The sequence below is a fragment of the Emydura macquarii genome, unplaced genomic scaffold (genome assembly GCF_026122565.2).
Source record: "Emydura macquarii macquarii isolate MOO-44397 ecotype Brisbane River unplaced genomic scaffold, CSIRO-AGI_Emac_v2 contig_1451, whole genome shotgun sequence".
NCBI classification, from domain to species: Eukaryota; Metazoa; Chordata; order Testudines; family Chelidae; genus Emydura; species Emydura macquarii.
The window spans coordinates 13,917,386-14,060,450 of NW_027131588.1; the positions used below are offsets into that span (position 1 = coordinate 13,917,386).

The 143,065-nt window shown below is 44.0% G+C and overlaps 5 protein-coding genes across 9 annotated transcripts; 2 read left to right on the forward strand and 3 right to left on the reverse strand.

The window, feature by feature from the left end:
• Nucleotides 1-4,796: 4,796 nt before the first annotated feature.
• Nucleotides 4,797-51,898, forward strand: ACO1 (aconitase 1). Of its 4 annotated transcripts, none has more exons than XM_067553197.1 (21): nt 4,797-5,014; nt 23,374-23,491; nt 24,070-24,238; nt 26,114-26,251; nt 28,644-28,713; nt 28,822-29,005; nt 30,889-31,028; nt 31,645-31,816; nt 32,345-32,445; nt 33,478-33,594; nt 34,836-34,995; nt 38,394-38,529; nt 39,195-39,279; nt 41,662-41,818; nt 42,385-42,509; nt 43,515-43,619; nt 45,320-45,462; nt 46,984-47,131; nt 48,074-48,196; nt 49,816-50,001; nt 51,079-51,898. In XM_067553197.1, the coding sequence occupies exons 2-21, from the start codon at nt 23,395-23,397 to the stop codon at nt 51,190-51,192; spliced, it is 2,670 nt and encodes an 889-aa protein (XP_067409298.1). In that variant the 5' UTR covers nt 4,797-5,014; nt 23,374-23,394; the 3' UTR covers nt 51,193-51,898. The 4 variants fall into 4 exon arrangements, with proteins under 4 accessions (XP_067409298.1, XP_067409300.1, XP_067409297.1 ...); XM_067553196.1 differs by lacking the exon at nt 4,797-5,014 and adding an exon at nt 12,218-12,363; XM_067553199.1 differs by lacking the exons at nt 4,797-5,014; nt 49,816-50,001; nt 51,079-51,898 and adding exons at nt 12,217-12,363; nt 49,288-49,398.
• Nucleotides 51,899-53,171: 1,273 nt separating this feature from the next.
• RIGI (RNA sensor RIG-I) lies at nt 53,172-84,302 on the reverse strand. The gene is made up of 18 exons (XM_067553195.1): nt 83,432-84,302; nt 81,435-81,566; nt 77,212-77,390; nt 73,283-73,433; nt 72,273-72,404; nt 71,242-71,349; nt 69,340-69,493; nt 68,306-68,564; nt 67,449-67,611; nt 65,328-65,429; nt 63,120-63,277; nt 61,852-61,987; nt 60,666-60,814; nt 60,401-60,491; nt 59,497-59,667; nt 57,607-57,758; nt 55,939-56,085; nt 53,172-54,081 (listed from the first exon to the last, which is right to left on the reverse strand). The coding sequence occupies exons 1-18, from the start codon at nt 83,535-83,537 to the stop codon at nt 53,773-53,775; spliced, it is 2,799 nt and encodes a 932-aa protein (XP_067409296.1). The 5' UTR covers nt 83,538-84,302; the 3' UTR covers nt 53,172-53,772.
• A 6,752-nt stretch (nt 84,303-91,054) lies between these two features.
• On the reverse strand, nt 91,055-98,237 carry TOPORS (TOP1 binding arginine/serine rich protein, E3 ubiquitin ligase). Its single transcript, XM_067553200.1, has 2 exons — nt 97,922-98,237; nt 91,055-94,380 (listed from the first exon to the last, which is right to left on the reverse strand). The coding sequence occupies exons 1-2, from the start codon at nt 98,105-98,107 to the stop codon at nt 91,336-91,338; spliced, it is 3,231 nt and encodes a 1,076-aa protein (XP_067409301.1). The 5' UTR covers nt 98,108-98,237; the 3' UTR covers nt 91,055-91,335.
• A 217-nt stretch (nt 98,238-98,454) lies between these two features.
• SMIM27 (small integral membrane protein 27) lies at nt 98,455-100,057 on the forward strand. 2 transcript variants are annotated; one of them, XM_067553202.1, is made up of 2 exons: nt 98,455-98,600; nt 99,211-100,057. In XM_067553202.1, the coding sequence occupies exons 1-2, from the start codon at nt 98,556-98,558 to the stop codon at nt 99,319-99,321; spliced, it is 156 nt and encodes a 51-aa protein (XP_067409303.1). In that variant the 5' UTR covers nt 98,455-98,555; the 3' UTR covers nt 99,322-100,057. The 2 variants fall into 2 exon arrangements, 1 of the variants encoding a protein (XP_067409303.1); XR_010920761.1 differs by lacking the exon at nt 98,455-98,600 and adding an exon at nt 98,752-98,869 and having other exon boundaries at nt 99,211-99,325.
• A 721-nt stretch (nt 100,058-100,778) lies between these two features.
• NDUFB6 (NADH:ubiquinone oxidoreductase subunit B6) lies at nt 100,779-105,133 on the reverse strand. Its single transcript, XM_067553201.1, has 4 exons — nt 104,766-105,133; nt 103,129-103,221; nt 101,333-101,377; nt 100,779-100,935 (listed from the first exon to the last, which is right to left on the reverse strand). Exons 1-4 carry the CDS (start codon nt 104,943-104,945, stop codon nt 100,867-100,869), a joined length of 387 nt encoding a protein of 128 aa, XP_067409302.1. The 5' UTR covers nt 104,946-105,133; the 3' UTR covers nt 100,779-100,866.
• Nucleotides 105,134-143,065: the final 37,932 nt, after the last annotated feature.

The window sequence follows — 143,065 nt, forward strand, 5'->3', positions numbered from 1 at the left end:
GTCAGCTAGACTGGTAGAAGGCTCCACCATCACTCCTCTTTGGGCAGGCTGGGCCTCGCTACTTCCCTGATCTTCACTCCATCTTCAGCTGGCCTGACCTGTTGCAAAGGAGGATTCCACCAGCACCCAGATGAGCAGAGGACTCTGTGGGCAGAGGGGACCCTTCCAGTACCAGGCAGCAGAGCCATGATGGGTGGCAGCAGTGAGGGGCTCCTGACCATGATCAGTAGGTTTCAGAGTTAACACCTTATTGGAATGAATGGGGCAGTTCACACCTCTCAGAGAGACTGTTTTGGGCTGGCTACAGACTCAGGCAGACATTGCAGGAACAAGGCCTGCAGCTGAGCCTGGGACTAGCAAATTCAGTCTAATTGGGTTCTGGGAAGTGGGCAGAGAAGGCCCCTCCCCCAGCCTCAGGAGAGGAGTTACTGAGCCCGGGATTCAACTAAGTATGGGAGACAACAAATGATAAAACAGGAATAGGTTTGGGCATCAAAGGGTCAAATGTAGAGATCCAGAAGGGGACACAGAGCAGAGAATCCCGGACAGATTCCACTGGTCCTCAGAAGTGTCTAGGGAGTCAGTGGATGTGGCCCAGAGGAACTCTGCCTGGATGCATGAAGAGAGGGAGGAAGGGAAATAGGCCCCACAGTCACAAAGCACCCTCTCAGCCAGCATCCTCTCCCTGGTATTATAGGTGGCCACTTTGACCAGCGCTAGGAGGAGGTTGACGAGGAGTTTCCATGACTTTGTGGGGCCAGGGGTAGGGTGTGTATAGATCAGACGGTGTGGGGAGAAGTGCAGCCAGAACCTTAGGAGAAGGGCCTGGTCCTGACTACTAGGCCAAAAGCGGGTTCTTACCAGTAGGTCAGACTCGTTTCACAGTTGCTGACAGTCACCACTGAAATGGTTACCTTTGTGTTACTCTTCAAAAGTTATCTCTGAAAGCAGATCAAGAGCCGTGCCTGACCCTGGAAGTAGAATGGATGTGGCTGTCTTGCAGCGTGCAAAACTTTAGCTTGCCATTTTCTATAGACTGAAAGCACATGCATTATTTTAACATATGCTCTGCATTTTAATATTTGGATACTTACTGCTGGTATAGTTTGCAGCTTACCTCAGTAGAAGGCTCGTGCACTGTTTCAAAAAGCAATGTATTAATCTGCGCTGAGGGTGAGTGATACAGTCACACTGGAATATGAACAGGTGTCTTCTACAGAGCTCCGCCAGCAATGGTCTTTTTATTTCCTCGCAGCCCTCTGTGTTTACATGTGTGGCACCACAAATTTCCTCCCACTGCACAGGCAAAATGTGCTGCAGTCCTGCTCTGGCCTCTTTGGCCTGAGACTCCTATTAATGCTAACCAGGAAAGAGACTTTTGTGTTGTAAATGCCTGTCTACCAGGGACAGACTGAGGTGACTAACTCAATTCACACAGGTCGCAGAGTCACCCAGGTCACACAAGGTGAATGCAGAGTGGATGTTACCTGATCAGAGCAGTCCCATTTCACACCAGCGCGGCTGAGGTGTAAATAAGCACTCAAGGAGCAAGGCATCAGACAATAAGCCTGGAAGTCTGATGCAGTATAAAGCCGTCAATATAGATAAATAGAAATAAAGGCTACTCCGTGTGTACAGGGTGACTTTGCCTTTTTATACCATGAGTTAGAGCTGAGCAAATACCGTGAAGTGACCAAGTCACAAGTGATTTGGGCTATCTCACCCCTGACAAATAGAATATTCAACATCTGCACGTGGAATATTCACTTTATACTAGACAATAAAATACTGTCATGGCTTGGCTCCAAAGCAGTTCTCTAAGCCCACCCAAGCACATCTGTAAAAATAAATGAATTATTGAAAGCAGCAATTTGCAGGTTATTTGCCAGTATCACAAGAATCAGAGAAGCTGGACAGGTCTTTGCCCTCACTTTGCAGATAGCACAGTGATCCTGCCCATCCGAATGTACCTTAGAAACGGGATTAGTTCCAATATCTTAGATCAGTGCTTCCCAACCTGTGGCTCATGGGGCAAAAGTTGCCCACGGGGGCTCTCAAAGTGGTCTGCCACACCCTCCCCACGGGCTGCAGAAGGGAGCTGCTGCTGAAGGACCCAGGCGGGGAGCGCGTTGCTGCGGGGCTAAAAGACCGGTGCAGGCTCCTTGCCGCAGCCAAGGGGATGGGAGATCAGCGTTGCCCTGCACCTGGCTATAGCAAGGTCCCTAGGCGCTGGGGTCCCTGCTGGAGCCAGAGGGAGGGGAGCTCTGCTCTTCTGTCCCTCTGGCTGCAGAAGGGAGCCACTGCCTAGGGACCCAGGTGGAGTGCACAGGGCTACAGGATATGTGCGGTTTCCCTGCTGCAGCCAGGGGGATGGACGGGATGGGATAGGACGGGATGGGAGGGAGGGAGGGAGGCAGCCTCCTTGCTGAACTCTTTCTGTCTGGCTGCAGTAGGGGAACAGGGGGAGGGCTGCTGGCAGAAACTGGCGGCCTTTCAGGGTTGTACTAATGATATCTGTGGCCCTCGAGCCAAAAAGGTTGGGAATCACAATCCTAGATAATCACGTTGGAGCAGATCCCCAGGCCAGATTGCGTCACTGTTTTAAGGGGGCTTGGAGTCTGCCTTAGAGAAGAAGCTAAGGAGTCTCCTATCATAAGGGACTCCCTTGGTGTGATATTGCAGGTGTAGCCAACTTCATGCTACCCATTCCTCCCCTGCTCTCCCACGTAGGGGTGTTCAGGCATTGGAGGGGGGTGGGAGGGAATGGCTGGAACACCTGTGCTGCAGTGACCTTGGACCTAAGGAGAGCACTCCAGCTGGAGGATAAATTCTAATTTATGCAAGGTGCCAGGATCACCAGAAGCAGGAAACTGATTTGGAGCCAGTCACTTTTGCCTGATGTTTGAAACATTGTTTCATAAGAAAGAGCACCAGGAAGTTAGAAGCTGGTATGTTTATTTGTTCCCTTGTACCCATGTGATCTCATTTACTTATGCTTAGATTGGAGAAATATTCTGAGTTTTTAGACCCAAATCCTCAACTGTATTTAGGCCCCTAATTTCCAGTGAAATCAATACGAGTTAAGGGCCTAAATACCTGTGAGGATCTGAACCTTATGATTCTGATTTACATCAGTAGAGGATTTGGGGGGTAGGGGTGATCCCAAATCCAGTAAACTGTAAGCAAGCTGTGTAAATACTATACATTAAATTGAGGATAGTATTCTTTCTCCAGCCTATATTTGTAAAAAGCCTTTCCCTATCACTCCCTTTTATTTACTTCCTTAAGTGGAACACTTCATGGGTTAAGCCAGAATAAAACAGGAAATGTTTAACTGGAAGTGACAGAATTCAATAGAACAGGTTTGAGACTTACCAGACCCGGATCTATCTAGTCTGACTTAATAGTATTGACTGATGTGTATAGGCTTTTGTACTTGTAAAACTGATTGCAAGTGGGAGGATTCCAGAAACCCTGAAGCCTACCTATTTGTCTGTAAAGTCAGCTGCTTTCCATCCACTCAAGCTAGTAACTCACTTGGACAGAATATAAATTCCTTTTCATTTGTTTTAAAACGCTATTGTGGAAAGTATATTGCAACAGGTTTTCAAAGGCACAGGTGTAAAGGGCTTTAAGAGTCTCATTTCAAAGTCTTACAAACTCCACTCTCCCAAACATGGAGTATATAATTTATCCAGTTATTTTGATGGAAAAGGATACAATTAATGTTGCATAAATTAGTCTCACTCAAGGCACAAAACTTCATGGTCAAAAGTTTACGGAGGTAGGCCCTGACCCTACAAAGACTTGTTCATGTGCTTAACTTTAGTTAAGGACCACAGTGTGTAAAGCTAAGCATGTGAGTAAAGCGCCAATCCTATAAATACTTAGGCACATGCTTTAATTTACTACTGTGAATAAAGTTAAGCACATGCATACATCTTTGTGGGACTGGAGCGTTATCCTTTGCAGGATGTGATGCTGCATCGAGCTCTGTGCAGGCAGGCCTGTTTGTAGATCAGGCTGGGATCAGGATTTTTAATTATTATTATAAAAATGCAGAGTTAGAAAAAGTAAAAATCAACCATATACAAATATATTTGTTAAAACAGTCTCTTTAGGAAAGGGGTTAACTGATTTAATGGCAGCTTGTTCAACTTTGCCATTAAAAACTAGTGTGGCCTTTTTAGTTCTCATTTCAGAGCTTCCATAAGTAAGTTTTTGAAGTATCTGAGGATGAAGTAGCTTAGTGTTAACTGTGTTTGGAATGATCCTGTGGCTACATGCATGCAGTGACCCTCCTTGAGTTACAAGCATAGCATCTGAGGGATAAAACTCATGACTTTCTGCTTCTTAAATACATGGCTTTACAGCTGAAGGAGAAACTCTTATTAGAATTTGTTTTTAGTAACAGGGTATGTAAACCAAATTCTGGAGAGTAAGGCAACTGCAAACACTTAACAGATTTAATTCTACTCAGCAAATTGAGAGACAGGATGGTCTTGTGGTTAAAGCACAGAACTGAACCTCACAAGATTTGGGTTCAAATTCTGGTTCTTATGGAGACATCCCATGTGACCTTATGCAAATCACTGACCCTGCTAGAAGCAGAGGGGCGGGACTAAGACAGGAACAGGGAGTATAAAGGGCACGCCCTCCAGCTCACTCAGGGAAAGTGGCTAAAGGAGAAGGATGTTTCTTCCTTGGTAGTGGGACCTGAGCCTGATTCTTGTCCTGCAGAGAAGCTGCTAGGGCTGCCTCCTGGCTGGAGCGCTGAGGATCTCCCAAAACTACCTAGGCCCTGTGAGCTAGAGGAGCTACCTGACTCTGCCCTGTGGAGGAGCTGCCAGGGGGGGTCTGAGGACCTGCCAGAGCTACATGGGCCTTGCAAGCCAGAGGAGCTACCTGGCCCCTGTGATCTGTAGAAGCTGCCTGATGCCAGCTACACCGAGAGCCTGCTGGGACTTGACCTTCTGCTCTACCCTGAGGAGGTGGACTTCGACCTGGACCACAGGTACAGGGGTGGAGGAAGTAGCCTAGGGACAGCCAACCTCAGTCTGGCTGCGCTTGAGCCTGAGCACCACTCAGTGAGTTTTGGCTGGATCTCTGCTGACCCAGTGGCAGGATACCTGCCACTCCTAGGGCCCTGGGTTGGGATGCAGTGGAGTTGGGTGGGCCTGTGTCCCCCTCCCTGCCACCACCCACACCACTGGGCCTGCTAAACCTCCATAGCCTGTAGCCAGCTCACTGTGCTTGCCCTGCCCTAGCTGAGGGTTATTGACTTTTGCGGAGTTGCCCACCCTGCCCCGCCCTGACTGGGGCTCCAGATGGGCTCCAGATGGAGGAGAGCTAATCCCCAGTTTCCAGCGTATCCACACAGATGTGGCAGCGAGGGGGTGTGTCCTCTGTTGGAGTCAGACAGATGGAGGGATAGGCTGCCTCCTCTACAGGCAGGAACTGTCTCAGGCTATGCATTTGTACAGCACCTCACAAATGGGACCCTTGGCTCAGCTGGGGAGCCTCCAGGCACTGCGTAATACAAAAATAAATAACCGTACCGATCCAGCAGAAGGCAGTCGTGCACATAACCACTACTAGTCCAGTGGTTCTTAAATGCATTGGTATGCGTGCCCCTGGGGGTATGCGGAGGTCTTGTGAGACTACATCAATTCAGCTAGATGTTTGCTACTCTTACAACAGGCTACTCAATAAGCACTAGTGAAGTCAGTACAAACTAAAATGTCATAAAATGAGTTGTTTGTCCTGCTCTATATATTGTACCCTGAAATGCAAGTACAATATTTCTATTCCAATTGGATTTTTTTTTTTTTTTTTTTTTTGGTGTGGTAAAAATAAGAAAGTAAGCAATTTTTTCAGTAACATTGTTCTGTGACACTTCTGTATTGTCTGATTTTTTTTTTTTATAAGCAAGTCTTTAAGTGAGGTGAAACATAGGGGTACAAAGACTAATCCGACTCCTGAAGGGGGTATAGTGGTCTGGAAAGATTGAGAGCTGTTGCACTAGCCTGTATGTTACACATTTATAAACCAACAGTTTAAACAGTTACCACCTTTCTAATGTATCTCTTTTTATAAATACCATACACCATATTCTAGTCCAGATTAAATCCCTTTTGCACCACTCCAGCAATGTAAAGGGGACTGAGACTGACTGACTGACTGAAAGGGGGCAGATGGGAATTTTCCTGTCATTACATGAGTTGTCCCATTGATCTCAGTAGCAACAGGCTGCCTTCCCTTTGCAGTTTTTAGATCTGTACTGCTTCCTGAAACATGAAGGTTATGATCTGCTCAGAAATGTGATATTAGGAGTGTCTTCCTTATTTAGAAATTCTGTGAGAGCAGCAAGTGCAAGACAGGAGGCAGTTAAAGCACAGGCCTGACACCCAGGACACTTGGTATCTCTTCCTGGCTCTGCCACAGACTTATTTGATCGTGGGCACCTTGCTTAGCCTACCTGTGTCTCCGTTCCTAATTTGTTAAACAAGAACAGTCATTTCTATTTCAGGGGGGCTTGTAAGCCTAAACCATTCATGTTTATAAAGGGCGTAGAGATCTATGGGTGCGAGGTGCTATAGAAATACCAAATGTTTATATTATAAAGCACCGTGGGACCTCGGTCCATGATTGGGGCTTCTCAGTACAACATACAGTACATAGTAAAACACCCTCTCTCATGCATTGAGCCTTCACCGTTTGTTGCACTGTACCACTTTACCCACCAGAGGGCAGAACCCAATTGTTTAATTCAGTATCACTGCTAATTGTGTATAATTTCTTATAGGGTACATGCATACATGATTCCTTACTTGGTGTGTTTTTTGCTTTTTAAAAAAAAAAAAGTCATTTAAACAGATTAAGTGAGATGTATCTTTGCACAAAAGAAGGGGGGGGGGGGAACCAATGCTAAATTACAGTATCTTTTCAAAACTCTGCCACTCCCTCTATTTACTTTAAGGCAGCAGTTCTCAAACTAAGGGGTGGGGGGCCCCCCAAGGGGGGCACAAGAGGGATTGGGGGGGGCCATGGGCGGAGTTTGTGGTGATGGAGCCGTCTCTCCCTCCTGGGTGAGGGGCACCAGGCTGAGAGCTGGGCCGGGCGGCGGTGGGGACAGACCCCGGCGCCTCACACAGGCAGCCTTGGGCAGGTGTTGGGGGTGGGGGACCCTGAGGAGGGAAGCGGAGGTGGGGGGACGCTGCTGCGGGCCGTGGGTCCAGCACTGCTGGCGGAGCAGGGGACAGAGCTGGTCCAGCTCCGCACAGCAGTGGCAGCCCCCCCACCACGGCCAGGCACGCTCCCACGCCACTGCCACTCTGCAGGTTCCCAGCAGCGGCTGCATCCGCGCTGCTGCCCGAGGATAATCCCGATGACGAGGTGCAATTCCCTGCTGCTGCCATTTTCTCTGGCAGGTCACATTGGGCTCTGGCGCTGCAGGGGAGCTGCTGCTCCCCCTTGCCCCCCAATTAAGCAGTCAAACTCCGCCTATGATATGTAGGCCCAGTTTGTTTGGCTTTTTTCTGAAAGTGGGGGAGGGTTGGGGTGCGATTGTTACACATGTCCGGGGGGGGGTGGGGGGCTCCATTTAAAAAGTTTGAGAACTGCTCCTTAAGGGATGTACGATCAGATCAATTAAAGATCTTTTGGCCATAAAACAGCAACCATCAAATATTAGAATAACTTCCGCCTGCTTTCCTATAGCTACTAGCTATAGCTGTAAAATGCTGTAAGAGTTTGTGCAGCAGTTGCATGGCAACATTTCCAAACCGCCTGCCCCAAATGGCAGGAGTCACAGCTGAGCGACACTGAGGCTTTAAAGATGAGTTAATGTGTGACCTGCCAGTTAAACTTTTGCTCTGATTGCTCTCTCCTATTGAGGGCAGTGATTTGGGGCCTGGCTGTGCACACAACAGACCTGCTGGATTGGGTAAGGACAAGTCACGTGATTAAGGGTTTACAGGATTGAGCCGTTAGTCACAGAAATTATTGTGCAAAATCACAAGTCGGAGTGGATGTGGGGCGGGTAGGGGGTAGGTAGACACAGGTGCCACAATCCAGTAGGCTTTCAGGGCATCAGGTGGTGAGTGGCTTAACACTGCTGGACTTGAGTGCAGAGCAGGGGTTTTGTCTGTAGCACTCACTAGTGAGTTTCCAAACAGGGAGGAGAGAAGGAACGCTGGACATGAGGCTCCTCATTAGATTTCATCTTCTGTGAAGTGATGTCTTCTCCAAAAAAAAAAAAAAAAAAACCCACAACCACCAGAAAACAGGAAATCACAGGTTGTGGGACTCCCACGATTGCAAGGAGCAAGGCCCACTATCCTCTTTGTACCTGCTCTGGCTGCCAGACCCGTGAGCCCTGACTCAGCACCACATCTGACTTGCTTCAGCAGCTCCCAACTGAATGGGCAGAGGTCCCCGTAACCTCACCCACACACCATTTCAGTGCAACCCTTCCTTCCAAATGCTGGGTGACAGTCCCTCCCCTTTCATCAGCAGGAGGATCAGCCTTGCAAAATTACAGCTTGTACTTACCTGCACAACAAGCAGTGAGCTGCATTAGTACAAACTTGACCCAGCCAATATGCTGCTGTTGTGAATGAGGGGAAAGGGGCTGCATTATTCCCCCTGTCTGTTAATACTTGACCTCTGTGCTGCAAACACTTGACCTGGGGCTATAATCGCATTAATGTAGAGTGTCTATGCACTTGAAGGAGCAATGTGCAGCCCTTGGTTCCAACACTGTCCCCTTCCCATGCATGCAGCATCACAGAGGCAAACCCCACCATCCCCTTTGCTCAGGGGAGGGAAAGTATCCATGTGGAAAATGCCCCTCCCACAAGTGGATCCTGGTGGGATGAGGCCGCCATCACTAAAAATGGGAGAATCCAAATCCCATAAAGTAGACCCACTAAAAGAACAGTGTCAAGTCAAATAGACCAAACTTGCCAAATTACACACCTGAAAAGCTCTGGGTAAGCTCGAAAGCTTGTCTCTCACCAACAGAAGGTGGGCCAATAAAGGATATTTCCTCACCATCCTTCCAAAATCCTTTTTGTCCTATTGCTGAACATACTACAACCAAGACAAGTGGTTTTGCCTTAGACTAACAATATATTCTCTCTCTCTAATTAATATATACACACACACATCCATTAACAAAGGAGTGCCCAAGCAAGTGGGTGTATCATGGTAGAAAATTAGGAATTTCTTTTTCTCTTTTAAAAAAAACAAAACAAAAAAAAGATTTGGAAAATAAGGCTTTGCAGATGGAATTGCTGGCAAGCGTTGGTCATGCTTGTAGCCTAACAACTGTGACAAAGTGCTTCTGAGATGTCTAATGGCAAAAGGAGGCTGGTACTGATGTCTAACAGAACACTGGACCAGGCGTCAGCACTCATGGATTCCATTCCCACCTCTGCTGCTGACCTGCTGTTTGACCTTAGAAAGATCAATTCACCTTTTTTGCTTCTGTCTCCCCTTTAGTACTAACTGTGCTTACCATCTTTTGTAAAGCACTTTGAGACCTGCAGATGAAGCATTATGTAAGGGTTAAGGATTATTTATTTAAATAGGTCTAGAATTCTCTAGGCTTATTGGGTTGGGTGGGATTTGTGTTATCTCAAGATTGAAGGAGAGGGGCGCACAATCCTTTCTAGAAAAAAGAGTGTTCCACAGTTATCTCATGGCCTTGGTGATTTTAATATTAACTAAGTAATCACTCTGTAATGCATAATCATTCCAATATATCTTTCTACAAGGTTATGGATTTTTTTATTACTGGTAAAATCAACAAAATACATGAACAACTCAAATGCTTTTGATATGCAAAGCACATGAGATTTTGGGGGAAGTTCTATCACCAGCACCAGAGCCATTGTTTAAGGCAGTGTTTGTTAAGGCATCACCCCTTACTCCATATCTAATTAACAGAAGCAGCGCTAGATCATGAGAAGCTTAATCATGTAGATGGTCCTTCTCCATACGAATGGTCTCATGGAAATCAACAGAAATGTTCCTTTGCATGAGAGTTTGCAAAATCAGACCCCCAAATTGTAACTCTGGGCTAACTGTAAACAAACTGCAGTCATCTGCTTAAAGCACGTGTGTACATTGGATACCTTTGTAAAAAATAGAACCAAAAAAAGTCTCAGAAATATTCCAAACAACCTGTTTAGCTATTAAAACACAATATACACTTGCTGTGTATAAAATTCCCCATCAACCAACCACACACCGAATATAAGGATATTATCCTGCCAGTGTGATTCTGCAAACACTTCCCTATGTGAGCCACTCTATTCCTGTAGTTCCATCAAGTTCAGTGGGACTCCACTCACGTGTAATGTCACTCAGAAGTGGGAGAGTCTGGAAAATCATACATTAAACAATCTGAATGGGATAAAACACCAGTGTTATCATAGTAGTGTTCAAATAAAGAAACGATTTTAGTAAATGGGGGCTGGCTGGCTGCCTTTTTAGGCAAAGCTCCCATGGAAGTCAGTGGGAGATTTGTGTGAGTTAGAACTGCAGAATTTGGTCCATAAGCTTAAGACAGAAAGGAAAGCTAATTCAGGAGGGTTTTTTTTTTTTTTTTAAATGGAAAATAAGGCCCTGATCCTTTAGCTGTTTCTGTGCTAGAGGCCCCTGTACTCACAGAGTGCTCAACAGGACATGGGCACAGGCTAGGAGCCAAATGGCAAACAACTACATAAAAAGTCAGAAAATTCACCGACAAGGTTCCCAGAGCATCCTTAATTTGGCCTCCTTGCACATTCTCTGTGAACAGACAGCTGCATTCCAGAAGGTGACTCTACAGCAATGGCAGCATGACATTGCATTTGACCCGCTTGTAAGCAATAAGATGTTTTTCACGAGCCAGCCTTGTACACTCACCCTAGGCTCTGAGATAAGCTGGGAGCTGTCTTATTTTGTGCATGATCACTCAAAAGAGAGGTTCTGCAGGCCAGATGATGCCTTCAGTGACCCCTGTGCAAGCCCCTGGTCTTCAAATCAGTGATGCCTGCTGCCCCAGGACTAGTGCCTTCAAAGCCTGGGGGAGTTTGTGGGGCTGCTTGTTAGAAGCCGAGCCATTTTCCTTTGTAAACACTGGCTGTGTGAGACCATGCACCTGGAATCCCCCATTTGTTTAGGGCGGAAGTGCACTGTGAATTATTTCTGTTTAATTATGTGCATGTCTGGGCTTGTCCTCAGTGAGATATCCCCGATGAAGCTGCATGGCCTGGTACACACAGGTCACCCAGCAGATCAATGTAGTGTTTCTTAACTGCTGGTTGTGACAGAGGGATGCCACAAAATACAATGGGGTTGTGTGTGTGAGGCAGTGAAACTCTTTTTTTATTACACTCTAAAGCAGTGGCTCTCAACCTTTCCAGACTACTGTACCCCTTTCTGGCTTCTGTTTTGTCTTGTTTCACCTCACTTGATTACAAAATCAGACACAAAAATACAAAAGTGTCACAGTATACTATGAATGAAAAATTGCTTACACCTTTTTACTATAATTACAAAATAAATGAATTGGAATATAAAGATTGTACTTCCAGTTCAGTGTCTCGTACACAGCGCAGTGTAAACAAGTCATTGTATGAAATTTTAGTGTGTACTGACTGCACGAGCGCTTATGAAGTAGCCTGCTGTAAAACTAGGCAAATATCCAGCTGAGTTGATGTCGGGCATGGAAGACCTGGGGGACCCCTAGGGGTCTGTGTACGCTTGGGTGAGAACCACGGGTCTAAATCAAGCTGTCAGTCCTCTGCACCCCACATACGCACCCCTCTTCTCTGGCAGCCTCTCAGCCCCCCCCCCCCCCACACATAGAGGGTGCTTGTCCTCACTGATACCTGTCGTGCTTTGCACAGTAAATGTCAAGGGCGAGGGGACAATTCTGGACTTTGAAGGGGGGGGGCGGGCACCCCGAAAAGCTGGAGCCGGCCTGGACAGATGATCTGCCTTGAAATCCCGGCGTCTGCCCCCTGCGCGGAGGGGGGAGTTGGGGTCTGGCTCTTACCAGCTCCGGCCCCTTTCCCCCGGCCCAGCGCCCCCTCCTGCTAGCGCTGTCCCAGCTCGGGGGTAAGGCAGGCAGGAGGCGGGAGCCGCGGCGCAGGGGCAGCGGCTGACTCGGGGTGTGGTCCGCCCCGCTCCGCCCGCGCAGCAGGGGAGGAGCCCGGCCGGCCAGGCCGAGCGGCGCAGCCTATCACGCAGGCACGGGGCCGGCCGCCGCTGCCCGACTCCCTCCAGAGGCTGCGGGTCGGGTCGGGTCGGGTCGGGTCCGCTGCCGTCCCCGCTGGGTCCCCGCCGGCCGGCCGGCAGCGCGCTGCAGGGGTGAGTCCGGGGCCCCCGGCCCCGCCCGGGGGGCGCCCCGCCAGACCCGGGGAGCGCGTGGCTGCGGCGCTGGGCCCCGGCGGCTCCGGCAGGGAGAGGGCGCTGGACCCGCGGGCCGGGGCCGGGCACTGCGGGGGCACCCGGGCCTCGCCTCTCCCCTCCCCGGGCTGCGGCGCGGGGGGGTCCCTGGGCGGCCAGGCGCTGCCCACTGGTGCTCGCCCCCTCCCGGGTTGTCAGGCCGAGCCAGGCGCGTTTCCTTGGCTTGTATAACGGGGGCAGGGTCCGCCCGGCCCCGCGTCTGTGTTTCTCTCCCCCTCCCCGCCGGGCAGTTCCGCCCTGCTGCATTTCCCTGCCCCGGGTCCCCTTGAGCAGGGAGGACACAGCTCCCAGGCCCCTGTGTGGGAGGGCCGGTCACATGGGCGCTGTTCCCAGCCAGCCCCTGCACGGCTCGGCAGAGTCCGCTTCTCCAAGCAGCCGGGGTGGGGAGAGAGCCGGTGTTGAAGTCAGATTGCTGCCAGAAAAGCGGGCGGGGGGCAAAGGTCGTTTGGCTGTCTCCGGGCTTGCCGCCTCCTCCTCCTTCCCCCAAGAAAATCTAGCAGCTGTTTTAAATCCATAACGTGGGAATGGCTGCAGGATTTTCATTCGGCTGGCTCAGATCAGACAGGCCGCAGTTCTCCTCTCTCAGGCTGGGGTAGATCCAGAATAACTGTTGACTTCTGTGGTGTTCACTGCCTAGTTCTGTCTTTCTGTTCCACGCCAAACCGATCTCCAAATTAGCAGGGCTTCTAGTTGTTAATGGGCGATGCTGCTACCTGGTCAGTGTACAACACAAATATAAAGTGTCGTCGCTTTGCAAATGCTGTATTCTGTTGAGAATTGAACTCTGGATTGTAAACATCTATTTATTAAAAGCCACAAACACGCCCACTTCCCAATTTTCTGGAGGAAAGTTAAGGCAAATTCTATCTCATCCACACAATATATCTGCACACACAGGCCTACCCTTGCATGCTGATCCATGCAGGCAGACTCCTGCATGCATATGGAGTTCTGGTGACCACAGCCCAGCCCTACACAGATAGACCCTTATGGTCATAGGGAGCCTTGTTAAAGTCAGTGAGCTGTGCAGGGGCCTGCTTGCAGGATCGTGGCGAAAGACGGAGAGTTTGCAGTGGCAGAAAGAGCTGTGCTGATATCCCTGATGGTTTGTTTGCTTGCATGGCACCAGCAAGGGGGAGTTCAAGGTTCCATGCAAGGGGTGAGGAAAGAGACAAGTAATGCTTAATAAAGGGACAAAATCAGAGTGAACTGCCAAGGACTGCTTTAAATTTAGCTTTTAATGTGGTGGTGTTCATTGTTACTGATTCGGCCTGGTCTCCTATCACTCTGTATTTGTACTCAGGGAGCGCTAGAGGTTCCAGATGAGATCTGGGCTTTATTGTGCTGGGTGTTGTATGTTCACAGAGTAAGAGTGTGTCCCTCTGCTGAAAAGCTTGCAGTCTAAATAGCCAAGACAAAGGGTGTGAGGGGAAACTAAGGCAGAGAGATGTGACCCAGCTGGTCAGTAGCACACTTCTCTCTCTCAAATCTATCTGTGAAGTGGCAATTGTCTTCTGAGACCTTGACCTTGTGTTTACAGCTTAGATCTAGTGCCAAAGTTAGAGGAGGAAAGATGAGGGAGAGTCTGACATCCGTATGAGTTAGGTACCAGCAAGGAGCTCAGAGCTGTGCAAGACACACAATGAAGAGTCCTTGTCTCAAAGGGCATACAATTCTAATGCACCGAGATGATCTGAGCTAGAACGTCAGGATCTCTAGACCAGTCCCCCTCCCTGGTGATAACTGGGACCCATTCTCTTGTACACTGGTCAAATGAAGGACAGCTTTCACTGTTCAGCAGAACTGCACCACTTGAACATTTCTCTCTACCCTTTCTTGGACTGAAAACAGCTGAATTCTCTCCTGGGTTTGTTCCTGTGGAGTTGCTCAAGAGCGCTGAGCTTCTAGTGTTTGTTGAGAGAATTTTGCATGCATTGTGAGGGAGGATGGGAAACACACCCAGATTGCATGGGCTCAGAGCAGTGAACTAGCTGGCTCTCTGCTTCCCTTGTCCTTTGAGTCCCTTGATCACAACATGGGTTAGAGGAGATCTCCAGACCCCCTCTACCTCTTGTTTAGCTTCCTGCAGGGCTCCTTCAGGAGACAGTGTATCTCTGCGTGCTACTCTGTCACCCAGGGAGAGGTTTGCCGTGCAATGAGCCACACCTAACCCAATTCCCTCCCAAGCCAAAGACCACAAAAGTTTTGGTTACTAGTCGTAGTTAGTGCTTTGGCTTCTCTGTTGTCCTGTTGCTCCTCCCCTGTTGACCATCGCACCGAGCAATCTCTTCCTCCTCCGTTATATTTTAATAAGGTTGGTGGTAGGGCAAAAAGCTGATCCATTAAAAATAAGCACATAAATCCTCAGGGGAAAACAGTATTTCTAGAAAAGCAGCACAGAGGCCTTTGTCAACTAGCTCCCAGTGCAGAAATCTGCTGTGGGATTTCACTAAATGACTGCTGTGGGTTGGTGGTTGTGGTTTTTGGGGGCCAGAGGGCAGTAATCCATTTAGGGTCATTGAGGAGGGACAAGTGGAGTCAATCCCCTCCACTCCACCTGCCAGCACTGGGGCCAAGTATTTTTTTCAGGGTCCTGCCCTCTGGTTTGATCTCATGGCACTGTTCGGATCAGAAGCTTTCATCTAAGCCCTTGCCTTCTCTTACACACACAGAATGGGAGTTCCAGCCTCCTAGGTTGAGGACTCGCACCGCCCCCCTGTCTGTGCTTCCTTTTGGATCACTGCCAAGCAACTCATATGGCAGGTAATGACTGGGTAGTTGCAGGTGTGTGAGTAAAGGAGTCCAATTGTGGGCCTGTCCGCTGAAATGAGAGAGAAGCAAAAGGGCTGATGGACTTAAATTTTCTTCAGATCACTTTTTCTCCCTCCTGAGTTGCATTATTCTGTCCTGTGTTGCAATCCACCCCCAGGAACTTTTCTGAAATAGATCAAAACAGAATTAGCTGCTGCATTCATCTTTAACTCCTGCATGTGTACTCCTCTCAGTGCATATGCATAACTCCTCCCATTAGCATTGATCTGCAGAAAAACATACAGCTGGACTTCTACTTTATATAAAAAGGGGAGCTTTGTTAAAACTAGTCCACGCTGCATATTAAACAATCAACTGACTTGTGCCTGTTTGTTAGAAGGGGACCAGGAGCTAGTTGATACAAGGATTGGATTTAGGGTAAAGTTCACAGCTGCTGCTATCTGGGTAAAAGGTCTGGCTAATCAGCAGTGCCATTCTTGTAACCTCTAAGAGTATTACTCCTGGAAATGCAGAATGTTTGTTACTTGCTTCGGACTTCTTTCCCTGTAACAAAAACGGTAGTTACAGAAAGTATTTTTAACAAGGACACTTGCTGCATAAACAAAGTTACAGTTTTACTTTAACTTTTATGCCTTGATGTAGGCATTGAGCTTTTGGATTTCATTAATGCCTGTAAAACCAGCTTCTGTTCTCAGGGTTTTCTTTGGAAAGACCACAGATGGTATGCGTCTTGCATCTCTGAATCATCATCAATCAAAACAAAAGCTAAGCCACAGAAGCCTTTTGAACCATCACACAGATTGATACTGTACAAGGATGTGGTGCAAGGAGGGAAGATGTGAATTGGTTTGGGGGAAGTGTAAGCCTGGGAAGGGAGTGACTTGATGGAGTGGAAAGCAGATGTTCAAATTTCCAGAGATTGGCCCACTGTAGGACTTTGTGTCACTTTGCTAGCTCTGATTTTGTTGGCTAAAAAGTTGGGCAAACTTCATGTAACGCTTGACAACTGCTGTCAAGATGGAGGCACACACCTGCCCTTGTCAAAGACTGGATTTCCCCTGCAGAAATTTACACCGTTGTCTGGCAGCTCATCTAAGCTCCTGTGGTCACAGAATCCTCTGAACTCACAACTCCTGGAGCTGGAATTTTTTGAGAAAACCCTGAATTGGTTGCAAAACAACAAGAGTTCTGTGGCACCTTAAAGACTAACAAATTCAATAGTGGGTTTCTGCCCTCAAAAATTTATGCCCAAATAAATTTGTTAGTCTTTAAGGTGCCACAGAACTCTCGCTGTTTTGCTGAAAACAGACTAACACAAACTTATTGCTCATGCTTTCAACTGCAGAATTTGCCCAGGAAACCACAAATGTGAACTGCAATAGGGTGGGGGACAAACTAACTCCCCTGCATATTCTAAGTGATGAAATGAAATGGTGAGGTGTACAAACTAAAACAATAAGAAATAGCCACCAGTTGCTTGCCCGGTGCACTGGAAATGTAATCCAGAGTGGCTATGTATTATATACACACATTTATGTTAGTAGGACTATCCCAGGTTTTAGGTCAGACGTTATCAATTAAAAAAAGACAAATTATATCTAGATGTATGTTTGGTTGCCAAATTGTCAGTGGCCTCTTCTTTGTCTCATTCTCCATTATGTACATCCTTAAAGCTGCTCTGTTTTTCAAGGCTTCTGTAATGCATTGCAGTGAAACCACTGTACTAAACGGTCTCATTTACAGTTGTCCCACAATGCTGTATGTTTTTTATCTAGTGGTTTTATCTGACATAAATAGAGCAAATGGTAACTAGAAAAAGCTTTTCTTTCATTAAACAGAATCAGTGTCTTTACTACAATAGTGCCTTTGCTTATACATTCCTCCAAGTGCAGGGCAATGCAAATGTAGCAAACACATTGTAAAGCAAGACTTGTCCTCAAACGATATCACAGGCCTTGAACTTTACCCAAATACCTTATCTTTGGTTCCATGTAGAGTATATTGCAGGGGCTGTAACTGTCCTGTTTTGCCTTGGGTGATTAAAGTAGTTAAATGTAAATCTAAAATCTTTGTCCACCATGCATTGTCCTTTTTCAAAATAACAAAGCTGTTTTGATGTCAGTGGTTCCATATTACACATAGTAAGTACAATATTTATATATTGATATATTTCATGATTGGTTAGAGACAGCTTCTGTCTTCCTTTGGCTACTCCATAGTTAGGTTAAATACCGGGACAGCACATTAAGACAGGAGTTAGGTGCTCAAATCACACTGAAATTCCAGCTGGACTAGAAATCCCATGCTCCTGTATCTTTTGATATCTCTGGTAAACAGATCTAGAGATGGTGCTCGTACCAGACCACCTGAACTGAATCTCTTTGAACTTTGGTAAAGATTGGAACCAGATTTGCGTGTGTCCACTCAGGCCCATCTCTAATCAGAATGTGAGGGCATGAGAAATAGACTCTGCTTTTAGGGATTTTCTGTAGATTTTAGTCTCCCCTCCACCTTCTCTTTGGAAGGAGAGCTGTATGTATTAGACAAAGTAAGGGTTAGGTTATGCCCTTGAGTCATACACGCTGGTTATTTATGTCAGTGGGGTTTGTGCCCAATATTAATTTAGTAGTCTGGCATTCTGCTGCAATTCCTTTTAGATTAAATGCAGATGAGGAGCAGTCTGCAATGCAGATGAGTAAAACTTTTGAACGTGTGTGCGTTTGCTGTATCATTTTTTGACAATTTTAATAGTTAAAATGAAGGGTAATAGGCGGCTTGTGGAATTGGTAATGTGATACAAAGCATCTGCCTGGAAAGGACAGTTTGAACCCAGCATGGGCTGTTAGTGACATAGTGTTTTTACCATCTGAAGCCTGTTCTGGTGGCTCATGTGAAACAAGCTGGCAGTTACTTAGATGTGTAGAGAGAGGCTCAAAAAATGGCTCCTGTCCAAATGTTTGAGGTACCCTTAAAGTCATTTAAAACACAACAAATTTGAGAAACCTCAGAGAGAATCATCAAACTGTAGGGCCGGAAGATCCTCAAAAAATCAGCCAGTCCAGGCCCCTGCACTGTGGCAGGACCAAGTAAAACTGGACCATCCCTACCAGCAGCTGTTTGTCCAATTTGTTTTTAAAAGTTGCCAATGATGAGAACTCCACCACCTCTTGGAAGCCTATTCCAGTCCTTAACTACCCTGATAATTACAGAGTTTTTTTCCTAATATCTCACCTAAATCTCCCTTGCTGCAGATCAAGCCCATTATTATTTGTCCTTCCTTTAGTGGCCATGGAGAACAGTTGATCACCAACCTCTTTATAACAGCCCGTAACATATTGAAAGACTGTTATCAGATCCCCCCTCAGTCATCTTTTCTCAAGACTAAACATGTCTGGCTTTTTTAACCTTTCCTCAGAGGCCAGGTTTTTCTGAACCTTTTATCCTTTTTGCTGCTGTCCTCCAGACTCTTTCCAATTTATCCACAGCTTCCCTAAATTGTGGTGCCCAGAATTGGACACACGACTCCAGCTGGGCCTCACCAGTGCCAAGTTAAGCAGGACAATTACCTCTTGGGTCTTACATACAACACTCTTGTTAATACCCCCCAGAATGTTTGCAGCTGCATCACATTGACGCCTCATTTAATTTGTGGTCTACTATAACCCCCAGATCCTTTTCAACAGTACTACCACCTAGCCAGTAGTTCCCCATTTTGTAATTGTGCATTTGATTTTTCCTTCCTAAGTGAAGTAATTTGCACTTGTCTTTATTGAGTTTCATCTTGTTGCATTCAGACCAATTCTCCAATTTGTCAAGGTCATTTTGAATTTTAAATACAGCCTCCAAATTGCTTGCAATCTGTCCCAGATTGGTAGCATCTGAACATTTTATGAGCATACTCTCTACTCCATTATCCAAGTCATTAATGAGGCCAGAGACTGGATATACATGCAGACTTGAGTATCTTATTGGCCCTAAAATTGATCCTTCCACGTCAGTCAGCATTAAATGGCATTGATAGGGCAGTGCCAGGATGCTGCTTCTGCCTGTTCTGTGCCTACTCTGTGGATTGATGGAGGGTTTTGATTTCCACACCTTTGCCATTTAGATTAAGCTCTTCAGGGCAGGGACTGTCTAATGCTCTGTGCTTTGTACGTATACTACACAGTGAGGCCCCGTTTTTGGTTGTTCCTTTAGCACCATCCTAAAAAACATGATCCATAATAATCTGGAGTCTTTCACTAGCACAGCGCTCCCCTTCTCACTTCCACTAATTTCCCATGCACATGGATCTCAGAAGTCAAATATTGTGGGCAATAGGACTTTTTTTTCCCTAGACAGCGAAGCAGGTGAGTGGGCTTCTGAGTGGTCCTTTAAAAACCAAATATTTTTATTGTCATCAATTTGAAGTTGTTCCCAGAAGGGATTAGAGAAGGCAGCAGATAATCCTATGAGAGAACCTGTTTTAGTTCTGCTTTGCCTTGTTCATTTTCACTGTTGGGGTGTTTTGGCTTTAGCAATATGTGGTGTAGCATAATATAGTGAACTGAGGCCAAGGTCAGTGTTGGTGCCCAGGGGAATTAAACTGTTGCCTCTTTGGTTACTCCACCACACGAAGCAGGGAGTAAAATAGTATATGTTTTTCTCAACCCCTGACACCTCCCATCATTTGCTTAAGATACTTCCACCAAATCCAGCAAACTCTCGCAGTTCCAAGAACACACTGGGCGTAGTGGGCTTGATGCTGTCTGTCTCTCTGGTTCAACTCCATTGACTTCAGTGCAGTTACTCTTCCTAACTTACTGGTGGATGTGAGAGGAGACTCCAGGTGCGTGCCACAATTGCCAGAGAGCGCCAACTGGCTTATAAAACATATGCCTTGTCTGCCATTGAAATCAAACTGTATGGGAAAAGATCTGCATCGCTCCCCTTCCCCGCCTTTAGCACTGGCCTGCGGTCCAGGGAAATCACTGGGGTATGTCTATACTGCAGTCGGAGATGTGGCTGCAGCACATGTGGATATGCTTTGCTTTAGCTAGCTCAGATACCAATGGTGCTGAAGTTGTGGCAGCCTAGACTCCAATGGGTTTCTTAGCGGAGGGCTAGATTCTGAAGAAGACTTCCCAGGAAGGGCAGAGCAGGATGCTGGGCTGGTGAAATGCAGCGAAACAGGGAGAGCATCATGGTATGGGGACACCCTAGGAATCTGACCACAGATGAAATATATATATATATATTTTAACCACATGCTCTTTGTTGTCTCCTGTGCTTTCTCCGCCCTTCCCCCCTTGCATTCATCTCCCCTTCAGTTTGGGCCCTACTTTTCTCCATCCCTCTATAACTGATGTGGTGGTGTTTCTGACTTGCTCTCCCACTCATTTCATGTGCTGTGCTGGCTATCGTGAAATTTACAAAAAAAACTTTATCTGACTCCTTGTACATGTGAACTTCAGAGATCAGGAGTCTGGCAAACTGTCTGGTTGTCCAGGCACTTGAACTCAATGGAGTGGTTGTTTTTTTTTGTTTGTTTGTTTGTTTGTTTTTTTGGAGGGGTGGGGGGGATTGGGAGGGGAGGAGAGTGCTTGGTGAGGTGGAGCAAGAATAACTTCTTTTTTCCCCCCTCTGTTTTTGATCAGGTGGCCAAGGATCTGGTTTTTGCTGTTACCCCTATTAAATGTGAACCTCATGTCCACTTTCTTAATCATCAGATCTGCTCCCTGTTTGTATTGAGAGTCCTATCTGTTGAAATTATAGGCAAAATAAATTTTTACTGCTGTGTTAGCTCTGCAGAGAGAGTGAGCTGGATTCTAAGGCTTCCTGTGCATCACCCACAGAATCGTTTAGTAGGTTTTGGTCAATGACACCTGTGTGAATGGTTTTGTCCACAGGATACAACCTGGCCTTCAGCGCTAAAGTATTGGGCTTCTATGGTTTATCTAAACAAGTTTGGCGAGGGGTAACTCCAGGCAGAGTTTTTAACCCACAGAATCTTTGGTGGTGATGGTGCATAAGCCAGAAAAACTCCAAATTGACTCCGTTTGCAGGACTGGCAGCTAGAAAACATCTTTATATGTAAACTAAGCGACTTGATTGGCGTTCTTGGCAGTGATAAGCATAGAATCCCATGTTTTTATTTTAATTTTTTTTAAAAAGCCCCTATCTGGGATATAATGTCATTTTAATTTTGCAAACCACTTTGAGATTTGTTGGATGAAAGCACAAATGATTCATTTAGTGTGTGATCAGCTGTGAGTCTTGCTGTTCGTTGAAAGTGTCAGGAGCATTGCAGACTATGGACACGTCCAGCAATGAAATGCTTGTGACCTTCCATACTGCACAAATCCCATTTCAAGGCAGGCAAAATAATAATAAACTGTCTACTGTGATAGAAAGTTAATCTGTATCCAGAGCATTTGATTACATAACAATCTATGCCAACTCATGATATTTTGGCAAGTCTCATTCCCCCTGCAGCTTCTAGATGGATGGTTGGCTTGAACTCTGTGCCAGCATCAGTTGGTTTGTAGCTCACTGTTCATAGGTAATGGCTGGCATGATTGACACTGACATATGACTGGCTGTTACAGCTGAAACTGTAAAGCTAAATGAGAATGTGGCAGTGTACAATGTACTGTACAGTGAAAACAGTTTTTATAGCCACTGCAAAGCAATGCTCACTTACTTTATCTGTCAGGAAACGTCCCAATGATTTGTATCTTCTGCTGCACTAAATCATCTTGTGAAAATTAAGCATATGTGCAACAAAGGGCTGAGTTTGGAAGATGGTATATAAAATTCCTCCAGCAGCATGACTAGCTAGAATAGCTGGGAGGAAGCAGATGAGTTCTCTTGAGATCATGCACACTCCAGGAGGCTCTACGAAATGGAGAGGGTGTTGGCCCCAAGAGAGAGGAAAATCCTGATGGTTCAAGATGTTGAAAGAACAAAACCCCCGGGGAGTGCTGCTGTCAATTAATTCCTGTGTGAGATGTTAGTAGCTACAAGGCTGGGAAGAATAGTCACTTAGTAAAGTAATAAGTAGAAGATCCAAATGAAGCGGAGATGGTGTGATACATAAAATGAGCCCACTCACTTGAAGAATCCAAGTAAAGACCTACAATTGGAGTCTGAAGGGAATTTAGGGATTTCCATTCAGAACAGAATTGAAGTGGTCCCTGTACTGATGTTATGGGGATAACAACCCAGTTTATGCAGCAATTGCAAATAATCTGGATGTGATATTCTTATCATTCATATTTAGTATTTTTGTGTGTGCAAAGTAGAGTGTTAAGAATTTGTTCATTCTCCTAACTGTGACAGTTTCTCGTGTGCGTTCCCAGAGGTGAAAATGTGCCGTGTAGTGAGTTGTATGGCTTGTTTTTGTTTTCTCTTTTCGGCATAAAACAGTGAATGCAAAATGCATTGTTACCTTACGTAAACAATGCATGCTTTCATCTTGGCACCTTTGCCGGCTTGTGGGCCTGGCTTGTGCAGTTGTATCTTCTTTGCAGTCCCATATAAATATCAATCAAAGCTGGGAATACAATCCAGGTCTCCTGAGTCCCAGTCAAGTGCTCTGTCCACTAGGCCGCTATGAAGGACACAAAACCATACTTGCGGTGAGTGTTAAACTGAAAAACTCTTTACACCGAGGCCAGATTTTGGATTTCCTCCCTCCCCCCCAGAGGTGGGAAGCTCCTTTGGCTGCCATTAAAGCTATTAAGAGGTGTGGGTTCTTAGCATCTCTGCAAATCAAGCTTGGGGATTGGTCATTTTTAGTAGGTTCAGTCTGGCTCGGTATAGATGTTTTTGTTTGCATCTGTCAGGTCGGAGATGGGCAGTCTCCATAGAAGAAATGGCACTGCAATCTCTGTGTGGTTAGCAAAGCAGAAAGGCACAAAGTCTATTTGGAGATAGTCGCCATGTATAAATTAAACACCCACGGTGCTTTCAATGTAGCATTTGAGCCCTGTGGGAATCAGTGGGATTTATTTATAAGCATCACAACACTCCTATAATACTGACTGCAGAGAAGTCACAAGAGAATTGTGCGTTTAAAGTATATTGTGAAGTATACCCTTCATCTGGTATAGAATTTACCTCTGAGGCGTCTGATACGATTTTCTTTTGTGCTTTCAGTGACACAGAGGGGCTTTAATCATGAGCAACCCTTTTGCATGGATTGCGGAGCCGCTGGACCCTAACGAGCCTGCGAAGAAGTTCTTCAATCTGAATAAATTGGGAGATGTGAGATATGGTAGGTTGGCAGCATTCGGAAGGAACTGCCGGAGACGTGGCTCTGCTCCATTTTTACCAATTCAGGCTGCAGTGGGCATTGAAAATAACTATGGGACGGCATTGCAGCTCTGGATGATATGTGATTTGTGAGCACAGAGACATAGGTACACATTCAAAAGCCATTCCTTGAAGATCCTGTTCTAATAATGTTTTTTGCCTGCTAGCATCTAGGCTTATTTAATTTCCTATTATGGCAGCGTTATTGTTTCTAAACGTGGACTGCAGTTCGGTCATTTTATGTGGTAGTTCAGTGCCCCTCTGGCTGGGCAGATCAATCAGTGGAAGGACGAGTTTCCCCCATGCTGCCTTGCTAATGTGGTGGGTTTGATAGGAGTGTGTGATTGAAAGGTATATGCTACCAATAAAGATAATTTTGTGAAATCCTGGACCCATTATAGTCAATGTCAGGACTCCCATTGACTTCAGTGGACCCAGAACATCAGTACCCAGAAGGTGAAAGGACACAGCCACACCCAGATATGTGGAAACGTCACTAAAAAATGTGAAAACCAATCTGCAGTCTCTCTCTTCCCCCAGGACGTTTGCCATTTTCTATTAGAGTCCTCCTGGAGTCAGCCATCCGCAACTGTGACGAGTTTCTAGTGAAGAAGGAGGATGTTGAGAATATCCTCAACTGGAATGTCATGCAGCACAAGAGTGTTGAAGTGCCATTTAATCCTGCACGAGTGATTCTCCAGGATTTAACGTGAGTTGCGCACTTCCGAAAACCAGGAAAATGGGATTGTAAAAACCACAGCAATTCACAGTGGGCAAAGCAGGGGGGAATGGAGGGTGGATGCGGGGTGAGGGGCCACGTTGCAGTTTTTTTCTCACTCAGGGGGCCGGTTAGCAGATTTCGGATGGGGAGGGGTGCTGTTGTTGCACCCAGCCGGCCGGCCAGCATGAGACTGCAGGGGAAGGGGGTACACGCGCCAACTTTTATTTTTGCTGGTGGGTGCCGGTGGGTGGGGGAGGTTCGGGGGAGACCCGGGGGCGGGGACACAACTGGTCACATGACTCGCGTGTCTCGCAGCGTCCTCTCCTCCCCCCCTGGCCACCATGCTCTCCCCACTCCCTGTCCCACTTATGGGGTGGGATGGCTCAGTCCCTCTCCTGCTGTGCCCTCCTCAGCACGTTTGGCTGTTCTTCCTGACAGCTGTGTGGGGAGCCACTTCCAACCCTGGCTCCTCCCAGTGGAGGAGGTGGCTTCCCCTCCCTGTCCCGGGCTGGCTGCCGGACTGGTTCCCAACCGGAAGCTGGTGGAGAAAGGAGAGGAGCTCTGGTTCACTTGACCCCTGCCTCCGGCAGCCAGCCTGGATGGGGAGGGGAGGCTGTTTCCCCCAGCCGGACTCTTGCAGGCAGCTGCCGTGCTGCCCAGAGCAGCATCCCAGCCGGCAGGGGCGGGTGCGGGCTCCGGGGATGCTGGGCTGGCCTGCGTTCTGGCTGGGCTTGGCCAGCCGGCAAGAGCGGGAGGACTGGGCCTCGGGCGGAAGAGGAGGTTAGCCTCCCGAGGGGAGGGAAGTTGCACATCCCATGCCCACTTCTGCTCTTGTCCCGGGGGCACAGCGTAGCCCAGTGCACGGGGCTGGAGGGGTGGGGCTGCTCCTTGGCTCCATCTGGCTGGGAGAGGGGACGCTGCTGCTCCCCGCCCCCCCCTGCTCTGCCTGAGACAGTGTGGAGTTCGGGGCCGGGGCTTTGCCGGCCCTGTGGGCCGGATAGCAGCCTTTGGCGGGCTGGACTCTGGCCCACGGGCCATGGGTTGAACAACCCAGTTCTGAACTTACAGGATGTCGAGTTGACAGCTCTCCTGTAAGCAAACCAGCCCTTTGAAAAGTACTATCCTCTGAACCTTGGAACCACGTGATAAGAGGGAATGTAGCACAGCCTGGGTGTTCTCCACGTTACTGGACTACAGATTCATTCCACGTCTCGCCCTAGCAAATAATGTTACTTAGGATTTGTTCTTCTTCCCTTCAGTGCTCTCCCGATTTTCATTCAGTGCGGTTCCACTCCAGAAAGCCAGCCTGTTCGCTCCCAGAGCCACATCCACTCTCCGGGATTCTGGCTCCCGTTTGTTTGGCTTGCAAGTCAAAAGCTGATTCTGTTTTTCTGACCACCACTCCTAGCGATTCAGGCTGAGATCTGAATACTATCGTTATCTGTAATTGATTGGTGCCTGGAAGCCCCAACTATGATCAGAGCCCCGTTGTGCTAGGCATTGTATGTACACTTAGTAGGAGACAGAAGGTAGTAATATCCTATTTTCAAAGAGGAGTAACTTGCCCAAGGTCACACAGGAATTATATCCAGATCTTCTGTCTCCCAGTCCAGTGCACAACCTAAGATGCACAACCACCTCTTCCTTTGTCACCTTATGAGTTTCCACCCACGTGTGCTACACTGATTAATTGTCCTTTGTTCTTTCTGCCATCCTGGTTCTGTGTCCTGTGGAGTGCTGATCCCAACACTGGCTTTAGAGTCCGAATCTGCTGGCAGTGTGGCACTAGCTGCCTGTGCTGCATCTGAGGATCTGGGCTCTGGATTTTAAATCACTTCACTTTGCTTAATTCTCCCCTTTTAGTGGTGTACCCGCAGTGGTTGACTTTGCCGCAATGCGTGATGCTGTGAAGAAACTGGGCGGAGACCCTGAAAAAATTAATCCCATCTGTCCTGCTGATCTAGTAATTGATCATTCCATCCAGGTGGATTTTAACAGGAGGTAAGGAAATAAAACAGATCTTGTTTTCCATGCTTGCTAGGAAGCCAGGGCCAGCTGTTGTTAATTAGCATAGGTCCATTGAAGTCAGTGGCGCTGCACTGAATTATGAAAACTGAGGATCTGTCCTCTAGCATTATAGAGGCTGAAGTCTGATTAAGTTAGACGGTGTTAATAATAGTTGTAAGTCTGAGTGTGTTCTTCCCTACAGCACATCTCTCAATGACGGCAGACCAGACTAAAGGTTAATTTTAAAAGAGCATGGTCAAGTCCTGTAGCGTTTATAGTTCCGTTTTCCAAGTTAATATAGCGCCATATTAGTTTAGTTTCTTTCCACATACTTGTGCATTTGTGTATTTTCCCTTGTGTTTTGCATAGAGGTCTAACAAAACTTCATCAGTTCTTCCTTCTTTATGCAAGAGTACACTGGGTTGTGTTGGCACAGCTTGGAGAATGGGGTGGTTAGCTTTGGTGGAAAAGCACTGGTTTTATGTTGGGGGGGGGAAGGAAGGAATAGCGAAATGGAAACACTAGAATACTTAGAGCTGGTCTACACAGGCAGCTGCGGTTGATGGGAGATACACAAACTATTCGACATACTTAGGTTGATGTACCGTGGCGCCTTCACCGCAGTGCGTCAATGGGAGACGACTTCCCGTTGATGCTGCCTTCTGGGGAGGTGGACTAATTGAGTCGACAGGAGAGCACTCTCCCATCGATGGAGCAGGTCTACACAGACCCACTCAGTTGATGCCGCTGCATCAGTTCCTGCTGCCACAGTAATGTAGACGTACCCTTAGTCTCCAATCCTGTAGCGAGCTCCTTTGCACCTGTACAGAGCCTCACTGAAATCAGTGGGACTCTGAACAGGCATGGGGCGGTCCATCTGCAATAGAGCTCATTGCAGCATCGGGGCCTTAGAAAGCTGCCTACCATCCTGCACTTCCTTTCATTAGCGGAACCTAATGACATCTTCCTGCTTGCTCATGTCACCCCCTCATTCTCTTCTGGTTTCCAGACTCCTCCTTAAATTCATCGTATTCCAGTTGCCTTACCCAGTAACTTATTCCATATGTGTTACTCTCTGTAGGAAATAACAGTGAAACTATCCATTTAAAGGAAAACCATACAAAAATGGGGAAATTTTAAAAAGAGGGGGAAATCTTAGAATCTCAGAGCACTGCTCAGGCTCAGGTTGTTTTTTGTTTCATTTTTTAATACAAGATTTTGATCCTGTTTGTAGAAATAAGCATCTTAGCAGACTTTTTTTTTTAATTTTTAAAATATTCTTTCCATGTGACTCTTAGAAAGGCAGGTTTCTTTTAAACGAACCCATATGGATGCAAACCTCCATTGGCAGTGATCCAGATCACTGAAAAGCTCAGCAGTTTGTCCAGTCCCCCCTCCCCAGATCTTGACTTGGGTCATTGTCTCTTGGTTTACTTTTAAACTGAAATCTTAAAATATCACTGGGAAGAGTTCAAGAATGAACTTCAGCTTGGAATTAAATGTCCCAAGGGTGGTCTCTGGAGTATGTGTACGTGTTGATACTGATCTGTTTAAACTAAGAATATGCTGTTCTTCCATTTAATTTGAATCTGTGTTTTATTATGAGAGCTAATTGGGGGAAAAAATATTTTACTGTGAGAATTTTTTGTGAAAATGAAAAATTTTCAATTTTGTCAATTTCGTTGAACAACAGAAATGTTTGTGGTTCTTGTTTTTACAAAAGCACAAATATTTCCAGTGAAAAATATTTTTTCCCAAAAAATAATTTTTGTTGAAATCCCATTTTAGATGGACAAATTCTCCCCTCCCTTCTCCCCCCCCCCCCCCCAAAAATGTTGACCAGTTGTAATTGCTGTTTAGTTCTTTCACAGTGATCAGAAGGATACACATGGCTCAGAGAATATAGAAGGGTCCCTGCTCCAAAGAGAATCACTTCCTAGGGATTTTATGTTTATGTATAGCTGCTTCATCTACCTTTTTTTGAAGTACAGTATATATTCCAGATCAGTATTTGCATATGTTTAACCACAGTTATGAGCTGATGATGTTTCAGCTTCCTTTATTGCTATGCAGGTTGCTTATAATTTAGGTTTTGAAAACTTTCCATTGCTTTAACGTGTAGACTAGACTTTACCAAAGTGTAAAATGAATGCCTTATCTTCAGTATGGGATTAACATTTGAGCCAGACTGTAGGTATAACTGTTAAGTCTTGTTCTCCATTTGCCTCTAGCTCACTGCTGCAATTGCTTAAAAGATATAAAACTGATCAGCACTATGAGATGCAAATGCTCTTCAGTTTTCTCTTTTACCATGTGCACACCTCCAACCTCACACTAAATCCAACTGGAGACTTGAAGCCCTGTTGCTAATTTATTTCCCTTGCAGGTCAGATAGTTTACAAAAGAATCAGGAGCTGGAATTTGAAAGGAACAAAGAAAGATTTGAGTTCTTAAAGGTATGGGAAGAATTCCTCTTATTTACATGTACAGAGATGGGATGCATAAACTTTCTTCTACTGTTCCTGTATATTTAGTATTTAGGGCTTTTATTCATTGTGTTTCAGTGGGGATCCCAAGCTTTTCAGAACATGAGGATTATTCCTCCCGGCTCGGGGATTGTCCACCAAGTGAATTTAGAATACTTGGCAAGAGTGGTGTTCGATCAGAATGGGAACTATTATCCCGACAGCTTGGTAGGCACTGATTCGCACACGACGATGATTGACGGTCTGGGCGTGCTGGGCTGGGGTAAGTGAGTTAAAGCTCTGTGTACTGGCTCGTGTTCCTGTCACACCACATATAAAATAAAATGACCGATTAAGTACAACAAACTTCCTTTTTCTTTGCCAAGTTCAGGTGACCACATAAATCAGGATTTTGTAACCTGATCTCCTATTCCATACCCAATTACTGTCAGAGTAACAGTCAACAACAAATTACATTTCAATCATGCCAGGTCGTAGGGGATTCGTTTGTGGTTTTATTTGTAAATAGTCTTTACTGAGGGTTTAAAACTCCCATGGGTAGTGGTGGGGGACGAGGGATGCAGTGAGTAAAAGCTTTCAAGAGCGACTCAGTGACTTAGGAGCCTAAGTCCCATTGGAAGTCTCACTGGCTTTCAATGAGATCTAAGAGCCTAAAATCACTTACATGCTTTTGAAAATGTTTACCCAGTGACAGTAACTATAAATGCAGAGCTGCATCAAAGACTCTGAATCCAAGCCAACACTGACGAGAGGGGATGAAATATGTCCAGGGGATGAAGTACATCAAGACAAGGTTTGATCAGTCTTTGCCAGTATCCTAGTACCAGATGTTTTCTGCTTGGACAGTAATGGGACAATGCCTGCCAGAATAACAGAGAGAAATATGTTGATATCCTATCGTAAGAGAATAGAAGCTTTGACATTTTAATCTATATAAGTAGATAGTCTAACCAAAGTATTTTGCAGTCATCCCTATATCTAGTATGAAGAATATCCAGAGAATACTGCAGCGATCCTTTATATGTATTATGAAGCACCAACGAGTCCCTTCGTTAACTAGGGTTCCATCAACCATCATGCTAGGCTTTGGACAAACACCGAACAAAATGTCCTTGTCACAGAGAGCTTACAATAATGCTAATTGCAGAGACACTCTCAAAGTTTTCAGTCACACACAGTGTGCGCAAGTCATAATATATGTATCTACTTTACAGAGTGCTATAGATTAAAATCTGTGTGTAAGGAATTTCTGCATCTTTAGCCTTGGTAACACAGCACTGCATCAGTTCACATTACTGGGATTGTAAGCGCTATGCGGGAGGTTACTTGGATTGTAAACTTTGTTCTGTGTTTGCACAGCACTTCACACAATGAGGTCCTGGTCCGTGGCTGGGGTTTCTAGTGGTAGATCAATACAAATAATAAATAATTATTGTGTTGTGAAGATTCTTTATAACCGGGGCCTCATCTTCACAAGGAAACTGTTACAAATAGAGTTGAAAAGCAATCACGCTAGCTGACTGCTTGATGGTAGTTAGGCTTCTGGTGGGCTGTGAACAATGCCTATTGCCAATATTGTCTCACTGTCTCCTTGTACTCCCCTAGCCATCTGTTGACAATTGGCTTGTACTTAAATTGTAAGCTCTTTGGGGCATGGACCATCTTTTTGTTCTATGTTTGTACCGTGCCTAGCGCAATAGGTCCTGGTCCATGACTGGGGTTTTAGGTTCTGTGACACTACAAATAATAAAATGCTGACTGGTCGGTGTAGAAGAGGCTCAGTTGTGCTTGGCAAACATGGGCAAACTCTTCTGCAACCAGCATTTACTCAGGACTAGCTAACGCAGTGCTGAGCCCAATGTGTCCTTGTCTGCGCTGACTAGCCGGCTTCGACTGTGTGTAAATGCAATTCAGTTTCCAAATGAAAGTGAGTCCCTGAAGACTAGAAACTTCCTTTTTAAACAAAAGCTTAAAGCAGTCTAAGAACAGAGGCCATCTAAGAAACACCCCCTAGTACCAGCTCAATCCAAGCCCTGCTGTCTGGTGACTTCTTTTCCCTTATTTGCAGTAATATTATTTCACTGGCATTCATGGCCTCATTTAAATACAAATACGGTCTGCTTGTGTCACACCAATTGGGTGCAGGTGTTGGTGGCATTGAAGCAGAAGCGGTGATGCTGGGCCAGCCGATCAGCATGGTGCTCCCTGAAGTGATCGGTTACAAGTTGATGGGAAATCCTCAACCCCTCGTAACATCCACAGACCTCGTGCTCACCGTTACCAAGGTAACCGACCTCGGTGCCACTTTGTCCTGGCTGTGGGGGATTTCTGACCATGTCCCACAGTCGGGTATGTGTGGTGTGATCTTAGAGCAGCTGGATACAGCAGCCTTAGGATTCCCATCTCTGGGGATGTCATCTTGATTGCATCCTCTGAGACCCAGCCATGCTGGGCCTGAGCCGCGTTCACTCTCCATGCTCCTTCCCTGTTGCCTGCCCCAGCTGGTGGAATCCACACCCAGTCCTGCTCCCCATGGGCTGTTTCATTGGATGGGACAGGAAGAGCTGGAACTGCCAGGGCTCTTACAGGCGTCATTGTTTTTGAGGACCGTTCGGGACCCAAACTTACTCCCTTTGATGCTAATAGGAATTTTTTTGCCATTGCCTGCAGTGGTAGCAGAATCGAGTCTGTATGGCGTGTTGGGCATTGCGTTTTCAATCTCCATTATGCACCGGACAGAGCCCTGGTTCCAAATGGCCCAAAACTTTGAGGAATTTTGGCTTCCTGTCTGGGGCTGAGCCGCTTAAGCCGGAGCTGTCTCTAGTGCATGTGGCTTATGCAGTTCAGCGTTCTGAAGTTGAGAAATGGCACTGAGTAGCTTTGTTCGTTCCTTTATTACAGCATCTCCGCCAGGTTGGGGTGGTGGGTAAGTTTGTGGAATTCTTTGGGCCTGGCGTAGCCCAGCTGTCAATTGCCGATCGAGCCACCATTGCCAACATGTGCCCGGAATATGGAGCCACGGCAGCCTTTTTCCCAGTCGATGAAGTCAGCATCAAGTACCTGACTCAAACGGGTAAGTTCAGAAAGAGGCCAGAACTTGAAGATCGTGATGATAAACCTGGGCTCTGACAGTTAGCGGTCCAGGGTCTGATTCTGGTGTCACTCCATTGACCTGAATGGAGTGACTCCAGAATCTCACTGGTATGAGAGAGCTCAGAAACAGACCCACAGGGCCATGCATTTGGTCCTAGCACCTTCATAAATCTTAACCCTGGGCTCTGCAAAGGGTCCATTTTATATAATATATGTGAGCTACTGTGTCTCTCAGGATTGAGCCCTTATGAACTCCAGCATTTGAAACTTTCTGCTTAGAAAACATCACAGGTTCAACTCCAACCTTGGGGTGCAAATAACAGTTCCAGTTGACTGGGACTCGGATAATCGAAGATCAGGGACTTTTCTCTTCCTGCTATTCTAGTTAAACCTGACGCTGATTCTAATACAATCTATCCCCGTAAATGCTCTGTTCTGCATACTTAAAATGCCCCAATTTCTTTGTCGTGGCTGCTTCTTATCTAGCTATTTCCCAATTTCACTTTAGGTCGTGATGAAGAAAAAATTAAGCAAATAAAGAACTATCTTGTGGCTGTGGGGATGTTTAGAGACTTCAGTAACTCCTCTCAGGATCCAGATTTTACGCAGGTAGAGTCCTGATCATCACTTAATCTTGTACCTTCCTTCCTTTATTTCTCTCCTACACATATGCCCCGTTTGCTCTCCTCTCTTTAATTTCATTAATTTTTTTGTTCTGTATGTCCTCTTTTAAAAGGAATTTTCACACAGCAAGAAAACATTAACGTGACTCTGATTTTTGTAATCCCATTCCCAATACACCCTTGTGTAGTTTAGTTGGCAGTCCATTCCATGACTGGATAGACCAGCATTTGAGGCAGTCTACTTGAGGGGACTGCAGGGTCTCAGTCTGGGTCCAGCAATCTCAACCCAGTTGACATAATAGGGCTACATGGATTTAAATGTGGACGGAATTTGCCCCAAATCTCTCTCAATAATTAGCAAACAGCAAGATTAAAAAAACATGGAAAACAAATCTTAAAGGGTGGGGGGATTTGATCCTCTCTGAAATCTTGTAAATTTTCTCTAATTGCACAACTTCATCTTTAAACTAGCTATCAGAGTGGTGAACAAAAGACTGCTTGCGTGGTCTTGTTGCTACCCCTCTGTTAGGATTTCCCAGAATGCTTCCTGGTGCTAGCAATAGGCTTTGTCTTGATATTTGCGGGGGAAGAAGGAGGGCATAACATTTTCAGATCTCCTCAAATCTGTTTTCAAAAGTTACTTAGACATTTAGGAGCCTAAATCTCACTGACTTGATTTTGAAAGGCAATGAGATTTCGGCTCCTTACGTGTCTAAATCACTTTTGAAAACGGGAACTTGAGGTGTCTTTTTGAGATTTTTTACTTTTTTAACAGTACCTGAGCTTGTAACTCCCTTCAAATGGCGTTGAGAAATTTTGCCCCTCATACTGTTGGGAGCGTTTAAGGCCCTGATTCAGCAAGATGCTTAAGCACGTGTAGTCAGTGGGCCTACTTGTGTTTTTGAACACTGCTGAATTAGGACCCCAGTGTTCTGTAGAGCAGTGTATCTTGCGTTACTTGGCTCGTTCCTTGGTAGTGGCTTAGTGAGCTAGCCGTATTATGCCTCCTGTTGACCAGGTTATAGAGCTGGATCTGCACACCGTCGTGCCTTGCTGCAGTGGACCCAAAAGACCTCAGGACAAAGTAGCTGTGTCAGAAATGAAGGAGGACTTTGAGACCTGCCTGGGAGCCAAGGTAAGGGCCCTTGGCATTGCAAATGGAAATCTGTCTTCTAGAAACTTAGTCTCTAGAGACACAGGTGCCAGTAAATTCAGTACACTTTGTCTACAAAATGTCCTTGTATGAATGGTGTTCCCTGGTTATTTTCAACCGTAGCCTAGAAGATAACGCTAAGGAATAAGTAATCTAGAGTGGTAGTTCTCAAGTTATGGGTCATGGAACATGGATAATCTGTGGATCTGCTCCTGACTCATTAGTGAAGCACTTGCAGTATTGAAGCAGCGACTCGTCCTGATAATGGCATGCTGGTCTGAGACTCAGTGCAAATTTCCAAAGGTGCTTTTTGCCCAACTAAATGTAAAATGAAAAAACTAAATGCCTCTTGCACTCCATCTAACTAGAGACAGAATTTAATAAAACTGGGTCTAGGATTTTGATGAGGACCCAAGTTGAAACACCCCTAAACTTTAGGGATGCTCAGATCTGAATCCAGATCTAAACTTTGCAGGCTCATTCCCTGTGAAAGCTAATACATCTGAAGAAAGCTGTGCTTTTCAAATCCAGCTAAACTCTCCAGGTTTGCTGTGTCATTCAGATTGTCTAGCCCAGTTCCCACTATGGATAAGCTGGTTCTCTCCACTTTTTTGAAGACTCAATCTTTTGTCTCTTCAGCTAGACCTTGACACCAATTTCAGAGCATTCAATGCAAATTGTATGAAATCTTGGGCAGTCTGGCCAAAATTGCAGGCCTGACCTGAGTGACTCGGCTGGCACTAGACATCTCAGTGTGGGAGAATGGGGTGGCTTCCTAAATCCTAACGTGCACTAATGTGCACTCTGTTCTGGGATCCAAGACACACAGGAATACGGGAGCTCCTGAGCTGGCTCAAGGAGTTCTGCTGTTTTCCTGTGCAAGAAACCACACTCTGCCCTACTGCAAGAGACAGGTGCTGCCTCCTCGCCAAGGGATGAGAAAGTGGCATTGCCCCCAATTAAAAAAATGTGACAGCTGCTGGGGACTGAAATGGGGACCTCCAGAGCTAAAGGCAAGAGCTGAGGCTGTCACATACTCCTCTTCTGTGTCTTGGGCACAGAGGGGTGGGCCTATAACCCACAGTGACCAGTGTGTTCCCAAACACTTTTTTCCTTCACCTTTTTAAATACAGCCTTTTCTGGTACCGTTCCATCTTCCTTTCCCAGTTTACACACTTGTACTAACCATCTTCTCCCTTCGTTTTTACTGTTTCCCTGTCTAGCAAGGGTTCAAAGGATTCCAGATCGCCCCCAACCGTCACGATGAGCGCGTGAAGTTTGTTCATAATGGCTGTGACTTTGAGCTCACCCATGGTTCGGTCGTGATTGCTGCCATTACCAGCTGTACTAATACCAGCAACCCCTCGGTTATGTTAGGAGCCGGTAAGCATGTCTGATCATTTGCATGCAGCAAGTCCTCTGCCGGTTTAGTTCTGCATCATAAAAGCAAACCCCACTGCCATCAATGGAGTCACATCCCTTTATGCCAAAGCTGAATTTAGCCCACAGGGGTAGCAAGAGGAATCCAGGGAACAATATTTGGGCTGATACCTGGAAACTCTGGCTGCTAATCACGTGCTTTTTTCCTCACTCTTACATCAGCTCCATTATTACACAGTGGAGAGAGAGAGGGTCAGATGGTGTCTAGGGCCCTTAGAAAATTATCTGCCTCTGATCTCCAGGTGAAGCCTTTGATGCAGTGCTAAGTGAGGGTGGTGTCAAATTGCTTTGTCTGTACAGTAGCCTAGATAATGTGTGTTTCAGTTTTGCTGCCATTCAAGTCACTGGAATTACTCAATCCCTGAGGTTCCTTATTACAGATCTAGTGCTGTGATAGCAGTGATGAAACTCTTCAGTAGTCCTCCGATGCTTCTGTCTGACACTCATTCTCCCCATTCATGCCCTGGAGGAAAAGGGAAGAATTTCTCACTCATAACATGTTCCTGGTTTCAGTTTCTTGTTTCCTTCTCTTGTCTTTGTGCCAAATCTTGGCTGGAAGTTGTGTTTCTGCATGTGCCAGAAAAGCTGCAGGCCAGTGGAGAGTGGGGGAATGGCCTCGTTTTGCCCCAATTGTGGCTCCCCTCCAAAGACACACACAGGTCGCTCTGCAGTTCCTCTGTGACGGGAGCTGTGGAGAGACGTTTGAAGTCAGACTGTTGTGGGGAGGGGCAGGTGGGTGGGTGTAAGTAATTTGTGCAGCTGCTCCAGGACCTGGTGGTGGGTGCACTCCTCTGCCCCCTCCTGCCACGCTGCTCCTGCCAATTATCAGGATGTGCGAGGGCAGCCATGCACTTGTTCAGAACTGGCCAGAATAAAGAGGCACATTCACACGGCTATTGCAATTTGCACATTATACAGCAGTCAAGTGATGGTCCCGTTTGTTTTCCAAATCCAAACCAATTGAAAATATTGAGCCAGTGGCAATGTCTGTAATTAAGGTTGCCCATTTTAAGACCCTCTTTTCAGCTCCTTATAACTTTGCCAGACATTAAAAGTTTGAGCTGAAATTGTCCATGCCAGATGTCTGCCTCAGGCTGCAGTTTTGGGGGAGAGCTTTGGATAAAACATTTCAGCCCAAGCAACTTTCATTTGGCTTCTTTGTGCATATGAATTATGAGTCATTAATTACATTGTTGTATATTATTCTCCCCCAAGCCCCAGGTCCCCACCTCGTTCAATGTACAGGATGGACCAGCTCTGGGGATGAAACAGGGTTGTGTAATAAAGGAGTCTGTCTGTCTGTAAAACACGGGCCTTATTTGTTGCACAATTTGGAATGTGTGCAGTGAATGAGGCATGGGAACTGCAGGAAGAGACAGGATGGTCGCATGGTTTAAGCAATTGAATGCCATCCCAGAACCTGGATTCTATGCCTGCCTCTGCCACAGAGTTCCTGTGTGATGCTGGGCAAGTCACTTAAACCAAACTTTTCACAGGTGGTCACTCACTGTGTTCCTCATTTTGAGTGCCTGGCTTGAGACCCTGGGTCTGATTTATAAAAGTGCTGAGCACTCTCAGCTGCAATTGGATCAATGGGAGCCATGTTCTGAACATAGAAAGTGCTATGTAATAATGAGGATACTGGGAAATCAAGTCCTTGGCATCTCAAATTCAGCACCTGAAATTGGTGAATGATTTTGACCTCAATCTCTCTCTGCCTCAGCTCCCCTTCTTTACAATGGGGCTGATACCTCTCCCACACTCTACACGGGTGTTGAGATGATACATTCACTAATGTTCCAGTGATGAGCACCATAGAAAGCCCACTAGGAAGTGAATAATTCCATCGTCAGTGTGCAGTAAATAGGGTTTGGAACCGCACATTGCACAATAAGGAGAAAACAAATAGCTGCTCGTTCAGGGAGCACTGTCCATCCTGTGCACTGGATGAGGCAGGGGTTGTATGGAAAAATAGTTTGTGACTCTGCATCAGACTGTATCAGAATATGTGCACACACGGGAGCCGAATTAAGGTTGCACTGACTTCTGTCACTTCCTAACTTTTGAGTGTTTGACTTGCAACCTTAATAATGTTCTCTTAAGTGTGTGTGTGTGTGTGTGTGTGTGTGTGTGTGTGTGTGTGTGTGTGTGTGTGTGTGTGTGTGTGTGTGTGTGTGTGTGTGTGTGTGTGTGTGTGTGTGTGTGTGTGTGTGTGTGTGTGTGTGTGTGTGAGAGAGAGAGAGAAAATATATGCCAACATTTTCAAACTGCGTGTCTAATCTGGGCCTTAGTGTCTTATATGAGCACCTCATAGTAGCCCAGTTTTCAGTTACTGAGCACTGACCGCTCCCATTGATGTCTCTGGACACGCTGGGTGCTCAGCGCCTCTGAAAGTTGAGCTGTTTTTTATTTCAGTTTCAAACTTCAGGCACTCAAGTCTGAAATTTCGTCCATTAGCTTTATGTGAAATGATCACGGTGAGCTGTTTGCATCATCCAAACCAATCACAGCAGGTGGCAAACATCAGCCGCCTTTGGTTAGCAGCCTCATCAGAGAGGTCCCAGGTTGTAGAGACACTGAGCTCTGTTCTCTCACCCCAGAGACACAGAGGTGGGCAGTGGGAGACAGTTTGCATGACTCCTGCCTTTGTTGTCCCTGTTCTGTGAATAAATGGAGAAATTCAGTCAACCCTGTATCACGAGCACTGAACTCACCTGTCCACAGACAAACAGCTCAAAAGGAATAGAATGTTCAGCAGAAGAATTGAGGATCAGCGTAAGTATATTCTTGTTAACAACCTCTGAGAGAAGGACTGTGATATACAGTGGTGTTTTGAAAGGTTCATCACTCAGAAGGCACTTAGATAATGCTGCTTGAACAGGCTACACACTGTGAAACTATTTGCTTTACATCAAGGGGCCAGATGGACTTATGCCAATAGTTAGTTCATCCCTGCCTCACCAGATTGTCTTACGTGGAATGTTTTATGGCTCCTCTTCACTTGTTTAATGCATGGAAATAGCTCCTGTACCAATCAAGCACCTGCTCTTCTGTTGGTATTCTGCCCAAGCGTGAGTGCACCCAAGTATGTGTCTTTGAATGTAGCTGCACGCAGCTTTCCATTGGAAATGAAAGAAACCAGTACCACCGTTCATCAAACCACCTGAAGTCAATGGAACTTAAGCAAAAGCATTGCTGATTCAAAACAACCCAATGCTGGAAATGGAATCTCTTCTGTTTCAAGCTACTTAAGGGAGCTGTCAGATTTTTGGGTTTGGTTTTGTTTTGGGTGGACTGTGCCATTACCAAGAACAATCACTGCTGTCCTTTGTGTCTTGCAGGATTGCTTGCTAAGAAAGCGGTTGATGCGGGTCTGACAGTGAAGCCATACATTAAAACTAGCTTGTCTCCAGGCAGTGGGGTTGTCACTTACTATCTGAGAGAGAGTGGAGTTATGCCTTACCTTGCTCAACTAGGGTAAGCGGGGCTTTCATTTTACTGTCTGAAGGATCATTGGTGCCTATTTTCCTATAATCCGTGGAAAAATTAGTGATTGTACAAGCAAAGCATTTGCAGCAAGTGATGTAACATAAGGGGCATCCACAGTTTGAAAGGCATAGCTGATCCTCAACCGTCTAAGCCAGGTGAGCACCATTGACTCAGCTGACTCTATACCAGCTGAGAATCTAGCCTATTGGAGCCTTTTACTTCACTGAAGTCTTGCTGCTGCTAGGCAAGGGAACGGTTTATTTTTTAAATGTAAATGCTTTAAAATGGTACCTCACTTAAGACTTCTAGTTCAGGAATCGGTCCTACGCCTTGGCTGGTAACAAACATACATGCTCTCCATTATGCTGTGTTTCAATAGCATTCGCTAACGACTGTTTGCATGCCAAACATGGTACTTACCACAATTGTGCATGCAGATGGGTGCACCTATCTAGATACACTTTTTTTTGCCCTTGGAAGCAGCCAAAGAATGCAAATCATTATCACAGACCATTTCCTGAAGGGAGAATGATATTGAATAGTTCTGTGTTGTAACACATTTCCTCAGAGTGGGCAACGCTTAATCATATGCTTTCTGAAGAAGTAATTAATAGCTATCTTGTGATTGCTGATCTATTTAATACTCTCTCTAGGTTTGATGTTGTGGGTTACGGGTGTATGACCTGCATTGGGAACAGTGGACCTCTACCAGAACCTGTTGTAGAAGCCATCACCCAGGTATTCAGCTGCTATAAAATCTTCTGCAGCATGTAATACTGCATGGTCTTTCAGAGACAAAATCACTCGTTTATTTCAATTTGGTCAAGAGATTCCGGTACATCTCCAGGGTTTGTTGCCAAGGGATTCATGCAGGAGAGGGCCGTGATACTTAAATACGGATGAGAACACCCTTTCCAGCAGACAAAACGGCAAGCTGCAGCAAGAGCAGGAGAGCCTACTTAAACCATCCTGTTGCAGCTGGAGAAAGCCTCAGGACGTTGATCCCCTCCCCCTCCAAGGAGCTGTCTGTTTGGCAATGGGGAATGTGAAGTTCTACCTGCTTATGAGGCAGCCGGTCATTGAATGTGAATGAAGTTCTAGCGCCATCATTGAAGATGCTGAGGAGCCCCCACTCTTGTAAAAGGCACTTTTTTGGTATCTGGGCAAATGCCCGTTGGTTTGGGATGTCCGTGCTGAAATCCAGAGTAGCTTTCTGTCTGATTAAAGAGTGAGTGGGTGTCCAGAAATGGAATATGTATAGCCCCCCTGGAATGCATCCCCCACCCAATGACTCCGATTGTGTTTACACTGGGGTCTGTAGGGCTGGATTTGTGGAGATTGAGGCCTCTGTTTTCAAACATGACTCGTGGTTTTGGGTGCTTTGGTTTTTGGGTGGTTAACTTGAGATACCTTTTGAAAAGGGGCCTGGTTTTAGTTTTAGAGGTTCTGGGCACCTGTCCTTGGAAGAGCAGCCCTTTGAACTTGGGTACCCAATATCACTGCCCAGTTTTGAAAACTGTCTGCAGAGTTATCTTAAAGGAGCCTGGAAGCACTTCTGCCCTTTGATCTCTAGAGACTTTGGACCAAATGTACAATCCTATTGTAAGAGGGTGCAAGTCCATCAACTTCAGGGATGTTACATCTGCTCTACACCAGGACTGACTCTGGTTACAGTCCTGAGTAGATCAAAGGTGAAAAGAGGCTGGGTCTCTAAGGGAGTCTCCTCAAAGGAATGTGTCAGCACCAGAAGCAAGCATTTCCCCGTGACTGGCAATCTCTTCTGATTGACAGCTAAGAATTTGAACAGCAGGGTCAAAACTGTCATTTCCACATGCACTTCTAGTAACACAAGGGCATTAACAGGAAAAACAAAAAACCAACAAACAAAATTGGCCTTTGTTTTGGAGAGGCGGAGATGGTTTTCTGCTTGCCTGGTAGGAGAGGAGATCATTCAAAATAGCTGAGGGCTACATCTCAAGATTCTAGTTTAGTGTTTTTCTTGTTCAAAATGTAGCTTTGCTCTGGGATTCAGAGGTCAGCTCTTAGCCATGTTTTGCAATCTTTAAAATTACCCAGTTTCACAACAGTTTGCTGATGAGCATGTTTGTTCGTGGTTGCAATGTCTTTGACTTGCAAGTTTAAGAAGCTGATGGGAGGATTTCTGTGTAAAACATTTTTTTTTCCCTGTCAAAATAAGCCTTTGTTTATTCCCTGCTGAGAGTGGCAAACAATGTCAAGCCACCTTGATAAACATCTTTTGTAGGTCTTCAATAAAAGATAAGGAGCAGTGTAAGCTGGTATTGCTTAGGATGTGGCCCAGTCTTTGAGTCTCTGATTCAGCTGTACTGTAATGATATTCATTCATTCATTCAATGGCTGTTTGTGAGGATATCAAGATGGTTTGTTGCCAGACCTCTTGCAGACTAATTGATGTTTGGTTGATTCAGGGTTTGGATGAACACTTCAGTGCTTCAGGAACAATCATAGATATCAATGCCAGAAGGGACTATTTTGATGATGATTTGGATTGCAGTAGCACTCAGGATCTCTAGTCGTGGACCAGAACCCCATTGTGCTAAGTCCTGTACAAACACAGAACAAAAAGATGGTCCTTGCCGCTAGTCTGACCTTCAGGGTAGTACAGGACATAGAAAAAGTGGTGCTGGTGATTCAGCAGGTGGCGTTTGAGCCCTTCCATTGGGGTCCTAGGTGCCAGCACTGTCTTCTGGATGAAACATAAAATGTTAGCCCTGATGCCTTTTGGTCAGTGATGATCCCTCTGGAAGGAGGCCTCCCCAGGCCATATGCCACCATTCAGCCATGCTCCTGCAGTTTAATTTCGTAAACTGCTCTGTCACATGCTTTTTTAAGCTGTATAGCACTGTTTGCTAGCTGCCCTGTCCCGCAATCACCTTCTCGGTGGTGGGGAAAGTGAAGTCCTCTGCATGTCCATTTCTGTACGGAAAGTGCTTGGGGATTCTTTGAAAAATAAAGCATTCTGTGACTGTCAGTGATCATTGTTCTTTGACCCCACCGTACAACCATTCCAAATGCATCTGAGCCAGAAAGCCCTACAGTTTCCGCTGCTTTTGTTCACTTGTCTCTACCACTGGCTTGCAGGCGGACCTTGTAGCTGTGGGCGTGTTGTCTGGAAACAGGAATTTTGAGGGTCGCATCCATCCCAATACTCGTGCCAACTACCTTGCCTCCCCGCCACTGGTAATAGCCTATGCTATCGCTGGGACTGTAAGAATTGACTTTGAGAAAGAACCTTTAGGTAAGGAATTGATGGGATTTCTCCCCTACTCCCCATATTTTTAGTAAATTCAATTGATATTAAATGAAGAGGGTCAGAGTCCAGAGAGAGCATCACTTATGCATTGGGTAGTGAGAAGTCCCGTGAGGTGCATATGAAATGCAAAGCAAAAAGGTGTTGGCCAATAGTGGCACATGGGAGAAAGGAGTGTTAATAGCCCTAATTGTCTGAACTGAGTGAAGCTTGTTTGTGGGAATATTGGGTGGTGGGCCTCTGCAGGCTCTGGGTGATGTGGCAGGGCAGACCTGGAGGACACCTGCTTTGCACAGAATCTCCTGCCACCCCTGCCAGAAAATACCAATGGGAGTTCATCCTGATAATGTCGTCGTCAACTTCCACAAGATCCCAGTCCACAGGGTCAAACCCTGGTAGGTGGATCCTAGCCCAGGCTGGAAGGTAAAGGCCACACAGCCCCTGAGTGTTGGAGTGCAGTAGAGAATAATGGGCATGAACAGCACTGAAATAGGGTCACTTTTTTGAGTGGAATGTCTGTACGCACACTTCAAGTGTATTGTGGTTTCTTACAGGAGTTGATGCAAAAGGGAAGAAGATTTTTCTAAAAGACATCTGGCCAACAAGAGATGAGATCCAGGCCATTGAACGTCAGTATGTCATTCCAGGGATGTTTAAAGAAGTCTACCAGAAAATAGAGGTGAATCACTTATCTAGTGTAACATGTTAATTGACTTGTGTATTTCAGCAAGAATAGCCTCTGCAGCTGTTTCGTAAGGCCTTCCTGATAATGAAGTATACCAGGGTGGCCAAACTTACTGATTCCCCCTGAAATCACCCCCCTCTCCCTCCCCGCTGGGCAGAATCCTCTAGGCTCACCACCCTGCAGCAGGGCAGAAGCTCTGAGCTCCCTATCCCAGTCTGGAAGAGTTTGGAAGCCACACTTTAACTGTAAAAGAGCCTCATGCACTCATGAGCCATAGTTTGGCCACCCCGATGTATATTTTTCCCCCTGACCCTGTTGCTGCTGTTAAAAGTAGGAATTTTAACATTAGAGTGGCATGTAACTGGCTAATTCCAATAGATTAAATGGTTGTCACCTCTGGTCCATACCCTGGAAAACTGTTCCGGGGTGCTTTGCTTCCTGAAATACTGTAGATGGTGTCGCGCTCTCTCTTGCCCCAGGATTCTGTTAGAAAGTGAGATGCTCCAGCTCAGTAGGTATTTCCGGCTGAAGGACAAGTGGCTTGTCGTACTTCATTGACTGTTAATATCAAAACAAGAAAACATGCATTAGCAGTACTTTGCTACCTTCATGGGGGTATTGAGGCTTAATTCGCTAATTCTTTGAATGTGTTTTGAGATTCTCTGATGGAAAGCCCTGTAGAACAGCAACGTATTATCAGTGTGTGTATAATGTGTGTGTGTATAGTGTGTGTGTGTACTGTATTATAGGCAATGGCCAGCTGGAGGAGCAATTTCTCAGTTTGTAATTAAGTGAAGGTGTGAAGTTATTTGCATCAGTTCTCTAGATGATAGCACCGAAACATGCAATTGCACGTTGTTGTAATAAGCTTTTCCACCCACATTTAAGAGCACGAAGGGGAACGTTTTCAAAAGTGCCCAAGTTCCATTTTTAAAAGTGTTTCAGTCTCCGAAGTCACTTGAGTACTTTGAAAATGTAATGCAGGTTTCTGTTTTTCAGACAGTAAACGAATCCTGGAATGCCTTAGACGCTCCATCAGATAAACTGTATACTTGGAATCCCAAATCTACATACATTAAATCACCCCCTTTCTTTGAGAACCTGGTAGGTATTTCTCTTCCCCCGGTTCCAAAGGATTTTCTGTTCACTTCCAGGGCAGTTACACTGTGGTCAGGGCCAAATTCTGCTGTCAACGTGGTGTATAGTTGGAGTAATCCACTGATGTGAATAACTTATTCTTTTTCGAGTGCTTACTCATGTCGATTCCCAGTAGGTGTATGCCCGCCACATGAACCGTGGCTAGAAGGTTTTTCCCATAGGGGTATCCAAAGGGTTGGATCTGGTGCGTACCAGAGTCGTGCCCTCAAGGTGCCATATATAGAGCCCTGCCCATTCCCCCCCCCCCCCCCCCCCCCCCGTCAGTTCCTTCTTACTACCTGTGATGGTTGCTGGAACATCATTCCCTCTTGCTCTGCAAGCTCTTCCCCAGTGGATTTTTTCTTATGTACCTGTAAATAGTTAGGGTTTAGCGTTAGTAGTAATAATTCATGGATTAGTTAGGATCCTGCTCACTGGGTTTTTTTCTCCCTCTTTCCCTGTCTCCCGGCTTTAAGCCTTGTGTGGCCTGTAAGAAGCCTATGTCAAGAAACAATCTAGCATGGCAGTAGTCTCCACGTTCCTGCAGAAGGTGCAAGTCTATCCTTACCTTGACGACTGGCTAGTCAAGGGAGGCACCAGGGCGCAGATGGAGGTAGACGTGAACTTGATAAGGTCAACGTTGGACAGTCTGGGGCTGTCGGTCAACGAGCAGAAATTGACTCTCACGCCCACTCAGAGGATAGAATTCATTGAGGCGGTGTTAGACTTGGTTCAGGCCAGGCCATTCCTCCCAGAATCTCGTTTCCTGTCCCTACATGGCATCATATAGGACTTAAAGCGCTACCACATCACCACGGCTCAAAATTGCCCGAAGCTGTTGGGGCACATGGTGTCAAGCACATAGTTCTTAGGCATGGCTAGCCTCAGTGTACCATCTGGCTCGGGACCATATAGACAATTATCTCACTTTCCCCCTTGGTAAACGAGACCCTAGAGTTGGTCATGTCCCACGCAGGACATGTGCAGAAGTACTTTTCTCACCCTCACTGTGCCTAGTGACAGATGCCCCGGTGATGGGCTGGGAAGCTCATCTAAGGGAGCTCAGGACCCAAGGTTTTTGGTCTCATTCAGAACCCTTACCATTTTTTCTTCTTTAACTATTGTTCTTTGAGATGTGTTGCTCATGTCCATTTCAAGACCCCTCCATCTACCCCTCTTTTGGAATCAGCCAGTAAGAAGGAACTGAAGAGGCAGGGGGCCAGCAGGACCCTATATATGGCGCCATGAGGGTGCAACCCTACGGATACCACTAGGGGAAAAACTTGCCAGCGACTGTGCATGCGCCATGCACACACCTCCTTGTAATGGACATGAGCAACACATCTCAAAGAACAACAGTTACAGAAGATCAGTAACCGTTTTTTCCAGACTTCCACCAGTGTAACTGAGCCAAATTCTGCTCTCATAGTCCCTCAATGTGTTCTTCCCCCCTTCAAAAATAGCCCTGATCAAAATACATAAATAAATAAATACTGCAACACCATAATGAATATTCAGAGGATGAGGATTTGGTTGAAGTTTGGGTGGATTTTTTGATTGGTTTGTTTAGCTACCTTTTAGTACACCTCCCACCCTTTTCAAGGAACTCAGCAAATTCTGGGTCACTTTTGCTCTACTATTTCTTTTGCATTTTGTTTGCTTGCTAGACTTTGGAGCTTCAGCCCCCTAAATCCATAGTTGATGCCTATGTGCTGTTAAATTTGGGAGATTCTGTAACAACTGACCACATATCTCCAGCTGGGAATATAGCAAGGAACAGCCCTGCTGCTCGTTATTTAACCAACAGAGGGTGAGTCAAGTTAAATCCTTTATTTTCCTTCTCATACATTTCCTTTGTGTTCGTTCCCCCTCTTGCTCTGTAGTTCAATGATTGCACTGTGCAAATAATAGGGTTGAAATTAACATGCCTTCCCACCCTGCTGTTTGCACTACCTTGTACCTCTCGGGAACGCGTCAGAAAGAGCGTCATCTTCTACTCTCAGGACCTCCTGCCTTCCTAGGGTGGGAGTTGCTCACTTGGTATGTGATCCTCCCTTGACTTTTTGCTTCACCCTACCCAGTATGAGGTGGGTCAAGCCAGTACAGAGATAAGAAGCCATTTCCCCCTTCCAGATAATACAGCCAAATCTTGATTCCACTGAAGTCAACAGCAAAACTTCCATAGATTTCAGTGGGACCAAGATTTGACACTAAACACATTTTCTCTATAATATAGAACTCCTTCATTGGGCAGTGGAATGGCTTGAGAGCGTTGTGCTCTTGCCTGACTATTAGATGGGAGGTCTGGGGTTTTGTCTGCCATGCCTTGAGCTAATGTTGGAATCTTCTCTCAGCCCTGGCTCCCCCTTTTGTTTCATGCACAGTGCATTGTCTAATTCCTAGCCCCTCCCCCCTGAGCGGCACCAGTTTTGTTCCTGAAAACTACAAGTATGCTTACAAAAGCTATAGGTTTGTTTTTAACAAAAGCCCTTTCACCAGGTTTTGTAATGAAATGGGCTAATGTACCATAGGATACTGAATGCAGATTACTCTTGCATCGTGTTTGCAAGTCCCACTGAGATCAATTGGGTCCGAAGTCTAAAGTCCATGCACAAGTTGCAAAACAAATACAGTATGTTAAAGTAACAGTGGATGGAGTCCAGTGCAAACAGCCCTGCTCTGTGCTATGCGTCTCCATTCCTGGCTTGGTTGGAAGGAGACCTGCATGTGTTTAGTTGGGGGTCATCTGTGACTCTTATGTCTGTATAAATTAATATTCCCACATCCATCCATCCATCCTTACTGTTACCTTCTGCCCTATTTATCTGTTTGTTCTTGCGCTCTCTGGGCAGAGACTCTCTCTCTTCCACTCATTCAAATAGTGTCTTGCATAATGGGGCCCTGATTGGGACCTTCGGTTCTATTGCAACAGAAATAATTGGTGGTGGTGATTATGGGGTAGCTAATCTGAAGGGATTTCTATTGGTTCTTGTGGCTAAATGCAATCCTGGTTCCTCTTATCCTAGCACCACTGGTGTTCTTGCTTGGCGTGACCGTGCTTTGGCAGCTTCTCTGGCTAGGGTCCGGGTTACATGCACGTGCTACAGTGGGCTGTTAAGAATGGTGTTGAAATAGAAATAATGAATAGGTGGGAGCTGCTCCCATACTGTGCTGTTGGGGACCAGGTAAGCTCTTAGAGGGAGCTTTCAAAGTAACCAGTTTAAAAATATGGCTGGACCTTGCTCAAGAGGTGCCTCGTCACATCTGTTAAACTGAAGTGGTTGCATGAATTAAAAATAAAAACCGATGTCTTTTTCCCCCCCCCCAACAGCTTGACTCCTAGAGAGTTCAACTCTTATGGCTCCCGCAGAGGTAATGACGCTGTCATGGTCAGAGGAACGTTTGCAAACATTCGCTTGTCAAACAAATTCATCAGTAAGCAGGCACCACAGACCATCCACTTCCCTTCTGGAGAAACAGTGAGTGCACTGGAGGGTGTCTACCTCCAGGCACCTAGCTAGTTTGCCTGGAGGAGTTACTTTTGGTTTAAAGAAATTGAGGGCTGTTTCCTAGTTTTTCGGGTCAGATCCTCATCTAGTGTCAGCTGATGTAGCTCCAGTGACTTTAGGGGAGCTTGTTGGCTTACACCAGTTTGACCCTTCAAAATATGAGATCTCTCCCTAGAAATTACATAGCTATATCTCTGTCTGTATAGATGTGTGTATATATGGATCTGTCTGTCCAGATAATTCTGTATCTGTCTATATAGTTTTCTATAGCAGTACCTATATCTACACAGATGTCTATGTATGTATATAAAGATCTATATGTAATTTCACTATATATTTATATAGCTCTGTGTGTGTGTGTGTGTATATATATATATATGTATATTTCTAGAGATATCTCTCTATATAGAGAGGTGGAAAAATTAACTTCTTGTATGTGGAGACAGTCATTATCAGCTCTTATCCATCATAAAAACACATTTTCCAATATTATTGGCTATTTGCAGCTCTGCCACTCTCATTTATGCTCTTCTGGGCACCAGTAAAGAAACAAGACACTGTGTAGAGTGTGTGGGGAGCAAGGGTGTATACAAGTGATACTGCCACAGCTGTACATGGCCAATAACAGAGGAAGAGGTATCGCTGTTGGGATTGGACACAGCTCTTTCAGGTCAGCTGCTACAATTTCACCTGATGTTCTTGTATCCACTCACATTCTGCACAAAGCAGACTTTCATTGTGTTGTAAGCTAGCTTCGGTGCTCCAAGCTGAATTGTGCATATTTGTGATTATGGAGAAAGTGTTTGAAGTTCTTAGAACAGACTTCTGGTCAACTTGGGACTGGCAGAGCTCTTTACTTCATCCAGGGCTGTCTCCCCCCAAGGCATCTCATGTCTCTGGCATTCCTTCCAGCTTGATGTGTTCGATGCTGCTGAGCGGTACAAGCAGGCAGGTCATTCCCTGATTGTGCTGACTGGTAAGGAGTACGGCTCAGGAAGCTCCAGAGACTGGGCAGCGAAGGGCCCTTTTCTACTGGTGAGAGAATCTGTAATAAATGGAAACGTGCGGGGAGGGGAGAGGGGGGAGAAATCGGAAACACCAGTTGTTGTTCACTGTTCGTAGATCCTTGTGAGCGTCCTGTCCCCAAACTCCTCATTGAAGGTGAAGAGTAAGCTCAGAAGTAATATTCCAAGGAGTCTCTCTCACCCTCACTCCAAGTAGATCGTTACCATCACTCTTTGCCTATGCTGGTTGAGAAGGGGCTCCCTCTCGAAAACCTGTGATTTGCCTTTGAGAACAAAGCAAACCATTATATGCACATGGGAGCCTTTGCTAGTCGGAGCCATTTTGTGATACCAGCAGTTTTGTAGCCTGCAATCAGAGCTATGTACTAGAGAAGCCAGTTATCCCTACTGAGGAAACCCATCCTTACCCAGTACCCCGGATCCTGTCTCACAAGGTTGCTTTTTCACATGATGGCCACCAGCGGGCTCAAAGGGCCAGAGCTAGTGGCGTAGTGCTCAGTAAGACAAAAGTAGTTAAGGATGTTTTAGTGAATTAAAGTGCTGGCATCAATTTGAGGCTGTGACACCCCCATTACTTGTTCACAAGTATTCTGCTAACTGTATTTTTGAAAAGAGTGGTGAGCTGTGTAACACGCATGGCTTTGTCCAGAACGCCTAGCAGGAGTGCAGGGCTTGGCATTTTGATGTTTACCTGTCTTGGAAAAAAGCTGGTCATCCAGTCAGGGAATAGAAACAATAGCATATAAGTGAGGTGACCAAGTCCCACCAAAAGCAATAGACGGCATGTGACAGGTGGCTTGTAAATTGCTCCCCCACGTTATTCAGCAGAAGCTTGAGTACGATTGCTTAGGAAGAAAAATGAGGTTGGTTTGTGCATGAACCTCTACCCAATAGGGCTAAACTTGTAACTGTGACTTATTTACCATCGGTGGGGCAAGGACTAGCTTTCTGTTCTTTGTCTGGATGGCACCAAACATTGACAGGCTGTGGGCGGGGAGGAGGCCTCCCATGTGGCTATTGTAACAAATAATATGTTTTGTAAAGTAGAGCCCTGATCCCACTGGCATTGCTTGTGATGGAGTCTTGGCCGTCACTTTGCAGGAGGAAGATGGGCCTTTGGATCATTTTCCACACACGACCTTTTTCTGACAGGCTGGGTTTGAGTGAAAGTTTCTATTTCAACGGGGAGTTATTTAAAGGATCATTATGCTACGTTCGATTAACAGTGTGAATCCCCCTTTTAGTGCAGCACCTAGAAGTGGGGACATGAGCACACTCTAAACAAACAGATCTATCCACAGAACAGAGGTCATGTGTCCCACAGCACAGTCCTACTGACACTGGCTGTGTGCGTGCTGTATGTCCCTATTGCACTGCTTTTCAACAAGACAATATGACCAACACTTCCAGGGCCCCAATTTTTGGGTACCCAGCATGCAATGCCTTTAAAGGAGCCTCATTTTCAAAGTGCTGAGCACTGACCCTCTGAAGATCAGGCCCCTTTATGGTAACTCAGGGTTGGAACACAAAATCAAGACCCTTTTGCAAATCTCTGCTTGTAACTGTACAGTAATAGAGGCTATTCTAAAAGTGCAGTAAGCATAGCTGAATCTGTTTGCATTTCTCCAGGGAATCAAAGCCATCCTTGCTGAGAGCTATGAGCGTATCCACCGCAGTAACCTAGTAGGAATGGGAGTGATTCCCCTGCAGTATCTACCTGGAGAGGATGCTGAGACTCTAGGTCTCACGGGACGGGAACGTTACACAATTCTCATTCCTGAAGAACTTGCACCAAGGATGAAAGTCCAGATCAAGGTAATCAGGAGCCTGGGGCTTGGCTTTTCAAAAGCAGCTCTGAGTTAGCAGCCCAACTCCCCCTTAAACTCATTGTCTCGCCTTCCACTATTTTTGGTCCAGCCCCTGCTATCGTGTAAAGCTGAGTGTTGTGTGGGTGACAGCTTTGTACAGAGACGTGGTGTGGCAAAAAGTGAAATCCACAAATAGTACTTCATGCAACTACTCAACACTGATGTAATCCAGTGAATACTAAGTTTGACTTCCTCCTCCTATCAACTGCATACATTGCACAACGCAGCCGAAGTGTAAGGATTAAATACACTAGGTCGAAACAAAAGACCGTGAGAACATATCAGAACATTTTTAGATGAGATTTTCAAAGGACCCCACCACTTTCGCCATTGTGTAGTGTTCAAAATAGTCAACAAGTCTAGCTACATTTAAGATGCTGAAAGTAAGTAGGAGATGACTTAATTAAAAAAAAAATACTGCAAGGGCAGAACTACAAATCCCAGTGCATCACTTAATGCATTTAAAACTATGTATATATCTTGATCCACAAAACGTGTGCACCGACTGGAAATGCTGAGCTTGGACAGTTTTAAGTGTAGAAACACTGACTGGAAAATTAACTGATCTTTTTTCCTGGTTTCCTGTCCTGTCTCATTGCCAACAACACAAGCACAGAAAATCAGAGCCTGCAAAAGGTTATTTTTGCCATGTTACTGACGCACAGAATTTAGAAACATTAAATAGTTGTACACAGATGCACAGTTAAGAACCACTTTAAGGGATACAAACTTTCATGCTTCAAGTCAACCATTAGTGACTAGAGTAAGATAGAAATTTTATCTAGCATAAGTTATTCCATTTCTGACTTATTGGGGTTTTATATCTGGCTCTGACTGTGATGTTTCAGCAGCTGCACATTACTGATTGCTTAATGTTTGTTGTTGCTAAAGTATGGCCTCCAGTTCTCTGTGGGAAATAATCTTCATTTCACTAGCAGATCCTGTTGCACTTAGAACACCTACAGAAGGAGTCACTCAGAAAGCAAGGTGTACTCTGCTAATGTGCTGTCTCTAATCCCCACAGCTGGATACGGGGAAAACCTTCCAAGCCATCATGAGGTTTGACACGGATGTAGAGCTCACTTACTTCCACAATGGGGGCATCCTGAACTACATGATCCGTAAAATGACGTCCTAAGTAAGGCAACAGCAAGCAAATGTCCAGTTAGAAACCTGCCTTTGAATGCCCAATAATCACAGAACTTAGAAGTGTAAACCATGAAATCAGTCGTCTCTTTGTGGACTGTATTACCCAGGGGCTTGTTTACACAGGTAAAATGTTTGGTTTCCTGACAATCATTTATTTTTCCCCATTAAATACCTTTTATTGTATGGGGGCTGGATTGACTATTCTAGTGTGGGTGATGCAGAAAGTAGATCTGTAAACACTTACTGTTCTGTGACAACTGCTGATGGTTCATTTAAGTTTGACAGACACAGCACTATGCTCCTTTCAGCTTTCTAGAAACTGACAGGGCACATAGATTTTTTTTAACCTCTTCATTATGGGTTAAATGTCAGATGTTGACTCCTTCCTTTTCTTCCTCTTTAAACAGCAGTTAATCAGAATCCCTCTTTGAGAGGCTAATGCTGAAATTAGTAAATTGCTTCGCTCTTTCTGAACTACACAATGTGAACTCTTCCTTTAGGAACATCTTCTCTAAAAGCATTAGTCTGTGTTGCGAGTGTGGACCTCTTTTGGGGACAAATTTCTAACACGAGATTAAATCTATTTTCAAAAAAGTTTGACCATCGCATTGGACTTTCTTTGCATACTGATTTATCTTCAACACGAGGGGCTATAGGATGTTTGAGAAGTAGAGTTTGATGATGTGGTTCTTCAGTGTCCAACCTACAAAAGTATTACAGGGAAGGAGTAACTACTGCACTATTTTGTAATGCTAGTATTGCTTGAGGAATATAATTTGTGGCTCTCTGAAGACTCATTTTGGTTCTAAATAACCGTGTCCATTGCCTATACACAACCTCACGAGGCCTTGCTGCATACATACACACTGGTTTGTAAATGGCTTTCAAAATGTGGAACATAGTAAGTGCTACTACAGGACTCCTGCCATTTTACCACTATTACCATTTAACTACGCTTTGGGGAGTGAAGGCTTCCATAGATTTTTAGAGCCGTAACGAGGGACACTTGTGATCATCCAGTCTGACCTGCACAACACAGGCCCTATGGTTTCATGGAGTAACTCCAAATCAGAAGTTATAGGCTGCACACAGAATTAGAGCATCTTTATCCTACTATGAAGACAAACCCACTGTGCACTAATTGGTCTGTGCAGACAGTGCTGCTATGCACTAAAGGATCCATAGGGCCCTTTAATGTAGTACCAGTTCTAACTATGGTTTAACAAAGGTTATGTCAGAAGTAGGTACAGGAAACGTTGGCTTTTATGAATGGGAACTTTCTAATATCCTAAAGCAGGAAAGTAATGGCATAATAGTGGAAACAGTAGAACACTCAATACTTCAACTCTTGCTGCAGGAAGCAACCAGTGTGTGAAAAGACTGTTTAATTAGACTTCCCTTAAAGTTATTGTATCTAAAGGCAGCTGTGTTCATTAGGAATTGAGAGCAATACTAGTACTGTACTAGATAACTAGTACAGCAAGCTTGATTGTTGAACAGCGTGCCACACACTGCTATGGAGAAAGTTTCCCACCTAAAGTAAGTTGCTTAATTTGAAAACAAAGGAACTCTAACTGCAACATAACAAAGAGGGATAAGAACTGGATTTCATTTGTCTAATGCGAGCGAAGAAGCTAACCTCTTGAAGGTATAAGGGGAGATTGGCCACCCAGTATGAGATTAAGCAGCAGGATTTGCACAGGAGGTAAGTGGCTTTTGTTAAAGAGTTTCTGAACAGGATTTTTTTTAAAGTGGTTTGTTCAGATGAAAACAAAATTATCCAGCCCTTCTCATAAAACACTAAATTAGGAAGCAATTAGGTATAGTCTTTAAATCTGGAAAGTTTAATCTGGTTTAAACCTGACTTCATTTTATTACTGTGAATGAACCACTCTGCCTTGCATTGCACCTGTAAATAACTCTATATCCTAGTATAAATGAAGTTTGGAGGCAAATTGTACAAACAGATCTGGGAAAGAGAAAATTTAATGGGTTCTGGCTACATGGTTTACATAAAGTGCATCATAAAGCAGCTACTACAGATAAACCCAATCAACTTCAACTGTTCAGTTGTAGAATTCCACCTAAACATTTTTGTTTTACACACACTACACAAGTAACTATTTCACAGAGGTGAAGACTTAACTAAGCATGCAGTCAGAATACACAGAGTGGTGTTGAGTCTATTAGAGGTAAGAAATATTTGTTTCCTCTTGGTTATTTAACCAATGACAGATTATTTAGGTAACAGGAGGGCATGCAGCTTTTGGCCATGCTTGTCTGTCTTTTAAACCAATTTATGGGCAAAAAATCCACCTATGGCATGAAACACAATAGTTCCTAAAGCATGATTAGTCTTCATCAACCGAGAGCTTTGAGTACAAAATTTAACAGTCATAATATTAGAAATTAACACAGACTGCAGGGACCTCTTTAAGCAAATGCTGTAGTTTGCCCATTCTGCATATAATCAGATTGACACTTTAGGTAGAAAGATGCATTTGTGTACTTTGAAATAGCTCACCCAGTACTTGTGCTTACAGCAGGAAGGGGGTGAACCAGTTCTTAGTTACTCTGCTGCACAGGACATTTCATTAATGTCAAATTCCTTCATTGCAAAATCCACATCTCTCCATTTCCGGAAAACTGAGAGTTTCCCAGATGTGATGTCCTTCACCACAAAGCTTTCAATTTTGATTATTGGGAGGTCATCAAATGTTTTGTACCTCACTGTGATTCCCCAGTCATGCTGGCACTTGGACTCCTGGCAGTACATTTTACATTTCTTCTCAAAACCGTCATAGCAGTTTGGTTTTTTGTGAGGCTTTGTTAGAAAACGTTCCTTAAACAGGGGATCTAAGACAGTGTGGTGAGATTCCTAAAATGACAGTAAAAAAAAAAAATCAGATGCAGCTTAACACCAGAAATATAATTCCTAATTGTTTCTTTAAATTCCATTTGTTGGCCTTCATACTTGAGTACCTGTCAGAGAATCCCATAGTTTTACCATCATCACAGCCTACTTATCAGCAGTATTTGGGCAAGTATTCTATCTACCTGACACAGGAGCTACTAGGATAGGCATTTTCAAAAAGGGCCAGCTAAGTTGGGGTGCCTGCATGGAGACATTTTAAGGGCTAGAGTTACCTGTAGCTCCCACATCTTAAATGAGGAGTTGTACATACACTTAAGCAAGGGAGTTCTGCCTCTGTACTTGCCTTATTCTTCTATATAAAATAGCTTGAATTGCAGTAGCTTTTTTTGGAAAAGGAAATTCCCTTTCCAAAAAAAAAGTCCTGTAGAGGACATTAAGGTCACTCATTCCCCTTCTCACAAGAACATTAAAATTACATTTGGTTTTAGAAGGCTTTATTAAGTCTCAGCTAGGAAAATACTTGTCTTCTCTTATAAAACTCCTATTAGAACCTCAGCTCTAGTTGAATCTTTCCTTGTGTTCTACAATGCACGCCAGTTCACTGCTGGCCTTACACGTGTAAGAATGACTGAAAAAGCCCTGTGTTCCATAAGCCCCAATGTAGGTTATTGTCTCAGTGGGGAGCAGAAACGCCATCATGGAGTTCACAGCTCCACAGCTCCCTCTTTATGGTGCTGGTGGGGCAAGGTCTGAACCATAACCCCACAGAACCCTGTCATCTCCCTGCTGGTTCCTGCCTCCATGCCTCTCTGCTACTGGAACACACGTAATAAAGAAATAGCTCATGCTTCTCTTTGATTTCTGATGGCCTAAGCATGTAAAGGTGGGTGGCGGCAGTGATCACAGCATAAGTGAGACTGCAATTCTGTAGTGGGGAGTTTTTTAAACAAGGAGCGGTGGGTCATTTAGTAGTACTGGGCCCCCACCAGTTTGAAAATTCCTAATGCTGGGGAAACCCAACACCAATGCTTCAACTTCCCTGTCATCTCCTGTTGGAGTGCTGCCCCAGTGACTGCCAACAGCTAGGGGAGCAGAGCATGATTGAGACCCTCGGCCACATCACTCTGCACAGCAGCAGTTCTAACAAAGCAAAACCAATATGAAACTGCATAAGGAATGAGATGGAAAATAATCCTAAAAAGGTTAGTCTATAAAGCAATGCTACATCATCCCCTGGAATGCTGTGCTCTGTACCACTCAATCTCAAAAGATACAGAGCAGAAAGAAGGGGTTCAGATATGGGTGATGAAAGTTATGAGGCTGGGAGGGACTTCCATATGAGAAGTGATTGAAAAGATCACAACTGTTTATTTTAGAGAGGAGATGAATAAAAAAGCACCATGATATAGAGCTGTATAAAATATTGAATAGTATAGAGAAAGTAAACTCTGCAGTCCTATATAGCCTCTGTCACGATACAAGAACAAGGAGACAGCCAATGAAACTGAAAGGCAATACACTGATATTTTTTTTCCCCCTACAACGCATAACTAACCCATGGAAATCATCACCTCAATAGTAACCTGTAGCAAAACTTAGCAGGATTTTTAAAAAGAGGGAACCTGTGGATGGAAAGTGAACATCCCGTTATATTAAGGCCAGGTCTACGCTGGCGGCAGATTCCAGCAGCAGGCAATGGGAGAGACAAGTAATTTGTTTATCTCCCGTCGACTTCTAACGTCTACTTACCGTGGCATCTTCACTTCACTGCGCCAACAGGAAATGCCCTCCCATCGACAGCTGGTAATCTGAACTATTTGCATAGCATAACATTCACAGATTCCTACACAGTACACTTACCATTATAACTCTGATGTCATCTGTCTCGCAGACGAACGCTTTGCACTTCGCACAGAGCAATTTTTTATTGCCCCCCAATAGCTTTTGTTTTTTTTCTCTCTTTCTGGAATCTCGCATGGTCTTTTCCGTGTTTTGCAGGTCACAGATCTAAAAACCAAAGCGTTAGAAACAAAGGTAGGTTATGATCTTCAAAAAAAACACTGAGGGCCAAATGCCCAGCTGATATTGATCTATCTCGCTCCTGTTAAGTCAATGGAACTATGCTGATTGTGGCCCAGGTTCTGAAAATAGAAGTCCTGGTGAAATTCAAACTCCTCTCTACTATTCATTTGAAAACGTGACTGAGTCTCTCAAGTCTAATAACTCTCTCCAAAGCAGCACACCCCTATTCTTTTCAAAATGGCCAACTCCAGTTATCCCCCTGCAGAAGAACTGCTGTAGAAGTGGATGGGCAGCCTGACACCCAGTTCTTGAACAAAGTCTCTTTTCAGCAGAAAGATGAAGCCAGCACCTGTCTCAGGTCAGTGAAGAGCAGCTGGGAAAAAAAAAATCACTACTGAGCATGCTCAGGACTGGACATGAAGATTTTTGCAGAGCCTAACGAAGCTTCAGAGCTTTGACATCACAGTGCTCACGACAATGCAACGCTACAGCACGGGCCCAGATCCTCAGCGGCTGTACCGCGACACAGCCGCACAGACAGTGTTAGACACCTGCTGCTTTTCACCTCTGCAGGGGCTGCAGGTAAGCCAGGCTCAAAGTGAAGTTTGGCACTGAAATCAACGGAGCTTTGCTGAGCCTGGCCTGCAGGCTGCTCCTGGAACAATTTGCATGAAGGAGAGCATACCTCTCACCTCCAGCCTGGGGGCTTTTTTGGTTGTAAGAACTGGCTCACACCCCCAGCATACTTATAAAGCCCGTGGTTTATGTGCGTGTTAAATACTGTCTGGATGAGGCTGGCTTGCAGCGTGCTTAAACACCATTCCAGTGCCAGTGTGGATGGAGGTGACTGGCATAATCTCCCGCATTAAAGAGCCATCCTCCTACAGTCACAGCTGCTCAGCGCTGCTCCTTTGAAATCTCCCAGAATCCACTGCTTCAGGGCTACTGCAACTGAAACACTTAGGAAACTGCTAGTGTAGAGCCAGAGCAAATCTGGAATGGTTCAGAACATGAATCAGAACACCCCGTGTGGACACAATGAACTGCCTGGTCTGAAACTGGTTTCTGTCATAAACTCAATTAGAAATTTCATCAGTGCTAAGGAGCCCACCCACAGTCCCATGCAGAGGTGCTAATATACCGTACTGAACGCCTGCAACATAAGAACATCCACATATTTCTATGCAAACAGATGGCTCTAACACTCACTCTGACCACTGACCACCAATGCTTCACAGCTGCCACTGGGGGGTGAAAAAGCATCACACAGCAATGCTGCACAATGGATTAGCACATACATGGGGAAATTAACCCCTCCCACAACTCCCCAGTGCACAGGTTCAACACAAGGCCCTAAGTGGCGCACAGGCCTTGTGCCTTGTCTGTGCATGGGGGGAATTTCAGCCTAAGTGAATACGCGGTGTGGCTGAAAGAGCCCCGTGGTGATGGCCAATGAAGGTTCTGTCTCTGAATTGGGGCATGCAGAATGGTGGCAACCAGACCCACCTTCCTTGCGAACTGTTCTTCATCCCACTTCTGCAGCTGCGCGATGGCTTTGTTCATCATCTCCTCCCTATACATATTGTTTCTCTCATTCTCAATCACTTCGCTTTTGCTTGTCACAAGGATGCACTTGCTGTCTTTTGCCCTTCCACGACCTGGGGATGACAGTCAGCCCTTTTATAACTAACTTATCTAGAGAGAACAGAGCAAAACAGCGGACATGCAGTGCCACAAAGCCTGGGCCACAATGCCGGCATGGGGACATTGGAAGCATTATGCTTTTGCATGGCGCCTCGTGGCCCTTGCCCAGTCCCAAATTCAAGCAACTACACATGTTAGAAAAGCCTCCCAGTTCAGGTTCACCGGGCCCACGCCCCCTCAATCCAAAAAAGCATCCAAAGACTACATCCCATTTTATACGAGCTCTCTATCAGTCTGTAGTGTGTTGCACACTTATGCCTGAGGCCTTTTCTTTAGATGTGATTAGCTTAGACATTTTGTGGCCAGAAACCACTGTATATTATCTCACTGGTTTCTTTTAGAAAAATCCCTAAGGGTAGGTGAGGGATGTTCATCTCAGTCTTGTTCATTAGTTCTCTCTCCTGTTGTCGGATTACCATCAAAAAAATGCAATAAGAAATATAGCAATCAAAAACTGAATATTGACAGTAGGAGATACCATTAAGGGAAAGTCTCTTCACTATTTATTTTTTCCAATGCTTAGCACAATGCAGCCCTGATTGCAATTGGTCTCTGACTCTACTGTGATACAAACACACAGGATTCTCATGTCATATAGTTTTTAAAAGGTTTTTGTTAAAACTAACCATTACTCACGTTTAGTTCAAGTTCCAGAAATTATTTTAAGTGGAGTTAATCTGCCCAACTTCTTTTTTTCAGGTATTTACAATGGTACTTGTTGTGAGAGAGATGTTTTTCCTTCAAACACTTTAAGCCTCTAATTTTGAGGTAATTATTTAATACAGAAATAACTACCAATAAAACCATGCCATTGAGTGTTTGACACCAACCCCAAAAACCAGGAAAATGAGAACACGGGCTCACTCAACGAAAGGCCAATATAAAATGAGTAAAATAACCATTTCACATCAGTACTGAATTTCATAGCTTGACTACATGCTCAGATCACAGAATTAAATAGTGCAGATTAATTTTTAAAAGGCCTGGGTAATTTTATGATCATTTTCACTTTTGTAGCGGAGTGTAAAATCCGCATGTAGAGTATGACCAGCCCCCTCTTGTGGCTGGACTACATAGAGGTTTATGAGCACTAATTCTTTGCATGAATAGCGTCTTTTAGTTTAGGCAGTAGATACTCATTTTTAAATCCATGTTCAAGCCACACTTCCAATAATCCAGCTGATAGCACTACGTTACACAAAGTTTAGGAACAGATTGTGCCCATATGCAAGGAACTGTGTACAGGGGCCAAGCAACTTTGCAGGCCTCCCCCTTGAAAGAGTTTCTTCTGAATTCTCCATGGGGGCATGTTTTGCAGTATGTCCAATTGCACGTGGGGTTAAATTGTTCTTCTGTCTATATTTCTATTTACTTGCATGCACAAATGCACACGTAAGAGATATTCCTTGATATTCCTGTTGTGTGATGTGTGCGTGATGTGGTGTGTATAATTTACTTACACACACACCCATCCCTTTATCAATAATGGTGCTCTGTCCTGGGTCAAGTGACATCAAGACATGTCCTGACCCTTCATTCATCTGAAAGCACTCAGAGGCAGAAATAAGAGTAAGACACACACACAAAACCTAAAGTAAATGGGACAGACAGTCAGAGGGGCTGACTGCGGTATTTTCTAGATCTGTACCATGTTCAAATGATGATAGTTTCTTAAGCTCCAGTATCCCATACCTCTGACTTGGATCATTTTGGTGAGATTGCCAGAGTATTCATAGAGGAGGACAAGGTTGCACTGAGCAATATCAATCCCTTCATCAGCAACAGCTGTAGTTATTAGTATCTTACTGTCTCCATTGGTTTTGAACGAGTCCAGTACGCCCTTTTGATTTGAGAGTGTCATACCTACAGTACAAAATCAGAATACAATGCACTGTGAGATACTGAAAAGTTCCTAAATCACATAATACACATTATCCTGCAGTCAGTACCACAAGTCAGACTATTGCTATGGACACTGAAAGAAATGCCTCAAATCAGGATACACAGCGGACTGCAGGACTGGAAAGCTGTATCATACCTAACAGAGAGATTCTTGTGTCACATTTTGAATTGCTTTGGCAAACAACAGTTTACACTTTCTCTATCAGAAACTAGCCTTTTAAAAATTATTTGTTTTAATGAAACCTGTTCCTTGGCTCTATTAAAACACAACCTCTCAAAATAACACAGATTTACTCTACTTTTTGGTGCAGTCAAGTTTTTAAACATGTCTTTACATCCTAACACGCCCAGTCTTTGTGGCATAATGCTTCGTAACACGGAATGCTCATTGCATTGCTCTGAATAAAGAGAGGATAAGGGATTTTTTTCAATTATTTAGCAGAACTTCAGAGCAGAGCGTTGTTGCTAATATACCTAGCGCTGTAACCGGAGAGTCTGGCAGGAAAAGCAGGTGTGGTAAATTCTCCTATAAATTTCATATCCCTCCTTACTATATTGATGAAGGAATTGTAGTATTAGTTTGCTGGCTTGTCCTGGAACATGGAGATTGAATACCAAAATGCTGCAATAATTTAAATGGTCTGGCAACACACACAGCTTAACAATTTACTTCCCTCAGTGCAAGCTCCCATACCTGTCTGCTGATTTCTTCTGCTATGCCCCATCAGCGTATCTGGTTTTAGGTAGCTGAGTGTAGGATTTTCATCTATCCATTTCTTCAAAGCCTGTGAAGCAAATCACCCTTTTGTCACCATTTCCAAACCCTTGGTCACAGAAAGGGATGCAAGGACCCCCTGGCGTGTGCAGTAAACACAGCCCACACAGGCTACCACATGTGCTACCCCATAATTATTTTCTAGCTGCCCCTTTTTTGTAGTGTTGGAGAGAGAAGGTCTTACAGCCACTAGTGCTCTCGTCTTAACAAAGAGAAGGGTGCGGGTCTCTGGATTTAGGCGATATTCTTCATTCAGGATGAAGGTGAGCTCCTCTAGTTTGGGATTCTCATTCAATTCATCTTCTGACACCTCTTTCAGTTCCTGTTGTTTAGCTGGAAGAAAACACTGACCTCAGGTTGCAACTACCATCAGCCACTCCAGCAAGCAGAATTCTGACCCAAATCTAGCAGCCAAATGTCAAACTGACTTTTCCTTGCACTTCACTTCTTTAAAAGTCCTGTTTTCTTAAAAAACAAAGAACCAACAAGGTTTTATATTTATGACCAAGTCCCTATTGAGCTATTTCTGAATCACTTGCATTTTAAAGTTGAAATCACAGCAGCATATCACCTGAGCAGCTGTCTAAACCAGAAAATTGCTATTTTAACAACAAATATTGGTTCTCCTGGCTCTTGATTAACTGAGAGGTTATCGACACGGTACGCATGGCCAGCCAGGCTGTGAATCTACAGTGCCCTAGCTCACCATGCAGGCAAGCCCTAAGGTTCAATTGGCAGACCCTGCATCCAGGTGAATCCCCAGGGACCTAAATGGGAATTAGTCTGCACAATCAGTTGCAGGATCAGAGCCTAATTTAGTACCCTTGATTTCTTAATCAGCTGTTTTCCAAATTCAGGGCTACGCTGTGGCATTAAACTGCAGCTAATGAAAGGGGTTAGCATCCCAGTTCTTGGAGGCGTTGCTGTACTACTTCCAGGAGTGCTGGGGGTAGCATGAGCCTGAGTAGCACAGAGTGCAGCATATGCCCCTACCCCAGCTGTATCCTACCCTTGCTCCTCCTTCTGGAGTTGCTAGCACTGGTGACGGTTTTAGCACTGAAGGGCCCAAGTTCAGTCCCCACTGATGAGCCAGGACATTTGTACTCTAGGAGCACAGGGAAATTCCTAGCAGTCTCAATGACTTTCCATTAACTTTAACGATACACCATCATCGTCTTTTCCTGGGCTGGACAATGGATAGGTACTCAAAGCTGGTTTCATGCAAACAACTGGGTTGGGTGGTCTGGACCCCAAATGTCACAGCCTCTAAACAGGGCTACAGGTAGGAGGAGAAGTGAGTTGGGCCACCTTAAACAATTCCTCTCCCCGTGCCCGGTACCTGCACCTTTCAGAGGGGCTGCATGAAGTACCTTCAAAGTTCACTGTTAACAGCTGCTCTATCTCGTCAAACCCTTCATTTCTGATGTCATTGAAAAATGCAGTCAAGTAGGCTAATGCATCATTGGTGCGTGCATCTTCATTGATGATGAGGGCATCATTGTATTTCTGTTGAGAGAGATGCATATATTTTCAAAGCACTCATTTTTCAAACCAAAGGCTTATCACTATAGGGGGGAAAAAAGCAATGAATTTTATGAAGATAAGCTTCTGCATTTGAAATACTTGTTACTTCTACAGTAGCACAGGAAAACCATGATTGTGAGCAATGTCCTCTGAACAATACAGTTCTAAGTAAACATCCAAGACACAGCTCATAGGTGGGGTGCTAAAAATATGTTAGCTCACTTCAAACAATGAGCACCTTACACGTTTATGAACACCTTACACTCTCCACCAAACTAGACTTCTGAGAAAAATCTGTGAATTTCTGAAGCCTGATTCCACTCTCTCACTGACTACTCAAACTTCTATAGAGTTACTCCTAAATTACACTGGTGTAAGACAGATGAGAATCAGGCGCCTGATATAGCCGGAAATACTGGTCCTGATCCTGTAAGATTTACACACATTTCAGGGTTGAGTTCAATGCAATTAATATAGTGCTTAAAGTTCACCATTGACATAAGCCTTTGCGGGACTGATGCCATTGTTAGTGATCAACCTGTAATTTATATTCTCATGCCTTAAGGGAGGTTTATTTGCAAAATGTTTGAAGTTCTATTCCCCAATATTTGATTTCTGTAGTATTATAAAGTACTTAAGAAAACAAAATACTATTTGTACATTACATTTATTTGAATCGATTCCACCCATTTGACCCATAGATCTTAATATAACTTTGCAAAACATTTTGTAAGAAGGACACTACACAAAATAAAATTAACATTTTATCAGAAGGATGACAATCACCAGTTCCCACATGCCACAGGCTATTAGCAACATTCACAGGTTGCAGGTTTCCCCAGTGTGCTCCAAATTACCCTGGAGCACAAAGAATTCAATTAAGACCTTAAATCAGATCCATAGCTGGTGTAAATTGATATAGGTCCACTGGCTTTAGTTGAGCTATACCAATTGACACTGCTGAGAGTCTGGCCCAAGGTCTTTTGCAAAGGTAAGAGCACCCAGAAATCTGGAACGGTGTAGGGTCTTATTCTACTTCCAGTTGGAGGCATCCACACTGCTGTGAACATGACTGATCCCTCTCTATATACAACAGGGGAGGACATTCACTTACCCGTAAGTGTGCGGTGTAAATAAAAAGAGCTCTACAAATCCTGCTCTCTTCTTCCTTATCTGTCATTTGCAGCATTCTGCACTTCTTTTGAGTGTCAACAATCCACTGCTCATAGCACTGCGTTCCAAAACTTTTAGTCTTAATGTGGGACAAAGCATCTGGTGCAGAAACAGGCATCAAGCATCAATAAATCTTATTCGGTAATTAGCCAAAACAGCTAGAATAGGATACAATGCACTACATAAATATTAAAAGAGCCTTAAGGTTGCAAAGTCAAGCACTCAGAAGTTAGGAAATGCTAGAATTAAACCTTTGCAATATTAATGCATAATGCATGCACAAAAAGGGGCTGACAGGCTTTAATTACATCATCACACCCTGTTTTCTCCACAGGACCCGTGCCTCATTCAGCACACAGGAAGGACAGTGCTTTCTGAAAGAACAGCTATTCAATATTTAATTTTATCCTCATTGTTCAATGTGTGGCCCCCAACCTTACTTACTGTACGCTATTCAAACCCTGCCCTGAAGGCAGAATTAGAGTTTGTCTACACTGAAAAGGCTGCAGTGGCATTGCTGTAGCGCTTCAGTGAAGATGCTGCCCACAGGAGCAGGTTCTCCATCTCCCCCTTGACACAGCGCTGTCTATACTGGGAGGTAGGTCAGTATAACTGCCTCACTCGGGGGATGGGGAGGAGGTGGAAAATCCATCTCCCTGAGTGATGCAGTTAGACAGACATAAGTTGCTAGTGTAGGCCAAGCCTTAATTTCCTCCTGGGTTTTTCTGTGGAGCTCATCACTATAGTATCCAAGTGCTTCACAAACAATTAGTTTAACTTCACAACTCTCCTGTGAGGTGTGGGGATGGTATTATCCCCATTTTACACATGGGGAACTGAGTCACAGAGAGATTAAGGTCACAATGTTGGGTACCCAATTTAAGACTTCTACAACCTGATTTTTCAGAGTACTTAGCATTTTCTGGCATTGTATGTTCAGAACAGAGCTCTCATAAACTTCCTTTGTAGCTGAGGGTGCTCAACTCTTCTTTAAATCAAACCAGGTGATGCAAGCTGGGCACCCAGATAAGGAAGAACACACAATTCAAGGCCACATGTGAAAAGTCTGATTCAAGTTATTTGCCCAGCATCACACAGGAACTCTGGCAAAGGCAGGCACAGAATCCAATTCTCCAGGGTATATTCAACTGACTCAGCCATGAATCCATCCTCTAGTCCCGCAATCCCTGCCTTATTCACCACACACTTTCCAACTTTTGCAACAAAGGAGGCTGGGGTCCTACAGACAACAGCCACCTTCGCTACACAACTCTGGCTCATTCTCTGACAGTCTTTTTGTGCCATAGTTCCCCATCTGTAAAATTTATCTTCACAAGGGTCATCATGAGGATAGATACACTGAAGATTAAGAGGTGCTCATATTGTATGGTAATGGGGGTCAGAGACACCTAAGATAGATAATTGGGAAGAGGAATCCAAGGGAACCGTAAGGAGAAGCAGCACATGAGAGGTAAAATGAAGGCCAGACAGTGCCATATATAAACTCAAAGATCTTAATTCAGAAAGGCAGAAAGCCCATGACAGAACTCAAGGAGCATAATAGACTGTGTGCATGTCAGAGTAGCAGGAGACAAAGATAAATTTCAGCTGCAGTTTTAGATAGGCTGGGGAAGGGAGAAGCACAGAGACAGGAAAAGAGACTGAAATAGTTAAGGTAAGATATACCCAAGGCCTCATTATGTAATCCTTTATCAGAGGCTCGTCTTATAGGAAACATTTGGAGAAATATCACATACTAGAACGTTTATCTGTAGAAAATATCAAACAAAAACATCACCGCATTTTAAAGAAAGCTCTGATATTTTTACTTCAAATTATTTGACAATTTCACGATCTATACAATGTAGAATGCTTACACACAGACTAGACAATCTGGTTTCACGGCATGTCAAATGATGGTGACATTACAAATTAAAACAGCTTGAATGACAAGGAAAAGCTCATTTTCCATGTGTAACCTAAGACATATTAGAAAAGAGAAAACGGAAGGAAAAGAAAAGGTAGAATAAAAAGGGGAAAGGAAGCTGAAGGAATGAATGCTGCTACAATGAGTAAGAGGAGTTCATTATTGATGTAGTCTAAGAATTCCCAGTTCTCTGCTACTGGTCTGCATTCTATGTAATCTTACCTATTGGGTAAATCTTTCTTGCCAGTGCCTCAGTCTCAGACATCAAGGCTGAGATAATGTCCACAAAGCGGTTTTTGGGGCGCTTCCTGACTAGTCTGAAAACTAGAGTCAAGAGAATGAACAGCAAAGTGATTAGCAATAGATCACAAACCAAAGCAGATTAACTAAAACATTTCCAGGCCCTCTTATCAAACAACAATGCAAACTGTTACATGGACCTTGGACTGAAGAACGGTGGGCATGGCTGTTTTTGGCTAACATCCTTTGAGGTTGTATCTGTGATCCTGGGGAGGATCAATGTGACCTAGATATGCAACCACAAATGCCTTTATTGTCAGAGTTCTACATGCACAGAAAGAGAATCTCTAGGTTTACACAGGCAAAATTCTACTGGCAAGATCAGTGGAGAAAGATTTGATTTTTTTCCTTTCAGGTTTAAAATTGATAGTGTACTATTATGATCAATACACCACACTGAGACTGCATCTGCAAAAAGCAAAACAAGGAAACGATAGGGGAAATAGAGCCCTTCAGCTCTAGGAAAGTTCCCATCCACCATCCAGCTAATGTGTTTCAGCCCACTCCTCTTCCCTGAATGCAACTCTCAGTAAAGGCTTGGTTTACAACAGTCACACAGCAGCGTTTCATAGGGGCTCCACGATGCACTTGTTGAGTACAATGGAGTCACATGGCCCTAGAGGGAGCACGGGGAAAGGTTCTGTCTCAGGAAAGCACAACACTTCCTAAAAGGCTTGGACATGTAGAGACAGAGTATCCACGGTGTACAGGTCACTACTCTGCATGCGGCTGGCCCATTCCATGGGTCAGACTGTGGCAGACATTGATCCACAGTCCCACCTCCTTTGGGTGCACTCAGAGGAGCATGGGGACTGCCACTCTATCAGGCCCTGTACACTGGGGAAGGCTCCTTTTGTGCTCTCCCGCTACCCACTCTGAGCATCTGCCGAGGGGGCAAGCTGGATTTTATCTTGGAATGTAATAGTCATGCTTCTGTGCAAATGAGCCATCCCTTGTAATATTGGCTAAAACAATGAATTTACACACACACACACACACAATACCCAAAAGAATTGTGAACTTACAACTCCTGTTTCACAAATAAATGTTCCAAGCCCCCTATTTACAGGAACCAAATTTCAGAACTGACCCAATCCTTCACTGAGGTCACAGAAATCCCTTTTATAAAAATGTACATATAGAAGCAGCACTGTACATATTCCTCCTCCACACACCGCACAGGCAAGCAAACTAAATGGGACGTGGAGATAGTCCAACTTAATCCCATACTCCAAGCTCTACTCTTTTACACAGCATATTTGTATTTAATAGAAAGCCCTAAACCAAAACCTTGCATCCAAACAAAAGTACTCAAGATTTGGATCTAAATTCTGCAGCTACAGCTTATCTCTAAGTAATTCTGAGACGGGCACTAGAATTCCTGACAGGTTCATAGTTGTTTCCTTCCCTTCATGTATCAAATCTGACCAAACACCAACATTTATCACCAAAGTTACCTCAGATGAGAGTGGATCTCTGACTGAAAAATGTCTCAAGAAAATGGGAAATAGCAACCGGACTACAAATTAGTCAATGTTTTGGCACTATGTTTTCCAACCCTAAAGATATATAAGAAACAAAAGATAGATAGATCAAGTTTAGTTTCTCTTTCACGTCAGCCCTGATCCAGCAAAGCACAAGCATGTGAGCAATCCTTGTGCTTAAAATTAAGCATGTGGCCAAGTCCTTTGCTGGATATGGGCCTTACAGAGGTTTTGGACTTGTGCAACTCCACTGATCTAAAAGAGGATACTCCTAATTTACAGCAGTTTAAGTGAGAGGAAAATCAGGCCCTCCGGAACTGAATTTATGCCCCAATTGAGGAAAGCATCCCTATTTCAGGGCAACACTTCAGAATGTCCTTTATTTTAAGCAGGCGCTTAAAAGTCACACTCAAGTTAACAGGATTTAAGCACATGCTGCTTAATTTTATGCATTTAAGTGCTGTCCTGAATGGGGATGGAGTTAAGTATGTTCTTAGATACGGAGATACTGTACTGACCCAGGACCTTAACAATGATTCATTACTGCTGGAATATTTACATTTTTGGGGCTTGTATACAATCTTCTCTAGTTCTTCCGTGTTCTCTCTGATGGTAGATATGACTTGTATATCGAGGCAGGCGCAGAGCTTACAGATGTATTCTATCGTCTCCTCGTGGGTCTTGGCACTGCCCACGCCAACAGAGGCGGTTAAGCCAACAATCTGAGCACACATTCACAGACAAAATAAGTAGTTACTTTCACGTCATTAAAAAGCAGCAGCCAGTAACCTGACAGTCCCCTGACTGATCTTCCTTGTTAGTAAAGAGAGGGCAGAGGTGGGAGAAATCAAGAGCACTAGCACTGATATTCTAAATAAAAAGGTAGCAAGAGCCACTATATTCTCTCCCCTCCATCCCCAACATTCTGCTCAAGTTCCAGATGTTCTTGCCACTTGGGTATCGGTGCTAAGAGAGATTTCGATTCTGGCTCATTCATAATCGGTTTTGCTTCTTAAAGACAACACTGAGCCTAAAGTACTATAAAAATATTAAGTCACAACTGAGTCATTGTGGTTCAAATCCTGTGCGGTCGCCGTGGAAGGAGCAGATCAAGGATTATATTTTGTAACACAGGCTTTCCTCCCATGAGCCTTTCATAAGAATCCACTTTGGGGTTAAAATGATTAGGTCTCATCTTGCTGGATCAGCACTTCTTGGTGACTAAAAGGAGACAGTGTTTTGAGAACGCAGCATGGCCAGAAGCACAATGTTAATATTTGAAGTTGCAGTGTCAGCAAGGTGGGATGCATAGGAAAAATGGAAAAAGATGAAAGGCATTGCTAACAAAACCTCAGGCTGTCCTGGTTAAACTAACGCTTGTTTTTCAAACGCTCCCACCCATGGGTTGTGTCTTACCTGAGGCAGCTGTTTTGCAGCTGAGTCAAATTTAAGATTCAAGTAGCTGGTCATTAACACATTATAGGGGTGATTCCCGGTGGTGTTGTGGCACTCATCGAAGATAATCAAAGTGAAAATGGCAAGGGAGGGAATGGTTCCGTCTTTGAGACCATTCACAAGGATCTGAGGTGTCGAGACAATGATATCATTCCCTTCAATAACCATTGCTGAAGAGACATCCCCAGCCGTTTCCCCAGAAATCCCTGCAACTTTGTACCTGGGAGAGAAAAGACGTGAGCCATGATATTAATATAGAGTATGTTCACATCTGTACACCCTTACAGCAGGAAAAGCAAGAAGATAGGGCAAGATCTCCTAGGTGATCAAGCAAGGCAGTGACATTTGATAAGACACATGCACTCTTCAATTGTGAGTGCCTTAAGTGAGATACCTACGCTCTGATACAACGAGTGTCTATTGACTCCTATATGGGCTTTGGATCAGACCTATAAGTAGGTAACCAGATTTGCAGAGGAACTGAGCACCTGCAACTCCTCCAACTGAAACATATTTGGTTTATGACAATGGATTTTTAATCAGTATTGTCCATTCGACCATCATCCTTTGCTTATGAAGTGGATTGTATTCAGAAAACCTATCCCACCCTCTATGTATCTGAAAGCCAAAGATCTGGGCTACAAGAAAAGAGAAAACACTTTTCCTGTACCTAGCACTGAAAAGCCTACATGTGGATGCACATCAATTAGTTCTTTTAATCCTAAATGAAAGCTGTCAGTCCAAAGAAGGGCTCTATGTTGTTGCACCTAACTAGCTGCTTTTCAGAGGCAGCCTGCAATTACACCTGAAAGACAGGTCTGGTCACTTTTTGAGTGGGTGTATTTTCATCTTCTGAGTTTGGGTTATCACATATTGATAGACAGTCCTGAAAGGGTCTGACAAAAAACATAGGATCCCGAGGATGTAAAGGAGTCTATAGTTACTACAGTTTGGAACAAGGACGTGAAGGAAGATACAGGTGCACTTATACCTACCTAGTTCTTTCAAAGTACTGTGTGAATACTTGTTTCTGTTGTTCATATACTGGAACTTTAGTAGCTAGAAATACAATCTTCCCATTCTGTCCCTTGGGCAAGTTTTGGAGATGATTGTCACAAATCAGAAGTGCCACAAAGGTCTTTCCAGATCCTTTTAAACATCAAACATGAAAACAAAGTCAGAAACAAAAAGCAGGAATATTCCTTCCCCCCAGTGTGCTGCGTTGATTTTTACCATTCGCTGTGTCCCATAAAACCAGCAGACTGAAAGTGCTGCTGTAACAATTTAAGGGTCCATGCAGCAGACCCGGGCACTTACACTGAGCTCACTGTAGGAACGGAGATTAGGATGGAGCTGGTGATCCAGAATACTTAGCATCACTCACTATTTTGTGATCTTGGTACTGAAATAGACTCAGCAGTATGGAAGTAGACTATCCTATAAATCCAGAGGATGTTCCTCATCTGAGTATAGCTGTTTAAGGTCCATTAAATTTTGCTCTTTGTTTTCCAAGTATTCCTTTAAACCAGATTATCAACTTTTTTGTAACCGCTTTGTGTATTGCTGTGTACACAGTTTATTTTATCAACACAAAAAATGTCACTATATATGGGAATTAGTGCACAAAGAACAAACAAATATTTCCTGACACACGGGCCTCTGTGCAACTCTAGCCACACTGCATTATCTCTTATGTGCCCCACAAAGATCCTCAAAGTTCTCCGTCTCCCACCTTGAAGTCTCCTTTTCCTCCTTGAGCCCTATACTCCTGCACTGCTCCCATATGACCCTCACACAACCCTGCCTACGTCAATGCCCTGCACACTCTGGCTTGCTCCAGCGTCCTCCTATGGCCTCACATAGCTTTCTTCCTCAATTGCATTCATTTTTTAAACAGTTAAGTAAGCAGAGATGGGAGAGGGGCATCATGATTCTTCAGGACTGTGCAGGTGGGGGGTTTTCCAGTCCCTCAGCCAGTCTCCTGGCAGACTACAGGTGGTTAACTCCAGGGAGAAGCTGATCTGGGGCTTGTCAGTGAGCGGCTTTTCATTGACTTCAGTGAGCTCTGGATCAGGTCACTGGCGCAGATCTGACAGCTCTGCTGCCAAGGTATCTTCAGCTGCAAGCCTCCACCATTCAGCCTTCCCACATGCCTTAGCTTCTCTCCTCACCGCTCCTCTTCCAGCCCAACTCAACTGCCTGACCCACCCCAAGTTCCCCTGCTGCCCAGCCTGCTGCCCCCGCTCCCTGTGAGGAATTAAGTTGGTGAGTCCTTGCAGCATCTGAGGAGAGAAGTAGCCAATGCAGGTTGATCGTGTGGGTCCAGCTACTCTTTGCAGAAGTGAAATAGCTGTTTTGCTATTAATGACCAGTTTAACGTTGACCTGTCCTTGAGCTGACATGAAAGTGTCTGTGAGATTTGGCATTTGTAGGGACTGCAGATCTTTCCCTAACCAAGTTCGAAAGAAAATCCCCATCAGACAAATTTCAGAGGTCTGTTAAACCTTTCCTCTGTGAAGGTATGTAAATGTTGCACCATAAAAACATTATTGGAGAATTTAATTGGTCCATGAAGGGCTAGTGTGCAAATTGCAGAGGGAGCATTCAAACATCAAAGTGCAAGAGAGAGGGATTTCAGTCCTGCTGTAAATGCCATTTCTGCATGACCATAACTATGGAGTCCATAGGGCCCCTCTGTAACCACTGTGGATTAAACTTAATCGGTAGTGTGCATTTAAATAAAAGGCATCTGGGAGCATTTGACAAATCTTCGTCCTGAACAGGCAAATAAAGTTGTGGTGTCCATCCCTCCCCAGATTCTCCTCCTCACGCAACACATCTAAATAGAGAGCACATCTCAAAAAAAAAATCCACACGAAGAATGGACATTGTCTTACCTGTAGGAGCACATATGATTGTATTCTTCCCACTGACAGCTGGCTGCATTAGCTCAATCTGATAACTTCTAGCCTTCTTTGGTCCATAAGTAGGTTGTTCAGACACTTCTAAAACATAAATAAGCGAAGAACATGATCCGTTATATTAAATGGACACAGTAACACTTAGATTAGAATTCATTATCTCCCATAAAATTACATGAGTAGCACCCTTGAGGGAAAAAGATTTTATAACAGACCATATATCTGACTGAAACTTTAAGTGGTCTGTGTGTTCAAACAGGCCTTATAAAAAGCCAGCATGTTTCTCCCTGAGATGAACTCATTTCAAATTCTTTGCTGGCAGAGTGAAACTGATCTTACTGTGACCCAACCTTTTCAAGCCAGAAAGCATAGAACTTGATAAGCATATGTCTGACTGTATCTCCCGAAAACAGATGGTGTGAACATTATGTACAGCACTAATCTTTCTGTTCTATTAACTCCTACACTTGCCAGTACTTTCTTTAACCCAGGGGTTCCCAGCCTTTAAAAACCTGAAGGGCCACTTTGTCAGAGTTACTGATTATTGTTTTGTGACTAACAAATCGTGATAGCACAAATTAACATTCGTCAAAACCGTTAAGTTAACGTGCAAAACAAGCTGCATTTTAGGGCTCATTTAGCGTTGTTCCTATTAGACCACAAACCCATACACCAGTGTTTGTTTCTAAGTTTCCGGTTATTAGGTCACGTGGTGACTTACTCAGAGAAGAGGGTGGTGCAAATCTGTGAAGAGCCCTGGTTTGCGTAGCACTATTTTAATCCCTTCCTGAGAGTGCTCCTTTGAAATATCAACTTTCCAATGAGCGTATGGGAAACAAGGGGCCACACATGATGTATGTCATGTTCAAGGCACTGGCATTTTTAGCAGCAAACAGTGAAGTTATTTTCTAAAATTAGCTTCTTTTGAGCCATTTTAAGGACACCACACACAGACTTTAAAAGTCCAAAAGAATTACACAGTTCTAATGTTTACAACTGAATATTACCTGAAGAAGAACATGGACTTTCACTAAAATTGTGAACTTCTGCTTCTTCGGTATACTGCATAGTTATTTCTAAGGCACTACTGTTCCCGTTCTGGTCATCCATCATTTCAGCATTCATCTCTTTACCGGTACCTGAACAACACCAAGGCAAGCATCTTAGCCATCTTTTCCACTTTAAATGTCATATGTTTGACAGGCCAAAGTGATTCTCCCACAATGCAGAATCTTATTGGCTAAGAAGTGGTTTGCCAGCAGTGAAGGAGGTCAGACTAGATGAGCATGATAGTCCCTTCCAGCCTTAAAGTCTATGAGGTAAAAATAAGATGCCTTGCCCAGGCTGGCCTTAAGGTAGACAAACGAGGGTATTTTCATAACATCAAAGAAGTGGGAAAATGAAAAATACAATAAAATGGTAAATTCAGTGGCAGAGGGTGGATTTGATTTGGTGGAAAATTCTGCATTTGCAGAAAACGAAAGAGGTTGCTCAGTTTGAATGCCCATAGATATTACTCAACGATCTCAAACACACTGACTTTACCTTTTTATTGTGTGCACAGATGCGTAGGGACAAGGTGATTGGTCCACTATGTGTTGTGGAAACCCATACAGCTCACTTTACAACAGAGGGAGCAAGCCAAAGGAAAGTTTATCAACTTGAAAAATCACATTTTTGTCTGAAAATGTTGTGCCCTTCAATTACGCATAAGATCATGATAAATGAATACAATTAATGAGGAGGGAACCAAACATTTTTTTAGTTGTTTACTTTGTGCATAGTTAGTTTCTTCATTTCCCTTGTATAGTCAATTTCTCCTTTAGAACATTTTTATATTTCAGGGTTGTTTATTAAAAGATGCCCTACCAGAAAAGACATTTTTAAAAATGAGTCAATTTAATAAAACGATCTAAGATGATAGTGTCCTTTTAAGGTAATCTCATCTTTTCAAAGAAGATTCATGGGACAGCAGTAGAAACTTAAAGACAGAATATGATAAAAATAATTAGCGTACCTTCTTTCATATTCCACAGTTTACTTGCTTCATCATATCCTGCGCGTTCCAGAGCTAGCTGAAAAGTTTTGGGCCAGTTTTCCTTGTCTGATCTACAAAGGCATTCAATGAGCTTTACTGCACCAGCCATTCTGCCTTTCAGTTCTTTAGTCTGCATAATACATAAACAAAGTTTGTGACTTCTTCCAAAATACCAAAAAGTATGTCATCCAAAAGAAAAACATTGTTGAGTCTTTATATGAGAAAACACTTTAAAGTTCTGTTGTCTATTTACATAACTGTGAAGCACATGATGGTTCTGAATTTGTAAATACTTCAGCATGTGCACAGCTTTACACACACGAAAAGCCCCATTGAGCTCAACAACAGTATAGTTATGTATGTGCTTACCTGTTTGCAGGATGCAGGTCTATGACAACACTCTGTTCCGCGGTTTCATAATCTGTAGAGGGGATACTAATACGTATCCACCTTTATAACGTGTTTTGAGGTCATGTGATAAAAGGTCCTTTGTAGTGCAAAGTATTATTATGAACGTGTGAAAGTTTTTTTAAGTTAGCTGAAGTGGAGTATCTTTCATAATATACAAAATAAAAAAAGATAACATATTTTATTCATATTTAAAATACAGTGAAATAGCTTTAAAAGTTCCTCTTGGCCAACCTGTTGTCCGGAAGCCAGTAAAAACAGGGATGGAGACTATTTAATTGGCTGCCTTGTAATGTGTCAAGTATACTGATGCTTTAATAACGGATAAATAGTAACATTGCTTCTTTCTGATTGGTTGCAACATCCCAAGAGAGGTAAAATATCTTTGACTCTCTCAGTGAAAAGAGAATCTAGCAGATGAATTTAAAAACTTTAAATTACAAGCTTCATTTTGCTTTTTAAAAGCCTTTATGGGTATAAACAAAGCTTAAAAATAAAAAAGGCTTTTCAAGTTTCTTTAATTACTAAAGCAGGTCCAACTGCAGCTGTCATTTTGAATTCTCTAACAAGTGATAATCTAACAAGCTGCTTTAAGAGCTTCATTTTTCTCTCAAAATGTTTTACTACTGCACAAATCTGTATTCCACTAAAGGTCTGTATCAGCTTTGTGACTGTATCTCTGCTACAGACCATCAGTGGAGCGCACACACACGATACATTAAAACTATTGTTTAAGGAGACCTAATCCTTCCAATTTCTCTTTTATGGAGAAATTCAAAGTCCTTCACTGGGATCCTGCACCAGGACTGGGTGCAGTGCTTACTACCTGAGTGGTCTCATTGAGCTATTTATTTAGATTTAATACAGCAAAGACACCTATCCAGGGCTCTAAGTGCCATATCGTCATTCCCTATACAATAAATACAATTAAATTACATTTCAGCAGCGTGAAAATCATCAGTTCCATGGGAATTCAGCCAGCCAGCCACTCCCTTCATTTCGTCGAAAGTACATTCTTAGCCCTCTTGAAAACCCTTCTCTGCCTTTTGCAACATACCTGGAAAATCACCAAATTCAAGCTATTTTAAACCAAATATAGGGGGCAAAAAAGTTCCAGAGTCCCTGATCCCTCACAGAAAATGCCCTGCCAGCTGCCCCTTCTCCATCATGAGGAGAATCTAGCTTGAGCTCTCCTGCCAGCCACAGCTGTGGCAATACAGCACGGGGAGGGAGGCGAACACGCAGGTAGGCTAGTCCTATGTGTTACATGGTACCAGCTAGACGCCCCGCTCAGTAAGCGAACAACTGTCCTGCACCAGCTTCAGTCTCTGAATGGTTTTAAAGAGTAGCCCCCTGTAGGACAGTGGTCAAGCAACTCAAATTGTACTGGGCCTCCAACAGCCCCCACACAGCACACTGCAACAGACTAACCTTGAGGTAATAAAAGCATGGGTAACGGTGGCAAGGTCTGCATCTAAAAAGAAGGCTGCAACCTCCTAGCCGGACATAGGTGGTAGGCAGACTTACCTACTGCTGTAAGAGGATTGCCCAAGAGCATTCGGGGGTTGCACACTTTAGTAACGAGTGGTGGATGTACTCCTTCAGTCAGAGTGACTTATATTACCTCCGCTATCTCCTTCCCCCCACCCACCTTCGTTACCTCCATCTTAGCTGGGTTGGGGCTCAGCCAGCTAACTCTCATCCACGCCATAATCTCAGCGAGACACTGGCTGAGGCTCTGAACTGCCCGACTCAGATGAGACAGAGAGAGATAGCTGGGTGTCATTGCATACTGAAAACTCCAAACTCCAGTCCTCCTTACTAACCTTTTTAATATAGTAACATCATCATCATAAATAGCTCTTATACAGCACTTATCATCATCAGATCTCAAAGCGCTTTACAAAGGATCATCCATCCCTATTTTAGAGATGGGAAACTGAGGTACAGGGAGGTGAAGTGACTTGCCCAAGGTCACCGATCAAGTCAGCTGTAGACCAATAAATAGACCCAGATCTCCTGAGTCCCAGTCGAATGCTCTATCCTTTAGGCCACATCAACACACACTGAAGAAGAGGAGTGACACAACGGCTCCCCATACCAGAGAGCTCTTTGGGAAGAGAAGCAGATTGCCCACAACTACCCATAGAGATCTTTCAGAGAGAAAAAACAGCAAAGGCACCAATGAGCAACCCTGTCTACTCCTAGCTGAGTCAACAGTACCTCATGATCTGCAACTCCAGCAGGGCCACAAAGGCCCAGATTTTTAAAGGCAGTTAGACATTGCTGCGCTCAATGCTGTAAAGCCTAAATGATTTAGGAGCCTAATTCTCATTTTTTCAAAAGGCTTTAGACACAGGAGTAGAGCCCTGCATGGGACTTTTTTAATCCCGCTCCTGCTATTTTGGCAGCAGGTCCTGCAGGAAACCCACGGGATCCCAATCCCGCTGCAAGACTCTATACTAGTCCCATGTAGGGCTGTACCTAGGAACCTAAATCCCATTGACTGTTGATGTACCCAAGTGCCTAAATCCCTTTTAAAAATGAGATTTAAGCTCCTAAATCACTTAGTTATTACAATGCTGAGCACAGAAATGCCTAAATACCTTTAAAAATCTGAGCCTTAGTCTTCATCCATCACCAGGAAGAGATTGACCAACGCAGTCTCTATGCCCAAGCCAGGTCTATAGTAAGCTTGACAAAGAGTCAAATAGATCAAAGACATCTAACTACTATGTGAGTTGTCTCACCATAAACTTCTCCACAATCTTACCCAAGGGAAGATGTGACACTGGTCAACAATTAGCTAGACTATCAGCTTCAAGCAATGCCTTCTTGAGCAAAGGCTGAAGTATTGCTTCCTTCAAAGCAACAGGCAGCCTGCCCTCTAAGAGACGTTGACAATCTCCACAAGCAAGAGACCAGTACTTGCTTTTGAGAAATAAGGGGACACCCATATGAACAAAGTTACTCAAGTGCATAAGTGTTTGCGGGACTGGGCCCTCATCTAGAAACAGGCACGTTTAATATTAACCAAAATATACACACTAGAAATTGCATCTTGCATTTCAGACCATTTTATCCACTTACAGGAACATGAACAATCCTATAAGATTCATTTTCAGAACTCTTAAAAAGGACTAGATTGACAGAAAAAGACATAGCAAATTAGTTTCCCATTTTACATGCAGTCTATATTTTTCACTTAAAATGCTATTATTCAATCTCATGTTGATAAAAGTGGGCAAAAGATAGCTCTGGCTAAGCCAGTTATCCTGAAGATAATTATTTGTTTTGTGACCTGACGTAACAGTCAGGTTCCAATTGCACTTCCAATTCTATGGACACATCTGCCTTCCTATTTTTCTAAGCAGAGGGAACGAGAAACATCTGGTTTCTATATTACACTGACACACCTGATGCCACAGTCAGGGCTACACAATTATCATAGAACTGTAAACTCTGCAAATCGGGTTGCAATTTTGATTCTGAAATGATACCTGCTTAATCTCTTCACATTCTCTGTCTATGAGACAAGTGTTTAAGTTACGAATTATCTGGTCTGGATCAATTTCTCTCATTGTAGCCTCTATACGTTTCAGCAGCTGTCTATGATCCTCCAGGCGTTCAAGTTTTTGGAAATCCCAGTTTTCAATTGCTTCTTTCAGACCAATGTAACCTTAAAAACAAAACCGGTTGGAGGAATTACATCAGCAAACCCTACTTTTAGTTCAAACAGATATATAGGGACCGAATGAGATTTTCTTGTCAACACTGGATACATTAATCTTATTTTGGTCCGTGACTGGCCAAGAGCTACTGGATGAACTGCAAATAAATTTTGAAAAGGGGATTGGGATTCCGTTTACTGCTCCTTTTCGCATTACATAAAAACAAAACAGAAAAGGCACCTTCTGTTAAAGAAGTTTTACAATTGCAAAGTCAAGCAATAAAAGTTAGGCAATGCCAAAATGAAGACTGCGAGTGCAGCCTTAACTCAACCCCCTAGTGCGTATGCATTATGATACCTTCTTATTTTTATCCCAGGACCTAGGCCTCATTTGGCGCTCAGGCCGTTTCCCCACCTCCACAGCTCCTGCCCTCACCCCGCTCCTATCGTTTCTCATCCCTGGCTCATGCCTCTCTCCCATCCAGCCTCTGCTATGGCCCCTCTCGCCTCCCTGTTCCTATCCCCTTCTCCATTTTCTGCTGTCCCTCCCCCTCCCTGCATCTCTTCTCATTCCTCACGCCTCTGCATTCACACCAAGCAGCTTCCTCCTTCCCCTCCAGATGCCAGTGGGCCAGCACCGAGAGCACAGGAGAGAAACTCCCCGCTCTTAGTTCTGGTGCCCAGCACCACAACCGACCCTGGCGGCAAGGAAGAGCAACTGTGGGAAAAGTCTTCAGTCCATGTACCTCTGGGATGAAGCATGCTCAATTGCTCTGTGGAGCTGGACCACACACAGTTCAGTCAGCACACAGAAGCGGAGAGGAGGGAACACACTTAGTGCAAACAATGTTCAAAGAACTGGGCTGCCAAATCCTAATAAGGCTCTACTGGGCATGTGCAAACAGAGTTTTCAAAGGCTTATAATTTGTCCAAATTTGGGAGGGGTTTCCTGGGAACAGCAAAAGGCCCATTGCTGACACCAGCCTGATCCCCTGCCAAATTTCAAGTCCCTGTTGCAAAGAATGGGGGTGCTAGAGCTTCTCAATTAAAAGATTATTAAAAAAATTAATCTGGACAAAACAATGAATTTTTCTCTAATCTCATTCACAGAAATGGCTGACCTGTTATAGCTGAAACTTTCCAAAAAATTCTGCTTCAGGCAGGGCAGGCAAACATGCAAAAGTGGGAGGAGAGAAGAGGGTTCTGCTTATCTGTTTACACTACAACTCTCTTTTTTCCTGGAGGACCAGAATGAAATGTTGGTATCACAATAGGCTTAAAACCTAAATTGTCACCTACCTCAGCCCTCCACTGAGGAGGGAGGAGATGCTAAGTTTTTCGTCTGAGACACGAGACCATCAATATGTTTTACAGACCAACACAGGAACAGAGAGAGAATTAACTCCTGGGAAAATGTTTCCAATAGTCTATATTGCAGGATAAAACACTGAAGGGGGGTGGGATTAACTACCTTCATATCATCTGGGTAACAGATGCAGCCAAGGAGACAAAGATGTTCCTAAATTATATGGAACACAATTTTATGATTCAGAAATTAGAGATTGTAGCCCAAGGAAAAGCTACCTGGATCTACTTCTTACTGATAAAAAAATTTATAAAATGTATGAATAATAAGGAAGCGTGGAGCCATTGACCGGGAGCTGCACTATTGCATAATAAAAAAATGGGTTCAAAGAACGCAGCAATAGCTGTCATGAAAGTAAGTTTTCAGAAGTTAAGAAGTCTAGTGAGTACGGTGTCAATGAGAGGGAATGTTAAACTCCATTAGTGTGGAAGAAAGCTGGCACACCCTAAAGACACCATACTTACATTGTCACAATCTCTCAGATACTTCAGCAAAAGCTGCACTCTCTAGTGGAAAATCAATTATTTAATAACTTGTCCAAATGGAAACTTCCTTCCCATCCCTAGGCAATTCATAGCTGGCTTACATCCTGAAGCACGAGGCTTCCTATGCCTTATATGTATTGTATCCTAACGATGGATATGCTCACTATCCGCATAAATGACTAATCCTTTTTTGAATCTTATTGAGCCCTTGGCCTCAAAGTTATCTCATGACAATGGGTTCCCCATTATACATGCCGTAAAAAGGGTTTCCTTTCATCAATTATATGCTTGTAGCTTTCCAGTTTCTTTGGTTGTCCCCTTATTCTTGCATTAAGGCATAGACTTTTAAAGGAGGCATATGGCACATAACTCCCATCGAAATTCAATGTGATTTGGGTGCCTACTTCCCTTAGGCGCTTTTAAAAATCCCAGCCTAGGGGTCTGACCCAAAGGCCACTGAAGTCAACAGCAAGACTCCCATTGATATGAATGGGATTTAAATCAGGCCTTATGAGAATTAGGAAAGCCAAATTTAATTCTTTATGCCTTTCATTATTTTGTGTACCTTCGCTATGTCGTCTCATGTTCATCTTCTCTTGAACATCCCCTGTCTTTCCACTCTCCTATTATGAAAGTCTCCCCAGACCTTGAATCACTTATTGCCAAACCCTGGATCCCTTGTATTTCTGCTCTATCTTTTAAGATGACACGACAAGATCTGAACATGTTGTTACAGATATGGTGTGACAAAATGGCGTGACAAGATCCAAACACATTGTTCTAGATACAATTGATTTATATAATGGCAACATCGGATTTTTAATAGTATTTTGTATCCCAGATGGGCTGTGGAATAGTCTCCCAAGTGAAAGAGTAGAAACCTCATTGCTTGGAACTGCTTAAATCAGAATGATTACATACAGATAACCTAGAGAGGCCTTTTCAATCTCTAACCTCTATGAAAGAGTCCTCCAGCAAAAATCTAAAGTGCAACGTTGGCTCAGCTGTTTACATCATATAGAGGTCGTAAAAGGCATATATATTTTTGGCAGTTCACTCAGTTGCCTATGCAAACAATGAACTCGCTTCATGCCATCTTAACAATTACATTCTAGGTGGAGTTACTGATTTCCAAAATCAAACAGGACCGTTGCGTGCAATCTCCTTATAGGTAAGTCCATCAAAGGGAGAATGGAAATGTCTATATATTTCTTTTGTGCCTGACCAGCAGTGTATGCCTTTTACTCTGAAAAATGACTAAATATTGGGGTTCCATGTTTATGATGTCTCTAACTCACAGATCAAGTTTCTTCAACTTACAAGTAAAAAGATTTACTTTTCCTACCGCCAATCTTGCAAACGCAGTCTGGGATATGAAAATCAAGTTGTATTCTTTCTAGCTGGTGCAACAGCACTTATTAATAGTGATTATGGAGGTGAGAGTCAGCCATCCATTACACTTAAGTCCCCATCTACCCTATCATCTTGGCACTATCTACCAACCTCATTGGCAGTCTGAGCAGAGAGCCGGAGCTTGGAGACTAAACTATCTTATCACTTAATGGTCAAGTTGGAAGGGGGGAAAATGACAGTGCTACTCTTCTAAGTTTTATCAAAAAAACAAAGCGTCTGCCAGTCAAAACAAGATGCCACTAAAAGCAGATTGTGCAGAACCTCATAATATAACTTCTTGCTTGGATCAGCACAGAAAGTTAAAAATGTTGACTTTTAAAATTATCATAATTAGGCTTCCGAGGAATTGGTGCAGTTCATACTTCTCAGAGTTACTGTCTCAGGCTGTCTGCAGACCTCACTGCATCAGTTACATGGTTCAGATTTTGCAGGTTTTCTTTGCAACCCTAAGGGCTAGAGACTTAATAATTGGTTAGTTTGTTGGCTGGCTTTTTTGTTAATGAAATCTAAGATTCTGGAACACAGGATGGTGCACGTGTCCTACCTCACCAAGCTACCATGAGCCAGCCCAATTTAATTTCTGCTCTCAACGCTCTAGCTGGCCCATTCAGCTAAAAGTAGAAGCACGTTGGTGGAGAAGCTTGTACTGCTCTGACTTGAACTATGGAACTAAAAGGTTTTCACTTTCCAGGGTGGTCAAACCAACACCTTTCACGAGCAGTAAATTCACAGGCGACATGAAAAAAGCAGGGAAATGAACACTTTCGGCTTTACCCATGAAAAACAAACCTGCTTCGCTCAATGCATCTAGAAATCCACGAAACCATCCTTTTGATTCGAGCTGTAGTATGGAATCAACAAACAGGACTGCAGCAGCAGTCACTCCCTTCTGCTCTTCGGTCTGAATTCTCTCTCTGGCAACTAGAATGAAATCAGATATGAATAAGTCAAAATGGTAGATCTGGTGCGCGGACAGCAGCGGGGACCACACCAGGTGTAAAGTGCTGCAGACTCTAAAATATTTACTGGGTATGTTTACATGATGGGCATTTGCTTTATATTGCACTTCCGGAAGCAAGGAGAGGAAGCATATACACCTTATGAGGAGGAAACAATCTCTGGAGATGCCCATATTAAACCCAAATTCAGACTGCAAGTTCTTGGTTGAAACTGAGACAGCTGACAAGAGGATTTAATCACACAAGTCTCACTGAAATTAATGCGAATCGAACAATTCTCGGGGACCCCAAGACTGGGAGTCACCGTGTTACCCTCTGCCTCCAGCTAGAGGGAGTCTGTCTTGTGGTAGCTTGGTGTCACTCCCTGGTACCTCCAGCCTTTCAGCCACTCAAGCACCCTCCTCTGGGCTATGGCAGCTCTAACTTTGGCTTGCAGGTTAACAATAGAGGCACCCCGAGAATCTCTTTGAATCATTTCCATGCGACATCTAGCCCCTGATGCTGGCTATTCCCAGAAATTCCAGATCCTCTGCCCCCAAAGGTACAGGGTACCCCAATTTACCAGTTTTACCTTAAACCACTACTCCTGTAAACCACACAGCACGTGTGAGCACTTATAACAAAACAAAAGTAGGTTTATTTAAGAAAGAGTAAAGATTTAACTAGACGTGAGCTTGTCAGGTCTGAAGTGAGAGTTGTTTGCAACAAACAAGGGACCCTTTGCCAAAGAGTCTCTGTCATCGAGCCACATGGCTAAATCTGCTAATTGGCTTTGGAAACCACAAGCCTTGCATTTCACATGATCTGTAAGGCACCTAGCATATTTCAGGCCATTAGAATGATACTGTACTGTTAATCCCAAAGCTATGTTTTGAGATGGGTACCACATTGACCCATCTGCAGCTGTCATCTGCCAAAGCCTGTGTGCAGCAGCAAAACGTAGCAGCATTCCTGAATGCATGGATGTTCCATTATAATTATCTATTTATATTGCGATAGCACGCTGGAGCCCCAATTATGGACCCATTGTGCTAGGTGCTGTACAAACAGAACACCAAAGTAGTCCCTGCCCCAAAAGCAGGAAGGCTGGCACTTCAAAGAGGACACAAGTTGTAAAGCAGGCAGCAATGAATGTTCATTTCCCCAGATATACAGTGCCAGAGCACCCAAGCGACTAAATATAAAAACTCTCCCGAGTGCATCATAAACAAGACTCAAACATTTCACAACGGACACTGCCTCTTCCTTTCAGTTCTCTCATTTTATGTATTAAGCTACCATCAGTTTAACAAGGGGAATAGTATTCTCCCATCCCTTCTTCCCCCATTTGAATATAATATGGCACAGAAGGAAGTCAATTCAAGTCAATGGTAAAGCTCCTACCGACTTTAATAGTGGGTGCTAAGTGAGAAAAACCTAAAGCTATTTCATAATTCAGGAGCTGTAGGAGCAATGTGTATAGAGTCCCAGAGTACAGCTGAAGTCAATTGTCTTTACAGGTTATAGGGAATCAACTCTTGCTGTACTTGGCCCAAAATCCTTTTTTTTTTTAAACCAACATTCAGAAATACCTTCTTTAGACAGGACGTAATTAAAGAGGAGACAAAAGAATGCGCAAAGAGGGGCAAACAAACAGAAGTGATGAAAGAGAACAGAAATCCCCACTAAGTGGGGAACCGTTACCAACTGCTCCATTTGGGCACTCTTCTCCAGGAGAGGAGCATTCATGGAAGGGAAAAGGACAGTGGACCCAGGATGTCCTGGCCACAGCATGCCTAGAGTACCCACCCACAGCAAGCCCAGCCCACAGCATAGCCAGCATCTCACCATCAGAGAGCCATTCCGTCATGTAGCCCAGCACGTAGGCAGGATTCAGTGTCTTCTCAATGTACTGCCGGTAGAACTGCAGGCTTTTTTTCTGCTCCACTGTCATGGTGCTCCAGCTTCCTGATGCAGTCCCTGTGGAACTTGTTCCCAGCTTTCCTTTTTGTCCTTTGCCCTAGCTTCTCTCTTGCAGAGAGAAAATCCTTTCGATACAAAGCACCCTGTAGCTGCAACAGGTGGCTGGATGGTGCCCCTGCTCTGAACTGCAGCAGCGAGACCCAAAATGAGACCAGGGAAAGCAAATTCCCTCTGACGTTTCAAAAGAGGAAGGGAACTGCCTCGACGCAAGCTCCCTGCTCACCAGTGACAGAGACTTATTGAAAAATCAGCTGATTCAGACAGAGGGAAGAGGAAATGCAGGAGCCACCAGGGTAGGAGGAGAAAGGAAACTTAGCAGAGCAACAGAAAGGAAACCGAAACTAACAAAAGCACAGGCAGAAGGAATGCAGGGGGAAGGTGCAGAGGCGCAGCCAATCAGAAGGCCAGCGTAACCATCAGTGAATGACAGCAGCAGATGCCTCAAAGCATAGCAGGGCAGCTAATGATACTGCTTTCCACAAGCTCCTGCCCTTAAAAAGGGGGCACAGGTACTCTGCCACATGTGTATGCAAGTCTATAGTAAGCCGGACGAAATGGGGAGACGGTAAAAAAAAAAAACAACACACCTCTGATGTGGCACTAAAAAAAGAACTCTCCACCCCCTGCCTCCAACCCCCAATTCCATGTCCCTGGAAAATTTTGACGCAAAATCATGAATTTTGGAAGACTTTAAAATCATTTCCAAACAAAAAGAGTTCACATCACAAAATGTTAAGTACCCAGAGCTGCTATCTACCCCATCAAGATAACTTGGCAAGTTAGATTCTGTCTAGAATATCAATGAAACCACATGAAATAAGAAGTGACATTAGACTGCAAGTTGTCATAATAAATAATTGAAGCCAAGAATTTATCAAGACTTAAAAAAAAAAAAAAAAAAAAAAGGTTAGAAAATAATACAGATAACAAGAATATCCAGCATTATGAAGGGATATTAAACCTCATGATTCAGGATTAAAACCAATCTCAAACTATTAGAGATTAGGATGAGAGCTAATGTGGGGTACAGATTATTCCACATCTGCCTACTGTGGAGTTCTTACACATGCCTCTAAAGCAGCTGTTAGTGACAGGATACTGAACTAGCTGGATTCTGTGTTTCTATGTGCTTAAATCCACCAAAGACACAACAAACCCTTCAAATTCAACAAAACCACAAGCTCCTTTAAGCACCTGCATGTTCCTCCCACCAAATGGAAACCATCTATTCACATATTCAAAGAGACAATCAACACAATAAGAAAACTCAAAACCAAAGCAGGTCATCCTATCCCCAACACAGCGAGTGTAGGCAGACCTACCAGCCCGCTCTTCACAACCAGGGCAGGGCCTGCTGCTAAACCCAACTTCCCACTATAGATGCTGCCAAAACCACTCCTCCACTCTTCTCCTCCAGAATCAGACCACCTACTATGCAAAGCCAAACAAGTCACAGTATGCAAGCAGATTTTCTTTCTGAAGTTTTACCATCTTTTCTAAAAAGCATTAAAATCATTAATAGTCCTCCTTTCTACAATCTCCCCCTCCCCATTTAAATATGTATTTACCACTCTTCTCCTTTCAATCTCTTTTTAACCTCTCTCTGTTCTTCCTGTTCCTTCCAATCACCCATCCTTAGCTCTAGCCCTCACTTTTCCATCTGCCCTGCCAGCATGCCTAGACATTTTACCACTTGGATGTTTAAGTCAGGAATTTATATAGACCAGCTCATAATGTGCCTTATCTGATCCTCTTCCTGTCGCGTGATAATAGTGCCTTTGGGTAACTCTGACCATTGTAACACATAGTACTTGATGGATTGGTGGATTTTTCCCCCCCAACCACCTTACTGAGAAGACACAATATTTTACTTCGAGGCTTCCTTTTGTTTCTTCCCCCAGCTCTGCAGGTAAATAGCATTGGAAGCATCCGATAAGGGCTGTTGCCTGCTGAAGCGGTTGACAGCGGAAGCACAGTAGGTTAAGTGGAGGCTAAAAAAAGCAAGATTTTGTTAAAAAAGAATCATTTCTGAGAGTTGAGCCTGGAGAGGCTGTGGAAGGGAGGTAGGGAGGTAGCTCCCCTTAGCAATCAGATTGTGTGCATGCACACACAAATACAAAACACTGCATTGCATTTCCATAGCTTTAGAGGATCTCAGCATATTTTCCTAACTTTGCTTTAACCAGGCAGTCCTGAAGCTAGGAACCTGCAAAGGTGGGAACAGAACCCGAGTCCCAACTTCCAGTCCTTCACTCCAATACCATCCTTCTTCCAAAAGGATGTGGTCAGGGCCTGGCTGCGGCATGCTAGAAAAGCATGTGCATGGGTACACATAAGCATCATCAGGCAGTTGGCAGGTTGCCCACACAACCTTAATTCTGCTCTCTTGTAAACCCATCCCGTGCCCTGATTAAGGCAGGGGTTCTATGGAAAAGAATGTGGTCATGTAATTAAAGACTATTGTAATGCACATGCACAAAGGGAATGAGTTAAAGCTTATAATACAGCTAAAGTAGCACAAAAACTGTGTGCAGAGAAGCTCTGAGTAAATACATCTGGAGTGCTGTAGCCCCTCCCAGTTACATTACATACCACTATGACCCAAACTACAAGTATAAGGAGGCAAGTACTGTTTCCTTAAAGCTAGCAGGAAGCCAGATAGCAATAGGTTGGTAAAGGTTCTGAGAAAAAGCCATACAGTGAAGTTCATGGTTCAACGTCAGAAGTAAGTAACACCGTCTACAATTCTTCAGCCTTGTCATATAGCTGCACAATTCATATGCATCGTAAAAAAGGCAGGTGACATTGATTAACTTATACCTGGGATAGGACAGTTACAAAACACTCTGATTTTTATTTATAGCAAAATGTTAATTTCTGATTTGTTTTTACTCATCAAATGCTGCTAAACAGATGGGAAATTCAAGATGCACTGAAAATGAACTTTGCAATAATGAAGGAAAACATTTCTAAAAATTAAAAACACAAAATACAATTAGTATATACCAGATAGAGACCAGTACAAGATAAAATTATTGGTTCTCTCATAGCAGCTTCCAGTTCTGGTTGGTGTTCACATACTCCTTAGGAGATTTACATCAACTACTGTAGTAAGAAGTACTGAAAGAAATAAATATAAATCACTCATGTGATGAAGACCAATGAGAAAGTAACAACTATTACATTCAATTAGCCTCTTGATGTCCTAGGATAATTTATATTCAGAATGGGAATCACAAGCAAAGAACATAGTACATAGGTATTTTCTTAAAATTAAGCTATAAATTACATATATTTCAGAGTTCTGTAATCTTAGATACTGGAAAGTAATTTTAAGGTACAAACTTTGGGGTTGGGATGGGGAATCGTGGTTTTATTAATCCAAATTTGTAGAACATGTTTTCATAATTTAAAATGTATTTATTATAAGATGTGGGTGAAAAATCCCACTGCAGTGTTGAGTGCGTTGATTCAGTATAATTCACAAGGCAGAGTGCCATCTAAAGAATCACCAATACTACTTATACAATTTTCCTAAACACTGCTATTGGAAACTATTAAGGAGATCGAAGGCATACTGAAGATACAAATGCTGAAGTTCAGTAAGAGGCAGTCACTCTCTTTTTGGGAATACAGTATATACCAAAGGTAGTATTAAGCTGTGAAGGTTAAAATTGCAAAAAATTAAACACATTCTGTAAATTACACCCTCGGTTGAATTTTCAAGGGGCCTCTGAAAACGCACCTAGACTTGTCACCTTTAATTTTCTAGTTCTTATGCACTGGCAAAATGGTGGAATATCTGCAACCTAGGCAATTGAAATATTTAAATCCAATCAACTGTTCTCACTCAACTATTACTGTTTTGTCATTTTCCTTGCAGACATGCACTACCTGAATTTTGGAGCTTAACTGCCTGAAAAGTCTTTTAAATAATATGTGTTAAAAGCAAAGTTGCCATCTTTTTTCTTTGCTTTCATTCATCTTGAGACATGGCTTTTGTGACATCCTGTAAATAAAGCATCCATAACTTGTTCCTGATAATTCAGAATGATTAGCTTGTCTTTCTCACCAACAGAAGTTGATCCAATAAGAGATATTACTGCACCAACCTTGTCTCTCTGTTAGTTACCAGCTGAAGCCACAAGATCACTTGTGTAATACCACCAGGTAACTGAAAAAGTACATTTCTAAGGAGTGTATTTCTAGAGCTGTAAATCAAGATTTCAGTCTAACGACTCCTCAGAAAAAATCTGAAATCTGTTTTATGTTCATAAGATATGTTCAATTCATTTGCTCTTCACAATCAAAGGATATGAAAGAAATTAACAGAGTTCATGTGTTCCAAGACTGGATTAGTTTTCCACATACGGACAGCAGTCAATAAGATCTCTTAATAAAACTGAAGACTTAATGACAGCATTGATAGTGTTTTAAGTAGTTTTCTTTTAGAAAATAAGCATTTCCCCTTCATCTCAGCACTTTTACACCAGAGGACAGTTACTCTGGAAGAGGTATAATCCCACTGACATTTCAGCCTGCTTCTGACTCCTATCCTTTGCTGAAATCTATCTGAAATGCCACTGCTACAGACATCTTAGTCCTTCTTCTACTTCCTTTTTGCCCTCTTCATTAGCTTCCGTCTCCTACTGCATCATACTCCAGCCCTTCATCTTCACAAAAACCTAACCTCATCCTCACCTACATCTCTGTACTTATTTCTTGCTCCCCTTCCTCTGCTTACTGCTCCCTTTCTCTCCTACTCTTGGCTGTGTATACTGCCTTTATCATTGCAACTGTCTGCCTCTTGCTCTCTATCAAATACTCTTTTGTCTCCTACGGTCAGTGTTTCTTTCAGGAAATTTCACCAGTTTAAAAAAAAATAAGTAACCTGACCTCTCAAAATCTTCCTTTACTACTACTGCTGTGTCTTGTCCTCTGTAAGCTCGGTTATCTGAGGAATGCATCTTACACCCTATTAGAGCCCTATGTATTTTATGGCAGTAAATACATCTATCATTTATTTCATCAGATTTATAAGATATATATAGGCACTCCCTTCATATGCTCTGTGCACCTGCTCCATAAATTAAAATACATAACACTATATACTATCAAGTACTATCCATTCATAAATATGCATTCATTGAATGATTAATAAGATCACCGGAACCTCTGTCAGTGCAAAATGCAGTAGTCCACCTGGTTGATACAGCTGGTAAAGGTCAGCAACATTCATTAATTTTTTTTAGTGTATACAATGCACCGAGGAGCCATGATCAAGACAAATTATTAGCTGAGAATCTTCAGTGCTACAATCACAAGCAGTTAAAACCATTTTTAAACAGAGGTATTGACAAATCAGAGTGCATTATTCTACCACTTTAGATCTTAAAGTAATTCGATTACTGTCACTTTTAAAAAAAAATAAAGATGCAGCAAAGGGTAATCAGAATATGAAGAATTTATAGTAAGACTGCATTACTATTTGACTTTAAGTGTTAATCACATTTACATCTGAAATGTTTTTGTACCTCTTGTTACAGGCAGCACCAAAATTACTATAACTAAAGAAAAAGCTGCTTTGTGTATTTTCTGGCACTTTCTGTACTGTCAGTCAATCCCTCACATTTGTATGAGTGTTTCACAAAGCAACAAGGGGGAAATAGAACAATTAAAAAATAATGAATGGGGCAATTTCACTACAATGAAATTGGTTCTTTTTCATGAAACTTTAAATACAAGATGAGGACACAAAAAATAAAGTCTGACCTACAGGAATTTACAGAGAATTATCATACACAGACTGTTTCACGCATTGAAAGGCAATTTCTGGATACCAGGATTTAGAAATTCATTAGCTGGAAGACAGATAAATTTCCAGGTCTACTGCTCTTACTGCTTTTTTTTCCAGGCTACAGTTTAGTGTAGCAGTTTTTTTCCTTTGTGAATGCAGAATAATGGATTTTCAAAAATAAAACAATTGTTCTTACACAGAGAACAACAGCAACTGGGCTTTAGACTTTCAACAGTTATCAGTGAAAAAGGGAAAGATCCCTGCTATTTGAAGGATATGTACATTTCTAAGTCAGGGGTTCTCAAACAAGGGGCCACCCGGCTCTGAAGGCAGCACCGCCACCAGCAGCAGTGCAGAAGGGTGGCAATGAGGCACTAAACCTGCTGTGAAAAGTGACAACATTTCTTCGCACCCCCACTATTAAACAGTAACTATTAAAAACATTTTTTCTGCTTATAACAATAATTCGATAAAAATGTGTTTGTCAATTTAAAAAGCGCTGAGAAAAGGTAAATTCATTTTAAACAATAGGCTCAAATTTAGCATTTAAAAAGTAGTAAATATAAAAAATGTTTTAAACTTATAAGAGGGGGGAGTCACACTCAGAAGCTTGCTGTATGAAAGGGGTTGCCAATAAAAATAGTTTGAGAACCACTGTTCTAAGTAATTAAACTGCCTTCACTATGGCTTCTATTTCTTGTTATACCTCAGTAAAGTCAGAAACCCATTTAAACAATGGCAGGGTCTACAGAAAAAAAAATCTGAGCAAGTTTGACGTCAAGCAGCTGTCTTCAATTACATAACCAAAACAGAGTCTGGGTATCTTAGAAAGGTGATGATACAGTTAAATATAATAACCCTCTAGCATTCCGCAGTTTGAGCACAGAGAAAGCAGGGGAAAAAAAAAACTAGAAAGACGTGATTGGATTTGATCTTACACTTAGGGTATGTGTGTCCACACTGCAATAAAAGACCTATGGGCACCAGGTCTCGGTCAACTTACTTGGCCGCAAAGGATTCAGGCTGCAGGGCTAAAATCAACAGCATAGGTGTTCGGGTTTGGGCTGGATCCCAGGTGCTGAAATCCAGCGAGGAGGTAGGTCTCAGAGCCCAGGCTCCAGTTTGAGTCCAAATGTCTATACTGCTATTTTTACCCCACAGGCTGAGCTCAAGTCAGCTGACCCAGCTCTGAGACTCGGTGCCATATATTTTTCTTTGCAATGCAGACATACCATCTTCAGTCTCGTAGGGTACGTGAGGGAAAAAATATGGTGACGCACAGGTAACCGGTCTGCTAAACTTGTCATTTTACATGAACAGCTCAGATCCAGACGACTTCTTCCTAATGGTTTTCCATGTGACGTTTTAAGTTATAACAGACTTACAGACAAATGATTTGCCTGGAAAGTAAATATTACATTGGGTTCAAAATCTGATTTAAAAAAAGTCTTATTGCTTTATTGGGACTCTTACAGAATTCATGTTTATTTCAGTCTGGTTCAACTGTTTAGAAGTCACTGACACTTTTTTGGCAGAGGTCAAGCTAAACCATGCAGGTTAAAATGATGGCAGAATTAAGCATGAATTTGTTTTGTGAACTATACAATTCTTTTTTTTTAATAAAATAAAAAGAGCAAACATCAGAAAATAGATTTTCTGACTTTAGGTTTTTAAAAAAAACACAACTTCCGTAAAACTTCCGTAGATATATTTTACACAATGTGAATACAGTATGGCTCTATGAAATTACTACTTCTAAAAGTTTATATATTTATTCTGAAAAAAAGTTTTTAAGTTAAACTACTACCAATGTTCTGTTTTCTTGGACTTGAAAGTGCATACATTCAAGGATTTCACACATTTCTCAGACACTTATTTTTTTTAAAAAAAAACTGTCTTTACACACACAAACCAGACTAAGTGTTTTGTTTTCAGGATTTTATCATTTTAAAACAGTTCAGTGTAAAACTTGTTACATCTTTTTTTCTGGGGAGTCAAGCCAATAGGATCTGTCAATAAGTCTCTTTGGCAGTCTTAATATCAAAGGCGGTCTCTCTGAATTCTCTACAAATGATGCTCTGGAAGAAGGCAACTGATTGGATGATTCAGTTTGTATAGTTTCAACATTGTTCAGTAGAGTTCCCATGTCAGATGCACTACTACTATCTGCCACTGCAAGAGCTTGCTCATTTGATGTTTCCTGGAGTTGGCCATCTACATTTCCAGTGTCACCACCCAAGTCTCCCCTAGTGGTAGGAATACCATAATCCTTGTCCAATAGTCCACTTTCACCAGCTACTGCATACACATCCTTACAATTGCTTGTTCCCAGATCAGGGGATGGAGTCTCATCTTCTCTCTCATTTAATTGGGTTGTGGTTGTCCAAGAAATACTACTGTCACACTCAGTATTTTCTCGTATTCCAGTCTCCTTGTCGCTATCACTGTCAATTGTAATCACAACTGGAGAAGAATGTGATGAGTTACCTGTGTGATGTCTCCTATGTTTCTTCTTGTGCTTTTTCTTTTTCTTTTTATGATGTCTGGTTGTATCAGTAGTTTTGCCTTCATAAATAATCTCTACGCTTGGACTTCTTGTCTTTTTTCCCCTCTTTTTATGTCTAGTCCCAATGCTTGCTTGGTTGTCTAAAAGGTTGTCCTCATTTTTGTAGCAACCACTGTATTTTGACAGAGACTTCTGGGGGTCACTTCCTTTCCCTTTAGAAGGGCTTGTTGCATTCTCCTTGTGTGAATTCTCTAAGTGGCGAGTTTTATATTTCCTTTTTCCACCAGGTTTTTCGCATCGCATTCTATCAGAAGTAGTCCGAGATCTATTACTGGATCGACTCCTTGATCTGCGTCTTTCATAGTAGTAATATCGGCTTTCATTGTGACCTCTCTGATTTCGAGTATTTGTCCTCTCAGAAAAGGATTGTATTCTGTACTCTGGACTAGCCGACTGCCTTGAATAATGAGCTCTGGCCTGAGTCTTCCTCCTGTATGAGGATTCATAGCCATCTCTGTCCATGTTCCTACTGTAAAAAGTGTATTCCCACTGGTATCTACTTTGATAATTATCTCTTACATAACAATGATCACTCTCTCTGCTCCTCGATCTTCTCCTGCTATGGTCATTACTCCGGGATCTTGACCTGCTTACATCTCTAGATATAGTGCTCTCACTACTTAGAGACACTGTCTGGCTTTTTCTGGATAAACTTATGTCTTGAGGTTTTGACCTCCTTTTGTCTCTTTTGTTCCTATGTCTGCTACTATCTCTGCTTCTTGATAGTCTACTTTTTAATCTTTCTTTGCTATGATGTTTCCTCCTGGTTCTCTGGCCATGACTGTCTCTATTGTGAGAGTGCTGGGAATATGATTCTGAACTCCTTGACCTCCTCCTCCTCCTGGATAATCTGTGGGTGCAAGGAGAGCACGCACTATCCCTTCTTGTAGAGGAAATTTGCAATGAGTCCTTTGTAGATAAATCTTTTATTTCAGTTGTATCCTTCTCACTCTTTTTTGGCTTTATCTTCTTATGTGAGGGGGAGGTGCTGCTTTTATGGCTGTATTTACCATCCTTAGATATAGGAGAGCATGGTGATGAGCACTCACTAGCATCACTGACACTAAAAACGTGAAACTGGACAGGCTGAGGTTTCTTCACATCCTCATTTTTCCCATCATCGACTGACTCCTCCGAGTCTGAGGACAGCTCAACAAGTTCTGGTGTTCTTTCAGCTAATGGCTTAACATACCCAACAATGACGCAGTTTTCTGAAGAAGAATCATTCTCACCATCTGGGACTGCGTTATCTTGTAACTGCCCTTGCAGCTCAGTTCCATTTCTATTAGGATCTTCATCAGAACTTTCTGAAGTATCCAAAGGAGAAGCCATGGCAATGTGAACCTGCTCTGAGCTGGAATACGATGGTCCTGGAGTTTCATCATCCCAAGGTGCATGATCAACACTGGTTGTGGATGCATTATGATCTGGTTCTTGGGAATCTGCCTCATCTGGAGATATTGTAATAACTGATGATTCCGATTGGCTTCCTTCTTCATATGAAGGAGCAGGACAATCATAATTAGCATGTTGGTCATATGCTTCTACATTAAAAGGACATCGGGCAAAACTGATGAATTCATGTAAAAAGTGATTAGTACGATGGAGCAAGAAAGGCTTTAAGTCACCAGCAAAAGCCTGACTCTCCAAATCATATCTAGTCACATTACTCATGATGATATGCTGTACAATATTGACTAGAGACCCATGGGCACCAAACAGGACTGTTAGCTCACGTTTCAGCCATGGAACTAATCTGTGAAGACAGGCAGGGTTCCTGCGGAAAAATTCAGCTGAAATGTCTCTATAGCGACCACCATCTTGAATATTTCTAACACGCACACCAGAGCGATACAGAGCTCTTCGGAAATTAATTATATCTTGTTCTTGAATTTGCCGCAGTGACCTGCCCTCTGCACTAGCCTGTCTCCTCGATGCAAGGCGTCTAATCATCTGATTAATTCCTCCATCTCTTTGCCGTACTGGTTGACTGGATAATCCTTCAAATAATATTCCATTATCTGGAGGTGACAGTGTTCTTCGAGAAGAGGAACTCCTTCGAGGATAAGCTGATGTATGACGTTCCCTTGTTAACGTAGTACGGTAACGAAATCTCCGCCCATCAGGGCTAGCAAAAGAGCCATTCTGCAAAGGCCGGAGTACATACTCCTTAAAATCATCTTCAGCTCTCACAGTATGGAAGATAGAATGGAAAGGCTGTTTGCAGAGTGGACATTCAGCTTTGTTTTTTGACCACTCCTGTACACAACGAAAGCAAAACCTATGCAAGCAACGATCTAAGTAGGCCACATTGTCAAATCTGTCCAAACAGATTGGGCATTTAGAGTCTGGAGATGTATCTGTCGGCATTGTCTGATGCAGCTTGCTTGTGCCAGCTTTAGGTGAAAAGCTGCTATCCACCGTAAACTCCTCAGTTGTTGATGTCATGTTCTACAAAAGGAAAACAAGGCAAATATCAATAAAAGCTTTGCTAAACTTCTCCTGACCAAAAAAAGCTATATGAACTGAGCTTGTAACAGATTTTCTGCGAGTCGAAAATATAGAATGCACAGAACCAAGTAAACCCTCAGACCAGATGACGTTGACATGTAACTGCGTAAGTTATTAAACTCTCCCTGAAGACTCTCCCCCAAGAAGTTTTGGAAATATTGGTGGTTAAATAATATCCTAATGCAAACAGCAAAGGAATAACTGGAAAGATACATGGGACCAGATGCTCATGTTGTGTAAACCAGGGATTCTCCATTGAAGTGGAGCTACCCTGATTTACACCATCTGAGGATCTGGCCCATTAGGCAGAGAATTGCCCTAGAGTCTTCATTTTTAAGTGTAGCTCCCCATCTATGTCCCAAAACTTTTTAGATTAATAGACAACAGCTAGTTGGTTTACTATCCTATAGTCTGTTTAGTAGATTACCAAAATATAAGCTTCATGCATCTGACGAAGTGGGTTGCAGCCCATGAAAGCTTACAGCAGATAGTGACTTAACATCTACGTCCAGATACGTTTATTTTGGACAATCACTTTTAAATAGGTACATTGACTAGGTTGCAAATTACCACCTATTTCATACACATATAGCAAATTTGTTTAAGGTAACAAAGAATTTAAGAGCAAACAGACGATTTCATAAACAAGCTCTAGGAAACCTGAGACACTGAAACCCTCCCACGCTTCCTATTTTGGGTAGAGGCTTTTATTTTCCAAATTATTATTATAACATTTTAGTGCAAGGGGTAAATAATTATAGTGGTTGATCTTTTCTGTACTAGGTAGGGAGGGTCTCATCAGTTGGCTATGTTTATCACAGTTTGTAAACTTCATATAACGGTGTATTTTTGTATGCTTTTTGAAAGGTGTTTAATTCTCTAGTATAGTCTAGTGTCTGATCAGGCTGCTGATCGCCTAAAAATTAGAATTGTCCTATTAATTCTACCATTATTTTGGGTTTCTATATCACCACCAGTAATCATGATCTAAGAAAACTGCATTATTGAGGTAGCTAATACTACACACCACAAAAACTATGTTAAATAATATTAAGGTTGCAAAGTCAAGCACTCAAAAGTTAGGAAATGCCAGAACTCAGCCCTCTTGTGCACATGTATTCTGATACAGTTTTTAATTACCAGTACAAATCCCCCCACCCTCAACCCTCTCGAGCATCATTTGATCTCAGTCTAAATTGAGCCCTCTCACACCACTCCTTGTTCCAATCTCCACACAGTCAGTTCCAGTCTCCTCACTAGCCACTTCCCCAGACAGACCCAGTCTACCCCACCACCCCTTCCCCAATCTGCTTGCACAGACAGTGCCAGCCTCCCACTCACCACATCCCCAGGCTCCTTAACCCAATCTGCTCCTTCTCCCTGCCCACTCATGTCAGGTTCTTCAACCCCACCACATTTGAGTCAGACTGCTCCTCCTTCAAGCTCCTGGACACAAGTAGGTGGAGCATTGACAGCACAGAAGATACAGTCTCCCTGCTCTCAGTTCCCAACCAGCCAGCAGCAGCAATTGCAAGTGAAGTCCTACTCAGCCCCTGCAGCCCTGACTATACAACATGCATAGTCCAAACAATCTTCAATTTCAGAATTTAGCTGCCAAACTCGTAAGTCTCTACTGAGCAAGTGTGAACAGAGATTTTTCAAAGGCTTATAACTTGCCCATATTTGTGCATTTCCCTTCTCCGCCCAGGAACAGCAATAGGCTCACCCCAAACATCAGGGCAATCCCACTTGCCAAATTTCAAAGCATGGAGGTACTAAAGCTTCTTGACAAAATGGAAAGATTTTTTTTTTATTGATGTGTGCAAAGTAAAAGTCTTCCTAATCTTGTTCTCAGAAACAGCTGAACCATTTTTGCTGAAACTTCCAGAAAAATTCAGCCTAAAACAGACACTCAGCATGGAAAATTTCAGCCCAAATAGCTGACATTTGGCAATGTGATGAGCACCAAAAAACAAAGAATAGGGACATGTCAGGCAGCCATAATTATAGATGGCTCTACCAGCTCCACCTGTAGCATAATTGGACAAGAACTCAGCTGATACATGAGCCAGCACAGAATCCAAGTTACTTATCCACAGCTGTATCCACTAGCAAAGCTCAGAGGAGTAAATCCTAGTCTATTTGTCACTAAGTCAGCAACTATAACAAGGACCAAGAGAGCAGAACTGTTGAATACAAAGATACCATTGTAACAGTTGTTTTTCTGACTATAACCATAACTTAATATGTTATGTGTAACAATCTGTTACAATTCAACTGTTGCATACCTGTGAACTGAGGCACTATTAAAAAAACATTAAGATTTTGATACTTTTTTTCCTTGGAACTAAACAGGCTAAGAATGACAGCCTATACAAAGCTGTGTTCATCAACTTCATGTCTGAATGTTGAAGTCTCTCTCTCAGCCTGACAATTTCAAACTCAATGCACTTCTAATTTGACTATCACTGTTATATTAAGGACTGTGATGCAGCCTGCTAAATTTTCAGCTTTTAAATGAATGAGAAATATGAAATCTTGGACAACTGACTTGATATGTCTCTCTGTCGTCATGTGCAGCGGGGCACAGTGTAACTACTATTATTTGGAACTTGTATTTGACCCATTTGGAAAACAGAAGGCATTTCCAACTGATGGGCACTACTTGAAGACAGCTGGTAACTAACAAACACTGTACATTACTCTCAACTCTCCATATAGACTTAATGGGAATAGTTCAACTAGTCTGTCACTACTGGCTCAGTCTCCTAACATTAAGACAGACCCTGAGCTGGCTGTAAAGTGCCTGTAAGTTCACCTTGTTTCTACACACACAGATCTAACCACACAGCAGGCAGAAATCCAGCCGGACCAGGAGGGCCTAGCAGGGTGGGTTGGGTTGCTGCAGTACTCTTTGCTCAGTCTCCACAGCTCCTGCTGGCCCAAACTCCTGTCTCCAACTCCGGTCCTTCCCTCTGAACCCCAACCCTTGGCAGGGCTTGGGGCAAGGGTGACCCCGGCAGGGTTTTTTTTTGGTTTTTTTTTGGGGGGGGGGGGGTCAGGACGGAGGGGAGGCGGCTATTGACAATTCAGGTGCTGACTCACAAGGCGGCTGCACTCAGCGGCTCGCTCCTTACGTGTCCCTCGCAGGGAAGTACAAAATCCGACCCCGCTGGGGGAGGGGGTAAATATTTCCCGCACCAGCCTAACAAAAACCGATTCCCGATCCGGGACAAAGCGCGAGGCCGCCTCCGCCCGGGCATCCTCCTTCCGCACAGGCCCGCCCGCCCCAGCTGCGTCCCCAACGCCCGGCCCCAACTCCCCACAGCTCTCCGTCCCCCCGGGGACTCCTGGCGACAGCAGAAGAAACGGGGACCTCACACTGAACACGGGCCCGGCCGGATCCCGAGTCCTCCCCCCACCTCCGGCCCGACCCCAAGTCCAGCTCCCTCCCCCGGCCCCCCTCGGCCCGGTCACTCACAGCGGCGGCGCTGCCGGGTGCGGACGGTTCGCTCCACCCGCGGGGCTGTCCCGTGTCCGCCGCTTTGAGCCTCTGGCGGCGGCCGCCGCGGCCGGGACTGGGGCCCGCGCGCGGCTCCTCCCCTCCCTGACGAAGGCGGCGGCGGCGGCGCCCCCGCTCTGTGAGGTAATTCAGTGGGTCACACATTAAAGCCACCGGCCTGCGGCCGGGCCCGGCGAGCAGCCGCCGACCAGCCGCCCGCTACACCGCGAGATGGCCACGCCGGACGGGGTGGGGGAGGGGAGGAGCTGGGGCCCCGGGCGATACCCGGAACGGAACCCCGGCCGCAAGGGCTGCAGGGACCGGAAAAGACTTGTTCGGAATCGGAACACCAGCCACAACTTCCGGCGCTCCGCGGCAGCCGCGCCCCTCGCTCACGCGACCTCCAAAAGGGCGGAAGGCCGGCCACGTGACCTCTCCAGGCCTCCATCTTGGCTCCGGGCGGCTTCCTTACCCGCCAGGGCCGCTCGCCGCTCAAGCGCTTCCGGCCCCCATCAAAGATGGCGGCTCGGAGAACGCGCCGGTCTAGCTCTGTCTCCATGGTGACCGGTTCTCCTCCCCTCGCTCCGCCTCACGCGCAGCTGGAGCTCACGCCATGGCGCCGCTCAGCCGCCGGGCTCGGGACTGGCTGTACTGGCTGGTAGGTGCCTCCCCCGTCCCGGCGCTCAGCGCGGGCGCGGCGACTGCGTTCTGCTCCCGGGCGAGCCCGGCCCCGGCTGGTAGGAGAGTGCAGCCAAAGCCCCGCCTCTGCTCCGGGCTCCGTGGGGTCCCTGGCTGGGCGCAGCCCGAGAGGTGGAGCCGGCGGGCTGGGGAGCCCTGCGTGGGCAGCAGGGACCGCACGGAAGGTTCTTCCCTTCCAGCTGCCTTCAGGCCCCCGCCCGCCTCCTACGGGCCAACCCCGCAGCGCAGGTACCCGCTGCACAGCCCCAGCACATTTCACCTACCTCCATCAAACCCTCGGTTCCAGGGCCCAGGCAGGGATTAGGAAACCAGCGATCCTGCTTTCCTCTGAAGCACTGCATGCCATGCCTCAGAGCCAGAAAATACCATGCCACTGTAGGCAGGTACTATACCAATCCTGTCCCCACCGTTATTTGTAATCCGTATTTAATTAGGACAGGCAGGGGTGGACACTTCAACTTTTGGGCCTGGTAAAATGGCATGACCATTTTGCAAATAGTTTAAATGTCAGACCAATCTTACATTGGTAACACAGAGGATGTACCTTTCCGAACATTTTCTTTTCACAGATTCTTCTCACCATTGTATTACTTTCATGGGGATATGTTATTTACGCAACAAGACTAGCAGCTCAGTGGCAACTTGAGAAGGACTACCCCACTCAAATGCTGAATTTTTAAAGGAAACAGACTGAGCACATCTGGATTTTCACAGCTGAATACGTTTAAGACCAAATTTGAAGACAGAAAAGATTTCCAGACTAACACTTTGAGAAGTTATGATCACACAATTTAAGTTTAACAGTGGCAGAGGGCTTAAAGAAAAAAAAAAATCAAACTTCCTGCACAATTAAAAAAAATCAACAGAAATACAGGCAAAGCAGAGTGTGACATTGAGTTTTCTCAAACTGACGTATACACCAGCCTAAGAAGCAGCCAAGGAAGAACTGTACACCAAGTGTACATTGAGTTGGTTTACAGAATGTCTTCTCTTTTACAGACTTAAATGCCTTGCTTTTGCTAAAGATTTTGTCATGTTTGAAATATGGTACGCATGTTTTAGTCCATGGTGGTTGAGCATTTTCCTTCAATTCATGCTAACAGTATTTGGCCCTCAAATAGTCTTATTCAACCATTGTCAGTAACAACATATCCATAGCAACTCTTTCCTAATAAAACTGATTGCAGTCAAGTTTTTCATTGATGGATTAAGCAACTATAACTGCAGCAATCTCAACAGAGTTGTGTTTAGAAGCCTGCAGATGTATCTGATGCTCTGGCTATGCCTAGTAAAGTGCTAGTTGCACAGATAGGTCACTGTAACATAACTCGTGACATGGTGTGCTGCCCTTCAGGAATAGTCAAGTCCGCGGGTGGCTGAGGAATTTTAGGAATACTGATAGTCAAAGTGGATTGAGTATTTGAAATAGGGTTAGGTCCTGGAAGGAGCAGGTATTCATAGAAATGTGAGTACGGATCACTATTTGTCATAATTCATTTCTGTTTACTCATCATACTTTGCTGTTGATTCAAACAATTAAAACTATCATGTTTTAACCAAGCCCATCTCATCCAGATCATTTTGCAAAACAGAATTTAAAGATTTTTGTAACATCAACTTTACAATGGTGCTTTTGTTCAGAGTTCAGGGAGGACTTCCACAATAAATGAAACAAAGAAGCTGTGTAAACTAATATCTTAAAGTTATTTCTCAATCTCTAATTTAAAAGTGGGACAGATACTTTCCAAAATGCTTTCTGAATTTTACTGCACTTGTGCATTACCTGCTGTGCTAATTTTCGTTTTGTTGTATCTTCCTGTTTGGTTAAATACAACTACATTAGTACAGCTACATAACTGATTGCTAAAAATGGATAAAATGCAGGTGGTCTGATGCCTACTAAGACAAGAAAATTGTATTACTACAAATACTGGAATGAAAGCCTACTTCTAGAGTCCATTTCATATAGTCAATCATGAACAGGTTTTTTTTTTTTTTTTTAAACTATCACTTTACCAGTTTGTTACTACATGAGTAATTTCCCTAACTTTCCACCTACTGTGTGCACTAGAAAAAGGTCTGGAAATGGGCTTTGCTATTCCTGCTATCCCTAGAAGGAAATAAGATAACAGAAGAGTCTCCTGAAAGCCAACTTTATTGTTTGATATACATATCTGGAAATGTTTGTCATATTTGTATAGGAACAAAGTTAGAGTTTATAACCTTCAGTCATGACCAGTAGGCTTTTCTTCAAAAGGTGGGATTATTTCTCCTGTCTCTAGAATTCTGTCACCCTAATGAAATCAAAAGATTATGGTGAATATTTTGTCTTGGGTCATATTACTGTCTAAAATATGTACGTGCATAAAGTACAGTTAATTTCACAAGATACACAAGGTGGGTGAGATAATGTCTTTTAGTGGACCAACTTCTGTTGGTGAAACAAGCTTTCAAGAGTATATGAGGAAAATATCAATGCTTCTAAAGGTCTATATCACATTAAGAAAAACAATCAGCATTTAATGTTTTTGTGCTAAGTGCCCAAATGATTGAATGCAGTTATTTTAGTTTTATTCCCTGCACCACTGCTGCCCTCACACACCCACCTCTCCCCACCCATACTCTCCCTCACCATGTTTTCTTTATCTAGAAGGCCAACATTACAAGAAATATTGATTTTAATGGACTTACTGGGAATATGGAGGGCCTCATCTCATTAATAGCATTTGGTGCTTCCTGCAATAAAAATCAGATTAGTTAGGATAAACTTTTTGAAGGATGGCTGATTTAGAAACATCTGTTTGTTTTCCATATTTCCAAACAGGTGAAGTGTTGAATACAATTAATATTAGGCAGCCTTAGCTTCTCTCCACTAGGTTACTCTTACTTTAAAAATCAGAAGTACAGAGAATGAAAAACACCTCAAATAGGACAAGTCTTCAGAAAACTTAATACATAAAAAGGATCTCCCAGGGAAAAGATCCACAGGAAACCGCCTAATGAGAGAGTTCACCTGAATGTTGGCTGTCAGTGATAGTGATTAGTGTTGTTACTTCAGGAACGCAGTGAGCTTTACTCTGTCAGTGACTAGTAAAGGAAGCAGCACTGAGCAACTGCAGGGTACAAGCCAGCTACAAACAAAAATAAATCAACCTCTTAATCATTAAGGCTTATGCAGTTTGAACTAACCTTGTTTTACCAAACAGAGGAAGTGACATAAAATTGTCCAAACATAGGGGGCTATTCTGCAAACATTCATTACAACATACAGCTCTTACTATGTCAGAGTTGTGAAAAACGTGGTTTCCCCAGAATAAACTAAATGCAACTTGATGGATTTTTCCATTCTCACTTTGAAAGATTTACATAAGCATTTCCAAGTTTTCTGATGCTAAAAATGTTAGGCTTGAATTTCAGTCTGGGAAAACTAACTATTCTAAAAAGTTAAATGGGAAATGAATAACCTTGATATTCTCATTATACCTAGGAGGACATAAGTTACAGAACTGTCTAAACCTAAAGGGAAGGGCAATGAATGGAGTCACTGGTGACTAGAGAGAGGCAGGGGTATTCAGTGGAATCACTGTGGACAAAGGGAGTATACTGAGTTATAAACTTTTGGGAGCTGTAATGTTGCAACTAAGTGGAGGATGGCGTAGGCTGTACCCTGTGAGGCTACAGTGAACAGGATGTATGTCGGGGCTACTAGGAAGTCTGTGGAGGGTTGTTGGGGGTATATGTGAGATGTGAAGGTCATTCGGGGGTTCTGTGTGGGGTGGGATATGTAGGTGCAGGAGCTATGCTAGCTAGTTTACCTAAGGTGGGGGGCCCCCAATTTCCAGGGTATACAGGGCCCCAACAATCTTTAATCTGGGCCTGTTCATGAAGTGGTTTTTCTTATTTTATCTGTAGAATCAATACTGCAGGCAGGTGATTAATGATTAATCAGTGCTTAGCCCCAGTGCATGCATTTGCTCAACATGCTTATAGATGAAAACTGTGTTAAGAAACAAGCAACTGAATGGACTGAAATAAACAGGATTTAAAAAAAAATGTAAGCCTTATCAACAGTTATTAAGAAGCAAAAAAACAGAAAACGGTTGTGTTCATCTCAAAAAGTACAGAAATTTGTTTTTTTGCATACTTCCAGATTAAGTGTGCCAACAAATGAAACCTTGTCTATGGAAAAGAAGTGGAAAAGCAGAAGCATTGAAGAGTTTTATAGTCCTGCATGTGAAACATTTTCAATTCCACTGAAATGTACCCAGACAAAAATAAAGCAAACATTCTCAGGTGCTGTCATCCTTAACTTATGATGTCATAGCAGATCTCAGGTGTGTTTTTTGTGGTTTGTTTGGGTTTTTTTTTTTAAAAAGGAGAAAAAGTGAAAATGTTTACAAAGTAGGGAAGTAAATGGTATTACTGATAGTATTTGCAAAGCATGCAGTTTCTGCACCTAAATACAACATGCAAATTTCTTTACTTACCTGTATATGGTATTTAGCATAGTAATGAATAATCCAGGCAGGAATAATCAGCTGAAGTGCATAAGATATAGCAGAATTGTACATCTTGTAAGTCTGGAAATAAAAGTAAATGAGATTCCATATTATTTTTCTTTAAATTTTACTACCAGCTTTGTTTTTATACTTCTGTAGTTATTTTTAAGTGAATTTAGCATTCAAAAGTACTGGCTTGATAGGCTTTAGTCTCTGGTCTTATTTATTCACAGAAGAACAGCACAGGCAGTGATAGGACCAGCTTCCTCATTCTACCCACTAGGTCTTTCAACTAAGACCTGGAATAAACCACATCTGGAGATGAGAGGATAGTTCAATCTCCATGCCCTTTCAAACCTTTGTGTCTCAGATGAGATCACCGACAGGATGCACACTGTGGTGGTGTTGGATGTGTGAGAGAGATCTGCAGCATACTGGACCAACATTCATTTCATATAAGCCAAAAAGTTCATCAGATGGCACTGACCTCTAGTCACCATAGTTCCTTACTTTTTTCTACTGAAAGAATAGTCTTTCAGTTTTAACAGCTATATACAGAAACAACACATGAAAGCAAGGGCAGGATTTATTTTGATTGTCTTTTAAAAATATAGAAAAGACACACTAATTGCCATCTTTGTCACACACTGATGCTTCCTGATCAGGACCACAAGACTGAAGAGAAGGCTCCACTCCACTTAGAAATTTATGGACTGTAGGGAGATATAAGATTAGGTGTCTTGGGGTAATCAGAGAGTGCAGCAAAGTTGACCATTCCCCTGGGAAGTCAGAGAAACCCTCTAGAAATGCAGTAGGTTTAGGGACTGACACTGCAGAAAAGGGAGGATTAACCCATAAATTTTGGGGGGGAGCAGTGGCTGCGGAACACCTTTAGAGAATTCAGGTGTGGCATACTGGAAGTTAGGGGTGAAGAGGTTGGGAGTTCCTTCTGAAAATACAAGTTTAGAGTCTCCTCCCAGTGGTAGCAAACATCTCTAGTGAGTAACCTGGTCATTGCTCCCTCCAAGGATGTGGTTATGGGTCACCCTGAAGAAAGCAAAAATAGCACATGGGCTCTCCAGGGTGGGAATCCCCTAGCAGAGTAGGACTACAGGGTTGAGGAAACTCCACTAAGGGAGTAAGACACTTTGGTTCCCATGGATGTGGGACTATCGGGGTGAGAAAATCCAAGAACACTGTTAAGGAACCTCTCGGGGGGACAAAGTGAAGGCTGCGCCAGGGTAGGCATCCCTGGTAACAGTAAGGTGGGGGGTCGGTGGGCACTCGCCTCTGGGGTCTAGGCTACCCAGGGTGGGAGTCCTACAGCAGGTGTAGGCTTGGGGGCTGGTGGACTCCTCTGGGGTCTTGGCTGCCCCGTGGTGGGAGTCCCCTAGCAGGGTAGGGTTGGGTGGAAGCTGCTCCGGGGGGGCAAGTCCTGGGCGAGCAAGGAAGGTTGGGGGAGGGGCTAGGCTGCCCCGGGACGGGAATCTCCTATCAGGGCAGTGTTAGGGGATCCCGCTGGAGTGCAGGCTGCCCCGGGGAGCCCCCTTTCCCCCAGCAGGGCAGGGGTGGAAGATGGGGGGCCCCTCTGGGGAACGGGGTGGGGGGGCCCGGGCCTCCCTGACCTGCAGCCGCCAGACGCCTCCCGGCTGCAGGAAGCGCTGCCAGAATCTGCCCACAGGCCCGTGTCTCGGCAGAGGCAGGACGGGCTCGCGCGGACTCAGCTCCTGGTCCTTGAGCCAGCGGCGCCGCAGGACGCGCAGCTGCTGCAGCCGCAACTTCTCGTCGGGGGTGTAGCCGGACATCCTTCCCGCGCCGCCTCCGGCCGGGCACCCCCGCCGCGCGCTCGCCTCGCGCCCTGACTACGGCCGGGCCCGACGGACACGGCCGGCCGCGAGCGACCTTCTCAAGGAAAACGTCGCCCACTCGCCGTGACGCCGTCCGGCGCGCTCTGGTGACGTCACCGCCAGGCACGCGCCCAGCTACTCAGGCTCCCGGAGCGGAACCAGGCAGCGCGCGTCACCGAGCCCGGACGCGGAGACTCAGCACCACCCCTGTCCTGGGCTGTCTGTCAGGGACCCTGCCAGGAAGGGATAAAACGTCATTCCGCCCCCTGCCGCTTGGAGGCCGCATCTGCCGCCCCGGCTCAGGGCAGGGCAATGGGGCATGCGCACTGCTGCCTCTGTTGCGTCTGGGGCTAGGTCGAATCCGCAGGGGAGCTCTTGGAGTCCCTGCGCGTGCTCACGGTCACACAGCAGCCGGGGGTGTAGGCTGGCTGGGGCAGGAGCGGCCGCTGCAGCCTTCCTCCCCCTGCTCCTTCCTAGGAGTTTGACTGTGAGTCGCATGCCCCTGACATGACCATTGCAACTCAGTATAACTAGGAAGGGGAGCTCCAGCCGGGACAGGACGCAGCGGCCAGGCTGCAGCCAGCACTGGGCGCTGTGAGCACATCGCCCCTGGGAACGGGCTCTCCTCCGAACGAAGCTCAGGGCAAGTCTCTGTCCTGACATTCCAACCCAGCCCTGGGATCAGTCCTGGCAATCGGAGACTCTCTGCCCTTTCACACCTGTGACTGCCCCCACTGCTCCCCCCGGACAATGCCATGTCACGTCAACCAGTAATGGGAGGATCCTGAGTACAAGAGACAGAACTGTCATAGGAGCTGGTTCTAGAGCCCGTGGAACTCACTCCCACAAGAGATATGAATGGCCAGAGTCCTCACCACGCTCAGGACTAAATATATGGGACTCAGCCGTTCAACGGCTTTCCTCACAAGAACGGCGTTCCTCACACAGCAAGAAACCTCAGCATGCTACACACCTACTCTGTCTTCCACAGCACGCACCCAACCCACCCCCATTCCTCCCCCAAACCTACCAACTAATCAACCTATGTACTCCAGCAGGATGGCAAGGAAAAGAAAGAGAGTGACCGATTGTTATTTGGAAATATAAGGAGTTGATTTGAAGTGTTGCGGGCCATGTAAGTATCTAAGTAGATCGTGAAGGGGAAAAAACCCATATTCAAAATAGGAGAGTGACCTCTATTCATACGAATCCCTAAATCAATGCAATTAGACAAATTCAGTAAAAGGCACTTTTGTTTCTAAACTGAAAGTTGAGATTAGACCTTTCCACATCCCCTGAATTCCATGAATACTCATTGGAAAAGATTGGAACCAACGATAACAGGACCTTGAAGAATTGCTTGCCGTTCTGCAGGGTGATTAGGTCTCTGAAAGAGACCAAGCATTGAGTTATCAAAGCATAAATAAAAAATGTACATTAGCATTTCCTGCCAGTGAAATTACACGTCTGTCAGTTGCATCGCTGTATTGCTTTTGCAGTGCTTGAACTCCACTCTTCATGTCAGACCACCTACCCTTGACGAAGCTTTTGCATGTGAAAGCCTTCCTTGCTCTTGAAAGCAAGGTCTGGATGGCACTCCCCCTGCTCCATCAGCTGAAAGGGGGGGAGGGGCACTGTATTTGCATGAGTACAATTAAGTACTTAGCATGATTTCACTGTATCTGCATGAACACACCGAGGTGCTGAGCATGATGGGAAATGGTCAGTATTGCTAGTATTGGGTTACAAATCACTTTGGGTAACGAAATGTTGTCTTTCAATTGTATGAACGAACGGCAGCAGAACTGTGTTTAGATGAGAGTGAATTTTTCATCAGAACAGGCTAAACAGCTCAACAAGGATGGCGGACAGATGCTAGCGCATTGTGAGAGCAGCAGGGAGGGCTTGTGCGGGTTTTCTGCTGAGGCTGCACTAGCCCTGACAAAGAGTTATCTTCAGGCATGGTATGACTATCTCCTCCCACTGTTAAAAGGTAGAATTAATTATTCTTTTTGGAATCTTTTGTTTTGTTAAAACAGGGACATTGCTCTTGTGTCAGTAGAAGGTTTTCCCATGAGTGAGAGCTGACAGCTGAAACTCACTATGAGTTGAAATCACCAAAGGAAGTGGGAAACTTTGAGAGACTGACAGGACCCAGCAGAGAGGACCTGGTGAGGTCTGGAGATGGTGGTAGCCAGCAGTGATCGGGGCCTGCAGATGGCAGGAGACTGTGGAGGGGACCGGTCAAGCCCGTCTCTGGCAGGAGCCAGCAGAAGGAGACTGGCTAAGCGCCCCAGACGAGGTGGACAGTGCAGCTATGACGGTCAGTGGGGCAGGGGAAAGCGAGAAGGGAGAGGCGTGTACTCTGGTGTGGGGTGGGTTTGGCTCATTGTGTTCATAAATCCTGTTTGCACTGTTTTTCTGAACCAGTGCTGTGTTACTTCCTTCCTGGTATTAAAAGGTTACTTTCACACTCAGGCTCTGTGCTTGCAAGAGGGGAAGTATTGCCATTTGGGGGGGCACTCAGGGGATAGTGTGAGATTTCCTAGGTGACTGGGTGGGGGCTCAAGCTGGTTTGGTGTTCTATCATTGACAGGAACCCCTAGATATAGAACCCAGCTCTTTGCTGCTGCCGGTTCTGTCTGGCGTAAAGGTTACACTCTTGATACAGTACTGAGACCCATCAGACATATTTAGAACACTCTTTTGGGGTGGCAGAGATCCACTGGCTGATGAAGCATTGATGTTGGTCTCAATTGTCCAGTTGGACGTTCTGGTACATACCTCATCTCTTAAAGAAACATCATGTCATTAGACGGGCAACCTGTCTCAGCTTCCATGCAGCATTTCTATTTAACTCCAACCATTCAGGTGGAATCTTAAGTGCTACGGTGATCTGTTCTCCTCTCATTCTCTTTCTGCTGTTAGTGGTAAGTAGATGTGAAAAGCCTTGAGACTAGATCAGCTGTTCTCACACTGGGCTGCACAGACTGCCCATAGCCTATAGAACAGCGCTTGATATCTAGAGAGCATTTTCTGGTCCCTTAGTGCTGGCTCCTCCTTCACTGAAGAGCTGGCCAACTGAAGAAGCTGCAAAGGGGGAGGTTAAAGTATAGCAGGCTTCTCTAGGAGCTGCTGCAGCCATATGAGGAGGAATGAGAGGAACCCATAATCTAGTGAAAGAGTATTAGCCAGTGAGATCAAAACCATCAGAGCAACCAGCACCACAGACTTCTTCAGGGAGGTCTCAGTCCTGCAAAGAACTCAAGCAGGTGAGTCATTTTGCTTACGTGAAGCAATTTCAGTGTATTCACTCCAGGCCATTACCTGAGAATCCTCAGCACCTTGGTACTAGGTACCGAGAAGTCAACTGGAATCACAATCACTCAGCATGTGTGAGCATCGGGCCCTGTGTGGCGAAGCCTTCTGTCTCAGAATTCTTTGCTAAACAAGGTAAATTAGGGCTTTTACAGAGACACTAATGCATAAAATCAGTGTAAACCAAAGCGTCCGAGAAACTTTGTTGTTCTGTATTTCTACACCATTAGCTTCAGTGGGAGCTGAATCAGGAGCCCATGCCTTCTGTTTGGCTCAGATACATATCATGGGCCCTTTATTCTATGTAGCTGTGTGTTAGAGTTGGCCTATCTGACTGGATAGTATCTTCTGGATATACTTTTTTTTTATGTGCCTGTTCACTCGACTAGCCTGAAGAAAAGCTAAAATGCAAACAGGTTCCCATAAACCTTGCCATGAACTCCCTGACTTCCCACGTGTGTAACTAAGGGTTGAAGGTCAGGACTACCTGTATTGTAGGGAGGGATTAAGCTTTCCAGGGGTGCAGTGTTGTGAAATATACTGAACTCTTGCCTTTCTGTCTTTATTGAGATGTCTTTAAAAAGCACTTTTTTCCATGAAAAGCAGGGAAAATAATCTCGCTTTAGCACTAATTATAGTATTTCACAGTTTCACTCCCAAAGGAGCCCAGACTGCTTTGCAAAGAATAAAAAAGAACTATTCTTTAGCTGGACTTACTCTCATCTCTCTGGCCCTTCTCCCTTGGCTCTGAGGACCCTTTGCTAGAAGCAGTGAGAGTTGATCCAGCAGAGTCACTGCCAAGCATCATCTGTGACTGCAAGTGCCTATTGAGAGAAAGAAGGGGGTAAATTACCCACCATTTCCATTATTTAACTAGGCAAGGAGGAACAGCCAGATTTTTATCTTACTGAAGAAACATCTGCAACAACAAAAAAAAGGTACCCGCCACCCATTCTCACATGGCCCAGAGTCACACTGCTGCTCTCCCCAATGGGATTCTCAAAGAAGAGTGCCCCCCAGTTGGCCAATTTAGAACCTTTTGTAAAGCCATGTTGTATTTTATCCCGATTACCATAAACCTCGATGTCCTTAACTACTTTCTCTTTCAAATTTTTTTCCAAGACTTTGCATACTACTGAGGTCAAACTAACAGGCCTGTAGTTACCTGGATCTAGTGCACTCTGAAGGCTGAAATCACTGGATCACTTTTTTCCCTTTCTTAAAAATGGGAACTATGTTAGCAATTCTCCAGTCATATGGTACAGCCCGAGTTTACAGATTAATTAAAAATCCTTGCTAATGGGCTTGCAATTTCATGTGGTAGTTCCATTAATATTCTTGGATGCAGATTATCTGGCTCCCCTGATTTAGTCCCATTAAACTGTTCGAGTTTGGCTTCTCCCTCAGATGTGGTAATTTCTACCTCTATATCCTCATTCCCATTAGCCACCCTACCACTATCCCAAAGTTCATCATTAGCCTAATTAAAAACGGAGGCAAAGTATTTTTTTAGATATTTGGCTTTGCCTAGATTATCCTTAACCTCCACCCCATCCTTAGCACTTACTGGTCCCACTTATTTGTTTTCTTCCTATTTATATGGCTATAGAACCTTTTACTATTGGTTTTATCTCTACATGTTTTGACCTCCAAGAGGTAGCTTTCCTTGCTGATCCCTCCCATCTTCCACTCCTTGTAGGCTTTCTACTTTCTGTTGATCACCTGTCTGAGATACTTACTCATCCAGCTTGGTCTACAACTCTTGCCTATGAATTTTTTCCCCTTCCTTGGGATGCAGGTTTCAGGTAGTCCCTGCAACTTTGACTTGAAGTAATTCCAAGCCTCCTCCACCTTTAGATCCATGAATTCTTCAGTTCAGTCCACTTCCCTAACTAATTCCCTTAATTTTTTAAAGTTAGCCCTTTTGAAGTCAAAGACCCTAGTCACAGATCTATTTTTGTTTATCCTTCCATTTAGTTTGAACTGAATTAGCTCATGGTCACTCGAACCAAGGTTCTTCCTTACAACCAGTTCTTCGATGAGGTCCTCCCTACTCACCAATACCAAATCTAAAATGGCATCCCCTCTTGTTGGTTCAGTAGCTATTTGGTGAAGAAATCTGTCAGCTTTCACATCCAGAAAAATCTGGGCCCTATTATAATTACTAGCACTTGTCCTCCAGTCTATATCTGGGAAGTTGAAGTCTCCCATAATCACACAGTTCCCAGTAGTATTTACTTCATTAAAAGCCTTAAAGAGGTCTCTGTCCATGTCCAAATCCGATCCTGGTGGTCTGTAGCACACCCCAAGCACTATCCTGGGGAAACTCTAGTAGTTTTCTTCCCCAATGTGATTTTTACCCAGACAGACTTTGTCTTATCAATTCCATCACTTCTAATTTCTTTACAGTCTACCTCATCAAGATACAATGCTACTCCACCACCTTTGCCTTTATAGCTGTCTTTGCTAAACAGCACATACCCATCAATACCTGTACTCCAGTCATGACTACTATTCCACCGTGTTTCTGTTATCCCTATAATATCTGGTTTCACTTCCTCTACCAGTAGCTCTAGTTTCTCCCTTTTGTTACCCATGCTCCTTGCATTTGTATACAAACATCTTAATTTTTGCTGTTTGGCTTCGCTCACGTTCCTTACCTGATTTGGCACAGTCATTCTACTGCCAATATCACCTATTAGACTGGTATCTACACTACCCTTCCTCTTAATGTCCATTCTGCTTGCCACTTCTGTGTCCTTTCTTACTTCATTTTCCTCCCTCTCAATGCTAAAATCAGGTGTGGAGATTACCTGAGCATCTCCCAACCAACTCCCCCAGCTCCCTAGTTTAAAGCTCTCTTAATCAGTTGTGCCAGCCTCCATCCTAGAAGCGCATTTCCCTCCCTACTCAGGTGAAGTCCATCCCAGGAGAACAGTCCTCTGTCTATGAATGCCTCCCAGTGACCATACATCCCAAAGCCCTCCTTATAGCACCACTGCCTGAGCCATCTGTTGGTCATCAGAATCTTGTCTCACCTTTGTTGTCCTCCTCTAGGGACAGGCAGAATCCCACTGAAGATCACCTAAGCCTCCATTTCCTTAAGAGTCTTCCCCAGCCTGGCACTGTCTCCTTTGATATGTTCCAGTGAGAATCTAGCCGTATCATTTGTACCACATGAAGGACAATCAGTGGATTCTTTCCCACTCCCGTTAGGATCCTCTTCAGCCTCAGGTCTATGTCCCGTGTCTTAGCACCAGGCAGACAGCACACCCTTCTGTTCTCCGGATCAGCTCTGGTTACAGGCCTGTCTGTTCTTCTCAGCAGGGAGTCCCCAATCACGTAGACCTGCCTTTTTCTGGTAATGGTGTGATTCTCCGGCCTATGCCCTGTTCTTTCTGGCTGCAAGTCATCTCGTCTACTATTTTCCTTTGCAATCCTCTGCAACCATTCCTGTATCCTACTGGGGCTCATATTTGGTGGTATCTCCATTGGCACATCCACTTTTTGTATAGGACTAGCTGCCCTTCTCTTCTTCCTTGCCCTCTCACCTTCAGTAACCACCTGCTGTGCTCCTTCTTCATTTTCCAACTCTGTTGGGCTTAGAGGTTAGCTCTATTTCTCCTTCAGTAGCCTGTCTTTTCCTCTTCCAAGTTCTCACAGTCGCATGCTTCCACTGGCCACTTTACTCACCCAGCATTCTCCCCTCAGAGTTTTTTGGTCCTGCTTCCATCTGCAGGTCTGAGTTTTTCCTTTCAGCCTCCTCATTCCTTTGCTCCATCATCTACTTGAACCCCATCCTAAACTCACCCAGACTTTCCACCTGCATCTCCAACCCTCGAATCTTCTCTTCCATCAGCTATATGAGGTGGCACTTCATACAAACAAAGCTCTTTGGGGTAGCCCCTCCAGGATCATGAACATCCGGCAGATTCCACATCCACTCCTCTTCATTGTCTCTTCCACTACCTGGGTGACTACCATTACCACCTCTGTATCTGTCATAGCCTTTCCCCCTACTTCCTGTCAGTGAGACACAGAAACAAACCCCCCCCCACCAAAACAACCCCCAACGAGCACGCTAACAATACCAGAACACCATACACTCCCACTCAAACTCCCCTATTTTCAGCTCTGTTTTCTGGCTCCTGTGCTGCTGCCTGATTGAGTGGCTGCCTTTCCAGGCCCCCTAATTAGGGTCAGCTGATCTCAGTACACCACACAGTGCCAGCTCCTGTAAACCACTGCCCCTAAAGCCCACTCGAACTCCCCTGTTTTCAGCTCTGTTTGCTGGCTCCTGTGCTCTCGGATACATAAACAACTTTCAGAATGAAAGCTGAGTGTAAACCACTGCAATGAGGACTGCCTGAACACTCAGGCAGCCTGGAAGAGTAACTGACAGGAGTGACTTGACCCATACGCCCATGTAACATAATGATAGCAGTTTAAATGTCATCACCTGTCTATTTCACTGCTAATCAAAGCATGCCAAAAGAAGAGTGATGGTCATGCGAACAGATCTATAAAGTTTACGAGGAGTGGCATCTCATGACTGGCGTTTGGCGTCAGGAGTGTGAGGCTCAGGCAGTGAGCAGTGCTTGGGAGAATACCTCGATTTTTCCTTCTTCTGGCCCATTTATAAGGCGCCTGTCACCTTGGTATCTCAGTGCTTTTGTGCTGGAAAGCAGCTAAAGAGTTGATACAGTAGGTCTCAGCACCTTGGAAGCAGTGCCCACTATCTGCCATTACCAGATTACCCTTAAATAAAGCACTTCACTCTGTTATGATTACGTGGGATTCTCTGTCCTCCTTGCCCGACATTATGAAATGGAGTCAGATCTTTGCTCCATCCCCTTTGTACCAGCCCCAGGCTGCAAAAGGGAGGGAGAGTTGTCCAAGGTCAGGAACTTGTAAGGGGAATCCCCAGTTGCTATAAAGCAATGTATGATGGCTCTAAATTATCCTGTCCTTCACCTCCCAGTGTAACAGGCTCGCAGAGGATAAGAGGGAGCATGACTGGAGTGCAGTGATCCTCAGCCAGCAGAATCGACTCTAGAGAGCAATGGCAGCTGGTGTAAGTCAGAGCAGCCCTGAGGCTACTCTAACTTATCCTGGGGCCAGTTGTGTCTCTGGCTGCTCCCAGAAATGAGGGAGCACAAAAGTGGTTTTGAGGCACCTCTCTCTGGTCCATTGGCTCCTACTCAGCTCAGCCTTCAGAGTGCACTGGATTTCCCCTCTAGAGGGAGGGGGACAAAAATAAAAAAAGGAAGAAAGCTAGAGAGAATGAGTGACACTTCTCCATAGTGAGGGGAGGGCTTGTTTTCCACTCTCCAAGCACTGGAGCTGTTGCCAGAACAGACTCAGTAGTCAGGACTAAACTGGGACAGAGAGGCAGCATCTTAGCACCCTGAGAAGATTTGAGGCAGGAAAGCTCCATCATAAAGAAAGCCAAAAAAAAAAAAAAAAAGTGTCAGCAGAAAAAAATAAACTTCCTTTCTCCATGCTCAGAGCTCATATGTTGCATGCGAAGGGATGTACTGAGAGCGTTAGAGATGCCATTGACAGATCCACTGGATCTGCTGGAGAGAAGATCTGCCTGGCTAAGAAACTCTTAAGAGCAAATCAGTCCACCGAGGAGCTCTGAGTAGGAGGATGTGGAAAGCAGCTCAAAGAAAGACAAACAAAGACAGTCAAAGATGGAAAAGAAAGTGCTAAAGGAAAGAGAGAGGGCAAGATTAAAGGTAAAGGAGAAGGATGGAAAGACCAAGCAAAAAGCCAAAAGAGAAAGAAAAAGAAAGGAGCCAAGCAAGAGTCAAAGGAAAGCACAAACCTAAAGCCAAGAAATAGGTCAAGTCTAAAGTCACAGGAGACAATGAAGCACAGTAGGCGATTAGACAGGCAGCTAAATGTGAGGCAGAAAAATCCTTTCAGCAGGCTCAGCAGTTCAGGTAGCTTCCCTGTCCTCCAATTTAACTTAAGAGTTAGGCTTCAATGGGCTTTTTCTCTATTATGTGTTCCTGAAGCTAAAAAGGGGGAGATGAGCTGAAAAGCTTTTAAAAAGCCTGATTCTTCATCACCTTGCATATTGTGTATTCATTTACAGCAGAGCATCAAGTGGGTGTGAAATTCTCCACAACAGGATGGAGAATCAGGCCCATTATTGTAGAGAGGGAAATACAGAAGCCATTTTAGCATTTGCAGAATAAATAAAACTTAGGTTTAACATTGTCTAAAGGAAAAATACTGAGACACTGGAAAGATAATGCTGTGAATAATGTTCCACTGGATACGTAAAGCTGCAGACAAGTACAATTCTTATAGTTTTATGATTCAGTGCCTTCTGAAGCAAAGTGGATATATGATCACTTATTTAATTAGCAGTTTATGAAAGATTAATTCGTTGATTAACAAAATATAAAGGATGCATCCTATGACTTATGGAAAGCAGCATGGTCTAGCAAATGGGAATCATGATGATAAAGTTTTAGTCCTGGGAGTAATGATGATAGAGTTTTTGTCCTGAGTCTGCACCAGACTCACTGTATTCCTAGAAAAAATATTTACTCTCTCTGCCTCAGTGTCCTCATTTGTAAAATGGTTTTGAGACCTAGCTTCTTTGCAGAAGTGTTGTGAGGCTTAGTTCTTTAATGTTTGCAGAGTGCTTTGAGATCTTCAGAGAGGGGTCGTGTCCAGATGCTTTTCAGATGGAGATGCAAGGGCAACATACCATAATGTGCCCAAAATCTGCACATGATAAAAAATACAGCTTTATTAACAAGTCCAAAATGAATTCCATTGTAAGATGGCGACTATAATGTTCCATTGTTGGTAATTGAAACTGTATTTATTTGAAGGACTTTGGGTACCGGTAAAAATCTGATGTCTTTTGAAGCAACATAACATTCTGGCAGTTGTTACCATGGCAACCCCAGGGCTACTCTGGGGCATTGGGGTAATTGGTGGAATGGAGAGACCGCAGAGAGCTGTTGAATCTTAGCTGGAGTCTAGGTTTCAGCTGGAGCAGTTGGACTTTGATTTCTACTCGCTGTCATCAGTTTCTGTTTCAGCCAGTGAGGCTGGATTTGAAGCTCAGTTCAGAGATGATGGTGCTGATGCTCAAAAGTGAAACCAAACTCAAGATGTGCAACTATCAGTGAACTGAAACTATTGCATTCTGCAAATCCCCAGTGAGTCTCATGAGGAGTCACTATCTGCTCATGGTCTTTGGTGTACAGATCAAACAGATAAGACCACCACCGGGCTTACCTCAGAAAAATGGCCACCACTGCAATGGGAATCTTATAAAATAGGACAAGGACTGAATGGGCATTCAGAGGAAAGTAAAGTGCTGGAGACTTGCTAGGTCTGAAGCCAGTGGACTTGAGCGACCAGTTTCAAAGCTTAAAATGGTAACGTCAAACAGTTCATGACTTAAAACACAGACTAGGCTGCCATTTGTTCCGTCATAATATTGGTCAAGTATCTTTAGATACCAAATACGTTTGACAGTAAGACTGGTTTACAAGCGATTCGTGAAGCCACAAATACCTCAGAATTCACTGAATTTGGCCTTCGACAAATACGGTTTCACCAGCTCTAATATTTGAGTATCTCAGGTGCACCCAGAATGATTTAATCTGTAAACTGCCACGAGATGGAAAGTTGTTTCAAACCACAGCATCTTCGTCTGACGATCAGCTTTTGGGGCCAGCAATGGTATTGCTGTGGTACAGATGAGTCGGTTCGTTTGCCTTCACCTTTGATTGGATGACTTTTACAGATTTAGCCCTGGCTTTAGGGGTACCTGTCCTGGCAGCCCCAAAAGACTGGAAAGATTGACTCACCAGATCAATGAAATTTAATAAACAAACAAACCCACACCTGCCAGAAGCTTGCCTTCAAAGGGCAAGCATCCGACATGTAATCATTTTGTCTTTCCAACATGCTTTTCTGATCAGATCTGAGGGCAGTTGCTCTGGTGACATCATAACAGATTAACCAGGATGAGAGCTGCTGGCTCACAGTTAGGGGAGCAGCGTGACAGCAAGAAACCCTCTTGGTTTCATAAAGGGGCTGCAGCTGAACAGACCCACATGTGGGAAAGAGACTTTACTGACAAGGCCACCTGCTTTCCTTAAAGCTGTGTAACCACTTTTAAAGAGGCATCAGCCAAGGCCTGACCAGCCAGTTTAAAGAGACAGGCCCTTGACTTAGGCTTGGGTCAGCTAAAAATGACTTCCATCACATTAGGAAGGTATGACTAACAGGCAGCTGTGTAGGCCTGCAAAGGGGTGGAGCTGTGGGGCAGAGGAAGGGAAGTGACTGAACCTTATGTGAGATCTGGTAGGAAGCACCCTAACAAGTGACCAGGAGATAAACAGCTTTAGGAAAAACATGAGGGCCAGTGAGTGCGTCCAGAAGAAGGGGCCAGAGGACAGACGCATCCAGAAGGATGCTGAGAGGATGTGGGAGGAGGCGCTGCCCCAGAGCAAAAATGACCCAGAACAGAGCCTGCAGGAGCAACTCCAAATGCTGCACTAACAGGGAGCTGGAGTGAAAGAAGCAATCTCATAGATGCTGTGGAAATAAAAGGGAACCGGCAGTCTAAGGGGAATTAGGGTAGGGTAAGTCTTAGCCACTCCTAAAGGGGCTGCATCCAGGAGGCCTGGCTAGCACTTAAAGAGACAGGGTTTTTGAATTAGGTTCACGTCAGATGAGAAGCAACCTTCAACACACATGGGAAGTTATAGGCAAGTAGCCAGTCAGTGGGTTGGCCAACACTGGGAAGTATCATAACAGAAACTGCCACACCTGCATGACAATGTCTGGGTATGGGATGTCAAGGAGGGGACCACACCTGCATACTGTCACCCACAGCAAGCAGAGGATCCAGCGTAGCTAGAGAAGATGAAAGGTCTTCTAAAAGGCCATACCAGACTGAACAGTTTCTACCTCGCGATTAAATAATTCAGTCTAGTGCACAGGTTCCCACAAGAGGGCAGCAGCTGCTTATTTTTTTAACACTTTCTTATGGGGATTGGAAAATTATTGCCTCTCTCTTGTGCAGCCAGTCTTTGAGACACCGCTTTTAGAAAGCCTCTTTGAGATCTAATTTTAGGTATTGCCGATGCTCAATTCTTGATCAAATGCAACTTTTTTTCTCCTTCCTTTCCCTTCGATGTATGTGGTACTTGCCCCAAAGTGGGCTGCCTGGGGTGGTGGGTGCTGGGAAGGGTTGCCAGGCTGCTGGATGAGGATGGATGATGGGGGCTATGTACATTAAGGAGTTCCCCAGCTGCTGGGTGAAAAGGGGGCTGGGGGTGGGTATTTTGATGCCTGGGGATGGTGGTAGAGTGGGTTGCTTGAAAGCGGGTGGTGTGGGTGCTGGGGAGGTGGGTTGACTAGAGAATGGAGGACCTTGAGAAGGGAAGCCTCCTAAGTGGGATAGATTGTTTGGGTCTGATGAATGGGGTGTGTGCTGAGGGATGTTGCCTGGGAGTGTTTTGCAAATGTCATCCATAACTGCTTTGTAGGTAGTATTCCCACCTCACAGGTGGGGAAGATACTTACCCTCTGCATAGAAGCATTTTAAGGTTTACTTCCATTGACATTTTAAGTGCTCTGAGATCCTCAGCTGGAATGAACCATAGAAGTTACTTAATGACAGAATTAATCAGCATATGCTACATAGCAGCTTGAGTGATGGTGAAGAGAATTTATAGATCTATTAGTGGAGTTTCTCTTCGGAGGAAGGGAGGTATCGGTATAAAAATTTTTAGAAATGAATGAGTTTATCCCGGTAAATTGACTGCCTAATGGTCATGGGTGAGTTCAGGCCCAATCAGTCATTTAGATGTTGTAAGTTATAAAACATTTTTTTCTTTAAAGATGAATGCTTTGAATGAATTCTCATTTGTCTGAACCATGACTGATCCGTGATGTCCTAAGAACAGTTCATTAATTTTTCCAGTGGTTACAGTGAATTTTGTTTTAAAGTCAAACTTGTAAACTTTGTTAAGAGCTATAGCTGATCATAAAACTAAAGTAGTAACCCATTTTATTAATTTGTCTCTCTGCAGTCAGGCACAAATGCTTTTGTGGCTCCTGTTTTCTGCTTTTGAAATTCCTCTTTGTTTCCTTGGTGCTTTTCTCTTTTATTCTTTGTTCTCCATGCAGCTGCTTTGAAGGGTGCACGGGCTCATGTGATATTTTATGTATCAGTAATGAGATGAGTGATAGAGTTTTTGAAAAGACCATGTGTTTGTTCTCTTTTCTGTGATTATGAATTTAATTTGCATTAGGATGCACAGACTCCAATGATAAAGCCCTGTAACTGACACTCAAGCGTTTCTATCTCTGTCCTACCTTCACCCCGGACCTCATCTAAACACCATTACTACTAGGGGCTGCATCATGTGCTCTAAAATCTCCTCTTTCATTTAACCATTAATGTAAGTCTCTAGCTCTCGGGTACAGAAACAACTTTCAGAATGAAAGCTGAGTCTAAACCACTGCAATGAGGACTGCCTGAACACTCAGGCAGCCTGGAAGAGTATCTGACAGGAGTGACCTGACCCATACTCCCATGTAACATAATGATAGCACCAGAGGGGTAGCCGTGTTAGTCTGTATATGGCAAAGAGAACGAGAGATCTGTGGCACTTTAAAGACTAACAAATTTAATATTTTTAGAAATAAGCTTTTGAGAGACTTAGCTCTCTTCTTCAGATGCAGTAATACAGAAAATAGTTAACACAGCACATAGCAGTTTAAATGTCAACACCTGTCTATTGCACTGCTAATCAAAGCATGCCAAAAGAAGAGCGATGGTCATGTGAACAGATCTATAAAGTTTACTAGGAGTGGCATCTCATGACTGGCGTTTGGCGTCAGGAGTGTGAGGCTCAGGCAGTGAGCAGTGCTTGGGAGAATACCTCGATTTTTCCTTCTTCTGGCCCATTTATAAGGCACCTGTCACCTTGGTATCTCAGTGCTTTTGTGCTGGAAAGCAGCTAAAGAGTTGATACAGTAGGTCTCAGCACCTTGGAAGCAGTGCCCACTATCTGCCATTACCAGATTACCCTTAAATAAAGCACTTCACTCTGTTATGACTATGTGGGATTTTCTGTCCTCCTTGCCCGACATTATGAAATGGAGTCAGATCTTTGCTCCATCCCCTTTGTACCAGCCCCAGGGTGCAAAAGGGAGGGAGAACTGCCCAAAATCAGAAGCTTGTAGGGGGAATCCCCAGTTGCTATAAAGCAATGTATGATGGCTCTAAATTATCCTGTCCTTCACCTCCCAGCGTAACGGGCTCGCAGAGGATAAGAGGGAGCATGACTGGAGTGCAGTGATCCTCAGCCAGCAGAATCGACTCTAGAGAGCAATGGCAGCTGGTGTAAGTCAGAGCAGCCCTGAGGCTACTCTAACTCATCCTGGGGCCAGTTGTGTCCCTGGCTGCTCCCAGAAATGAGGAAACAGAAAGGTGACTTTGAGGCACCTCTCTCTCTGGTCCTTTGGCTCCTGCTCAGCTCAGCTCGATCCCAGGATCCAGTCCATTGTGTCAGAACACACTAGATCTCCCCTCCGCAGAGAGGAAGAAGAAATCAAAAGAAAGGAAGAAAACTAGAGAGAATGAGTGATGCTCCTCCATAGTGAGGGGAGGGCTTGCTTTCCACTCTCCAAGCACTGGAGCAGTTGCCAGAGCAGACTTAGTAGCCGATACTGAACTGGGACAGAGGATGCAGCATCTGAGTGCCCTGAGAAGGTTTGAGATAGGAAAGCTCCACCATAAAGAGAAGGCCAAAAAAAAAAAGTCAGCAGAGTAAAATAAAGTTCCTTTCCCCATGCTCGGAGCTCACATGGTGCATGGGAAGGGCTGTACTGAGAGCGCTAGAGATGCCATTGACAGATCTGCTGATACTGGAGAGAAGATCTGCGTGGCCAAGGAAGTCTTAAGAGCAAATCCAGCCATTGGGGGTGCCCTGAGTCAGAGAATGTGGAAAGCAGCTCAAAGAAAGGCAAAGACAGTCAAAGATGGAAACAAGAAAGTGCTAAGGGAAAGAGAGAGGGCAAGATTAAAGGTAAAGGGGAAGAGTGGAAAGACCTAGCAAAAAGCCAAAAGAGAAGGAAAAGGAAAGGAGCCAAGCAAGAATCAAAGGAAAAGACAAACCTAAAGCCAGGAAATAGGTCAAGTCTAAATTCACAGGAGACAATGAAGCACAGTAGGCGATTAGACAGGCAGCTAAATGTGAGGCAGAAAAATCCTTTCAGCAGGCTCAGCAGTTCAGGTAGCCCCGTCTTCCAATTTAACTTGAGAGTTAGGCTTCCTTTGGTTTTTTCTCTATTAAGTGTTCCTCGAGCTAAATAGGGGGAGATGAGGTGGAAAGCATTTAAAAAGCCTGATTCTTCATCACCTTGCATCTTGTGTATTTGTTTGCAGCTGAGCATCAAGTGGATGTGAAATTCTCCACAACAGGATGGAGAATCAGGCCTAGTATTGAAGGGAGAAGATACTGTGAAATACGGAAGTCATTTTAACATTTACAGAACAAATAAATCTTGGGTTTAACATTGGCTAAAGGAAAAATACTGAGACACTGGAAAGATAATGCTGTGAATAATGTTCCACTGGATACGTAAAGCTGCAGACAAGTACAATTCTTTCAGTTTTATGATTCAGTGCCTTCTGAAGCAAAGTGGATATATGATCACTTACTAAATTAGCAGTTTATGAAAGATTAATTTATTGAATAACATAATATGGAGGATGCATCCTGTGACTTATGGGAAGCAGCATGTCTAGCACAGGCCTGGGAGTCATGATGATAGAGTTTTAGTCCTGAGTCTGCCCTGACTCACTGTATCCCTAGATAAAATAAATAATCTCTCTGCCTCAGTGTCCTCATCTGTACAATGGTGTTGAGGTCTGGCTTCTTCACAGGAGTGGTGTGAGTCTTAGTTCATTAATGTTTGCAGAGTGCTTTGAGATCTTCAGAGAGAGGTCATGTCCAGATGATCTTCAGATGGGGATACAAGGGCAACCTACTATAATTGCTCCTGTAGCCCAGCTGTTCATAAAATATGGTAAAGTACACATACAACCAACTTTATTGTTGTTTGTCCACAGAGCAAAACACTGCAGTTTGAAAGGGCTTCAGAGCCAGGAAAATATTTAGAATAAAAAAAAACTGGATTAAACAGAATTACTCAGCAAGATACTTAACCAATTGCCTATCGTTATGTATGCGAGTCCTCAGTGGGACTAGTTACTGCTTAAAAACAAGCACATGTCAAGTACCTTGCTGAATCAGCGCCTAAGAGATTAATTAATGTTAAATTATTTGTTGTGATTTATGCCTTTGTATGTACAAATACTTAGATTTGCATGGTTAGTGTGTGTGATGCATCTTCCCTCTGCTATAAACAGGCTCTTATCTTCTGGACACAGTCAGCTACAGAGGCTGGTTCTTTAGCTCAAGCGGCAGCAACTCACACTTTTGGTTTTAGATGTCTCCAAATCAATCCCTGGTCCTGGCAAAGAAACGGTCATCATTAATGCATGCATCCAGCAATGCATGTGAAAAGTAGGTTCCTATCTGCATGTGGATTTAAATTGGGGCCTATTAATCATGCAGGAAGGTAATCAGCTAAATAGAAGATCATATCAGTAGTCAATTGCCAAGGAGTCTTTGCCCCACCTCCTCTTCCAGAGGAAAGTTTCAGTGATTATGCAACAACAGCCCTCAGCACAGCAAAATATGGATTGGTTATTGTTCCAATAAAAACATGCACTGTTAAAGCCAGAGAAGTAAGGCCAACATCTGTTAGTGTGTTTTAGAGCATCACACAAACCATGCTAATATCCTGTCTGAAGAGCCAAGACTATGGAAATAATTTTCTTAAATATGTGATAAGGTTAAGACCAAAGAGGGGGGATAGATCATTGAGTCCTGTCTATCCAGCACGGAGCACACTGACAGCACTCAAGTGAACAGCAACAAGAAAATACTAGTACAACAAAGAAGCGGTAAAGCGTGATAGATTGTTTTATAGCGCAGCGCTGAGAGGGGTCAAACAAATGAGGTAAAAAAGTTTAATCCACATAAGCATGCTAGTAACAGCGGGGGAGCCTGCTATAATTCTGGGTTCTCTCGGAATTGTTCTCTCTGCTTCTGATAAAACAAACCCAACCCAAAGATTTTTATGAGGGTCAAAGCTGTAGGGTCAGATCCTCAACAGATTGAAATTGGTGTAATTAGAGCAAAATTAATTTACACCAATTGTTGATCTGTCCTAAAAGGTCCAGGACATCCTAAAAGATCTAAATTAGACATTGCCACTTTTCCTATCGCTGCTTTAAAGGTGGATGGACACTAGCCTGGGACTCCAGAATTCTGGGTTCAGTTCCTAGCTCTGCCACAGACTTCCTGAGTGATCTGGGCAAGTCACTTAGCTTGTCCACACCTCAGTTCCCCATCTGTAAAATGAGGATAATGGCATTTCTCTACCTCACAGGGGTGCTGTGAGAATAAACACATTACAGATTCTGAGGTGCTCAGATACGAAGATATTTGGGGCAGTGGCAGCTAGTAAACTTTGGGACAGGTGGAACTGCAGGGAAGTTGAGTCCCTGATTTAAGGAGCGATAGCAAACAGTGTAGGATCCCACTGGGTGCTGCAGGAGAGTCTAAGGGAAAGGGGTGCAACTTCCAAGTATTGTTGTAACAGTGATTGAAATGCACTGAACATTCCTTTTTTATAGTTATCTGTTCATATATATTTGTTTTATTTATTCATCAGAGAAATAAATACTATGTGGTGTTTTACAAATATTAACTAATTCATCCTCGCAACACCCCTTTGCAGTAGGTACTTTTTACCACCCACAGAAACTGAGACATAGAGGTTAAATGACTTGCCCAAGGCAACACAGTCAGTCTGTGTAAAAGCTATTGTAAGACTAGAACAAACCATTTCATGATATCCAGGCATGGCTTCAGGCCCCAGCTAAGCAAAACACTCACCATTGGTGAGCAGAATTTAGACCCAAATAAAAAAAAAATTAAAAAACAAGCTACTTCTTCTTTGAGTGGTGTCCCTGGGGGTGCTTTGCTCTAGGTGTTGGCACGTCCTCAACTCCTTGATCGGAGATTTCGACAGCAGTGCTCGTCTGGGTTACGCATGCACGGCCCCCATCTCGCACTGCTGTTGGTGTCTCTTTTGGCACATTTGTGCTCCGACCCCTTTAGTTCCTTCTCAATCGTCTGTGGTTCGTAACAGAGCCCTCTGCAGTTCTTACGTTAGCTCATCCAAATAGTTAGATAGTTTTTAGATATAGAAGTACTTTTAGTCAGTAGCTAGTATTACTTTCCTTCCCTATTTTAAATATATATATTTAATTATATATAATTTTTCCCCTTCTTTCCCTCAGAGTAGAATAGGTTTTTGTTCCCTTCAGGGAACCTTGCATTCTGCCTGGCTCGCCAGGATTCAAAGATGCATGTCATGTAGATATGCCATCCCAACATCAGACAGACACTCCCAATGTGTCTGATGTCTGGGCAAGGGGCATGTCCTCCAAAAATATACCCACTGTAAAAACCTCAAAGCCAGAGCCAGAAGAGACAGGGATCTCTGACTAAAACTCATCTTGATGGAACAGTCGTTCAGACCCTCTCTCACCTTGGGTTAGACAATTCAGACAAAATCACTGAAAAAACCTCCCATAAAAGAGCTTCAACATTGCCTACTAGACAGCTGGCAAAGAAGAAGAGCACACTGACAAAAGCTCTTCTAATGGGATCTTCGGTGCCAAGGTTAAGTACCTATGAGATACCAGGGTCTTCTGGTACTATTTATATCTAATTACGAGTACAACAATTACACCAAAATTCTGGACTTTATTAATGACATTCCAGACAACAAAAAAGAGCAATTTATGTTGTTCATTAATGAAGACCAATTGGCCACGAGAACCACCTTACAGGCCTTCCTGGAGGTTGCCAATACAACAGCTACGGTATGGTCATGCAAAGGGTATCGTGGCTCCACTCCACTGGTCTACCCAAAGAGTTACAGTCGAAAATGCAGGATCTTCCTTTCAACAAGGTCAAACTCTTTGCAGAAAAAGATGACAAGGTACTTCATACTGTGAAAGACTCACGAGCCACTCTGCGCACCCTCAGCATCTATACACCTGCAACGTGGAGAAAACAGTACAGGTACCAACAATACCCATGTAGGTACCAACAATATTCACATCAAAGACACTATGACCTGCAAAGAAACAGAGACCACAAAGATGACGACAAACCCACCAACCATCATCAACATCTCAACTATCGTCTTTGAAACAGAAGTTTTGAAGTCTTGGTCGAGGATCTGAATGACCTCCCTCACCACCCAATACCAATAACAACACCACATTTCAACCATGGACTACAACCCTTCATCACAATTGGGCAGCAATTACAACAGACAAATGGGTCTTAGAGATCATATGGTCAAGATATACCATTCCCTTTATTACTATTCCCCGTATCCATCCTCCTTCCCCGTCCCTTTTCAGGGACCCATCTCATGAGCACCTATTACAACAAGAAGTAAACCATCTACTACTTCTAGGTGCAATAGAACATGTTCCTCAACAGCACAGGGGGAAGGTTTTCTACTTCTACTACTTTTTAACCCAAAATTAAAACAGAGGATGGAGGCCCATTTTGGATCTCAGAAGACTAAACAAGTTCATAAAATGACAAAGATTCAGAATGGTTACCCTGTCCACTATAATACCGGCATTGGAATAGGGGGACTGCTTTTCAACCTCAACTTCCAAGATGCTTATTTTCATGTGACTATCCACCCGGCTCACAGACGCTTTCTCAGATTCACACTGGAGGACAACTATTACCAATACAAGATACTATCCATTGGCCTTTCCACAGCACCAAGGATTTTTTCCAAGATGCTTGCCGTAGTGGCAGTACATTTATACAGAAAAGGGATTATAATATTTCCCTACCTAGACGACTGCCTAATAAAGGCACATAGCCAAGACCTTGCCATACAAGTTAACCAACAAACAAGATCACTGTTTCAAAATTTAGGACTCATGAGCAACAAACAAAAGTCCATTTTCATCCTAGTACAAAAACTGGAATTCACTGGAGTGCACCTGGACTCAATAATAGCCAGGGCATCACTACCAGAAATCAGGTTTCATACCATAATAGATCTAACAACATTCATAAGAAATAGTCCTACGTTAATCGCACACACATGCCTAAAATTGCTAGGGCACATGGCAGCCACCACCTTTGTGGTGCAACACGCACGTCTGCACATTCGCTGCCTATGGGGCAGTTATCAACCATCTACAAGCCATACATGCGCAGACTAAACAAAATACTAGTGATGCCAAACAGGGCCAAAGAATCCCTACTATGGTGGACCCATCCCACCAACATGACGACAGGGATACCATTCTTACAGGAACCACCCTCAGTTATGGTTACCACAGATGCATCCCTCCTGGGGTGGAGAACACCCCTACAGAACCATACGATCTAGGGCTGGTGATCAGAAACTGAATAGGTTTACACAGTTTTCCACTAGGACAAAGTCACTCTCAGACCTCATCCAAAGTTTCTACCAAAAGTTAATTCTGCCTTTCACATAAACCAACTAATTCATTTACCCACATTCTACCCAAAACCCCATAATAACGCATAAGACACCATATTACACACATTGGATGTCAGACGCACAATAGCTTTCTACCTAGATAAGACAAAATGTTTCAGGCCGTCCTATAAACTCTTTGTATCTATCACAGAAAGAACTAAAGGTACCGTCATCTCTACTCAGAGATTATCAAAGTGGATGTCAGGTTGCATACATTCATTCTATAAACAGAAAAATATACAAGTTCCCCATGGGGTTAGAACACACTTAACCAGAGCAATGTCCACATCTACAGCATTCCTCAATAATGTACTAATCACAGATATATGCAGAGCAGCTACTTGGGCCTCAGCGCATACATTTACAAGACATTATGCCATTGACCAAGCATCCAAACTGGACATAGCACTAGGCCTAACAGCACTCTCCTCTGTTCAACGGACTGACTCTGAAGACCTTCCACCAAATGAGGGGCACTACTCTACAGTCATCTAGAGTGGAGCACCCACAGGGACACCACTCAAAGAAGAGAGTGTTACTCACCTTGTGCAGTAACTGTGTCCCTATGGGTGCTCCACTACTCACCCTCCACTTCAGCATTCAAACAAAGGGTTCTACAGTAGAGAAGGAACAGAGGGGGTCAGGTTACGCATGCACCAAAAGAGGCACCAGTGGTGCCGTGAGACTGGAGCTGCGCATGAGCGACTCAGCCAAGTACTGCTATTGAAGTCTCTGATCAAGGACACGAGGACACGCCAACATCTAGATTGGCTCACCCCCAGGGACACACATCTTGAAGAACCTCAGTTACTGCGCAAGGTGAATAACCTTCTCTTATCATGGCTAAAATAGCAGCATATCATTATTTAGGCAGTTATAATAGTTGCTGTATGCTGCATATACATATATAATGGATGCCATCTAATGGGCTGATGCATTATTTATCTCCATATGTTGCATGAAAACTATTGATAATCTTTAGCAGATGAGTAGCCAAGCCCTTCAGTTGTGTTTAAAGCAGTGGGGTAGAGCTTTTTCAAGTGTCACAGTTCCAATGCCACCCATTCGACTGGGCCATTTTCAGGGAGGGTGGGAAACCCAAAGAAATTCATGCTTGTGAGGAATAGCAGAACTTGAACCCAGGCCCAGGCAGTGGCCCATGGCCACCACCCAGCAGCTCACTTAAAAGATTTAAGAAGCTCTTGCTCACAATGGGCCTGACCATCCCCACCTGGCCCCTACAATGCTCTGGAGTAACATAACTCAGAAGAAATGCGTTGAATGAGTGTGGGTCTGACCAATGGGAAGAAGCAAACTGACCCTTTGGCTAGCTGAGTATGGGAAGACCCTATCTGTTTTTAGTTCTGCTCTTCCATTTGGTTTGCTGCTGTTCTTTTTTCACCAACAGCCAACATCTGGTATTTTAAATGTACGTAGCCCCCATAATTCTTCCCTTTGTTAGGGTTAAATCCAAAGACCACTGAAGTTATATATTCCCATTGACAGCAATGGATATCGGTTTAGGCCCATTTGTTAGAGTCTAAAGCTAACGGCACACTCAATGCCCAATATTCCGCCTACTATATTAAAATTACCACTGATGGCCAGTTTATTGTGCTGTTGGGACCGATGAATCAAGGAGGATGCTGTAATTGGGTAGACTGGAATTTCTCAGCTTTGCATATTCTAAAATACACAATTCTAACCCTGCAAATGGTGCCTGATTCAACCAGAGCCGTGCCATAGCACACTAAGATAATAGACAGAATTGGAAATTGTAGACACTGAGGAGAAGGCTTACAAGAAAATACAAGGGAGGTTTCAGTTTTAATTTACAGCTGGGAGAATCATTTATGCATTATGGGATCATAAAAAGATCAACATGAGATTATCCGACATTACTACAACATTATCTATATACATATTTTATGTTGCTGAGTACCATTGGAGATACTTGTTTATCTTTTATTTAGCTGACCAATTATAACTTCAATGGAAAGTCATCAGGAATGACTGAAAGAATAGCTTTACTTATTGCCTTTTCCCTTCTCCAGTGGAGACTTGAATTATTACAATGTGGTGGAGACTTCAGAAGCCTGCTGTATTCAACGTCTTAACACAGAGTTCCCTCAGAAAGCTCATCCATGCAGTCCTGTTGCAGGCATGTCATCGCTGTCTTAGCATAAGTCCCAGAAAGGAAACAGACACCACCTCTTGGACTATACCTATCTATCTCCCTATGTTAGGTACTTATATGAGCCCCGCCCAGCCGATTGCCGTGAAGTAATTACCCTCACCAGGTAGTGATATTATCCCCCATTTTACAAATTGGGAACTGAGGCATAGAGAGACAATTTGACTTGACCAAGGTCACACAGGAGGTCTGTGGCAGAGCAGGTACTCAGATTACAATAGCAGCAATAGAGCCATCTAGCATATCTGGAGAATTCAACGTATGGCTTACAGGGCTCTAAGAATCACCCTTCCATACAGTTTCCCTGCTCTGTTTTAACCTTCCTGCTCTCAAGACTCCTGTAACCTTCTAGCTGAGGAGGAGTGGATAGAATAACCTGTGGAGACTGATAACGCCTCTCCTTAGTCAGCTAGGGGGATTGCTGGTTAGCAGTGTAAAACAATCTCTTCTTTCAAATGGCCTAGCCTTCCAGCATTCAAACTGATTGGACGAGGCCTTCTGCACGTAATTCTGCATGGGGTGGATGAGGCAACCAACAAAGCTTTTGTCCTACAATGGCTTTTTAATAGTCCTCCTGGATGGGCGGGGGGAGCTATTCTTCCCATCCGAGTTCATAAGTTCAGAGCAGGCATTTTTACAATTCTAAAGCTAACTTACGTTACCTTCTACTGTGGAATACAGACGTTACAAGTGAGATTAATAAGTACAGAAACTTACAAACATTTCATAGTCTAAACACTAAATACATTCTTATAAGACTAATACCTATTTTGAACAAAACTAACATACAGGTGAGCTGGTTTGGCTTCCAGCTATGAATTTATCAGTTCTTTGCTAATGCCTCTGGCCTTGGCCAGACCTGGCACTTGGTTTACCAGCATCACAACCTAAATATGGAATTCGAAGCCTAACTTCAACCAACCATTTTTACCAATCCTGGCCATAGTCTTCTCATTTTAATGCATACCCTCTGCTCCACTGTACACCCTCCTTTGCTAGGATTATACATGCTCCTTGCCTAAGTCTGCCTATGTAGGTATGGTTAAGTGGAATTCCCAAAATACAACATACAGCATTAGTCTCCATCCATTTTCAGAGGAGAAAAGCAAAGCGGGCCTAGATTTCTTGCTATGCATGCAGCCTTTGAGTTTCTTCTCCAACCACTGTCACAGGGCTAATGGATTACCTGTGTAAGTCCCAGACACATCAAGGGAAAAACAGATAGCCATAGCTAAACTGTTGATTCTCTCTCACATTAAAATCTGTACAGCAAATAAAAACTGTGTTCAGCCAGCACAAGTCTTCAGACAAAATCACCAGAGATGTCTGTTTTGCCATCAGCTGCCCTCCCTAAAGGAACATCCATTATGCTGATGAATTGCCGTTCCATTTTTTTATAACACAGGGCATCCTATTTAGGATAGCATGGTTTATTTGTTCTGAAGTGCATATTTTTTTAAAAAATGATGATCAACTTCCTTCTGATTAGCACAGCTAAGATGCATCTTTATTTAATGGAATGATTAATTGATTCAACGGGGTACACAGACACACAAACAGCTGCTTCAACAGATACAAAAGAATCTCCTTCAAATAAGATCACCAACAGGAGGCAGTCCCCATGGATACGTGTTAATTAGGAGGTTGATAAGAATATGAAAGGATGGCTGATTCCACAGTTCAGTAGTTGACAAAGGATTTTTTTTTAAAAAAACATAAGTATTAGCCAAACAAACTTTGAGCCAGATCCTAAACTGGTATAAATCAGCATGGATTGATTGAAGTCAGTGGATTTACCTTGATGTACACCAACTGGAGATCTAGTCCTTAATTTTCTAATTATACAGAACAGCCAAAAAGTTGGAACAGAATTAAAAGTAGCGGAATGACAAATTCTAAATGACTGTTACTATTCACTGACGTCCCTGTGTCACTTCACTTGACAAACATTGAAACATACGATTTAATATCATATCTATTGTCTATGCAATGCCACATGTAAGGGACTTGTTTGGAAGAGCTGCAGAAATACAGCTTTCAGAAATTACAGGCTGGATCACGCTGTGAGGAAGAACTAGAAAAATAATCTTTAAAGGTGATTGAGTGTGTAATGTGTATAATTTTGGAGGAGACAGTCTGCATTATAATTAGATCCCATATCACTATAGATATGGAAGCAGAAGCTACAAGGTGGGTAGGGAAAGGTGGAAAGAAATATGCTTGATATTACATTGAGAAACAGGAGAATAAGAAAGTGATAGGAACATAGCAAGATGAAAAATACCATGAGGACCCAGAATTGGGTAGAGAGACCCAGGATTCTCCATCTAAGAAAAAGAGGTGCACTTTGATTACATTAAAATTGTCTTGAGGTTAAAGGAGTAGATGGGCTTCAGGAGATCTGGCTTCTGGTGGTGGTCTCACTGCATGTCTTCCTGCTCAGGGCCTCAGCTGTTGTTTGCCATCTTTCCATGTACCCTGACTCGATAAATACAAGTGTACTCTGGGTTGCCCCAGTTGCTCAGCACACTGAATTTTGTGTAAACAAAAGATTTGGAAAGTTCATTCTGAAATTAAAAAAAGAAGTTAAGAGAAATCAAAACTTGTGGTTTTTTAAACAGTTTTCTTTAGTCCCAGTCTCATTTCGATACAACTTTACTAATGAAACAAATTAAGCTCTGAGGTAAGAGGACAAAATTCCCATTGAAATTAATGGGAACACTGCCAACTTATACCAGGGCTAAACTTGTCTCAATGTATGTCCAATCAAATGCCAGAGCTTGGAAAGTGGTTGGCACCAACTATAGAAGGCTGAAATTCTCTGCTGACATCAGCTGCAGTGAGGGCCAGGAGCAACAGGAAATTTCAACTCCTGTGAGCATAAATCTGAAACCCTCCCACACTGCCTCTCCAGCTTTGTGTTCTTTCTTTCCTGACCCTGTTTGCTCCACTGCTTTGTTCATGCTGGTACTAATGAACACTAGGTGTTTCAAAAATCCAGCTGCCTAACTTCTTAAGCACTTTTCCTCCATTGCTTCTGGTAAAAAGGTTGGAGGAGAGAAAGATGGCTGATTAAGGGAGAAAAGTAGAAGTAAGGAAGGAGAGAGTTTAAATTCAACTCTGATGTAAACTGATGTGTCACCCCATAAATTGGTGCAGCTACATCTGTTTGCTAAATTTGGCTCTACAAATCTTTTGTTCCCTGCAAAGCCACTGTTCGCCAAAAGTGGTTAATTCAGCCAGTGGCTTCCCTTGAAATCAAGTTCACACAAGAACTGTGGGTGGCATCTATCCCTTCCCATACACACCCACAATACAGTTCTGCTCTTCAAAAACATCAGTTTAACCACTTTGGAATCCCCTCTCACCAGAGAGAGATTTCCACATCTTCTCCTCTCCAAGGACTTGCAGGCAAACCTGTATGCATACAGAGCCATCTGCCCCTTAAAGTACCTTCAGCTGGAAAGTTTGAATGGTCTCTTTTCCTGAGTCATACATGAACTCTCCCAGGAAAGTTTCTTCCTCTGTTTCCTCATCCAGGCCCTAAAATCAGAGTGGGAAGAGAGCTGGAATTGATGGTTTATTGGAATGTACACAAAATTACTCTTAACCGTTTTCCATTCAGCACTGTAGGTGCTGGGGAACAGTGTAATGCAGCCAGTGAGTTCACTGTTCCTTTATTATCCATCACCTTGGTGAGGAGGAAACAAACTGGGAATTTTGAGAGTGATATGGAAACCTCCAGAAGTTAGAGGAAGCTGATATTGACACTGGATGTGAGTTCTGCTCTCTTTTTGAGTGGCAAGCACGACATACTATCTAGTCTATGATGATAGACTTAGCACTGTGGGCCCCGATTCTCAGATCTGGGACACCCTGTTGGTGGTTGTGACAGGGTGTACCAGCCCCATATTGGACAAGAAGGGGTCAACTCCATACTTTGGGCAGAGGAAGCCATGCCCCCCCCCCCACCCCTTGTCTCTGCTGGGCAGGCTCCAACTGGAGCCTCAGTATCAGCAGCCCAGCTCAGTCAGGACTGACTGTGGAGGAGAGAGGATGCGTATTGTGGGCTTCTTCCTGGGAGCAACTGGAGCCCCAGACCACAGAGGCCAGATGAGTCGACACCAGGCAGAAACCCAGCTAACTGCAGAAGCCCCAGAAGAGACAGAACCATTGGGAGCTTCATTGCCTGAAGATCCCGGAGGCCCAGGGGACCTGTGGATTATGGCACTGGAAGATAGGGTAGGAAGTAGGGACTTGACATGGATCTGGTTGTAGAAGCGGGAGCTAAGTCAGTGTGTTTCAATCGGATCCCCGTTGACTCAGTGGCAAATACACTTGCTACTGACAGGGCCCTGGGCTGGGACCCGGTGGAGTAGGGCCACTCCACCCTGCCAAGGATGGGCGCCATATTGACACTGGCCTTTCGGCCACTCTGCCTTGCTAAGAAGGGCTGCCATATTGACTCTTGCCACTAAGTCATACAGCCCTGCCTGAGAGGGCCTTATTATTGACTAACAATTAGACCACATTGCCCTGAGGCCAAGGGCAGTCATTCTAACTCAACCGCGGGGCTATAATGTCCCTCCCAAAGGGGAACAAAGTGTACCAGCTCCCTGATAGTGTATTGTGGGATTATGAAATAAAGGAAAACTGTATAGCAAGTTAGGATGAATCTTATTTTTAAAGAGACAGAACCCTACAATGTCTTACTTTTGATACAAAAGCATACATTTGCATCCTGGTGGCTAGTCCTTTGCATCATCACTGATGAAGCAGAAGACAGTGTGTCCTACAATAAATTTTTGGCGACATGGAACATCAGACTCCAAATCAGGGATCTCTCAAAATAAGGGACAGATAGTCCCTTCATTGAGATATAATACAAGCTAGAGGCACAAGAATGGTCAAGGTAAGTAATACTTTTGGGCTTTAAAAATTAAATTATTGTTTTTTTATTGTATTTGTATTAAAGTCACAAGCTAAGCAGGGTTAGAATGTAGCAAAACTTGGACTGGAGACCTCCATGGAAGTCTTCTGCATCAAGTGGGACTGGCTAGTCAGTAAGGGTACATCTACACTGCAAAAAACCTAAAAAAACAAACAAACCAAAACACCACCTCCCAAAACCCGTGGAAGCCAGTCTTGGAGTCAGGGTCAACTGACTTGGTCTCTCGCTACTGGGCTACAAATAGCAGCATAGACATTATCGCTCTGGCTATGAAACCAAGCAACTGGGGCTGAGTGGGGACGTGGGGAGGCGGGTGTCAGACCCTGAGATCCAGCCCCAGTGGGAATGTCTATACTGCTGTTTTTAGCCTCACAGCATGAGCCCCATGAGCTTCAATCAATCAGTTGTCCCAGGCTTTGAGTTTCGCTGTGGTCTCTCTTTTTTTTCCAGTGGAGATGTATCCGAATTGGAATTCCTCTTTCATTCAGCACTGATCCAGTCTCCATCTCTGGTGATTTACTGCTGGAGGTGCTGTCTTTTGGACAAGATGTTAAATCATTTGTGGTCACTGAAGATCCTAAAGCACTTCTTGTATGTGCACTTATATTTCCTCCAGTGTCCTAGTGAAATTTCAGTACAGGTAATTATATCCTTCCTCCTAAATTTCTACTGCAGTTACAGCTGAGCTGCCCTAAACCTATTGGATAGTGTTGTGGTGTGATGATGTTAAACAGCTGCTGCTTCCTCTTAAGAGGTGGATGATGTTACCTTCTAAATCCTTTACCAACAGAACAACGTTATTGTGAGACTTAATTAATTATTATTTGTAAATCACTTTGAGATTCTCCGATATAATGTACTATAGACATGTACAGTGTTAGTAGTGATAAAATTACCATCTCATCTGAAAAATTTCCTTTCACTGGTGCACTGTTGTGAAGAAAACAGGTCTGATATCTTGTAAACAAAACATACAAAGCAAGTCTCTCTTCTTGTATTTGCCCACTGTATAATTCCAATTCAAAAAGCTAAAGGTAGATACTCACATACACAGCAAAATCCTTTGGGGCACTAGTTACATGCTCAGAGGGAGAGATTGCCTTGGAGATGTGCTGAATTGTAACAGCGGTTGGTCGAATTTTTTCAGGCAGCTTAATTACTACCTGACCCTGAGATCCTTGGAAAGCCCAGCAGTTTCCAGGGTGAACATCTGGCTGGAAGCAGAAACCAACTCCATTTAACACTAGTGGAGTAACACATACCACATATATGTATATTCAGTGAAAAGCAAAAAAAATTGGTGCCTTATGTTATTTGATTTTATGCTGGTAAATTACTACAGTTCTATCAAATCTACAAAAATGTAGATTTCCTTGCCTGTCTATCACCTGAAAGAAGAGCATTAATATTTTATGACACTGAGCTCATTGATCAAACCTGAGACTCTTATGATTTGTTATAAGGAAAATGGTCTTTCCAGTAACACTTGAACTTAGGCCATAACTCCATCAAAATCAATAAAGTTCCATCTTTCTACCCCAACATCCCAGGTGAGTGCTCTAACCGCTGGGTTAAAAGTTATAAGCTGGACACCACCACCACCTCCTCCTCTGGCCATTTTATGTGGAGCAAGGCAAATGTCTAACTCATTTCTCACAAGAAATGACTGGGGCACTTAAGCCATCTGACTCCAGGAGAGGGGTTCCCACTTGTGAATCACTAAGTAGAGACAGGCATCTACCTCCAAGAGAGGGGAGGGGCTTAGGACACTCCCCTCTCATCAGTATCTCTCATTGGCTAGTTTAGGAAGCTCCCTGCCTAGCATGATGGCTTTTGTGGATCCCACTGCAAGATGCCTATCTCTTCCCATTCATTGCATAGGACACCTAGGTGCCTTACTGAGGATTTGTGGATCAGTGTTCCTGTGATGTTTCCAGTCACCTAAAAGTTAGGTGCCATGTTGCTGAGCGTTGCAACATACCTAAGTCCCTTTGGGGGTCTGGGTCTAAATGCAGATCATCTATACCTGAGTGCCCCTCAACCTGTCCTTAATTAGTTGGCTAACTAATTGTAGGTCCATCACTAAAGAACTGGTTCTTGAGAAGGTTTTTGAATGAGGACATTTGACAGCAGTGCAAAAAAATCCACAAAGTGGACAGATGTGCTCTACCTGTAAAATAGTATCTGGAGGGTTTGCAGAAGAAAAATACCAGGAACTAAACCAACATCCCTCCATTCTCCCAAGTTCATAACTTTTAGACGTTCTGACTTTATCAATGGTGGCACCTGCAATTAAAATATGAATAGATTAACAAGGCCAGACCCTACGACAAGTGGTGGATTACAAGGCATTGCTAATGTTATATATAGGCCATCAGCCTATCCATTCTACATTCCTCAAGGTGGTATCTGAATGCCTAGATGTCATAGAAAAATAGTGGATACAATATCTTATGGTTGGATTAATCTCACAATATGATGTAGAGAACATCTCATGATGATCTGATATGAAGATTAGCATGGAATAAATGATGGATCAATATCTAGAATGGCTTGATGTCACACTCTTGTAAGAAGAATCAAGATCTCACCATTCACCTTCGGTCAAGTGCATAAATCAGTGTAGAGGAGAATACTTTTTAAAAGGTCATAACAATATTACCAGAGACATCATGGTCTGCTTGTCAGGGGAGAGGATATGGATTCTACTGACTTGGGTTATATCCCTGACTCTGCCACTGACATCCTGTTTGAACATAGGCAAGTTAATTTAGCACCTCTGTGTCTCAGTTTCCCCAGTCTGCTAAGGAAGAGTAACTATACTTATCTTTGTAAAGGAACTATATGAGAGCATATCCTTACCTATGGATTTCTGAGCCCAGTCAGGCATCTGGACATGGTCCTCATATACCTTCTTAAATGCTACATTTATCATCTCCAGTACTTGCTGGGGAAAAAAGAGAAGACATCAGTTACTGAAGGGAAAAATATTTACAAATAACCTAGATGCTCACTCACAGACACTTAAGGTGAAATACTGAGTATCCACGAGTAAAATCACAGTAAAACACACATCAGCAACCTTCATCTGAAATAAGTTTTCCCAATAACTGTTGGAAGGATGTAAACTCCTTCAACGACTGAACTGGAGGCCTCACAATAAAGTTCTCCACTGCTGTGTCAGAGACCTGGGCTTGGTTTCCACTTCATTCTCTTGTTCTCCAGGACAGCTGGATATGAGAGCACCATACACATAGTACCATCCAGTCCCAGGAATGAGCGGAAGAGTATCTCATCACTCAATAATGATCCAGATAGATAACTAAGAAGAGGCACTGATGGGGACTCTTACGTATTCCTCAACCAAAGGAGGTGGCACAGTTAAAGGTGACTTTGAGAATGGGCTTCAAGGCTAAGGAATCCAAATGATCAAGTCTCCATGATGCGAAGAGAGGGTTAAGTTAAAAAAATCCCACTAATCCTTAGTATTATAAGATGTGCTTGTACAGTGTTTCCATCCAAGGAGTTCAAAGCACTTCATCAAGACAGTGAACTATTATCATCTCGGTTATACAAATGGAACAATAGATGCATAAAGAGGTTAAGTGACATGCCCATGATCACAAAGCAAGACAGTGACAGAGTCAGGGATACAATACAGCTTTCCTGACTCTTAGTCCAATGCCTTATTTACTACACCGCACTGCCTCTGAAATTATGTTTGCTATCCTGTAGTGTGCTTCTAGCTGCAGTTTGGGACCAACAGCTGGAGGACATTGGGACTCCAGATTAGACATTTCCAGGGACAAGTAAGAACCTAAACAATTTCATTTGTGTAGTGCCACCCACATAGTAATATTAAGCGTGTTACACTTAGGAGATATTTTCGTGAGAAATGCCATAAATACTAAAGTCCTAGTAGATACCATCAGGGCACAGCAGTGAGAGAGGCCGTAGGGTGAGATTTTCAGAAGTGCTCTGCGCTGGCATAATTCTGTTCAAAATCATTGGTAAGTCTCCCACTGCATTCAATGGAAGCAGTGTCAGGCCAGTGCTGAGTGCTTCTGAAAATCCCATCCCTAATGTTCAGGTCCATAGCAAGCACTAACAGGGCCTAATTGACTAGGAAGGGTATGACAGGAAGCAGTGTGAGGGAATGTGGAGAGTCACAGAAAGGTCCAATTATACAGCTCCAGCCTCTTACATCTCTGTTCTCTCCTGGGATGTCACTCTCTCCCACGATTTCTTTAACGGAATGCAAGATGCCTTCCTTCACACCCTTGATCTCTGCACGCAGATGATCCAGCTGATGTTCAATTTCGTGGAGTTGTTCTTCTAATGAAGTGTGTGACTGCCTTTATAATGTCAAAAACAGATATTAGACACCATTGAGCATTTAATGAGAACAGGAGACTGCACATATACCCGTGCCTCTCTTTTCTGTGTTGGATGGGCAAACTTGCCCCATTGTGAAGAGACTGAGTTTTCATTGGTACCAAATGTCACACCGCCTCTGGTGTGTCCAGGACCCCTGGTGCAATCATGCACTTGGAGTGCTGCGGTTAACCAGAGGCGGCATTCATGTGGACACCATTGTCATCATTAGGGATAGAACCCAGGACCTTCAGATGAAAAAGCAAGAGCCCCTGTCCTGCTTCAGTAAAAGGAGTTACTCTATTATTTTAGTAAGCCAGCCCTTATCCTCAAAGTGGACCACCTACTAGAAGGAGACAATCATGCACATTTAGCCAGAGAGTTACAGTGACAATTCATCTGAAGTAGGGAATCAATTCATCATCAAGAAATCCCTCTTACCACAGTGACTTCATCTCGGTTTCATACAGCCCTGTCATTTCCTGTAAGAGAAAAGCAAGCATGAATATTAACCAACATTAACACAGCCCCAGTGGAGACTTCTCAAAGTAGGCAATGCAGACATTCCTTCCTCTCTTTGTAGTTAGATACAGTACTCTCAGTGGATTAGGCCTTGAGGTAGAACCTTTACCCAGTGCTGTAAACCAAGCTTCTTATTTTTTGACTGATTTTCAGATACTCACCCAGCTGAACTGGGAAAGGGATGTGATGCACTGTACCTCAAAACTGCACCATGAACCCTCATATTCACCACTTGTATATGGTTATGATATTTTGTACAAATTATATCTTGTAAGGTTTGATATGAAAGCCCATGATCTGCTGAAACTCATTGTTCTGTCCAAATATGTATATCATCATTGTATATGGAGTTATGGGATCTTTCTATATGGTTGTTATTAAAATATCTTTTGAGTCGGGGAGATGCCGACAGCTAGCTCTCCAGTGGCAACAATGGAGGTGACCCACACTGAGATAGATGTTAAGCAACCATCACCAGTCATTGACCATCAGAGGAACTGCAAACAAGAGATTTATAATTCAATAAGAGATGCTCGAACTCAACACAATGGGGATTGCTTAACTCTGTGACTCAGCAAGGATTCAGGACATGTGATGCTCGACTCCATGTTTGAGCCAATATTTTTCCAGACACATGAACTGAGGGTATAAAATAAGAGACAGTGGCATCATGAGATCACCACTCTCTTCTCCCCTACCTACTTTAAGGTAACAAGAACATTGGGAAGGAAAAGATTTTGAACTGGGGAGTTCATCCCAGGCTGAGTAGGGAATTCAGCCTGTGTATTAAGAACTGTGAACTGCTTACAACTCCTAGTGGGGTAAGAAAAACTGTTTGATTCAACACTTACTTAGTCTGAGAAAGTTTAGGATTTAGAATGCGTATTTACTTTTTATTTCTTAAGTAACCATCTCTGAGCTTTATGCCTACCACTTATAATCACTTAAAATCTCTCTTTCTGTAGTTAATAAACTTATTTTAATGTTTAATCTTAACCAGGGTGTTTGTCCTACATGCTTGGGGGATCTGAACAGATTACAAAGGCCAGTGCATGTCCACTATCCTTTGATGAAGTGGAAAATTAATTAATGAGCTTGCATTGTTCAAGAGAAGGTCTTGAGCAGTGTAAAAGGGTATATTCCTGGGGTGCAAGGCTAGGACTGGGGGATTTGCTGGTGTCTCCCTAACTAGAGTTCATGAGTGGCTGGTAATAGTCTTCATGCACTGTTCTGGGTGTGTCTCTGCATGTTGATGGCTGTGTGAGAGCAAAGCACCTGGAGGGTGCCAGTAACATAGCATGTAAGAGAGAGCCCAGGCTGGAGAGTTAAGTGGGCACAGAGGTCCCACAGTTCCAGGTTGTATCCCAGAGGTCTGTCACAGGAGACGAAGACAAAGACATTCTCTACAAGAAAATCAGACCCAAAGCTAACAAACACCCACATTAACTGCCGTCTGGGATTCTCTTGCAGACACGATGAGAGACCATTTGTGTGCTGGCACCTCAAACCTTGTATTCTGATCCATTCCCTAGAGCAGTGGTTTCCAAATTTTTCTCTGCTGTAGCACACCTTGATACCTTTACTTATTTTGAGACACACCACCATATAGTCTCCAAATGAACTCATGAACATTCATGAGCCTATTCAGAACCCTTCAAGTAGTTTTTAAAAAAATTCCGTGGCACACCTGCTCAAGCCTGACGGCACAGCAGTGTGCTGTAGCACACTGGTTGGGAAACACTGCCCTAGAGCTTTTCATGGACACACAGAGGATTGCTAGTACAGACAAAAGGGTATGTGTTTCAATTTTAAAAACATCCTGAAACAAATATGCAATGAACAAATATATCACAGTAAGTCCCTCCATGCTGGCTTTGATCAGTCCAATGAGGGCTAGTGAGTCATTAAATGCATATAACTATCCTTTCTGGTCCATATTAGACTGAACTCTTTAAATCTAGCCTTATTATGGAGATACCAGTCATGTCTTCAGAGTTAAGGTTGACCAACTTCATTAAAGACCAGTGATGAAAAGGGCCAGTAATGAGTTAGACACTTTACTATCACTAGTAATATATTTTATCTAAATACACACCTACTAGAAAGCTCAGAATGAAGTCTGGTTTTCCTGTTGATTAATCTGCTGGGGGCCAAAACGTTTTCAAAATTAATATATTAATTATTTTAAATTAAATAAAATGAAATTTTGTTTGCCGGAATTTTGGTTAAGCAAGAATAACCTGCGGCTTGTGCAGTTCATAATCATCATCTCCTGTTTCCAATGCCAAAGTTGGGTAGGGCCAATTTCTATCAGTTTCTTGGCTTTGATATCTGGACTGCCAGCCATCTCAAGTCTTGGGTTGTGCATTTCTTGGTAGCTAATTACAGGCTAGAGGAACTGAAGGCCATTAACCTAACCAATTAGCTAGGTGGTCATTATGGCTGTTGTAATTCATACATTAAGGAAGATGATGTGCCTATCATATTAGGGTGTACGTTTGATTGTCTGTATTCCCTGTTGCAAGGTCCAAGTCCCCAAGTGCTTATGTAGTCCCCGGTCCTGCAAGATGTTATGTGCAGCTGGACCTTTATGCCCATATGTAGCCTCACTGAAGTCAGTGGGGGCTTTACACAGGCGCAGGGGCCAGCCTCTGTGGAACTGTTTACAAGATCAGGGCCTTAAGCCTTCATTAGTCAAGACTCATATTGACTGCAATAAGAATTTTGCCTTAATAACAACCTCAAGATTTGGCCTTATGAATAATCAATCAGATTCAGCATTATATGCAAGGAGAGGGCCAGATTCTCAGCTGGTGTAAATTGCTATAGCTTCATTGTGGAGTTCTGTTGATGGACAGCCGCTAAGGATCTGGCCCAAGGTGTTTTTCTTAACATATGGTTTACAGCAGCCATAATAATCTCCCAGGCAGGCTAGGTAAAGGGCTCTCAGTTCTTCCAGGCAGTCAGTAGCAGACAGGAAATACTTCAATAAAATCGCTACCTCTACATTCAAATCCCTCGGGAGCAAAATGATTTGATTTTTAAAAATCCTGAATTTTTTTTCTTCCTCGTGCTGTGATGTGGGTTCATTAGTGTCTGAATTGACACCAGTTATCCCAGTGCTCGTAGGGAGCCGAATCTTGCAGCCCCGACTTTGCCCTTATATTGGCAAAAGTCTCATTGACATTGATGGCCATACTGCCTGTTTGATGAAAGAGTAAAGACTGCAGGAGGCTGCCCTAGGTGTTATGGGTCGCAACTTTGTCTGGGAAGGCAATTACTGAAGCTGTTTCTCATTTCAACTCAGAGGAGTTTGCTTTCCTGGCCCAAGACACACTTACCTGTGATGCTGGCCCGTCTGCTAATTGCCTGGATGATAACCAGCCAACACAGTAAACACCTGCTGCAAATCACACACACAGCAGAGAATTATTTCACCAACATTTGTAATCATCACCAAGGCCAGGCTGTCTACTTCCAAACCCACATGGTAACATGTTAGCTGTGCAGAACTGAAGCTGGGCTGCATACATCTCTCAAAAGACTGTACTCCAGCCTATGAGATTTATGCCCAACCCCAGTGAGTCACATGCCCCGACATGATTATTGCAACTCAATATATCTAGGAATGATGCCATACACCCTGAGAGCTCCAACTGGGACAGAATGCAGCAGCCAGTCTGCAAGACAACACTGGTCACTGTGAGCACATCACCCCGATGCTCCTCCCTTTGAATTGGCTCTCCTCCGAACGAAGTTCAGGGCAAGTCTCTGTCTGACATTCAAACCCAGTCCTGGGATTAGTCCTTGCAATCGGAGACTGTCTTCCCTTTCACACCTGTGACTTCCCCCAATGCTCCCCCAAGACAATGCAATGTCATGTCAACCAATAATGGGAGGATCCTGAGTACAAGAGACAGAACTTTCATAGGAGCTGGTTCTAGAGCCCATGGAACTCACTCCCACAAGAGATGTGAATGACCAGAGTCCTCACCACGCTCAGGACTAAATATGGAACTCAGCTCTTCGTCGGCTTTCCTCACAAGAAAGGCGTTCCTCACACAGAAAGAAACCTCAGCATGCTACACACCTACTCTGCTTCCACAGCATACACCCAACCCACCCCCATTCCTCCCCAAACCTATCAACTAATCAACCTATTTACTCCAGCAGGATGGCAAGGAAAAGATTGTTATCTGGAAATACTAGGAGGTGCTTAGAGGTGCTGTGGGTCATGGAAGTATCTAGGAAAATAGTGAAGAAAAAAAAACATATATAAAATAATAGAGTGGTCTCTAGTCATAAGAGTCCCTAAATCAATGCAATTAGGTGAATTCAGTAAACAGGCTCTTTTGTTTCTAAACTGAAAGCTGCAATTAGACCTTTACACGTTCCCTGAACTCTGTGGATACTCACCATAAACTACTGGAACCAGCAATAAGAGGATCTTGAAGAATTTCTTGCCATTTTGCAGGGTGACTAGGTCTCTGAAGGAGACCAAGCACAGAGTCATCACAGTATCCACACACACCAGTACAATCTTGTTCTGATACTATGTTTACTCAGGCTGGGGCAAATCCCTTCTCCCCATCATTGCAGGCTCATAGCACCCATTGGGCAGCAGAACTGGTGTGATTCTGCTCTAGAGTGAGGGCCTAGTTGCAAGGAGCCTGCACAGAGGTCCCTATCTCCTGTGGTTCCATGGAAGGTACTGCATGCCCTAATCTACAATTCAGGTGATTTGGGGATAGGGTGGGGATGAGGCAGAGAAGTGAGTTATGGCTGATGGATTTGTTACTAGTGAAACCACTGGTCAGTGTATTGTGCTCTGTACCCCTGGCATCACAACACTCTCAACTGCATTGCTCATTTACTTGGGCTGTTTTCAGGGACCGAAATGTAGGCCAATGGCAGGTCTTGATAGTGAGATAGCAGAGGGACTTTGTTATTGTTTGGTTTCATGAGCTGCTGCCACAGAACTACACGGAATCTGTGTCAGTGACCATCTAAACAGTAACCAATGTGAATGATTGA

Excerpts from the sequence above, each read along its gene's own strand:
- TOPORS (XM_067553200.1), bottom strand. The coding sequence starts at position 98,107 with ATGTGTGACCCACTGAATTACCTCACAGAGCGGGGGCGCCGCCGCCGC. Across the intron at positions 94,381-97,921 it reads CACCCGGCAGCGCCGCCGCT|AACATGACATCAACAACTGA; the intron begins GTGAGTGACCGG and ends TTCCTTTTGTAG.
- SMIM27 (XM_067553202.1), top strand. The coding sequence starts at position 98,556 with ATGGCGCCGCTCAGCCGCCGGGCTCGGGACTGGCTGTACTGGCTG. Across the intron at positions 98,601-99,210 it reads GGGACTGGCTGTACTGGCTG|ATTCTTCTCACCATTGTATT; the intron begins GTAGGTGCCTCC and ends TTCTTTTCACAG.
- RIGI (XM_067553195.1), bottom strand. The coding sequence starts at position 83,537 with ATGACAGTGGAGCAGAAAAAAAGCCTGCAGTTCTACCGGCAGTACATT. Across the intron at positions 81,567-83,431 it reads GACGGAATGGCTCTCTGATG|TTGCCAGAGAGAGAATTCAG; the intron begins GTGAGATGCTGG and ends ATTTCATTCTAG. Across the intron at positions 72,405-73,282 it reads ACTGTGGAATATGAAAGAAG|GTACCGGTAAAGAGATGAAT; the intron begins GTACGCTAATTA and ends GGTGTTGTTCAG.
- ACO1 (XM_067553197.1), top strand. The coding sequence starts at position 23,395 with ATGAGCAACCCTTTTGCATGGATTGCGGAGCCGCTGGACCCTAACGAG. Across the intron at positions 23,492-24,069 it reads ATTGGGAGATGTGAGATATG|GACGTTTGCCATTTTCTATT; the intron begins GTAGGTTGGCAG and ends CTCTTCCCCCAG. Across the intron at positions 31,817-32,344 it reads CAAGTACCTGACTCAAACGG|GTCGTGATGAAGAAAAAATT; the intron begins GTAAGTTCAGAA and ends ATTTCACTTTAG.
- NDUFB6 (XM_067553201.1), bottom strand. The coding sequence starts at position 104,945 with ATGTCCGGCTACACCCCCGACGAGAAGTTGCGGCTGCAGCAGCTGCGC. Across the intron at positions 103,222-104,765 it reads GAGGCGTCTGGCGGCTGCAG|ACTTACAAGATGTACAATTC; the intron begins GTCAGGGAGGCC and ends TTTTATTTCCAG. Across the intron at positions 100,936-101,332 it reads TGAGGCCCTCCATATTCCCA|GGTGACAGAATTCTAGAGAC; the intron begins GTAAGTCCATTA and ends TGATTTCATTAG.